Source organism: Capricornis sumatraensis, chromosome 10, assembly GCF_032405125.1.
Source record: "Capricornis sumatraensis isolate serow.1 chromosome 10, serow.2, whole genome shotgun sequence".
NCBI lineage: Eukaryota > Metazoa > Chordata > Mammalia > Artiodactyla > Bovidae > Capricornis > Capricornis sumatraensis.
The window spans coordinates 16,221,303-16,365,481 of NC_091078.1; the positions used below are offsets into that span (position 1 = coordinate 16,221,303).

Below are 144,179 nucleotides of genomic sequence, written 5' to 3' on the forward strand. Positions count from 1 at the left end.
AAATGATAATTGATAGGGATAGGTAAGAAGTTTCAGCTTCATAGTTCTGATAATGTCATGTAAATTTTTAGGATTGTTGTCACATTTGGGAAAAACCCAATAAGGTTATTTGTATGACTTTAAAGTGTTCAGGGCACATCAGTTTTCTTTAAACTGATGACATTCTAACCAGTTCGTTATGGATATCCTAATTAAATTCTGCCCCCCCCCCCCAAACCCACTTACTTACTTTTATTGGTTAAGCATTGATAAGCACTAAATCTTTAATTAAAAATTTATACTTCCAATAATTGGAAGAATTTCTTACTGTTTAGCGTCTGACCCTGTACCTTTGTTTTATAGTGCTGGGCGGGTCAGAACAATGGGTGGTAGGCGTATTCTTGGATGCCACTCCTACAATGGGACAGCTGAAAATAGCTTAACTATACATGGGAGTGACTGTAAATTACAGAAATAAATCCCACTAAACTCAAACCAAATGTATTCTAACTGAAGTTCCCTTCAGTTAAATTATAAAAATGCCTGCTAGCCACTGCAGCACTAGACAAGGTTAAGTGTGACGGAGGGAGATCAGTGAGAAGAGAAGTAGCAGTCTAAAGACTGCAGTTTAAATTTTTACTTTCACAAATTTTACAAAAGCATAAGACTGTGTGAGCATCTTGCTTAAGTCCCTTCCAGGGTCTTGGAAAGGGCTACTGCAAATGAAGTCCCCCTAAAGCTGAGACTTCTTAGCTTCACTAAATCTGCCTCAAGGTCTGGAGCCACTTTATTTACAGGGTAAATTGCAGTTTTCAGGATTTTCTGCTCTATATAGGGCCAGTGGATACCACTGATTATAGCTTTACTTGAGACCAAGATTTAAGGAAAAGATCTTTGCCTTGCCCTTTAGGTCAAAGGGCTCCCTGCTTTTTGTTTAGACTAGTGGTTCTCAAACTCTTTGATCTCATAACCACTTCATGCTCCTAAAAAGTATTGAGAACTCCAAAATGCTTTTATGTGGATATCTATCAAAAATGACTATATCAGCAGTTAAAACAAACATGCAAAATATTTGTTTATTTAAATCATTTAAAAACAACAATAATAATGTGGTTACATGTTAATGGGAGACTTGGGCTTCCCTGGTAGCTCAGAGGTTAAAGCGTCTGACTCCAATGCAGGAGACCCGGGTTCGATCCCTGGGTCGGGAAGATCCCCTGGAGAAGGAAATGATAACCCACTCCAGTATTCTTGCCTGGAGAATCTCATGGACAGAGGAGTCTGGTAGGCTACAGTCCATGGGGTCGCAGACTCGGACATGACTGAGTGACTTCACTTTCACTTGGTTTGGATCCTTAGGTTGGGAAGATCCCCTGGAGAAGGGAAAGGCTACCCACTCCAGTATTCTGGTCTGGAGAATTCCATGGACTGTATAGTCCATGGGGTCACAAAGAGTTGGACACGACTGAGTGACTTTCACTTTCACTACATGTTAACAAGGTTTCCAGGTGGCGCTATTGGTAAAGAACCCACCTGCCAATGCAGGAGACAGGGATTCGATCCCTGGGTCAGTAAGATCCCCTGGAGAAGGGCATGGCATCCCACTCCAGTATTCTTGCCTGAAAAATTTTATGGACAGAGAAGCCTGGCAGGCTACAGTCCATACAGGTTCAGAGTCAGACATGACTCAAGCAACTTAGCATGTACATGTTAAAGTACTTTTAAACAAAAAATAACTGTTTCCCAGAGCAAAAAGAATAAGTGAGAAGAGTGGCGTTACTTTACATTTCTGCAGATCTCTTTAAATATCTGACCTAATAGAAGATTCTCATTCTTCTGTGTGCACTCTGTTGCAATATCCCAGGACATGTAGTCTCTGGAAAACCCCATTGTACTTTCATTAGCGTGAAAAAGGCAAATAAACTTTTAGTATGAAGTGATTTTTTTCCTGTGAATTCCCTGACCACACTCTGAGAACTGCTGATTAGTGGTTCACTATATTTTTCACTGTGTTTCCTTTGGGTTGCCTAATGTTCCCTAAGTACCCTGTCTAGAATTATTTCTGTATCTGTATAGTCAACCCCACCTCCTAGATAAGAGTTAAACTTTAATTATTGCTGTGCTGTTTCTCATTCATGGAAAACTTTAGAAACAATTTTTAATGACTAACAAGTCTTAGAGAAGTCTTTTTTCCTTTCACTGACAAGGGAAAAAATATTTCTTTCATTGTCTGCTTCCAGATAGTTAAGACTATTTTTAGGAATATAATAGTGAAGGGAAATGTTAAACGAAGACCAGTCACAAGACTGGGTTTCTTATATACTACAACACCGTCTAATAATTACCAAGTCCTTTCTGTGTGCTGCTGCTGCGTCGCTTCAGTCGTTTCCAACTCTGTGCGACCCCATAGACGGCAGCCCAACAGGCTCCCCTGTCCCTAGGATTCTCCAGGCAAGAACACTGGAGTGGGTTACCATTTCCTTCTCCAATGCGTGAAAGTGAAAAGTGAAGTGAAGTCGCTCAGTCATGTCCAACCCTCAGCGACCCCATGGACTGCAGCCTTCCAGGCTCCTCCGTCCATGGGATTTGCCAGGCAAGAGTACTGGAGTGGGGTGCCATGTCCTTCTCCGTTCTGTGTGCTAAGCATGTTCTAAGTGCTTTACATACATCATCTCATTTAATCCTCACAACTACGAGGTAGGTACTATGAGGTACCTATTTGTCATTCTCATTTTGCAGGAAACTGAGATACAGAGACGGAGAAGGCAATGGCACCCCACTCCAGTACTCTTGCCTGGAGAATCCCAGGGATGGCAGAGCCTGGTGGGCTGCAGTCCATGGGGTCGCTAAGAGTCGGACACGACTGAGCGACTTCACTTTCACTTTTCACTTTCATGCATTGGAGAAGGAAATGGCAACCCACTCCAGTATTCTTGCCTGGAGAATCCTAGGGACGGGGGAGCCTGGCGGGCTGCCGTCTATGGGGTCGCACAGAGTCGGACACGACTGAAGCGACTTAGCAGCAGCAGCAGCAGCAGCAGCAGCAGCAGAGATACAGAGAGATCAATGACTGAGCCAGAAATTGAACCCAGAAAATCTCCAGAGCGTGCAGTCCGTTATCTATTGATTAAGTATGAAGATGTGCGATGGAACAAGATACACATAAAATGAGTGTAGGTAACGGTAGGTAGGTAAAGCAAACAGCCTCAGGGCCAAGACACCAAGACAGAATATACTGTTATTTTCCACCCGATGCTTATTCTTTTCTGCTTTATTTTCTATGCTTCCATGTTCCTCTTGTTCCTCTTCTCACATTTAAGACATTTCCTCGCTGGTGGTTTCGTCGCTCAGGCCTGATTGAGGGGCCGATCCCAAAATTCAGGCTCTAAACAACCTGTTGAAAGAAGCAGCGCAAATCCCAGGTAACCATGGAGACGGTGGCGTGGTGAGAGCCCCGCGCAGGCGCGTTACATCTTAGGCCCGCCCGCCGGTCCCTCCTCTCGGCCTCAGACTCCACAGGCTGGTGAGGAGTCCGGGGCGTGGGCCGTGGGCCACGGGTAGGGGCGGAGAGGGCCGGGGCTGGGCGCCTGCGCAGACGCCGGGCCGCTGGTGTGATCGAGCTCACGTAGCGAGGGTTGCAGTCGCCTCCTCCTCAGCGCAGCCGTCGCAGTCTGGAGGTTATAAAAGGGCTAACTGGCTCCCTCTGCTGCCCAGTCGCGCCGCCAGCGGGCTGAGGGAAAGGAGTAGGGAGCCGGCCGGGTGCAGGCGACCGGGTACTGAAGAACGCGCAGCTCTCGCGTGCCACTTCCCAGGTGAGACGTTCCCCCGACCTTGGGGACTGAGGCTGCAGTCCTTGGGCAGCCGTGGCCTTTCTCGATGGCTCTGCTGGTCTGGTCCCTGCCCCCTCTCGTGGTATGGCTCGGGGGCGGGGGGGACGGTGCTCCCCAGTTTACTACTGTTGCCTCAGTATCTTCTTCTTTGGAGACTCGCCCTGAGCCCCGTTTCCCCTGGGAGCCCCAGAGGCCCTTTAGCAGTCCTCCGTGCTCCCCTTTCCACCGCCTCGCAGGTTGGCGCCCCCGACCGCTGGGGCTGCGGCAGCCTCAGTCTCCGCCCCGGGGACCAGCACTTTCTTGAATATTCCTTCCTGGGGAGGAATCACCCTGTTGAGTTTTCCAAGCGCCTCGCCTACGTGGGTCCCTCCCGTCACAGCTGAGAGGTATGCAAGGGTTTTCGGCCTCCACAGCCGCAGATGGTTAGCATGTGGCAATAGAGAGCGGTTTTTAAAGCTTAGACCCGAGGCTGAAGCGCTCGGGCATTTTTATTCTGCCGGAGTCGTGGGTCTGGGAAGCGGACCTACCGGGAAAGTTCAGGTTTAACTCATCTGTTGCGCGCCGCGGGCTGATTGAGCAGCTGGAGGTAGGTAGCCCCGGGCGGCGAGTTTCGGGCAGCTAGGTTGAGGAAGTCGGCTGTCAGATCCTCCAGTGAACAGGGAAGCTAGTCTTCTTCCTTCCTTCTTCTGCCACAAAATTTTTTTAGACACATGAGCTTTTCCCATCCCCCTCTCTTTCTCTCAGCCGAGTTTGCAGCTTTTAAAAGTCCACATCAGTAAATCAAATTCTGTTTCTGTGTGAGAAGTTTGAGTTGAGTTACATGGATGGCCCGCAGCTGCATGTTTTTAAGGGGGCGGGAGGAATGGTTTCATAAGACCATTTCTCCTAAATAATCGAATGTATTAAATGCAGTCAGGTCGTAGACACTAACAACATAGGCGTTCGGGATAGAATGGACAGGAGTTGGAATTTTGCACTGTTTGCTTTAAGAAAGGGATGAAGCAGAAGCTGGATCTCCTTTTAGGAAATTGATCTAAAAGGCCAAAGAGGCTTGCCAGTTTCAACTTAACTGTTTCTGGTTTCTCTTGAGAGCTGTGGCTCTTGGACTTTCCCTTGGAATGCACTCTGAAGGAATGGAATAGCCACTACTGAGTGGGGGAAGGGAAAAGACGTGGCAGCAGTGTTCTTTCATCAACTTTTGCCTCTTCTTTTTTTTAATAGGTTCTGGCAAGAAACTTATTTCCCCTTTTAGATTTATATGTAGCTTATGAATGAGGCTAGTCTTTTCCTTAAAATAATCTGATGAAATATTCAAGCGTTCATAGCGGGAATACTGGAATTTATGAAACACTTAAAAGGGATTTTTCTGATCAAATATCTATGGAAAAAATGGATATGATAAGCAAGAAATATTTAAGAAGCTGAAAGTGAACAACCTTGAATAAGGGTTTTTCCCTTGATTTAAAATTTAGACACTCAGTGATTTTTTTTAAAACTTTGACGCTTTTAGCCTGTGAATGTAATTCCTAATCTTAACGATGAACTTCATATTTTACCTTCCCCCCACCCCCCGTGGGAAGCGTAAGTTTTATTACTTACCTTAAAACTTTTTTATTTATTTTTGGCTGTGCTGGCTCTCCCTTTCTGCCCATGGACTTTCTTTAATTGTGGTGAGCAGGGACTACTCTCTAGTTGCCTGCACAGTCTTTTTATAGCGGTGGCTTCTCTTGGAGAGCACAGTGCTCTGCAGGGGTTTGAGTAGTTTGGCACATGGGCTTAGTTACTCCTCCACATGTGAGATATTTCCAGACCAGGGATCAAACCCAGGTCCCTTGCATTGGTAATTGGATTCTTAACTACTGGACCACCAGGGAAGTCCTGTTATTTAGCTTTGAAAGTCCTGTCAGTTTTGGTTTTAGTACATTATGCCTTAAGTCCTGTCAGTATTTTAGATGTCTGATGGCAAATGATTCTTATAGATTTAACTAGTTACTAAGAAAAGGGCTACTTTGTGTCTTTAGGTGAAGAATGCTATTTGCTTTGATATCTTACATGTCATATCTTATGAGTTTATTTTGAAGTACTGAAAATCAAGGATTTTGGTAAGCGGATAATTGTATTTGCCATTTTGGTAATTAAAATAGTGAAAAAAGTGGAAATGTACTTTTAATTATTGCAGAAAAAATTAGTGTAATAGACTAATGAAAAAAAAGCTGTGTATTACTAGAGTAGTGCAGGTTGTTGCAGGTGAATCTTGGCTTTTTGGTAAGGAGATGTTAACCTTTTCTATTACCTCAGAGTGGGTTGTATACTGACAAGCAGTATCTTTCATAGGGCAGATAGGTTTGAGCTCCTGCTTTTATTCCATGCATGCAGCCTAAAACTTGTGAGCCTTCACTTCGGTGAACAGAATGCCTTATTTTGCTTAGCAGTTATCAACTGGGAGGAATATAATTACATCACTTACATTTGAACTAACCCTGTGCGATTCATAGTAGTAGTTCTCAACCTCTTTTGTGGTCGTGAAGTCCATTGGAAATCTGATAGAAGGTGTGGACTCTGGGTCTGAAAATGCAAGTACACATATCAGTGTGGAATTTTAATCACCATTTACAGAAATTTTCTCCCTCCGTAAGTGCATCTGTAAATTCTAAAAACCCTAACCCTGTTAAGAACTAAAAAGTAAAGAGAGATACGGAATAAAGGCATCTAGGTATCTTGAGGCAGGATTTCTTGAATATTTTTGAAAATAGATCTAGGCTTTATGTCTGACTGGCCTTGACTGTATAGATTACCCTAGTAAACTTTGGCTAAAAGAGTTTTTAGGGCTTCCTGGATGGCTCAATGGTAAAGAATCCGACTGCAGTGCAGGAGACAGGGGTCATTTCCCGGGTTGGGAATGATCCTCTGGAGGAGGAAATGGCAACCCGCTCCAGTATTCTTGCCTGAGAAATTCCCTGGACAGAGGAGCCTGGTGGGCTACAGTCCGAAGGGTCACAAAAAGTCTGACATGACTGAACAACTGTGCAGAGAAGAGTTTTTAACAAAGTGAATAAGTTGGTTGGAAAATTGTTGAATTGCTTAATTGCCTGGGTAATTATACATCATATTGGCCTCCCCTCACCCCCTTACATATTGTAACATATCTTTGGTTCTGCTCTAAAAGTGGAAAATGCTTGAAGGTAAAGAAAGATAAATTGCATAGACCCTTGGCATTACACTTTATTGCTCTTCTTACAGTGAGATCTTGAATCTTTTTAAAAAATATTTGTGTATTTGGCTGCACCAGGCCATTGTGCCATGCAAACTCTTAGTTGTGGTATGTGGGATCTAGTTCCCTGACCATGGATGGAACCCAGTGGGCCTCCTGCATTGGGAGCTTGGAGTCTTAGCCACTGGACCACCAGGGAAGTCCTAAGATCTTGAATCTTTAAATTATAAGGTATGAATGTGTGTGTGTGTGTATAGTAAATGAATATATGAGACAAGCCAAATAAAGTGGGTATGTGGTTTTGTGAAAGCTTCATTAGTTAAAGCTTCGTTTATGTTTCTACCCAATGAAATTTATTTGTATAAATTAAAGCTATTCTCGCATTAGTTTTTTCTAGCCAAATAATTGTGCTTCAGTAAAAACTAATGAAACTCAAAGGATTTCATTACGTTTACTCCAACAGTTTTGAACTTGATATAATGAAACACATTCCTTTTTCTGATGTTGTTTGGATGATCAGTGTGACTATTAGTGCATTTGGTTGTACATTGACAAAAGCAATATAGTGTAGAGATTTATGTTTCTTACATAGTTGTGATCAGTGAATGAGTAGTCTCTTGGACTTCTTAAACTTCCTGCTTAGTGTTTTATATAAATGTCTATGTTTTGGTTTGCATATTTTTCATTTAAATAGTGATGTTATATCAAGTTAATATACTGCCTTTTTTTCTTGTTGGGCACTTGAGCTATTTCTTCATTGTAAATATTGTGAAGAGAAGCCTGAAATTTAGTGGTTTATTTTATCTACCTGTTGAGCAAAACCTTAACTAGTTTTCTTTCTACCTGTACTTTTTTTTATTTTGGAAAAGAAACACAGTAAAAATTCTTATGCCAGTCATTTTTTCTTCCCACTAAGAATTTTCTAGGGGATTGAATTGGGCTTTTTTAATCAGATTAAAGATTTTTAATCAATCTGATAACAATTAAAGGACTTTCAGTTCAGTCATTCAGTCGTGTCCGACTGTTTGAGACCCCTCATGTAGTATGTATTTCTTGTGGTGGGGGGAGGATGTCTGGCTTCTTAAACTCAGTATTAGTGCTTTGAAATTCATCGATATCGTTATGCGTTTGTGTCTTTTTATTGTTGGGTAATATTATATTGTATAGATATACTGTAATCTTTGTTTTTGTCCATGTTCTAATTGAGGGTCATTTGGGTGGTTTTTAGCTTTTAACTATTACAAATAAAGCTACTATGAGCATTCACATATAAGTCTTTGGAGGAATTTATACTTTCTTTTCTCTGACATAAATGTCTAAGAGTGGAATAGCTGCATATGTGATAGGGAAATATTTTTTCCCAGACTGTGGCTTGTTTTAATTCTTTTAACAGTGTGTTTCAAAGGGCAGCAACCGGCTCTAGTCATGGACAGAATGTCTGTGCAGAAAATCTTTTAATAAGTGAATTCTGCAAGGTTAAAGGATAGAAGGTCAATATATAACAAATCAGTTGTATTTCTATATAATAACAAAGGACAATTGGAAATAAAAATTTTAAAGTACCATCTCAGTAGCACCAAAACTTATAAAATATTTAGTATTAGCTTTACAAGACATGTGCAAGATTTGTATAATGAAAATTACAAGACAGCAATGGAAGGAACCAAAGAAGACTTACATAAGTGGAGAGAGATACCATATTCATGTATTGGAAGAGTTAATATTGTTAAGATGACCATTTGTCCTGAGCTCATCTAATAGAGTCAGTGCAATTCCATCCAGATCTCAGGAGAAGAGGATTTCTTATAGAAAGTAACAAGCTGATTCTAAAATTGATATGGGAAAACAACAGAACTAGAAAAAGGTAAAACAATTTTGAAAAAGAAAACAAAGTTGAAAAACTCATGATTTCAACTTATTTTATTACTGCAATACTCAAGAGTAAAGATAGAGAAAAGACAAACTTACAGATCAATGGAACAAAATAGAGAATTCAGACATGCAAAATGGTCAGTTTGTTTTGACGGGGGTATTAAGGCAATTCAGTAGAGAAAGGATAATCTGGAATAGTTGGATGTTCATATATAAAAAGACTCTGTCTTATTTGAGCATCTAATATCCTCTGTTGGACACTGGGCAGCCCCTTGCTCAGGAACTCGTATAAATGTTGGAACAGATGACAGAAAGGTGCCAATGGATATGAAATAGGAAATAAGATTTACTCACTGAGTCAACTGCAAAAGGATTCCTTAAGGAGAGGTCTTAGGTTTAGTCCAGAATGAAGCAAAAGTGAAATAGGGTGGTTGATTTAATTTTCATTGTGACTTGGAGTGTGATAGTTCCCATGTGTGGGATTTTCATGGTTTTGGCTTCCCTTTAATAGTGAAGAGAATGGCCAGGCTTTCATACTAACTTATCCAGATGTGGGGCAAAGGGAAAGGGAAGTGGGCTTTAAGGCAGTTAGCCTTCAAACATCAAAATAGACAATTTTTCTTAATTGTAGCCTCAGCGCAAAAATTCCCCATAGTCTATGCAAAAACTGGTTCAAGATGGTTCATAGATCTCAAAATAAGACCTAAAGCTAGAAAATAACTTGAAGAAAATAGAAGACAATCTTTTGGACCTTAGATTGAGCAGAGTTTGTTTTTTTTTTTTTTTAAGCAAAAAGACACCAAAAGCATGATCCATAAATGAATAAATCAGTACTACGTTCAACTTCATCAAAATTAAGAACTTACGCTGTTTGAAAGAGTGTTATGAGAGTGAGAAGACAAGTCACAGACTGGGAGTTAATATTCTCCTATCACATATCTAACAAAAAACTTGTATCCAGAATATCTACAGAAAAAATTCAATAGTAAATGAACAAACTAATTAAAAATTTAACAAAGGATTTGAGTAGAAACTTTACCAAAAAAGGAATATGGATAGCAAGTAGATATACCAAAAGATATTAAACATCATTGATAATTGAAGAATTGTAAGTTAAAACCGCAATAAGAAACCAGTAGTGAGAAAATTAAGACATTAAGAAAAATGAAGGAAGAAAGGAAAAATAAAAAAAACAATACCACGTGCTGATGAGACCATGGAGCAGTTGGAGCTTTCATTTGTTGACTTGGGCAATGAAAACAGTGTAGCGACTTTAACATTTGGCAGTTCTGGAAATAAAAGCAAAAATAAACAAATGGGATCTAATTAAAATTAAAAGCTTCTGCACAACAAAGGAAAATATAAGCAAGGTGAAAAGACAGCCTTCTGAATGGGAGAAAATAATAGCAAATGAAACAACTGACAAACAACTAATCTCAAAAATATACAAGCAACTTACGCAACTCAATTCCAGAAAAATAAACGACCCAATCAAAAAATGGGCCAAAGAACTAAATAGACATTTCTCCAAAGAAGACATACGGATGGCTAACAAACACGTGAAAAGATGCTCAACATCACTCATTATTAGGGAAATGCAAATCAAAACCACAATGAGGTACCACTTCACACCAGTCAGAATGTCTGCGATCGAAAAAATCTGCAAGCAATAAATGCTGGAGAGGGTGTGGAGAAAAGGGAACCCTCCTACACTGTTGGTGGGAATGCAAACTAGTACAGCCACCATGGAGAACAGTGGGGAGATTCCTTAAAAAATTGCAAATAGAACTGCCATATGACCCAGCAATCCCACTGCTGGGCATACACACCAAGGAAACCAGAATTGAAAGAGACACATGTACCCCAATGTTCATCACAGCACTGTTTATAATAGCCAGGACATGGAAACAACCTAGATGTCCATCAGCAGATGAATGGATAAGAAAGCTGTGGTACATATACACAATGGAGTATTACTCAGCCGTTAAAAAGAATACATTTGAATCAGTTCTGATGAGATGGATGAAACTGGAGCCAATTATACAGAGTGAAGTAAGCCAGAAAGAAAAACACCAATACAGTATACTAACACATATATATGGAATTTAGACAGATGGCAATGATGACCCTGTATGCAAGACAGCAAAAAAGACACAGATGTGTATAGCGGACTTTTGGACTCAGAGGGAGAGGGAGAGGGTGGGATGATTTGGGAGAATGGCATTGAAACATGTATACTATCATGTAAGAATCGAATCACCAGTCTATGTCCGATGCAGGATACAGCATGCTTGGGGCTGGTGCACGGGGATGACCCAGAGGGATGTTGTGGGGAGGGAGATGGGAGGGGGGTTCATGTTTGGGACTGCATGTACACCCGTGGTGGATTCATGTCAATGTATGGCAAAACCAATACAGTATTGTAAAGTAACGTAAAAAAAAAAAAAAAAGCATAGAATTAAATACACATACGTACATGCACACATATGAGTACGTGTAAAACATGAATGCATGGTGAAATTTGAATAAAGTTAATGAATTTTATTCAAAAAAAAAAACCCATATATATAGTTGGGCTTCTCTGGTGGCTTAACTGGTAAAGAATCTGCCTGCAATATGGGAGATTGGGTTCGATCTCTGGGTTAGGAAGATCCCCTGGAGAAGGGAATGGCACTCCAGTATTCTTGCCTGCAAAATCTCATGCACAGAGGAGCCTGTCAGGCTACAGTCCATGGGATCGCAAAAGAGTTGGCCATGACTTAGCAACTAAACCACTAAACCACCACCACTATGTATGTTTACCGTAGGACCTAGCATTCCTACTCCCAGATTTACCTAGTGAAATTAGAGTTTATGTCGATTTTTAAAAATAATTTTATTCATTGATTTTATTTTTGGCTGTGCTGGGTCTTTGCTTTGGGCAGGCTTACTCTGGTTGCTGTGAGCAGGGGCTACCCTCTAGTTGCCATGTGTGGTTTTCTTATTGCCGTGGCTTCTCTCGTTGCTTAGTTGCTCTGCAGCAGGTTTGATCTCAAACTAAGGATCAGACCTCCACCCCCTACATTGGCAGGCAGATTCTTATCCACTGTACCACCAAGGAAGTTCTTGATTTCTTTCCTTTTTTTTTTAAACAGCTTTATTGAGATATAATTCACATACTATATAATTTACCTCTTAAAGTATACAATTCAGTGGATTTTAATACATCTACAGAGTTGTGTAACCATTATGACAATCAATTTTAATCCTTTTTAAAATAAATATCTCCAAAAAGAAACCCCAGATCTATTAGTAGTCACTCTCCTCTCCCTCCCCCAGCTCTAGGCAATCACTAATATGCTTTTTATGTCTGTAGATTTTTTTCATGTAACATAATGTTTTCGAGGTTTATTTGTGTTGTAGCAGTATCAGTACTTCATTTCCTTTTATGGGCAAATAAGGTTCCATTGTATGGTTATATCAAATTTTTTTTATTCAGTCATCATTTGGGTTGTTTCCACCTATTTGCAATTATTAACAATGCTGCTATGGACATTTCTGTACAGATGTTTCTGTGGATATGTGCTTTCATTTGGTTTGGGTATAGACCTAGTAGTGGAATTGTTGCATCATATGGTAACTCCATGTTTAACTTTTTTAGGAACTGAAAAGTTCCTAAAACTTTTTTAGGAACACTGTTTTCCAAAGTAGCTACACTATTTTACATTCTTATCAGCAATGTATGAGTATTCCAGTTTCTTCCCATCCTTGTCAATACTTACTCTTTTTATTACTATAGCTATTCTAGGGGCTGTGAAGTGGTATCTCATAGTGGTATTTCATTTATATTTCCATAATGACGTAACAGAACCTTGTGTGCATCAGGACCCAGGAGAAAGGAGCAGTGACCCCACAGGAGACTGACCCAGACTTGCCCGGGAGTGTCCAGGAGGTTCCAGCTGAGGCGTGGGTCAGTGGTGGCCTGCTGCAGGGTTGGGGGCACTGAGTGTAGCAGTACACACATGGCATCTTTTGAGGGAGGTCACCATTATCTTCATTACCTCCACCATAGTTTGGCCCCAGGTAGATAGCAGGGAGGGAACACAGCTCCACCCATCAATAGGAAATTGTTAGATTTACTGAGCATAACCCCGCCCATCAGAACAAGACCCAGTTTCCCCCTCAGTCAGTCTCTCCCATCAGGAAACTTCCATAAGCCTCTTATCCTTCTCCATCAGTGGGCAGACAGATTGAAAACCACAATCATAGAAAACTAACCAATCTGATCACCTGGACCACAGCTTTGTCTAACTCAATGAAACTATGAGCCATGCTGTGTAGGGCCACCCAAGACGGACGGGTCATGGTGGAGAGTTCTGATAAAATGTAGTCCGCTGGAGAAGGGAATGGCAAACCACTTCAGTATTCTTGCCTTGAGAACCCCATGAACAGTATGAAAAGGCGGAAAGATAGGACACTGAAAGGTGAACTTCCCAGGTCAGTAGGTGTCCAATATACTACTGGAGATCAGTGGAGAAATAATTCCAGAAAGAATGAAGAGACGGAGCCAAAGCAAAAACAACACCCAGTTGTGGGTGTGACTGGTGATAGAAGCAAAGTCCAGTTCTATAAAGAGCAATATTGCATAGGAACCTGGAATGTTATGTCCATGAATCAAGGCAAATTGGAAGTGGTCAAACAGGAGATGGCAAGAGTGAATGTCGGCGTTTTAGGAATTGGTGAGCTAAAATGGACTGGAATGGGTGAATTTAACTCAGATGACCATTATATTGACTACTGTGGGCAAGAATCCCTTAGCAGAAATGGAGTAGCCATCATAGTCAACAAAAGAGTCTGAATACAGTACTTGGGTGCAATCTCAAAAATGACAGAATAATCCCTGTTTGTTTCCAAGGCAAACCATTCAGTATCACAGTAATCCCAAGTCTGTTCCCCAACCAGTAATGCTGAAGAAGCAGAAATTGAATGGTTCTATGAAGACCTACAAGACCTTCTGGAACTAACACCCAAAAAAGATGTCCTTTTCATTATTGGGGACTGGAATGCAAAAGTAGGAAGTCAAGAGATACCTGGAGTCACAGGCAAATTAGGTTTTAGAGTACAGAATGAAGCAGGGCAAAGGCGAATAGAGCTTTTCTAAAAGAATGCATTGGTTGTAGCAAACACCCTCTTCCAGCAACACAAGAGAAGACTCTACACATGGACATCACCAGATGGCCAACACCAAAATCAGATTGATGATATTATTTGCAGCCAAAGATGGAGAGGCTCTATACAGTCAGCAAAAACAAGACCAGGAGCTGACTGTGTCTCAAATCATGAACTCCTTATTGCCAACCTTATTGCCAAATTCAGACTTAAATTGAAGAAAGTAGGAAAAACCACTAGATCATTCAGGTATGGCCAAAATCAAAACCTTTACGATTACACAGTGGAAGTGACAAATAGATTCAAGGGATTAGATCTGATAGACAAGAGTGCCTGAAGAACTATGGACGGAGCTTCGTGAGGTTGTACAGGAGACAGGGATCAAGACCATCCCCAAGAAAAATAAATGCAAAAAAGCAAAATGGCTGTCTGAGGAGGCCTCACAAAGAGCTTTGAAAAGAAGAGGAGTGAAAAGTAAAGGAGAAAAGGAAAGATATACCTATTTGAATGCAGAGTTCCAATCAACAGCAAGGAGAGATAAGAAAGCCTTCCTCAGTGATCAGTGCAAAGAAATAGAGGAAAACAATAGAATGGGAAAGACTAGAGATATCTTCAAGAAACTTAGAGATACTAAGGGAATATTTCATGCAAAGATGGGCTCAATAATGGACAGAAATGGTATGGACCTGACAGAAGCAGAAGATACTAAGAAGAGGGGGCAACAATACACAGAAGAACTGTACAAAAAAGATCTTCATGACCCAGATAATCACGATGATGTGATCACTCACCTAGAGACAGAAATCCTGGAATGCAAAGTAAAGTGGGCCTTAGGAAGCATCACTACAAACAAAGCTAGTGGAGGTGATGGAATTCCAGTTGGGCTATTTCCAGTCCTAAAAGATGATGCTGAAAGTGCTGCCCTCAATATGCCAGCAAATTTGGAAAAGTCAGCAGTGGCCACATTCCAATCCCAAAGAAAGGCAGTGCCAAAGAATGCTCAAACTACGGCACAATTGCACTCATCTCACATGCTAGCAAAGTAATGCTCAAAATTCTCCAAACCAGGCTTCAGGAATATGTGAACCGTGAGCTTCCAGATGTTCAAGCTGGTTTTAGAAAAGACAGAGGAACCAGAGATCAAATTGCCAACATCTGTTGGATCATCAAAAAGGCAAGAAAGATCCAGAAAATACCTACTTCTGCTTTATTGACTATGCCTTTGACTGTGTGGATCACAACAAACTGTGGAAAATTCTGAAAGAGATGGGAATACCAGACCACCTGACCTGCCTCCTGAGAAATCTGTATGCAGATCAGGAAGCAACAATTAGAACTGGACATTGAACGACAGACTGGTTCCAAATCGGGAAAGGACTACGTAGTGGCTGTATATTGTCACCCTGCTTATTTAACTTATATGCAGAGTACATCATAGGCAACACTGGGCTAGATGAAGCACAAGCTGGAATCAAGATTGCTGGGAGAAATATCAATAACCTCAGATATGCAGATGACACCACCCTTATGGCAGAAAGTGAAGAACTAAAGAGCCTCTTGATGAAAGTGAAAGAGGGGAGTGAAAAAGTTGGCTTAAACCTCAGCATTCAGAAAACTAAGATCATGGCATCTGGTTCCATTTTTTCATGACAGATAGATGGGGAAACAGTGACAGACTTGATTTTGGGGGGCTCCAAAATCACTGCAGATGGTGACTGCAGCCATGAAATTAAAAGACACTTACTCCTTGGAAGGAAAGTTATGACCAACCTAGACAGCACGTTAAAAAGCAGAGACATTACTTTGTCAACAAAGGTCCGTCTAGTCAAGGCTATGGTTTTTCCAGTAGTTATGTATGGATGTGAAAGTTGGACTATAAAGAAAGCTGAGCGCCGAAGAATTGATGCTTTTGAACTGTGGTGTTGGAGAAGACTCTTTTCTTGGGAGTCCCTTGGACTGCAAGGAGATCCAACCAGTCCATCCTAAAGGAGATCAGTCCTGACTATTCATTGGAAGGACTGATAGTGAAGCTGAAACTCCCAGTACTTTGGCCACCTGATGCGAAGAACTGAGTCATCTGAAAAGACCCTGATGCTGGGAAAGATCGAAGGCAGGAGGAGAAGGGGGCAACAGAGGATGAGATGTTTGGATGGCATCACCAACTCGATGGATGTGAGTTTTAGTAAACTCCGGGAGTTGGTGATGAACAGGGAAGCCTGGCGTACTGCAGTCCATAGGTTCGCAAAGAGTCGGACAAGACTAAGCAACTGAATGACTAGTGATGTTGCGTTTTTTCATGTACTTATTGGCCATTTGTAGCTTCCTTGGAGAAATGTCTCTTCAAATCCTTTTCTCATTTAAAAAGTGGATTATTTTCTATTGTTCAGTTCTAAGAATACTGTATACTAGGTACTAAACTTTTGTTAGAGATATGATATTTAATTTTTTTTTTTTTTTACCATTCTTTTGGTTGTCTTTTCACTTTCCTGAAAGGTGAAAGTTTTAAATTTTGATGAGGTCCAATTTAATTTTTTCCTTGGCTTCTTGTGCATTTTATGTGTCACATCTAAGAAATTATTTTCTAGATATTAATGTTTAAGGGCTTAATCAAGCACTTACCTCTGTTTTTTTCCCCAAGAGGTTTGTAGTTTTAGATTTCAAGATAATCTTGGATACATTTTGAGTTAATTTTAGGGTCAATATAAAGTTTTCTTAAGTTTATTCCCAGGTAATTAACATATTGGTTGCTGTTGCTTCCGGTGATTGGTTCTTGTTTCTAGGTCTTTTTCTAAAGGAAATGCTGCTTTTTTGTAAATGATAATTTTTCAAGTAGTAGTAGCTTGCTTTAAAAAAAAAAATCACGACAACCCAGAGGGATAGGGTGGGAGGGATTTGGGAGGGGGGTTCAGGATGGGGGGACACATGTGCACCCATGACTGATTCATGTCGATGTATGGCAAAAATCACAATATTGTAAAGTAATTATCCTCCAATTAAAATAATTTAAAAAATCAATCTTTAAGGAAGTTTCATTGAAAACACTTCTTTTGGAGTAGTTTGCTTTACCACATGTTCCTTGTTGTTTTACTGGCTACGTCACGTCTGACTCTTTTGCAACCCCATGAAGTATAACCCGCCTTCCGACCCTGGGATCAAACCCAGTCTCCAGCATTGGCAGGTGGATTCTTTACCAGTGAGCTACCTGGGAAGCCCACATATTCCTTGTTTAAGTTGAATAAATCTGAAATGTGTATTGTGCAAGATTTTATTTTCCACTTGTATCCTAAGGGTAGCAAAGACACTGCAGTTGCCTTATCAGGATTTTTTCTGTAAATCAAATATACATACAATTTGTTTTTTGAGCAGAAGGGATTGATGGTGGTATTATACCCTAGTAGAAGTATGGAGTTGCTCATTTGAATTTTATTAACCCAATGGTTTGACTTGATCTTTTCACTTCAGTGCTACTTTGACTTCATTTGTTAGCTTGGATATTTGTTTATTTATAGAAATACAAATTTTCTGTTAAAAATGTTTCTTAAAATGCAGAAATTGAGTAAAGAGAATTAATTGTGATTCCCTCTCAGACAATTGTTAACATTTTTCGAATTCTTTTAATTACTGTATAAAGTTTTAAGCTTTTTACATGTATATCCAAGTATATTCTTTAAACTTAGAAATTAGGCTTTAAACTTTCTCATGTTTATATTTAACACTCTTTAAACTAGAAAACAAACTTAAAGTTTAAAGTTTAAAGAAAGTTTAAAGAATTGCTGTGTTTTATATTATTGCTGTTTTTAATATCCTAATCAATATTTATTGATACTCATGTTATGAAACACATAGTTTCATTAATAAAGAGAAGGTACTGCAAATTCGTCAGATGAGAAATATATAGACTATGTTAATTTTTGGAAATACCAGCATTTTTACAAGCCACAAGGAGAGCATGTTTAACTTAATGTTTATTTCTTTTACTTCTTCCCTTCCACTGCCTCTGTCCACTTTTTTCTCCCACTCAAATCCCTAAATTATAAACCCTGTGCATCCGTTTGCTAGTAGATTGGACTTCTTGGGCTTCTTGGTTCTTTTCACTGCCTTAGCCCAGGGTTGATGTTGCCTGGGTTTCCCACAATTCTCCAAGTCACCTCTTTTTCCATGTCCTTGAGACACTCTTGGCAACAAATCCATTTATTCTTGTGCTCTTGCCCCACATCCAAAAGTAACATTTCTTAAGAGTCTTCTAGGTATCAGGCATTGTTCAAGGCACTTTCATCTGAAATACTGCTGATTTTTCTTATTAGCTAGTGGTCAAGTTTGGCCTCATAGTAGATACCTTATCTTTTTGCTTATTCTGCTTCCCTTTAAAGGGACCACCAAATAAAAGTCAACATTACTGATGAAATTTTACTAAATTGCAGGACTCCTAGTCTCACAAATGGTAATTTTTGTTTTTTTCCTGTTCTGAGAAAAAGAATCCTGATACTTTATCCTATATTGGGAAATGTATGCATTCCTAACTAAAGTGTTTGAAATAATTGAGAGGTATATTATACAATTTAAAAAACACAGTTTAAAAATCACTGAAGAATGGTAACATTTTAATTATAAATAAGATTTGTTTCTTTCTCAAACTTTCCCCTCAGCCTACAATTATTATTAAAATGTTTCTAGTTTAGGGGAACTTGACTTTCTTAGAAATAGAAACTTTAAATATTGAGCTTAACTTCAGTTTTGAATTCAGTTTAAATATTTTTTTAATGGATTAAATTCATATTTATTCTTAAACTTTGTATCTCACATATAAATTCATTGAATTTCTAAAATTAAGAAAAACATTAAAAGAGCATTGAAAAATATTGCTTTTTGGTGCTGGGGAATAGAGGGCAGTAAATACATGAGAATTATCTACCTTTTTTAGTTTGCCTTAACGAAACAGGGTTGATGAGTGAAAGTGTGTGTGTGTGTGTGTATGTATATATATATATACATTTTTTTTTAATTTAGTTTTTAGATCTGATGTTAGATCTTATTTGTCACTCTTGGAACACCTCATTTTTGACTGGACTCAGAAGTTCTCAGGACAGCCTCCGTCTCTTGGTAATCTGTTATTGCCATTTTTCTTTGGCTTCCTTCATTCTCTTGGCCAAAAGTTTAGCATATTCTGCAGCCTCTTCCTTATTTTTCTTAGTACACTGTTTCTTCAGAGCAATAGGCCAGCATTTGTGTTGCAGAATACGTGGAGTAACATGACACTGAATCTTGGGTGCTTTGGTAGTGGGTTTCTTACCTTCTTTGTTTAAGGGCTTTCTCACAATATATTGGTGGACATCTTCTTTAGAGAAGAGAGAAAGTATATTAATTAGGACTCTGGGTTAAACAGAAATCTTAACTCATACTAGTCCATAATGGTATTTAAGAATTGTGGCGATAGGAAGTTGTCTTAGCAACAGAGGTCAGGAGTATGATTAAATTTCCAGAATAATTGGAACATCAGCATGTTTTCTTCTGTCTCTTGTCTGTCTTCCTCTCTGTGTACGTGCCTCATTTTTAAATCTTTCTAGATAAGCTTCATTCACTTGGTTCCTAACTTTTCCCAAGCTTTATTTATAAAATAGTTCAGACATTCAAAGAGTGCCTGCCACCTCTTTTCTCAGTTTCATTTTCAAATTTTCTGACAAAAAACTTTGAATGGCCACTTGGTCAGGGAGAAGTATCATGCTATATAACATGACTGGTAAAACTATGGGAATGAATTAAAGGTGAACTGGGGCAGTTCAAAAGGTAGAAGGGGACAATTTCCAGAAGAAAGAGTAGGGATGATGGAGGTGCCCTATAGGGAAAAACAAGCGTGTGTTTTTGAAATGATCTTATCTTCAGATTACTTCTGATAGGGACGACTGAGCTTTGAAAGAACCTTTGAAAGACAGCCTACATAGCACTTTGAGTTAAGGGCAGTATCTTGGTTTAGAGGTTCTCTCCAGTCATATCCTAAACTGCTGTTCCATTGGAATGATGCCAAAGACTGGGTTCACTGCTCAAGTATAGAAAATTGTGGCAATTAGGCTAGCATGACTTCTGGGTTTTTAATTGAAACATTGGTCATACCATTGAAGCACTCATCCCAGATTTTATGTATGTACCAGAGATGCAGCTCACTCACTTTGGGAGCAGAAGTATGACTGGGATTCTTAGAGTTAAGTTAAAGCAAATGGCAATTGGCAGAGCGACTACAGGGCAGAACAGAAATATAACTGGTTCTATTAGCAATCACTCTTAGTTGTCTTGGAAAATCCATCTTGCTTATATGAAAGAGACATTCTGTCTAGATGTATATACCACGTTGCAGTGCCCTGAATTAGCAGCTTGAATGTGTGTTGATATTTTGTGCTGACCATAAAACCTGTCAGAAAGATTAACACAAATGTCAGGAAAACCAACAGTTGAGTATGGAATTTGTATGAGGAAAAATAATCTTAAAATTGGAACCCTCTAAAAGAGGGTTTGGAATAAGTTGTGGAAGATGTGGAGAGACTGTTAGGAGCCCTGTAAAAAGTTTTTCGTGTCAGAGAAAGAATATTAAGCATTCTTTAGTCTGCCTAATTTTTGAGTGATTTGTTTGGGAAAGACAGACTTGTTAATGTTGCATTTTTTTTTCTTGGAAGAAAAATGTTAGACCAAAAGGCTAATAGAATTATTTGCCAGATGCCCTGTTCTAGTAATCCACTGAATAACAAAAATATACAATTCAGTGAATCCTGATAACTCAGAGTCATATTTACAATGTAGTAGAACTGTTTTAAAATCTGTTCCCAGGTTTGGTTTATCTGTGAGTATGTGGGACTGGACTTTCCTAGAAGAAGGACAGTAGGAAAGTTTTAGATAAACAGTACACTTTGCATTTTATTTTTGTCCAGGTCTACCAGAGAATATGTTTCCCAGGTTTTTGTTTTTTTATAGTTTTTAAAATATTTAAAATTAAAAAAAATTTTAATTTAAAAATATTAATGCATTTCAAACATTATATGTAATATATATAGATTATTTATAGATTAATAGACACTTATGAAACTGCCATCCAACCAAGAACCAAAATATTATGAGTAACTTATCCATACTGTTTTAGTAATAAATTTTATTCCTGTATAAATTTGTCTTTGTATCTGTCTCTTGTCTTTCTTTCCTTTCCTCCTTTCTCCCTTCTTTTCTGTCTTTCTTTCATTATGTCTTCTCTCGGATCTGAGATTTACCTTCTTTTGAAGAAGACTGCATCCTCTTTAACCCATTTAAATTCTATTTCAAGCTTGTTTGAGGATTTAGAACAGAAGGCATTTATCTTACTGTTTTTGATAAAACCCTAATGTCTTTTGGGATGCTTTACTCTTAGTTGTACATAATGATTGCTTTGCACGCTGCTAACTGAACAAAGGTGGTAATAAATGGAAGTGAGACATCGTAAGTAAAGAAACCGTTATGTTTTAAAAACCTGTGATTGATAAGGATATGCTTGTCTATAAACATGCCACTTAAGGTTTCTAAAGAATGTGCATGAGGCATAGTATTCATACAGATTAGAGAAACCATTCCCTAGGGTAATTAGAAATTCTGTGATATGTTCTAAAAAAATAAATTGAAGTAAAATATATTTTAAAGGCAGAGAGCACCTTTTGTATGATTTCAAGAGGTAGTCATATCCTGTGGTTCTCAAAGTGTGATCACCAGAGCAGCAGCAGCAGCAGCATCACCTGAGAACTTGTATATGTGATCTAGGTACTTTGACCTTTGGGTGATCTGATTCAGCTAAAGGTTAGAACCACTGCTATATACTCCATCTTCATTTATATTAACTAGTTTAGGTTGGCATGGTAATTTGGAGTAATGCTGTGAGAGGGTCTGAATTTTCTATTGCAAGTGACAGAAATCCAACTTAAACTAGTTTAAGAAAAAGGGAATTTACAGGCTCCCTCGGCTGAGTTGGAAGATTATTGGGGAAGTTCACAGGTTCAGAGCAGAGACTACAAGAATCAGGGCCATAGAGCTTGTAAAACTGCTTGTTTCTGCATAACTTTGTCATTTTTATAGATTAGGTTCCTGTGTATGCTTGTCAGGTGGCACAGATGGTCACAGGCAGCTCCAAATTCACGTCCTCTGAGCGTAGCAACGCCAGAAAGAGCTGCTTTTTATCATTTCTTAAGCCCACTCTTCAACAGTTAAATTCATAGGAATGAGGGTCAGTGACTGGCTTAGCCTGGGTCATATGTCTATTTCTGGGAAAAAGGAGAATAGGAAAGTGTGCCACTACATTGTCAGGAGTGGCACACTTTGGGTTGCTTTCAAATAAGCTTAACAATCTTTCAAGCACAGCAAGAAATCTAGAGGATTATAGAGTTAGAAAATGGGACATACACAAACATGTTAGCCACTTTATTGTGTTAGAGTGTGGTTAACTATTTCATCAAAGGCTTACGGTGCCAGAATATGGAATTTGATGTTTTAGGTTTTTTATTTTGTATAGAGTTAATTTTCGTCATTATAAAAGCAAATACAGTTAGAGAAATGCAAATCAAAACATTCCATTCCAGTGGAATGGCATTCCATTCTTTTTCATGATTGAGTGGTATGCTATTTTATATAGGTACCACATCATGTTTACCACAGTGAGCTACCATCTCACACTGGTCAGAATGGCCATCATTAAAAAGTCTACAAATAGAAAGTGCTGCAGAGAGTGTATGGAAAAGCGAACCCTTCTACACTGGTGGCAGGAATGTTGGTTGGTATAGCCACTGTGAAATACAGTGTGGCAGTTCCTCAGAAAACTAAAAATAGAACTGCCATATGATCCAGCAATCCCACTCCTGGGCATATACCCAGACAAAACTATAGTTCCAAAAGATACATGCACCCCTGTGTTCATAGCAGCATCACTCACAATAGCCAAAACAGAGAAACATCCTAAATGTTCATTGAAAAATGAATGGATAAAGGTGATGTGGTACCTATATAAAATAGCGTACCACTCAGTCATGAAAAACAATGGAATGCCATTTGCAGCAACATGGATGCACCTGGAGATTAGCATACTGTGAAGTAACTCAGACAGAGAAAGACAAATATCCTGATATCACTTATATGTGGAGTCTTAAAATATGGCACTAGTAAACCTGTCTACAAAACAGAAAAAGACTCACAGACAGAACAAACTTGTGGCTGCCGAGGGGGAAGGGTGGGGGTGGGGAGAGAAAAATGGGGAGTTTGGGATCCGCAGATGTAAACTGCTATATATGGGATGCATAAACAACATGGTCCCACTCTGGAGCAGGCTACTATATATACAGGGAACTATATTCAATATCCTGTGATAAACCATGGTGGAAAAGAATATTTTAAAAAAGAATGTATGTATATACCTGAGTCACTTTGCTGTGCGGCAGAGACTTGCACATTGCAAAACAACTATACTTCAATAAAACAATTAAATCATAAAAACCTATTACATGAGAAAAAATAAGCATTGAGTATGAAAGTAAATATACCCTGTGTTGTTGTTTAGTTGCTAAGTCGTGTCCGACTCTTATGCGAGCTCATGGACAGTGGACCACCAGGCTCCTCTGTCTGTGGGATTTCCCAGGCAGAAATACTGGAGTGGGTTGCCGTTTCCTTCTCCAGGAATCTTCCTGATCAAACTTGTGTCTCCTGTATTGGCAGGTGGGTTCTTTACCAATGAACCACCAGGGATGCCCAAACCCTTGACATCTGGAAAATACTGAAAAATAGGAAGAAAAAAAAATCACGTAATGTTCTGCTCTCCAGAGACAACTACAATTTGGTGAATTTCCTCTGCATATTTTCTTGAAAAATTATGATCATATTATAATGTTGTTTTTTCTTTGTTTTGATTAGTATTTATTTATAACTTTCTATCAGAGTGTAGTAGAAACTTAATCATCTTCTTCAGTATAGATTTCACCAGAGTTGTATAGAGTTTATTTTTTTTAAGACTTAATTTTTTAGAGCAGTTTTGGCTTCATAACAAAATTAAGAGGATGGTATGGAAATGTCCCATGTACTCCCTGCTCCCAATATGTGTAGCCCCCCACCAGAATGGCAGATTTTTTTTAAATTAATGAATCTACATTGACACATCATAATTGCCCAAAGTCCATAGTTTAACATTACCCCTTCACTCTTAGTGTTGTAAATTCTGTGAAATTGAACAAATGTATAATGATATGTATTCATCATTATGATATTACACAGTATTTTCACTGCCCTAAAAATCCTCTGTGCTCCGTTTGTTCATCCCCCTTCTTATTCTACCAACTACTAATCTTTTTATTCTCTTCATAGTTTTACCTCTTCCAGAATATTATATAGTTGGAATTATACAGTATATACCCTTTTTAGATTGACTTCTCTCACTTAGTAACATTTTTAATTCCTCCATGTTTTTTAATGGCTTGATAGCTCATTTCTTTTTTAGCATTGAATAATATTCCATTGCCTAGATGTATCACAGTTTATCTGTTCAGCTACTAAAGGACATCTTGGTTGCTTCCAAGTTTTGCCCATTATAAATAAAGTTGCTATAAATATCCATGTGCAGGCTTTTGTGGACATAAATTTTCAACTCCTTTGAGTAAATACTAAACATGATTGCTGGATCATATGGTAAGAGTGTATTTAATTTTTTAAGAAATTGTCAAACTGTCTTCCAAAGTGACTGTGCCATTTTGCAATCCCACCAGCAATGAATGTTGTAGGATTGATGTTAATTTTTAAATCTTGTTTTTCATTTGAATTTGCAAGTAAGGAATATGTTCATTTTAAGTTTCTTGACATATAGCACTATCATTAGGTATTTTAAATTTAGTTGTTGAATTTGTTTAATTGTTCGTTTGATAGGTATAAACTGGCTATCTTATTTCAACTTCTTGTGTCCTTGATTACTGATGAGTGAGTTTTTGTTTTGATGGGTTTCGTTAACTATAGTTTCTCTTTTGTGGCTTTCTGTGTTCTTAACCCACTTATTGGGCTTCCCTGGTGGCTCAGATGGTAAAGAATCTGCCCGCAATGCAGGAGACCTGAGTTCAGTCTCTGGGTTGGGAAGATCCTCTCGGTAAGGGAACAGCTACCCACTCCAGTATTGTGGCCTGGAGAATTCCATGGACAGAGGAGCCTGGTGGGCTACAGTCTATGGGGCCGCAAAGAGTTAGATGCGACTGAGTGACTTTCACTTTCAGCCCACCTATCTGCTGATGTCTTGGGTTTTTTTTCTTGATTTGTAGGAGTTCCTTAAATGAGCTCTATTTTCTTTAGTTTCCTAGTTTATAGTTTAGTTTTTATGAAACAATATATAAACCTAAATTATTTTGTGTATTTTAATTCCATCTGGCTTTTGATAGATTGTCTTATTTTTAAGTTTAAAAATTCTTTTTCCAGAGGTCCATTAACTTTTGTTGTTTTGTTTTTTGTTATTATGACTCTTTATCTCATCTAGAATAAAGAAATTTTCAAGCTTTTTTGGTAATTTCTGTAGGCCAGTGTTTTGTGATTCATTGTAAGATTTAAGGACAATGAAAGATGACAGAGAAACTTTAGTGACAAAATACATTTTAGCAATGAAAAAAATGATAACTTCTTATCTGACAGATCTAAACTTTCTCATCAGAGTTAATGTTTAGACAACATTTCTGGTTAGCCTTCTCTTGGTACAGCAAAAGCATTTGTATTTGCTGGAAATAACATTCATTTATGAAGAAATTATGGCAGAAATCTGTTTAAACAGTGAGAAAATTCTAGACTGTTCAGACAGCCCAGGGTTTTGAAAAAACCTTGGGCTTTGGCAAGAGCCCAGGAGAGGAAGTGTCTGCATCTGCTACATTCTAGAAGCCTTCCCAAAGAGTTACTGTAAGGCAGCCAAGAGAACAGTGTATTTCACTACTGTGTGGTTCTGGAGGAGGAGGCTTAGGAGGACTTCCAGCATGTCAGTTTCTGCGGTGATCTATTTTTATTGATTCAAGTTAGGTGGAAAATGGTGTGTGTATATGTGTGTTGGTGTGTGTGTGTGTGAGAGAGAGATTGGGAGTTTCCTAATGTGGAAAATGTGTGTGTGTGTGTGTGAGTGAGTGAGTGAGAGATAGGGAGTTTTCTAATGTGGACTTGAACCTGTTGCTTTCGGTGAAGTCTCTTGGGGAGAATCGGAGGTGCCTGCACAAAGGAATAGGGTGACAAGTGAGAATAAGCAATGGGTGTCTGTTACTGGGGTAAACAGTATTACAGGGGTAACTTGTTTTCCTGTAAGGTAATAAAGAAGAACTTAAAAGTCCATGTTTATGTGGTAAAGAAGGAGCAAGAGAAGAGTGCTAACAGGGCCTTTGGGAAAGCAGGGTGAAATCTGCTGGTTAGTTGAAAATCTGCATCTGCCATGAAGAATCCATTCCAGAAAAGAAAGACAGACAGAACGGCTTTGCTGCCAGGTTTTTTTTTTTTTTTGCCCCCTGAATGCTACAGCTATGTACTGGGCTAAGGATTTTTTACATAGAACACAGTAAATAAGAGAAAAACCTCAACATTGGGTCCTTTGAGAGAGATTACTAGCCTAAATAGACAGCTTGCTAGCTTAAATACCACACTGTTCACCTATTTAATGTTCATGGTTGGTTGATTTTGAGTAGTTTCACAGTGTTCTTCAGGCATCAATCCCCACAGTATATTTTGGAACATATTCATCACCTCCAAATCTACAACTTTTAATTGAACTTATTTTAAAGCCATTGTAGGGAAAAGATGGACCAAGTTAGGAATTAAGGGGATTTTAATCAGAAAGCTCTGAAACATTTTGTCCCTTTAAATATATTCTAACATTTTAGAATGTATTTTGGTAGTATTTAAATTGAGTTACTATTATAAAGTGGTATATTTTAATGGGAAATTCATGACTTAGATCTAGATCGCAAAGTAAACTTAATGAAAAAGTGTACTACTATCCGGTTGATCTAACTGTAGTAGTAACTAAAGAGAAAACAAACAGCATTTTAAAGCATATATTATCATGGTGATAGCAAACATGTATATTTTTCTTTTAACATGAAATATCAAGTGAGTACTCTTCTATGAAAAATAAGATAGTAGCTCTTACTAGGTTATTAAATCAGTTTACTCGAATTAACAGTGTTCTATATGCAATCTTAAAGTCTGACTTACATTTTATTCATAGGAAAAATAGGTTAGGAACTTGTCCTATCCTTCTTTTTTTTAAATAATGGCCATATTTCTCTTGTAGGTGTGTGAGCCTATAAAATTAAACCTTTGAAGATGATCTGGTATGTTTTAGTTGTAGGGATTCTACTTCCCCAGTCTTTGGCCCATCCAGGCTTTTTTACTTCTATTGGTAAGTCTTAATTATTTTGTTGTGTTTGTTTTTGTATTTAAAATTTTCCTTTTTTTCATATTTTTAAATCGGTAAAAACAAATACATTGTATTCTCCAGGACTGAAACATTACTTCAGTCCCTACCCCTCTAAAAACCTTTCTTTTAAAGTCATTTTTTCCCTTCATATTTAAATATTTGATTTTTTCTGATTGCTAAAACTTTGTAAAGCATACAAAAGAAAATTCTCTGGTAGAGTCTACCTGGCAAATCACTTAATATATATACTTAGTCTTTTATATTTTCTTATATGCATACTTGATATGTTTTAAAAGAGGTGTTTTCCTTCGTCCTGTTGACCAGTTTTACCCTTATGTGATTGTGGAGCTAAATAAAACACAAGCAAATATATTTATGACACTTAATTTTGGAATGTAAAATGATGAGTTTTCTCATCCTATTGGGGCTTGCCTAGTGGCTCAGACCAGGGAAGGCAATGGCAACCCACACCCTTGCCTAGAAAATCCCATGGATGGAGGAGCCTGGTAGGCTGTGGTCCATGGGGTCGCTAAGAGTCAGACACGACTGAAGCGACTTAGCAGCAGCAGCAGTGGCTCAGACAGTAAAGAATCTGCCTGAAATGCAGACTTGGGTTTGATCCCTGAGTCAGGAAGATCTCCTGGAGAAGGGAATGGCTACCCACTCCAGTGTTCTTACCTGGAGAATCCCATGGACAGAGAAGCCTGGTGGGCTACAGTCCATGTGGTTGCAAAGACACAATTGTGCCACTTTTTTCTCTCATCCCATTAGGAATAACTAAATATGGATATTTGAATTTCAGTTGTGAAGTTTTTAACTTTAAAAGTTAAACTTTTAAAGTTTAAACTTTTTGTTAGTGTGGTCTTTGTCAAATTGAATAAAAATTTAATTATCAGTAGTCTCAAAACCCAAAAAAGATGAGGGGGGAGGTAGGGAAGAAGAAAATGTTGATCCTTGGAAAGTAATGTTTTGAAATTAAAAAATAAATTCTTAGATGAACAGACAATTTGTTGATATGGTCCAAGCTTGCAGAATTAAGTAGCTTGAAAATTAGAATTGGACCACATGCTTAGAAAGTTTGGGGCTTAATTTTTATTTATTTGGTCTTAAAAAGAGAAAAAAAATGATGCTCTCTTCAACATATTTGGTTCATGCCAGTTATGTCCTTTCATTAAATGAAGCATTCTCAATCATTCTTAAACTTGTTTTGATAGTATGGGTATTTGATAACTTTCTTCTCTTACTTCTAGGTCAGATGACTGATTTGATTCATACTGAAAAAGATCTCGTGACTTCCCTGAAAGACTATATAAAGGCAGAAGAGGACAAATTAGAACAAATAAAAAAGTAAGCCAAGTGTTTTACTTACTATGAGTGACTCCACCTGGATGTTTTCTTCCTGGCTAAAACATTCTTTAAGTGAAAATGAAAGCCCTCTGTCAGTCTTAGAAGGCCAGATAAGGGCTAAAATAGGACTACAGAAAACAAAAGTTAGGCCCAATTAAAGACTTCATGTGGAAGAATATGGATTGAGATAAGAATGTAAATGGATACAGGTAACTGACTGACAGTGTTTTTTTTTAAAATAGTTGGTAATATCTTCTGTCCTCCCTAATCAAGCAATTTCCCAGTGCTATTTAGCCTTTAGTTTTATGGTTGCATTCTAGAGATTACAGTGGTAAGTACAGTATTATTTAATTGATATGGTTTTTCTTGAAATGCTAATTTATCTTTAATTGACTCAGGTTCATAGTTAATCCTGACCTGAGAGTTCCTAGCCTTTGTTTAATGAGTAGCTAAGTAGTCAGGTTATTTTTTTTTTTTAAGATTTATTTATTTATTTTTGGCTGTGCAGGGTCTTCATTGCTTTGCTCAGGCTGTCTCTAGCTGCAGTGCACGGGCTTCTTGTTGTGGTGGCTTCTCTTGTTGTGTCCCTGGGCTCTAGGTGCATGGGCTTCAGTAGCTGTGCATGGGCCTAGTTACCACTCGGCATGTAAGATCTTCCTGGTGTAGGGATCGAACCTGTGTCCCCTGCGTTGGCGGGCAGATTCTCAACCACTGGACTATCAGGGAAGCCCCATTTTTTCTGTTTTAAAATATAGTTTCTAAGTACTGAGTACAAAATTTTTCTGTAAGTGTGATTTAAATGAATATGTAACTGAATTTGGATTGGGCTCGTTTGTACTTTGTAATAATCAATTATTTGGACTTATAGAGAAATAAATTTTTAGATTCGTACTGCTGCTGCTACTGCTGCTAAGTCGCTTCAGTCGTGTCTGACTCTGTGCGACCCCATAGACGGCAACCCACCAGGCTCCCCCGTCCCTGGGATTCTCCCGGCAAGAACACTGGAGTGGGTTGCCATTTCCTTCTCCAATGCATGAAAGTGAAAAGTGAACGTGAAGTCGCTCAGTCGTGTCCGACTCTTAGTGACCCCATGGACTGCAGCCTACCAGTCTCCTCTGTCCATGGGATTTTCCAGGCAAGAGTACTGGAGTGGGTTGCCATTGCCTTCTCTGAGATTCTTACTAGAGGGGTCCAATCAACTTTTACTAAGATATGTTACAGTTTACTGTAACCATTTGGGAGAAACATAAAACTAAAAAAGTCTTATATTTTAATTTTTCCAAATTAGATTTTATCTGTAAGAGAATCTTGCTTTTTAAAAAATCTTTATAACTTTGCTTAAAAATTTTTTTATAGTTTTAATTCAAAAACCTCTAATCTTTTTTGAGTGCTTTACTAAATTATGTTCTTCCTCATTAAGTGTGTATATACTTTATGTATATTCCATTTATGTCTTAATGGAATATACATATGTCTACATATACATACATATACATATACATACTTATGTCTTATGTTCCATTTTAGATGGGCAGAGAAATTAGATCGGTTAACCAGCACAGCAACAAAAGATCCAGAAGGATTTGTTGGACACCCTGTAAATGCATTCAAATTAATGAAACGTCTGAACACTGAGTGGAGTGAGTTGGAGAATCTGGTCCTTAAGGATATGTCAGATGGTAAGTCAGATGGTAAAACTAACGAGCCAAAAAAAAACGGCATTTTTGGTACAACCTGTAGAAATGCCAAAAGAAGTGATAAATTCAGTTCCCAGAACATCAGGTGTTCAGTCTTATAACTGAATTATTGCTGAAATGTGTTTGATTTGACTAGAGTTAATTTAGTCTAGATCCTGAATTCTTGATTAAAAAAAAAAAAGTAAAAACTGAAAACAAAGAAAAATAAAATTTTATTCTTAAAGAAGTAATTTCTAGTCATTTACTTAACACTGGTCGTTTTTACGCTGAAATATACTAAAGTGAATCAATTATTGGCATATAGCTTCATTTCTGAGGGTAATCATTTGCATTTTAGGATTACCTTCAGATTTAAAAAATTTATGGCTAGTTGTTTATCTTCTAATCAATTATTAATGTACTGGGAGTGGTACTGATAAGGGAAAACATTAGCTGTGTTTTAGTACTTTGAAGCTTAGGGTTGTTTTGTTTAACATAAACTATAAATTTAAAAACTGAGACTGCAAACAGTAATAATGAGTGTCCTTCTCAATGAAACAATGAAATTGTAGTTGGAGTAATGAGATGTTTTAGATATTTAAGTAACATATACAGAAAACTAAGTCTGAAGTTTAAGAAAGTAAAGGTATTATTATGCTTAGTACATAGTATTTATTTGTTGAATGATTGAAGATGGCAAAAAAAGAAAAAGAAAAAAGAACTGAGCCAGCTGTGTAGGTGAAGTACTCCAAGGGTGCTTTCAAGTGTTTGTGAGCAGTAAACTAAGCTATTATGCATAGGACAGGAAAACCTTGCTAAGAAAAATTCAGGCAAGCACTTATAAATATTTTGACATGAGAAGGAAATACCTATGATCATTTGCTGTCTTATATAACACCATGAGAATATTTTTAAGGTCATAGATATTCATATATATAAGATAAGCCTTAAGACTTTGGTATTTTAATCCATGGTAGTACCCCATAATGCCATAGTAGATATACATTTTCTCTTATTGGAGAGGATTTTAAGCAACTTCTAAGAGATTTTTTTTTTGAGGCATAAAAAACATTACAGTTCTCTGTAAAACTTGCTTGTAAAAATTATGTGGATTTTGTGACTTAAAACTAAAGAATATGCTTAATATGAACTTAGACCTCTTTAGCTAGTTGTTCATTTATACATTTCAATTAACATAAAAATACCTGGCCTTTTGATGATCAGAGTATATGCATAATTGATTATAAGTAAATGAGAATGGAGGGAAGTCTCATACCTAACTTTGATCTGCAAATGATGACACATATATTATTCAAATTTTAAATCACTTTTTGTTTCTGTTGGATTGATTTATTAAGGGAGTATTTAGCATCCATTTTCCTTTGGAGTTATATGTATGTACTTGGGCTTAGTTGCCCAGTTGTGTCCAACTCTTTACAACCCTTTGGACTGTAGCCTGACAGGCTCCTCTGTTCATGGGATTTTTTTCCTTAATATATATATTTTATTGAAGTATAGCTGACTTACAGTGTTTCAGGTACACAGCAAGGTGATTCATTTATATATATGCATATGTTATTTTTGAAATTATTTTCCATTATAGATTTTTACAAGATTTTGACTATATAGTTCCTTGTTTTATACAGTAAACCTGTATTGCTTGTTGTATATCTGTATTTTTTTAGTTAGAAATTTAGCATTTTATTCATAGTAAGTAAAAAATGTGTAATCAAAATGTCATACATTTTTTAATTAGGCAAAATTTCATAAGTTTTCTAAAATATATATTTTATACATATATATGTATACAAAAACTTTACTACTATGCTTGATAAAGCCTTGAGAACATCAAAAAAAAAAAAAAGATGGGGAAATTGGAAAACATAAACTAGGTGAAATGGGAGCTTTGAATATAAAATAGAAAAAGTGAAACAAACTAAATAAAAGATCATCATGTAGGTCCATGGAATGTTTTTTAGGCAAAAATACTGGAGGAGTTGCCATTTTCCTCCTCCAGGGGATCTTGCTGATCAGGAATCAAATCTCCTGTGTCTCCTCCTTTGAAGGCAAATTCTTAACCAGCTGAGCCATCAGGGAACCCCTAGGAGTTACATAGTTATCAGTAATTAGTTTCTGAATTTGATTTTTGCTATATTTTATGTAAAACATTTTAAAATTAATATTAGGATTTATGTAGAGCAAACCTGGATTGATGACACTATATTTGATAATTAAATAGATCTAAATATATTTTAATAAATGAGCTTATGCAACACTCTGAAATATGTAATTATTTCTTCCTTCTCCTTAAAGAATTCCACCAAACTTTATATATTTACACATTTATGTGATATGTGGCACATGGAAGAAGAAAATAGAACTTTAAGAACATACATTTTATCTGAAAATATAATTTGTTGCCAGTGAATATGATTTTCAAGTCTTTAAATCTGTTTGCTTTTCAAGCTTCAAGCTTAGCAGAGGCTGTACTGTGTAACTAAAACCTGTTCATATAGGTATAATTTGTGCAGTGACCTCAGATTACATAAGCAACATTAAAAATGGTTTGGGAAGATTTAACAAGTTAGAGGTATATCAAGTCTCATTCAGTATATTTAATTTTTTCTTACTACACATGATATAGTGGAAAATTATAATAATGTAGATTAAAAAAATCTTTATAAGACTTATGTTAGAAATTAAAAGTCTGTGAGGGTCTAGAGTCTTTTTTCTTCCAATTTTATTGAGATATAATTGACATGGTACTATAGAAGTTTAAAGTGTACAGTACAATGATTTTACTTACACACATTATGGAATGATTATCACAGTTAGTGAACATTCATCATCCCATGTAGTTACAAAATTTTAAAGATAGAAAAAAATGTTTTTCCTTGTAATGAGAACTTTTAGGGTGTACTCTTTTTTATGTAGCAGTGTTAATTCTATTTATCATGTTGTACATTGCATCCTCTGTACTTATTTATCTTATACCTGAAACTTTGTGCCTTTTGCCTGCCTTCCTCCAAATCCCTTATACCCCTACCACCTGCCTCTGATAACCACAAACCTGATCTCTTTTTGTATGAGTTTGTTTTTGAAATATAATTGACCTACAACACTATGTTAGTTCCTGTTATATAACATATTGATCCTATATTTCTGTGTATTTCAAAATGACCACCATGAGAAGACCAGGTATGAAATGTCATCACCATACAAATATATTACATAGTTATCAACTATATTCCCTACATTGTACATTTCAAACTTGTGTCTAAATCTTTTTTTGCTCCTCTATTTTAAGGTTTTATCTCTAACCTAACCATTCAGAGACAGTATTTCCCTAATGATGAAGATCAGGTTGGGGCAGCCAAAGCTCTGTTGCGTCTCCAGGACACCTACAATTTGGATACAGATACCATCTCAAAGGGTGATCTTCCAGGTAAGAATTCTTGTAGCCTATGAAAAAACCCATCTCCTGGCTTCTCTGTTCAGTCCATTAGGACAATATTAATATAAGAAGACTTCAGTTATTTAAAATTTTTTAACTTTAGTTTGTTTCATAGCCTTTAAGGTCAAAACAACCTTTTCTCCAGTTCTTAATAGTTGTGGATAACCTGCTAGCTTGTTACTGTGAAAGCCTGTGATTATAGGGACTAACTTAAGCAATTTTAGCATGAAAGAAAAAGAAACTTTTCCCAAATGTCTTTCTTTATAATACCAAAGTTTGTATGTTCAGTAATTTAAAACCAAGACATGTTGAGTGTGTGCTGATTTTTAGTATTCTGTAGTATGAAACATCCTGCTTTCTGACTTCTTTTTCACAAAACGCTTTTTAAAATACTTTTATTTATTTTTGGCTGTGCTGGGTGTTTGTTGCTTCATGTGGGATTTCTGTAGTTGCAGAGAGTGGGAGCTACTGGAGTTGCGGTATGCTAGCTTCTCATCGCAGTGGCTTCTCTTGTTGTGGAACACAGGCTCTAGAGCACTCAGGCTCGAGTAGTTAAGGAGAATGGAATCAGTAGTTGCGGCTTTCAGGCTTAGAGTGTGGGCTCAGTATTTGGCACACACGCTTACAATAGCATCCCTCATGGCATGTGGGATTCTGGACCAGGGATTAAAGTGATGTCCGTGCATTGCAAGGTGGACTGTCAACCGCTGGACCACCAGGGAAGCCCCCAAACCCTCTTTTTTCAAGTTACAGCTGATTTCATGACAATCCGTTTTTTATTGTGAAAAGAAAATAAAAACAAAATTTACCATGTTAACCAATTTTAAATGTGCAGTTTATGGCATCAGGTGCAGTTTATGGCATCAGGTGCATTTGCATTTTTATGCAACCATGATTACCATCCATCTGCATAGCTCTTTTTATCTTGTGAAACCGAAGCTCTGTACTCATTAAACAACAACTCCCCAACCCCCACTTTCCCAGCCCCAAGTAACTGTCATTCTGCTTTTTGTCTCTGATTTTGACTACTCTGAGTCCGTCATGTAAGTAGAATCATATAGTGTTTGCCTTTTTGTGACTGGCTTATTTCACTTAGGATGATGTCCTTCAAGGGTAATCCATGTTGTTGTACATGTTGAAACTTCCTTCATTTCTAAGGCTGAATAATATTCCATTGTATGTATCCATATTTTGTTATGCATTCATCCATCCATGGACACTTGGGCTGCTTCCACATGTCAGCTATTGTGAGTAATGCTGCTGTGAACAAGGGTATGCAAATAGCTCTTCAAGACACTGCGTTTCATTTTTGAGTATATACCCAGAAGTGGAATTTCTGGATCAGATGGTAATTCTATTTTTAATTTTTGAGAAGACACCGTACTCTTTTCCATAGTAGATAAACCATTTTACATTCCCACCAGCAGTGCACAAGGGTTCCAGTTTCTCTAGACTGTTGCCTACACTGGTTATTTTCTTTTTTAAAATTATTTATTTGTTTACACAAATTTCATATATACAGAAAGTATAGAGAATAGCATTCATGAACCTGCCACCTAGGATTCATGTTAATATTGTAGCTTATTTGCCACATAATTATGTATTTATTTATTTATGTTTAATTGGAGGATAATTACTTTACAATTGGAGAAGGAAATGGCAACCCACTCCAATATTCTTGCCTGGAGAATCCCCATGAACAGAGGGGTCTGATGGGCTACAGTCCATGGGGTCTCGAAGAGTTGAACCTGGCTTAGCGACTAAGCACAATTACTTTACAATACTGTGATGGTTTTTGCCATACATCAGCATGAATTGGCCATGGGTACACATATCCCCTCCCTTTTGATACCCCCTTCCTCCTCCCTTCTACCCCGTGCATCTAGGTTTTCACAGAGCACTGGCTTTGGGTTCCCTGCATCAAATATCAAACTCCCACTGGCTATCTGTTTTCCATATGGAAATATATATGTTTCAAGGCTATTCTCTCAAATCATCCCACCCTCTCCTTCCCCTACTGTGTCCAAAAGTCTGTTCTTTATGTCTGTGTCTCCTCAGATGCCCTGCACATAGGATCATTGGTACTAACTTTCTAGATTCCATATGTATGCATTAATATACAATATTTGTCTTTCTCTTTCTTATTTACTTCACTCTGTATAATAGGCTCTATGTTTATTCATCTCATTAGAACTGACTCAAATGCATTCCTTTTTATAGCTGAGGAATATTCCATTGTGTATATGTACCAGTTTCCTTATCCATTCATCTGTCTATGGACATATGGGTTGCTTCCACGTCCAGTTCAGTTTAGTTGCTTGGTCATGTCTGACTCTTTGTGACGCTATGGATTGCAGCACACCAAGCTTCCCTTGTCCATCACCAACTCCCGGAGCTTGCTCAAACTTATGTCCACTGAGTCGGTGATGTCATCCAACCATCTTTTTTTTTGTCCCCTTCTCCTCCCACCTTCAGTCTTACCCAGCATCAGGGTCTTTTCCAGTGAGTCAGCTCTTTGCATCAGGTGGCCAGTTGGAGTTTCAGCTGCAGCATCAGTCCTTCCAGTGAATATTCAGGATTGATTTCCTTTAGGATTGACTGGTTTGATCTCCTTGCAGTCCAAGGGAGTCACCAGAGTCTTCTCTAATACCACAGTTAAAAGCATCAATTCTTCAGCATTCAGCTTTCTTCATAGTCCAACTCATATCCACACATGACTACTGGAAAAATAGCTTTGACTAGATGGACCTTTGTTGGCAAAGTAATGTTTCTGCTTTTCAATATGCTAAGTTGGTCATAGTTTTCTTCCAGGGAGCAAGTGTCTTTTAATTTCATGGCTGCAGTCACCATCTTCAGTGATTTTGGAACCCCCCAAAATGGTCTCTCACTGTTTCCATTGTTTCCCCATCTATTTGCCATGAAGTGATGAAACCAGATGCCATCATCTTAGTTTTTTGAGTGTTGAGTTTTAAGCCAACATTTTCACTCTCCTTTTTCACTTTCAAGAGGCTCTTTAGTTCTTCACTTTCTGCCATAAGGGTGGTATCATCTGCATATCTGAGGTTGTTTATATTTCTCCCGGGAATCTTGATTCCAGCTGGTGCTTCATCCAGGCCAGCATTTCGCATGATATACTCTGCATATAAGTTAAATAAGTAGGGTGGACAATAAACAGCTTTGACATACTCCTTGCCTGACTTGGAACCAGTCCGTTGTTCAATGTCTGGTTTTAACTGTTGTTTCTTGACCTGCATAAGATTTCTCAGGAGGCAGGTCAGGTGGTCTGGTAGTCTCATATTTCCACAGTATGTTGTGATCCACACAGTCAAAGGCTTTGGCATAGTCAATAAAGCAGATGTTTTTCTGGATCTTTCTTGCCTTTTTGATGATCCAACAGAGGTTGACAATTTGATCTCTGGTTCCTCTGCCTTTTCTAAAACCAGCTTGAACATCTGGAGGTTCACGGTCCACATACTGTTGAAGCCTGGCTTGGAGAATTTTGAGCATTACTTTGCTAATGTGTGAGATGAGTGCAATTGTCTGGTAGCTTGAGCATTCTTTGGTATTGCCTTTCTTTGGGATTGGAATGAAAACTGACCTTTTCCAGTCCTGTGGGCACTGCTGAGTTTTCCAAATTTGCTGGCATATTGAGTGCAGCACTTTCACAGCATCATCTTTTAGGATTTGAAATAGCTCAACTGGAATTCCATCACCTCCACTAGCTTTGATCATAACGATGCTTCCGAAGGCCGACTTGACTTCGCATTCCAGGATGTCTGGCTCTAGGTGGGTGATCACACCATCGTGGTTATCTGGGTCATTAAGATCTTTTTTGTATACTTCTTCTGTGTATTCTTGTCACCTTTTCTTAATATCTTCTGTTTCTGTTAGGTCCATACCGTTTCTGTCCTTTATCGAGCCCATCTTTGCATGAAATGTTCCCTTGGTATCTCTAATTTTCTTGTAGAGATCTCTGGTCTCTTCCATTCTGTTGTTTTTCTCTATTTCTTTGCATTGATCACTGAAGAAGGCTTTCTTATCTCTCCTTGCTGTTCCTTGGAACTTTGCATTCAGATGGGTATATCTTTCCTTTTCTCCTTTGCCTTTCACGTCTCTTCTTTTCTTAGCTATTTGTAAGACCTCCTCAGACAACCATTTTGCCTTTTTGTATTTCTTTTTCTTGGGGATGGTCTTGATCACTGCCTCCTGTACAATGTCACAAACCTCCATCCATAGTTCTTAAGGCACTCTGTCTAGTAGAGCTAATCCCTTGAATCTATTTGTCACTTCCACTGTATAATTGTAAGAGACTTGATTTAGGTCATACCTGAATGGCCTAGTGGTTTTCCCTACTTTCTTCAAGTCTGAATTTGGCAATACGGAGTTCATGGTCTGAGCCACAGTCAGCTCCTGGTCTTGTTTTTCTGACTGTATAGAGTTTCTCCATCTTGTGCTGCAAAGAGTATAATGAATCTGATTTCAGTATTGACCATCTGGTGATGTCCATGTGTAGAGTCATCTTTTGTGTTGTTGGAAGAGGGTGTTTGCGATGACTAGTGTGTTCTCTTGACAAAACTCTGTTAGCCTTTGCCCTGCTTCTTTTTGGACTCCCAAGGCCAAATTTGCCTTGTTACTCCAGGTATCTCTTGACTTCCTACTTTTGCATTCCAGTCCCCTATGATGCAAAGGACATCTTTTTTGGTGTTAGTTCTAGAAGTTCTTGTAGGTCTTCATAGAACCGTTCAGCTTCTTCAGCATTACTGGTTGGGGAATAAACTTGGATTATTGTGATATTGAATAGTTTGCCTTGGAAACAAACGGGATCATTCTGTCATTTTTGAGATTGCACCCAAGTACTGCATTTTGGACTCTTTTTTGACTATGATGGCTACTCCATTTCTTCTAAGGGATTTTGCCCACAGTAGTAGATATAATGGTCATCTGAGTTAAATGCACCCATTCCAGTCCATTTTAGTTCACTGATTCCTAAAATGCCAGCGTTCACTCTTGCCATCTCCTGTTTGACCACTTCCAATTTGCCTTGATTCATGCACCTGATATTCTAGGTTCCTATGCATATTGTTCTTTTCAGCATCAGACTTTACCTCCATTACCAGTCCCATCCACAACTGGGTGTTGTTTTGCTTTGGCTCCGTGTCTTTGTTCTCTCTGGGGTTATTTCTCACTCTTCTCCAGTAGCATATTGGGCACCTACCAACCTGGGGAGTTCATCTTTCGTGTCCTATCTTTCAGTGTATATCCATGTCATCTTTCAATATCATGCCCATGTCCTAGCTATTGTAAACGGTGCTGCAGTGAACATGGGGGTACATGTGTCCTTTTCAATTATGGTTTCCTTAGGGTAAATGCCCAGTAATGGGATTGCTGGGTCATATGTTAGTTTTTTCCTAGTTTTTAAAGGAATCTCCGTACTGTTCTTCCTAGTGGTTATATCAATTTGTATTCCCACCAGAAGTATAAGAGGGTTCCCTTTTCTCCACATCAAACAGCATTTATCGTTTGTAGATGTTTTGATGTCCATTCTGTCCAATGAGAGGTGATACCTCATTATAATTTTAATTTGCATTCCTCTAGTAATGAGCAGTGTTGAGCATGTTTCATGTATTTATTGGTCATCTGTATGTCTTCTTTGGAAAAATGTCTGTTTAGGTCTTCTGCCTATTTTTTGTTTGGGTTGTTTGTTTTGCTGGTATTGAGCTGCATGAGCTACTTGTATATTTTGGAGATTAAATCTTTGTCAGTCATTAAGTTTGCTGTTATATTCTCCCATTCTGAGGGTGGGTTGTCTTTTTACCTCGCTTATAATTTCCTTTGTTGTGCAAAATTTTTAACTTGAATTAGGTCACAGTTGTTTATTTTTGTTTTTATTTCCTTTTCTCTAGGAGGTGGGTTATAGAGGATCTTGCTGTGATTTATGTTAGAGAGTGCTCTGCCTATGTTTTCCTCTAAGATTTTTATAGTTTCTGGTCTTACATTTAGGTCTTTAATAAATTCTGAGTTTATTTTTGTGTATGGAGTTAGGAAGTGTTCTAATTTCATTCTATTAGTAACGCAGTTGACCAGTTTTCCCAGAACCACTTGTTGAAGAGACTGTTTTCTCCATTGTATATTTTTGCCTCCTTTGTCAAAGATAAGGTCCACTGGGGCATGGATTCATCTCCAGGCTTTATATCTGGTTCCATTGGTCTGTATTTCTGTTTTTGTGCCAGTACCATACTGTCTTGATGACTGTAGCTTTGTAGTATAGTGTGAAGTCAGGAAGGTTGATTCCTGCAGTTCCATTCTTCTTTCTCAAGTTTACTTTGGCTGTTCAGGGTCACTTGTGTTTCCATACAAATTGTGAAATTATTTGTTCTAGTTCTGTGAAAAATACCATTGGTAGTTTGATAGGGATTGCATTGAATCTATAGATTGCTTTGGGTAGTATAGTCATTTACACTATATTGATTCTTTAAATCTAAGAACATTGTATATCTCTCCATCTTTTGGTGTCATCTTTGATTTCTTTTATCAGTGTCTTATAGTTTTCTGCATACAGATCTTTTGTCTCTTTAGGTAAATTTATTCCTAAGTATTTTACTCTTTTTATTGCAATGGTGAGTGGGATTGTTTCCTTAATTTCTCTTTCTGATTTTTCATTACTAGTATATAGGAATTCCAGGGATTTCTGTGTATTAATTTTATATCCTGTGACTTTACTATATTCATTGATTAGCTCAAATAGTTTTCTGATGGCATCTTTAGGGTTTTCTGTGTAGAGAATCATGTCATCTGCAAACAGTGAGAGTTTTACTTCTTGTTTTCCAATCTGGATTCCTTTTATTTTTCTTCTCTGATTGCTGTGGCTAGGACTTCCAAAACTGTGTTGAATAATAGTAGTGAGAGTGGGTATCCTTGTCTTGTTCCTGATTTTAGAAGAAATGCTTTCAGTTTTTCACCACTGAGGATATTTGCTGTGGGTTTGTTGTATATGGCCTTTATTATGTTGAGTTATGTTCCTTCTTGTGTTGAATTTTGTCAGAGGCTTTCTCTGCATCTATTGAAATGATCATATGATTTTTGTCTTTCAATTTGTTAATATGGTATATCACATTTATTTGAATATTAAAGAATATTTGCATCCCTGGGATAAAGCTAACTTGTTCATGATGTATGATCTTCTAAGAGTATTATTGAATTCTGTTCACTAGAATTTTGTTGAGGACTTCTGCATCCATGTTCATCAGTGATTTTGGCCTGTAATTTTCTTTTCTTGTGACATCTTTGTCTCGTTTTGGTGTCAGGGTGATGGTGGCCTTATAGCATGAATTTGGGAGTTTTCCTTCCTCTGCATTTTTCTGGAAGAATTTGAGCAGGATAAGTGTTAGCTCTTCTCTAAACTTTTGGTGGAATTCACCTATGAAGCCATCTGGCCCTGGGCTTTTGTTTGTTGGAGATTTTTTATTTCAGTTTTGATTTCCATGCTTGTGATTGATCTGTCCATGTTTTGTTTCTTCCTGGTTCTGGTTTGGAAGGTTATACTCTTATAAGAATTTGTCCATTACTTCCAAGTTGTCCATTTATTGGCATGTAGTTGCTCATAGTAGTCTCTTAGGATCCTTTGTATTTCTGTGTTGTCTGTTGTAACTTCTCCTTTGTCATTTCTGATTTTTTTTTTAATCCCTTTTTTTCTTGATGAGTCTGGCTAACAGTTTGTCAATTTTATCTTCTTAAAGAACCAGCTTTGCTATAGTCTTTCATTTCTTTTTCACTTATTTCTGCTCTGATCTTTATGATTTATTTCTTTCTACTAACTGGGTTTTTTTGGTTGTTGTTTTTGTTCTTTTTCTAGTTGCATTAGGTGTAAGTTTAGGTTGTGTGTTTGATGTCTCTCTTTGTTTCTTGAGGTAGACTCACATTGCTGTAAACTTCCCTCTTTGCACTGCTTTTACTGCATCCCATAGACTTTGAGTTGTCACGGTTTCATTGTCATTTGTTTTTAGGCATATTTTGATTTCCTTTCTGATTTCTTTAGTTATCTCTTGGTTATTCAGAAGCGTATTGTTTAGCAATCATGTGTTTGTGTTTCTTAGTGTTTCCTGTAGTTGATATCTAATCTTACAGTGTTATGATCAGAAAAGATGCTTGAAATGATTCCAATTTTAAATAAATTTACCAAGGCTTGATTTGAGGCCCAGAATGTGATCTGTCCTGGAGAATGTTCCATGTGCACTTGGGAAAATAGTGAAATCTATTGTTTTTGGGTGAAATGCCCTGTAGATATCATTTAGGTCCAATGGGTACAATGTATCATTTAAAGCCTGTGTTTACTTATTAATTTTCTGTCTGGATGATCTTTTCATTGGTGTGAGTAGGATATTAAAATCCGCCACTATTATTGTGTTACTATTTGTTAGCATTTGCCTTATGTATTGAGGTGCTCCTGTGTTGACTGCATATGTATTTGTAATCATTATGTCTTCTTGAATTAATCTTCTGATCATTATGTAGTGTCCTTCTTTGTCCCTTCTAACGTTCTTTATATTTTAAAGTCTATTTTGTCTGGTATGAGCATTGCTATTACCTCTTTCTTTTGGTCTCTATTTGCGTGGAATATCTTTTTCCAGTCCCTCACTTTCAGTTTGTTCATGTTTTTTCAGTTTGTTTGAGGTGGATCTCTAGTAGACAGTATATATAGGGTTAGGGGTCTTGTTTTGGTATACATTCAGCCAATCTGTGTCTTTTGGTTGGAGCATTTAGCTCATTTACATTCAGGGTAACTATTGATGAGCATGATCCTGTTACCATTTACTTTATTGATTTGGGTTTGTTTTTATAGGCCCTTTCTGTGTTTCTTGTCTAGAGAAGTTCCTTTAGCACTTGTTGAAGGGCTGGTTTGGTGGTGCTGAATTCTCTTAGCTTTTGCTTGTCTGTAGAGCTTTTGATTTCTCCTTTGAATGAGATTCTTGCTGGATAGAGTAATCTCAGTTGTAGGTTTTTGCTTTTTATCACTTTAAATATATCCTGCTGTTCCATTCTGGCCTGTATGAAAGTGAAAGTCACTCAGTCATGTCCGGCTGTTTGTGACCTCATGGACTATACAGTCCATGGAATTCTTCAGGCCAGAATACTGGAGTAGGTAACCTTTCCTTTGTTCAGGGGATCTTCTCAATCCAGGGATTGAACCCAGGTCTCCCACATTGCAATCAGATTTTTTACCAGCTGAGCCACAAGAGAAGGCCAGGAATACTGGCCTCTCCCTTCTCCAGGGGATCTTCCTGACCCAGGAATTGAACCAGGATCTCCTGCAGCAGGTGGATTCTTTACCAATAGTTTGTTTAAAGATCAGCTGTTAGCCTTATGGGGATCCCCTGGTATGTTATTTGTTGCTTTTCCCTTTCTGCTTTTAATATTTGCTCTTTGTGTTTAATTTTTGTTAGTTTGATCAACATGTGTCTTGTGTTTCTCCTTGGGTTTATCTTGTATGGGACTCTCTGGGCTTCCTGGTCTTTGGTGGCTATTTTGTTCCCTATTTCTTTTCTTTTTTTTTGATAGTAGCCAACCTAGTGCATGTGAGGTGGTATCTCACTGAAGTTTTGCATCTCTCTAATCACTGATGTTGAGCATCTTTTCATGTACTTATTAGCAGCCGTCTGTATGTCTTCTTTGAAGAAATATCTGTTCAAGTCCTTTGCCTATTATTTAGTTGGGTTATTCATTTTTTTGTTGTTGAGTTTTAGGGATTCTCTATATAATATTAATGCCTTATGAGATACGTGATCTGCAAATATTTTCTCCTTTTCTTTGGGTGCCTTTTTACTCCAGTGATAACTGTATTTTGTATCCAAATTTTTAAATTTTTATGAAATCCAGTTGTTTTTTTTTTTCTTTTGTTGCCTGTGCCTTTAGGGTCATATTCAAGAAATCACTGCCCAACCCAGTGTTATGAAGCTTTTGTCCTGTGGTTCTTTTAAGAGTTTTACTGTTTTAGGTCTTATATTTAGGTCCTTGATTTATTTAGAGTTAATTTTTACATGTGGTATTTGGTAAGGGTTCAGCTTCATTCTTTTGCATGTGAATATTTGGTTTTCCTGGCACCATTTGTTGAAAAGATAGTCATTTTCCCATTGAATGGTCTTGCCATGCTTGTCAGAAATCATTTGACAGTATATACAAGGATTTATTTCTAGCTCTCTATTGCATTGGTCTCTAAGTCTGTTTTTATGCTGGTCTATCAGTTGGTTTTTTACACACTACTTTATTATTGTAGCTTTGTATTAAGTTTTGAAATCAGGAAATATGAGTTTTCCAGTTTTGTTCTTTTTAAAAATTGTTTTGACTATTAAGATTCTGTATGAATTCTACGATGGAGTTTTCTGTTTCTATTTCTGTCTTTTGCATTGAATCTGCAGATCACTTTGGGTAGTATTGACATTTTAATAATGCTGTCTTCCAATCCATGAACATGGCATGTGTTTTTCATTTATTTATGTTGTCTTTCAGTAGCTTTTTGTAGTTTTCACTGTATGTCTTTCACCTCCTTGGTTAAGTTAATTCCCAAGTACTGTATGCTTAGATTTGTTTTTGTAATTTTTTATATTGTTCATTATTGGTACATAGGACTTCCCTGGTGGCTCAGACGGTAAAAGTGTCTGCCTACAATGTTGGAGACCCGGGTTCGATCCCTGGGTCGGGAAGATCCCCTGGAGAAGGAAATGGCACCCCACTCCAGTACTCTTGCCTGGAAAATCCCATGGACGGAGGGGCCTGGTGGGCTGCAGTCCAGGGGGTCACAAAGAGTCAGACACGACTGAGGGACTTCACTTTCACTTTCACTGGTGCATAGAAATGCAACTTATTTTTGTGTGTTGTCTTTGCATCCTGCATCTTGGCTGAATTCATTTATTAGTTCTAACGAGAGTTTTTGCAGCAGGATTCTTAGAATTTTCTGGATTGGTATTCGTTTTTTTTTTTTTTAATATTTGATAGAATTCTCCAGTGAAGCTAATAGTCTTCCAATCCATGAACATGGCACGTGTTTTCCATTTATTTGTGTTAATAACAGAGCTTTTCTTTTGTCAGAAGACTGTTGATAACTGATTCAGTTTCCTTACTCAGTTCAGTTCAGTCACTCAGTCGTGTCTGACTCTTTGCGACCCCATGAACCACAGCACGCCAGGCCTCCTTGTCCATCACCAACTGCTGGAGTCTACCCAAACCCATGTTCATTGAGTCGGTGATGCCATCCAACCATCTCATCCTCTCTCGTCCCCTTCTCCTCCTGCCCTCAATCTTTCCCAGCAACAGGGTCTTTTCAAATGAGTCAGCTCTTCGCATCAGCAGTTTCCTTACGAGTTAAAGATCTATTGAGATTTTGTATTTTTTTCTTAGTCTTGGTGGGTTTTGTGTTTTTAAGAATTTGTCCATTTCATCTATTATTCAGTTTGTTGGTGTACAATTTTTCATAGAATTCTTATAATCCTTTGTTTTCTATAGAATCAGTAGAAGTATCCCCACTTTCACTTCTAATTTTAGTTATTTGGCTTTTTTTCTTGACCCATGTAGCTAAAAGATTGTCACTTTTATTGACAAAATTCTTTTCAGAGAACCAACTTTTGGTTTCATTAATTTTATCTGTTATTTTCTATTCTGTGCTTCAATATTTCCTTTCTTCTGCTAGCTTTGGGTTGTTTGTTCTTGTTTTTCTAGTTTCTTAAGTTGTAAAATTAGGTTGTTGATTTGAGATCTTGTTTTTTTAATGCAAGAGTTATAACTATCAATTTCACCCTTAGCACGGCTTTCATTGGGTCTTGTAAGTTTTGGTATGTTGTAATTTCAGTTTCTTTTGTCTTTGAAGTATTTTCTAATTTTCCCTGTGATTTTTTTTTTCTGTTAGCTGTTAAAGAGTGTGGAGTGTGTTGTTTAGTTTTTGCAAAATTTGAAATTTTCCAGTTTTACTTGTGTTACTGATATTTACCTTCATGTGATAGTTTACTATTGCCATCTGTCATTTATTCTATGAATATACCATTACTATCTTCTTGTCCTTATCAAATGGAAAAATAAAATATGTTACCTCTGTCTTCATACTGAAATTGACTTTCTCAGTAAGAAAATACAGTGAGATGAATGACTTAAGATGTTTTTCTTGCTTATCTTTCTAAATTTGGAATGAAGTAGCAAGTGGACAAACTAACCATGGTGTTCCGTTAAACTGTAATGTAATTCCGTTAAGTTGGACTTCCGAAGAAGTATACATTTGCAAATTTTATTTTCTGTTTCTACTGTTATAACACTTATGATAAGATCACAGCCTTGTTTTTAAATTTGCTTCTGGTTTAAAACATAATTTGTTTAATAGATATAAGCCACTTAGTATCTATTTAATATATATTTAACATAATAACCATTGTGTATAAGTATTAGAGATGCAGTAATGAATAACACTGCTTTTGCCCTTAGGGTACTTATATTCTTATGCTATCGTATGATGAATGCCTAGCTGGAGATAACTTAGGAGACCATGGAGCACATAGACAGAAATCTAATTCTGAGCTTGATAAATGAGAGGTGTAAAGTAAGACTTCCTGGAAGACAGAATATGTTTAAAAACTGTGAAATAATGGCCAAGGAATTAGCCAGGAGATAGAGGGTATGAAAAAAGTACTCCAAACAGAGCATGTATATAGGCCAGAGAGGAGAGAACATAGTTTGTTTAAGAGCTAAGTGCATGAACTAGGGGCACGGGATGCTGTGAGAATAGTGAGAGATGAGCCTATGTAGGTAAAGCTGAAGCCATCTCTTGAGGGACTTTGTAAGTTATGTAGAGAAGTTTGAACCATTCTGAGTATAATGTGTAGTTATTGAAAAGTTTTAAACAGGGAAATTATATGATTTTCATTTTAGAGATATCATCCTGGCTACAGAATGGTTTGAGACCCGAAGGTAGAGACAAAGAAATCAGGGAGGAGGCTGTTGTAAAAATTTAAGAGATGACAGTGGTAGCTTAAGTTATTTCCAATTTTTGCAGGGCCAAGGCTTCAACAAACATTTTCATTATGTTTTCTTGTGTCCATTGCACACATGCAAAAGTTTCTCTAGGATGTAAGGTTTTCAGATTTTACTAGATGTAGCCAGATTATTGTCCAGAGCAGATGTACCCAAGTACAGTACTATTCCCTCCAGCAATGTATGGGAGTTCTCGTTTCTTAATGTCCTTGCTAACACTTAGTTTTGTCAGATTTAAAATTGTAGCAGTTGAGATGTGAAGCCTTAAGGATGAGGACTGGAGGGAAGGATGATTTGCCTTTTTAAATTGCCTCACCCCCAAAAAATCAGAGAAATACTTTTTTCAGTGGATTTATCTTGATGTGATGTTATTCCTTGATTAATTTTGTCTGTTTCTCCTTTTTTGAGCCTACCTTTTGAAATGCTTTCTTGATATTTTAATATAAAATCTGATAAGTTATATGTATTTTGGCATCAGTGTTGCCTTTACTGTTCATATGGACTGTTCCTTTAGTTTCATGTTGTTCCTAACCCTAATTTGTTTGATAGATTCATAGCTTCCAGAGATATTACACTTTTCGAGGGGAGGTGGTAAAGTAGAAAAGAATGGTGGTATTGCTTTGATAGGCAAAGGGGACAACAGGGAGCTAATGCCCTCAAAACTGTGTCCTCTACACTTGTTGTGGTATAGAATATGTCGTATATAAAATCTGAGTTACTTCAGGTAGAAGTTGAACATTCTTATTGGTCATTTACATCATTATCTTGGTGAACTGATAAGCTTACTACACCACCAAGCAGTAGATTCTCTGTACATCTCTGGAGTGCACTCAGCTATGAGTGTACCATACTGCCTCTGATGCAAGACATCAGCTTCCCAGGTATGTGCATTTTAAATATATTTGTTCCTTACAAATCAAGTTTTTATCCAGTAAGTGTTCCTATAAAGTGTAAGAATTTTAAAATAAAATCTTGCAGTTTAAGGGTGAGCCAAAAATTTCTAAGTAAATTTTCCTATACTGTCTCCTGTCACATATTATTATAGTTTATACTGTGATAATAAATTTAAAAGACTTTTGTGTTTTAACTGTAAATTTGGGTTACTACATTGTTTTTTTTTAATTGGAAGATAATTGCTTTACAATGTTGTGATAGTTTCTGCTGCACAACATTGTGAATCATCTATAAGTATCCATATAGCGCCTCCCTCTTTAGTCTCTACCACCCCTCCCACTCCTCTAGGTCATTACAGCACCGAACCAAGCTCCCCTGTATTATACGGCAGCTTCCCACTAGTTATCTATTTTACACATGGTACTGTACATATGTATGTCAGTGCTACTCTCTCAGTTCATCCTATCCTCTCCTTCACTGCATTCAGTTTGACATGCTAATGTCAATCATCTGTGCCATTTGCTTTGAACCGAAAGAATTTGCCTTTTTTGCCATCAAATTCTAACTATTTATGCTTTGTATGAACGCTTTTTATGGTTTTTTCCTGCCAGCATCACTTCCCTTATGTCATTTTATTTGTCTTCTTGTCCATTACTTTTTATTCTCACGTTCTCTACTTTGGAAGCAGCCTTCCCTTTCAAATGCTATACCACTTCTCTTTCATTTTCTTTAATACAGTTCCCAGACATTTTGCCTTTGATAATTGTGAATAGATCAATAGGTAAGATAACCAGAGATACTTTACCAAGGCAGAATAGCTCAAGATCCTCTACTGTCTCCATTATGCTTTCAAATAATATTGCCAGGATATAAAGTCATGTGAAAAATTTTACTGGTGCTGTCTACATTTATTAATAAATTTATTAATAAATAATTTAAATTTATTAATAATTAAATTAATAAATACTGTCCTCTTGTGTCTTTTGTATATCCCTGAGAAAAGACATTCTTAATTTCTGCACTGTAAAGCTCGTCTTAGAACTGTATTCCAGTTCTCGTAACTGAAAAATAACAGTCAGAATTCAGTATGTTTCTTTTGTTTCTGAAATTGCATCTTGTTAAACTATTAATAAGTTAGTTTGTTGGTATCCTTTTCTAGACTAGAGAGAAGTAGAGAGTAACTGTCACAATATGGATCTTTATCTTCATTTTAGTAGTACACTGATAATCAGTTATGGACTTCCCGGGTGGCACAGTGGTAAAGAATCCACCTGCCAGTGCAGGAGATGGAAGAGACTGAGTTTGGTTCCTAGGCTGGGCAGATGTCCTGGAGGAGGAAATGGCAACACACTCTAGTATTCCTGCCTGGAAAACTCCGTGGACAGGGGAGCCTGGTGGGCTATGGTCCATCAGGTTGCAGAGTCAGACATGACTGAGGGACTGAGCATGCAAGCATGATAATCAGTTACTATCCATAAATGACTAATAGGCAAAAAAAATAAATATATATATATATAGTAAATGGAGGTAGTTGTATGATTTGAATATTTGATTGTATTGGTCCATGTGATCCTCCAGTACATATACCTCTGTATTAGGATTCTGCTTTGTACTGAAATTTAACATCCTCAGACCAGAGCATGTTATCGCCTAGACAAAGAATCACTAGCAAAATGTGTCCTAGATTTTATTTCTTCTTAATTTTTCATGAACCTTTTCTGTTAGCACTGAAAAAAAAATGTTGACACCATTGGGTAGGTTAGAGCTAAGTCTGATTCTAGCCAATATACTGATTCGTTAAAGTACATTCAATCAGAAGTTTTTAAGGAAAACACCATTGTGTTCCTTTTTCTAGCTATTTCCTTTGTGCTGTCATCAGACATATTAGGCATGTGTTTCTTTTGGTTAAATACCTAGAAGTCAATTGGCTGGGTTGCATAGTGGGTATATATCTGATTTTTAAAGTAAAATAATTGGTAGGTATATATTTGATTTTTAAGAAACTACCAGATGGTTGTACCATTTTATACTCTTATGATTAGCATATGGGGATTTCAGTACCTCCACGTACTTGCAAACACTTGTGAATAAGTCCTTTAAATATGTTCTTTGTTTAAAATTGCTTTGGCTATTCTAGATCCTTTGAATTTCCAAATAAATCTTAGAATTTCCTTGGTAGCTTCTACAGAAATGCCTGTAGGTGTTTTAATTAGGTTTATTTTGAATCTTGGGAAGAATTTGGGCAACATTTGTCATTTTAACAAGACAATTTTCTAACCCATGGACATGCTATACCTTTTTGTTTTGATATAGGAAGTAAGATATTTTTACATTAACAGTAAACCGCCCAGAGCTTCACATTTATTGTTTGAGCATTGGTATCAAAATTTGGAAAATATACCCCTCCTTTTCTTTCTCCCCTTCCTTTTTCTATATCTTTTTCACTAAAATCAGATTTATCACGGGATTTTTTTTTTTTAGATTTATTTACTTGGCTGTGGTGGGTCTTTGTTGCTGCACATGGGCTTTCTCTAGTTGTGGTGAGCAGGGTCTAGTCTGTGTTTGGTACACAGGCTTCTTGCTGCAGTGGAGTGGAGCACAGGCTCTAGGGCGTGGGCTCAGGAGTTGCAGCTCACAGGCTCTAGAGCATAGGCTGGTAGTTGTGCATGGGCTTGGTTGCTCTGCGTCTTGTGAGATCTTCCTGGACCAGGGATCGAACCAGTGTCCCTTACACTGAACCGGTGTCCCTTGCATTGCAAGGCAGATTCTTAACCACTGGACCACAAGGAAAGCCCCACAGGCTCAGTTTTTAATTTATATCCTATCTTTGTCCTCTTTTATTATTAAAAAATTTTAATGTTTTTATTTAAAAGAGGTGCCCAATTTTTAAAAAATTGACATGTGATTGACATATAACTTTGTGTTAGTTTATCCCTTTCTTGATGGTTAAAAATCATGCTTCTAGTTTTCTCATCTGATGACTGCCTCCAGAGGAGATGCAGCTTCATCCTCTACTTAACTCTCTAGGTTTCAAGTTCCTTTTTGGGTTTGACCTCAAAAATTTTGCTCAATTCCTGTGAATCTGGCCATGGTACAAATGGATAAATGGATAACTGTTATATTTTATCCAGCATTTCTAGGTAGAGTAGTTAATCCTTCAAAAATGCTGGTGTTATAGCTGCTGAGCTCCTGAGCAGTTGAAAATCTGCATGTAAATTTTGACTCTCCCTAGACTTAACTACTAATAGCCTACTGTTGATCAGAAGCCTTACTGATATTTTAAACAGTTGCTTATTAACACAATTCATATGTTGTATTATTGTATGCTACATTTTTACAATACAGTTAACTAGTGAAATGAAAATGTTATTTAGAGAAGCATAAGGAAGAGAAAATACATATATAATACATATATGTATTTATTGAAAAAAATGCACATATAAGTGGACCCGTGCAATGCAAACTTTGTTGTTCAAGGATCACCTGTGTTTTATATCAGAAGCAGTTCCCTTCCCCACCCCCAGAATATGTGGTCCAGATGTAATTTTCTCACTATTGCTTACTTAACATGCTATAAACAAAGAACAACATAAAATACTCAGGCTCTTAAAGTCTCTACTTAACTCATCTGATTTACTGTTTATAAAATGAAATGTTACATGGTTGCTGTCATTCAGAGAATATTTTTTACATTTATATCTTTCTGTAGTTATTTATCTTTTCCTTATTCTTATAAAAGTAATGGTGATTATACAACATTTGAAACATAATTAGTCGATAGTAAAAAGACAACCAAGTTTTTAAATGGACAAAGGATTTGAACAGACATTTTTCCAAAGATGATATATAGATGGACAATAGGCATGTAGAAACATGTTCAACATCATCATTAGAGAAATAAAATTTAAAAACCACAATGAAATGCTACTTCATACCCTCAGTGGCTATAATAAAAAAGATGAGCAGTAGCAAGTATTGGTGAGAATATAGAGAAACTGGAACCCTCATACATTGATTTATGTATGAGCATACACACAGGATTGTAAAATTGTAAAATGGTGCAGCCACTTTGGAAAACAGTTTGGCAGTTTCTGAACATGGTAAGCATAGTGTTGCCAAAAGACCCATCAATTTCACTGCTATGTATATACTCAAGAGTAATGAAAAAATATTTCTACACTAAAACTTGTACATGAATGTTTATAGTAACATTATTCATAGAAGTCAGAAAAGTAGAAACAATTCAAATGTCTATCAACTGATAAGCAAAATGTAGTCTGTCCTACAGTGGGCTAGTACTTGGCAATAAAAAGAACCTTGAAAACATTATGCTGATTAAAGCAGTCCAGTCACAAAAGACTACCTGTTGTCCAGTTCCATTTATGTACAATAGCCAGAATAGACAAGTAGATACAGAAAGTAGATTAGTGGTATTTAGGGATAGGGCAGGAAAGGGGAGATATAATGGGTAAGGACTGCTTATGGTTACAGCGTTGCTTTTAGGGGTAATGAAAATGTTCTAAAATCCTATTATGGTAATGGTTGTACAGCTCTGTGAATATAGTGAAAAACTGTTGAATTCTTTAACTAGGTGAACTTTATGGTATGTAAATTGCATATCATTAATATTTTTGAAAAGGGGAATAGTAGGGGAAGGAGTCAATAAACAGGTTTGTCTCTCTTCCATGTATCCCTTTATCCTAAGTTATTGGTTAAGAGTTAGATATATCTCATATGGTGATTCCCACTGTGTTGGAAAATTGCATACTTCAGCTTAATTGGTGCATCTTTTTGGTATGATGACTGATAATTGAAATCTTGGATTCTTTAGGTCCCACGTCACCTATTAGCTATGTGATCCTTGCCAGGTTTCATTACCTTGTACTTTGTTCCTTTGTTTATAAACCTAGGGTAATTCCTGCTTTTCCTACCTCAGAAGGTTGTTGGGAGGTTCAAATGAGAGTGAGATAGTACTTTGAAAGCCGTATAGTCCTAAATAAACATATAATAGTATAATAAACATAATAGATTCCTAAAGTTCTCTGTATTTTCTTTCCATAGGGGTAAAACACAAATCTTTTCTAACAGTTGAGGACTGTTTTGAGTTGGGCAAAGTGGCCTATACAGAAGCAGATTATTACCATACAGAACTGTGGATGGAACAAGCACTGAGGCAGCTGGATGAAGGCGAGGTTTCTTCCATTGATAAAGTCTCTGTTTTGGATTATTTGAGCTATGCAGTATACCAGCAGGGAGACCTGGATAAGGCGCTTTTGCTCACAAAGAAGCTTCTTGAACTAGGTATGCTAATTTGGCCTAATTCAAGGTTAAGGATATATTGGGGGATATATAGATATACTAATTATAATTATGTGTGAGTATGTATATTTGTCATATAGTTTTGGTGCTTTTTGTCACAAGTCAAGAGCTCATCTGTCAGACATACTTCATCTTTCTGTTTATCCTCTAAATAAATAAATGGCAACTGATCTTTCTTACCTAACAGTACTATAAGAGTAGCTGTGTTTCTCTGCTGCGTACTTCTTAGGAACGTCAAAACTGAATCGAACATAGCTAACTCAGTCAAAACTGTTTATTTGCCATGTTGCCGTATTAAATATTAACCAGTATCCTTTGAAGGAAATTTTTGGTTTACTGAATTTCCTATTTGGAAATAGTGATTTGAAATGTCAACCTAAATAAAAAGGTTTAGCAAACTCATAATTGTCAGAAAGATGAGTTTATTCAGGAATAGCAGAGGAACTGCATTTGGGACATGCAAGCTGTAGGAAGCTACAGGTAAGTCCGTTGAGGGTTTGGAGTAGGGCAGGGAATATAAAGAGGTAAGAGTTCAGTTAGAGTTTGTTGAAATCAGAAACAAATGGGGACCAGCATTGAACATTCCCTAGGCAGACAAAACCCTCCAGTCATACAAACAAAGCTCAATTTAGCTTACTTTGTAAGACCATCTCAAACTGGGTCATTTCTTGTTCATGCCCTTGGAAACTGTAAGCAAAATTTCCCAAGATTGATATGAGGCAACCCCTGGCCGATTCCCTGAAATTTAAGAACATTCCAATATTATCAGTTTTCTGAAAATCAGGCATTTATGGGAAATCAGTCTGTCAGTCTTTAATTTTTGTGTTCCTGAGGGCACATGCATGAGATTTTCCATTTAATATCTTCCAGTTCCATCGGAGATTGAAATTATTTCACAAATAAAAAGAATGAAAATATATTTGATTGTCGTATTTAAATATTAGGAAAATATGATAAAAAGATTTTACCACTAGTATTTTTAACAGGAATGTCGTGTTTCTCTTGGAGAAGGAAATGGCAACCCACTCCAGTGTTCTTGCCTGGAGAATCCCAGGGACGGCAGAGCCTGGTGGGCTGCCATCTATGGGGTTGCACAGAGTCGGACACGATGGAAGCGACTTAGCAGTAGCAGTAGTGTTTCTCTAAGTATGATCCAAAGGCCAGTGATCAGAATTACTTGGATGCTTATTAGAAATGAAAATTCCTTGATCTCACCCCAAACCTACTAACTTAGAATCTGTGGTGGTGGAATTGTATGCTAAAAAAAGTCATGTGGCCTTTGGTATATAATGAAGCTTTAAAACTTAAATTCTTTTTATGAATAGGTAAATATGTGTATGTTAGGAGAGTCAAATAATTCAAAAGGATTGGTCATCTGAAAATAAGCTTTTGAAATTAGGTTATTTCTTAGTTGAATGAATTGATAAATTGGGATATTCAATTAGCCCTTTCCCCCCAGTATTTTAAGTGATTTTTTTCCTCCTGACTTAAAAATACTTCATTTTAGAAAAAATTTTAAAAGTAGAAAAAGATACAGAAGAGTCACCATAAACCAATCACCCAGAGATACCTACGAATTTTTTTGTTTCCTTGTAGCATACCCTCTTCTCCTCCCATTTTTCCATTTCTTTTGTAAAATTAGCCTCATATTCTGTACATCACAACATAAGCAGTTTCTCAAAGACAAGCAGTATTTGACAAATCTAAGGCTGGGTTTTTAAAAACACTTCAATTAATGTCACAAATGAACTTTCTGTGTCCTAGTCTGTATTTTTTATTTGTGTGTGTGTGTGTGTGTGTGTGTCGTGTGTGGTGGTTTATATTTTTTTTTTCCCAGATGGGTGGAGTAGTCCTCCTTCCCCCTACTAAAAGATAGCTAAAAATCATGACTAGCAATTCTCAGGCAGTTAGTGGATTCTGGCTTATTTGAAAATTATATTTTTAGTTTCTCTTTTTTGTCTCACTTAGAATTTTGGGACTGAAATGCACTCAGCCCTCAGAAGTAGGCTGTGTTCGACATTTATAATATTATCTGTGGTAAAGGTTACCTTTGAACTCTATACCCTGTCTTCCCCATGGTCATTACATTTCAGTCTCAGAAAAATCTTTTCTGTTGCTTAAAATAAGTTTAATCAGTAATACTTTAAAATTCATTTGACATCAAATTGATCATAGTTTCTTTGGCTGCTTAGTAATTTGTCACATGGAACATTCTCAAAGTAAAAGCAATAATTACTACTTTGAAATAGATGGCTGATTCCATCTCCAGAACTCCCTTTATATGGGGCGACTGTACATCTTGATTTGCTTGGGGCAGTACTGATTTATACCTGTTGTTTTGTTATAATTTTCATTAATGCCTTCTTTCACTCTCATAAAGCAACCTGATTTGGAAGGTAAATTACATGTTCCTCCACTGGTATCTTACGCTCATGCTTGAACAACTGTAAACTTACTCATGGACATGCTTTCTTTCTTTTGTAATAGATCCTGAACATCAGAGAGCTAACGGTAACTTAAAATACTTTGAGTATATAATGGCTAAAGAAAAAGATGCCAATAAGTCTTCAGATGACCAATCTGATCAGAAAACCACACTGAAGAAAAAAGGTGCTGCTGTGGATTACCTGCCAGAGAGACAGAAGTACGAAATGCTGTGCCGTGGGGAGGGTATCAAAATGGTAAAGTGGAAAAGCCAATTGTGTGTGTGTGAATGTGCATGTGTGTTTGTACGTAGTTCTGGAGAGATGCAGAATTCTTTTAAACTTCTGTGGTAAAAATCAGAATTATTCCTAAAGTATTACGGTCTGTCACATCACTTTATTGTTGGTGTTGCACTTAATGTGTTCCAACTTCTAGTAAAATAGCTTTAAAATAAAACTTGTGACTCCTATACCATTACATGCATTTTTGGTAATTATTACCCTTTCCATAGATTAGAAGAGGCTTTTTAAGGTGAAGGATCAGATTATTTAAGAGAAGTGATACAGTTTTTTCTTATATCTTAATGCAAAAGAGATTTCAGCAGTCTTACATAGAAATAATATACCATTCTAACTTATCCTGTGAAACAATGGATTTATTTATACAGTGATATCTTGTGGTTTTGCTCCTAGTCAGCCTTGATAAGACTGCCTAATGTAATGTTTTAGTCTATTTAAGAAATATTAAAAATGCATAAAGACTTTAAATAGATTTTGGCTTTATAACATTTATTTTTTTAAATACTAAAATGTGTCTGTAAATATCCCTTTGTTTATTGTATATCTGTATTATATATTTATACTCAGTTTACCAGAATACTAAAAAGGTAATAGGCCAAAAATAATACAGTTCAAGCCTTGGAAACATAGGTTTCTTTGTTCAGCTTTAGGGCTTTTCAGATCCTTTTTATGATGATTATGATATACTTTGTTTCTCAACATTAATTGATCATAGAGCCCTTTTTAAAGGAGTATTGTGGTACTAGTGTTCAGTTGAATGCTGGTGTATATAGAAGGATTTAGTACATTTATGGAGTAATTTTAAGTGAAAGCATTTGAATAGTGTTTAACTTTTCTCTACTACTGATAAACTTAGGCTGGGTTTTATGTTTTGATATTGATGACTTCTTGATATTTGGTGATTTACTGTTGAGAGCCTAACCTCTACCAGGAAATAAGTAGATCTTAGCTATGTTGACACTTTTGATAAATTCATGGATTCCCAGAGAACATGTTTACTTTTGCTTTGATCTAATGAATACATACAAATTAGACTCATGAAACATTTCACATCTAAATATTTTAGTGTATATTATTTAAAGATAAGGACTTTTAAATGACCACAATACCATTATCATGATATTTCCAGTATCGTTAGTAGTTCCATAATATCATTAAGTACCTAGTCAGTGTTCAGATTTCCAGTAGTGAGCAGATATTTTTCACTGCCCTTAGAAACTCTTAAATAAGAGAGCAAAATAGAACTGTAGTTATGAAACAGAAGTCTGTTAATTTGCCCGTTTGTTGAGATGACACACGTGTAAACTCAGCCCAAAATCAAAGGAGCGTGCTTTTTCTCAGAACAGTTAAACTGGTCTTATCATCATATAAAAGATATATTTAAAACCTTGTATTTGATTCTTGGTAAATGAAGAACGAGAATAAACACAAATCATTATTAGTTCTACTTCATAATATGAAATACTTGTTTAATCAAGAGAAGAATCAGCAATGGCAGAACATTGGATTGGCCAAAACATCCATGTGGGTGGTTTTTTTTTTTTTGGTAAGATCTTTTTGGTCAACCCCATATTTAGTTAGTGTGATACATAGGTGATTGAAAAGTACATTTGTTGATTTTTGCTGACTTTAATACCTGCTACTAAAAGCACCTGGCTTCTTTGTTTAATAACTAATTTTCTCTTTTTCAGAGCTACTGCTTTTCATCTTAAAAAAAAAAAAAAACACTTACATTTTTAAAAATTGGGAGGTAATTGGGTACTGGTTAGATTTTTTTCTTTAAGAAACTTTTCTGGGTTCTTCCCAGTTACTTTGTGAAGTTTGGAGCAGGGTTGGTCATTCATTTCATATTTCTATAATCATTTTATTATTTTTTTCATATTTATAAGGCCTGAACCTCATTTTGATGAGAGAAGGGTTAAAGAGAAACCTCAGCGTCTCTTCCAGAAAAGAATCATTAATAAATCTTTTAAAGTTCTGAAGGTCCTGTTTGATGCAGAGTATTTGCAGAGTACTATTTCTTTTGCATGTTCTTCCTCAAGTACTCTGTCTATACACCAGCATGATTATTGCTTCTTGTCTTCATAGGAACAAGCATTAAAAATATTATTCTCTAATATATTTATAATTTTTTAAACTTCTTGTTCAGACTCCTCGGAGACAGAAAAAACTCTTCTGTCGCTACCATGATGGAAACCGGAACCCTAAGTTTATTCTGGCTCCAGCCAAACAGGAGGATGAGTGGGACAAGCCTCGTATTATCCGCTTCCATGATATTATTTCTGATGCAGAAATTGAAATTGTTAAAGATCTAGCAAAACCAAGGGTAAATAATTTTTTCCTTTTTTTCTCTCCTCAATTTACTTGTGTTTCAGCTTTTCCTTTATAAGATTATAAAAATGATAATTGACATGACAATAACCCCATAGATAGTTTTAGATATTACTGTTGCAAACTAATGGAATTAACTAAGCTCTACTTACACCAGTTTTTCTCTTTTTGTTATCAACACATATTACATACTTTGTATGTAACCTTGCAACTAGGTTTTAAGCACTGAATTATGAAAATCATAGATGATATTTTTATTCACACTTAACAGATTTGTGTTTCAGCATTTTCCTGAAAAAATTTCTGTGTACTTTGGAGCCCTTTAATCTCAGAGACTAATCAAAGGCCAACTTTTTATATATAACTTCTATAGTTTTATCTGAAATAATACTTGAAGTATTTTTATTCCTGTCTAGGTACATTATTACTTGGAGAATATCATTGGGCACGAACATCTTGCTAATCTGAAATAATGACATCATCGTTTTCTGGCTTCAGCCTACATCATTTATCTTAATAAGAAAGAATTTATTATAAACACAATCCTATAAGCTTTAGAGTTTAGCATAGAAATTCATCTTTAGTGAGCAAGAATGACCTTTATGCTCTTGCCTTTTTCCCCATCAGCTTGTTCTTAAAATCTGTTTGGTCTTATTGACAGCAAAATACAAACTATGATTATTTTCATAAAAAGGCTGTTAAGTAAACACTAGAAATATTTTTGCTCACTTACTATATAGGAACTGGAAAATTTTTCTGTAAAGGTCCAGATAGTAAATCTTTTTAGGTTTTGCAGGCTGTACAGTCTATTATAACTACTCACCTCTGCTGTTGTAATGCAAAAGCAGTCATAGAAAATACATAACGAGTATGGCTATATTCCAGTAAAACTTGTATTTCTAGAAGCAAGTGGGAGATGAATTCAGCCCATGGACCATAGTTTGCTGTTCCTTGTCTGGATATCTATACTGCAGAATAAACTTGAAATCAGAATGTTTGTTGCTGTTAAGTTTTACTACTTTTCCAAATGAGTACTTTTTGTTTTTTTATTAAAGATTATGAGCTTCTCTGGTGGCTCAGATGGTAAAGAATTTGCCTGCAATGCAGGAGACTCAGGTTCAATCCCTGGGCCAAGAGGATCTCCTGGAGAAGGGCATGGCATCCCACTCCAGTATTTTAAATGAAAAGACTTGTCTAATATGTATGGGTGTTGTCCAAGGGAGCTCTTATAAATTTTTTAAAGAGATAAAAGATAGTGATGTCCTATTCTGTCATTTTTTTTTTGGATTTTAGTCTATTATTTGTGTCAGTAAACCAAAATTATTGTGGTAGAATATTAATCAAGAATTCATTTCTGCTTGGAGACTGTCTTATATCTCTGAGTTTGGAGACCTCAGTCTTAAAAGGAATGCCTCAATTAGGTTATTTGATCAAAAAATACAATGACAAGGAAAATTTTATATTCTTGTTAACCTCCAAACCATCTTTCATTTTTAGAAAAAAGTTTAAAATCACTATCTTGGCTGACATCTCTTTCTGTGTTTTTTTTTTTTTAAATAACATGAGTTCTTTTCATCAATCTTTGTGCTCAGTCTAAGATTATTTCACTATTTATTTGAAATACATGAGCAAATATCTTGAAGGAAGAAAAGATTGACCTTGAAGCTGATTTTTTCTTTTTATTTTTTTATTGAAGGATAATTGCTTTACAGAATTTTGTTGTTTTCTGTCAAATCTCACGATGAATCAGCCATAGGTATATATATATGCCTTCCCTTTTGAACCTCCTTCCCATCTCCCACACCATCCCACCCCTCTAGACTGATACAGAGCCCCTGTTTTAGTTTCCTGAGCCATACAGCAAATTCCCATTGGCTATCTATTTTACATATGGTCGTGTAAGTTTCTTCCGTACGTCTCATCCTCTCCTCCCATCTCCCCATGTTCATAAGTCTATTCTCTATGTCTGTTTCTCCATTTCTGCCCTGTAAATAAAATCTTCAGAACGATTTTTCTAGATTGCATATATATGTGTTAGAATATGATATTTATCTTTCTCTTTCTGACTCACTTCACACTGTATGATAGGTTCTAGGTTCATCCACCTCATCAGAATTGACTCAGATGTGTTCCTTTTTAATGGCTGAATAATATTCCATTGTGTATATGTACACAATGTACACACACATATGTACCACAACTTCTTTATCCATTCATCTGTCGATGGACATCTAGGTTGCTTCCATGTTCTAGCTATTGTAAATAGTGCTGCAATTAACAATGGGATACATGTGTATTTTTCAGTTTTGGTTTCCTCAGGGTATATGCCTAGGATTAGGATTGCTGGGTCATATGGGTGGTTTTATTCCTAGTTTTTTAAGGAATCTCCATACCATCTTCCATAGTGGCTGTATCAATTTATATTCCCACCAACAGTACAAGAACATTCCCTTTTATCCACACCCTCTTCAGCATTTATTGTCTGTAGACTTTTTGATGATGGCCATTCTGACCGGTGTGAGGTGATATCTCATCATAGTTTTGATTTGCATTTCTCTAATAATGAGTGATGTTGAACATCTTTTCATATGTTTGTTAGCCATCTGTATGTCATCTTTGGAGAAATGTCTGTTTAGGTCTTTTTCCCACTTTTGGATTGGGTTGTTTGTTTTTCTGGCATTGAGTTGTATGAGCTGCTTGTATATTTTGGAAATTAATCCTTCATCAGGATTAATTTGGTATTATTTTCTCCTGTTCTGAGGGTTGTCTTTTCACCTTGCTTATAGTTTCCTTTGCTGTGCAAAAGCTTTTAAGTTTAATCAGGTCCCACTTGTTTACTTTTGTTTTTATTTCCATTACTCTAGGAGGTGGGTCATAGAGGATCTTGCTTTGATTTATGTCCTTGAGTGTTCTGCCTATGTTTTCCTCTAAGAGTTTTATAGTTTCTGGTCTTACATAAAATCTTTAATCCATTTTTAGTTTATCTTTGTGTATGGTATTAGGAAGTGTTCTAATTTCATTCTTTTACATGTAGCTGCCCCGTTTTCCCAGCACCATTTATTGAAGAGGGTGTCTTTGCCCCATTGTATATTCATGCCTCCTTTGTCAAAAATAAGGTACCCATAGGTGCATTGGTTTATTTCAGGGCTTTCTATCTTGTTTCATTGGTCTGTATTTCTGTTTTTGTGCCAGTACCTTACTGTCTTGATGACTGTAGCTTTGTAGTATAATCTGAAGTCAGGAAGGTTGATTCCTCCAGCTCCATTTTTTTTCTCAAGACTGCTTTGGCTATTCAGGGTCTTCTGTGTTTCCATAAGGATTGTGAAATTTTTTGTTCTAGTTTTGTGGAAAATGCCATTGGTAATTTGATAGGGATCACATTGAATCTGTAGATTGCATTTGGTAGTATAGTCATTTTTACAATATTGATTCTTCCTGCCCAGGAACATGGAATATCTCTCCATCTGTTTATGTTGTCTTTCTTTCATCAATGTCTTACAATTTTCTGTGTACAGTTCTTTTGTCTCCTTAGGTAGGTTTATTCCTAGATATTTAATTCTTTTTGTTGCAATGGTGAATGGGATTGATCCCTTAATTTCTCTTTCTGATTTTTCATTGTTAGTATATATAAATGCAAGTGATTTCTGTGTATTGATATTGTGTCCTGTAACTTTGCTAAATTCACTGATTAGGTCTAGTAATTTTCTGATACTATCTATAGTGTTTTCTATGTACAGAACCATGTCATCTGCAAACATTGAGAGCTTTACTTCTGTTCTGATCTGGATGCCTTATTTCTTTTTCTTCTCTGATTGCTGTAGCTAGGACTTCTAGAACTATGTTGAATAATAGTGGTGAAAGTGGACACCCTTGTCTTGTTCCTTGTCTTAGGGTGAGTGATTTCAGTTTTTCAACACTGCAAATAGTGTTTGCTATAGACTTATCATATATGGCCTTTACTATGTTGAGGTGGATTCCTTCTGTGCCCATTTTTTGAAGAGTTTTAATCATAAATGGGTGCTGATTTTTGTCAAAGGCTTTTTCTGCATTTATTGAGATTATCATATAGTTTTTATCTTTCAATTTGTTAATATGGTATATCACATTGATAGATTTGCATATATTGAAGAATCCTTGCATTACTGAAATAAACCCAACTTGATCATGAACTTTTGGATGTATTGGTGAATTCTGTTTGCTAAAATTTTGTTGAGGATTTTTGCATCTATGTTCATCAGTGATATTGGCCTGTAGTTTTCTTTTTCTTTTTTCTTTTTTTTTGTAGTTTTCTTTTTTGTGTGATGTCCTTGTCTGGTTTTGGTATCAGAGTGATGGTGGCCTAGTAGAATGAGTTTGGAGGTGTTCCTTCCTCTGCAATTTTTTGCAGGTTTTAGAAGGATAGGCATTAGCTCTTCTCTAAATGTGTGATAGAATTCTCCTGTGAAGCTGTCTGATCCTGGGCTTTTGTTTTTTGGGAGATTTTTGATCACAGCTTCCATTTCAGTGCTTGTAATTGGATTGTTGATAATTTTTATTTCTTCTTGGTTCAGTCGTGGAAGATTGAACTTTTCTAAGAATCCGTCCATTTCTTCCAGGTTATCCATTTTATTGCCATATAGTTGTTCATAATGGTCTCTTATAATCCTTTGTATTTCTATAGTGTCCATTGTAACCTCTCCTTTTTCGTTCTTAGTTTTGTTGGTTTGAGTCTTCTCTTTTTTTCTTGATGAGTCTGGCTAAAGTTTTGTCAGTTTTATCTTCTCAAAGAACCAGCTTTTAGTTTTATTAATCTTTACTATTGTTTCTTTCATTTCTTTTTCATTTATTTCTTCTCAGATCTTTATGATTTCTTTCCTTCTACTAATTTGGTGTTTTTTGGTTCTTTTTCTAGCCATTTTAGGTGTAAAGTTAGGTTGTCTATTCGATGTTTTTCTTGTTTCTTGAAGTAGGATTGTATTGCTATAAATTTCCCTCTTAGAACTACTCTTGCTGCATCTCATAGGTTTTGAGTTGTCATGTTTTCATTGTCATTTGTTTCTAGAAATTTTTTTGATTTCCCTTTAGATTTCTTCAGCAACCTATTGGTTATTTAGAAGTGTGTTGTTTAATCTCCATGTGTTTGTGTTTCTTACAGTTTCTTTTTCTTGTAATTGATACCTAAGTCTCATAGTGTTGTGGTCGGAGAAGATGCTTGATACTATTTCAGTTTTCTTAAATTTACTGAAGCTTGATTTGTGATCCAAGATGTGGTCTGTCCTGGAGAATGTTCCATGTGGACCTGAGAAGAAGGTGTATTCTTCTGCATTTGGATGGAATGTCCCGAAAGTATTGATGAGATTCATCACATCTAATATATCATTTAAAACTTGTCTTTCCTTATTAATTTTCTGTTTTGATGACCTGTTCATTGGTGTGAGTGGGGTGTTAAAGTCTCCTATTATTGTGTTACTGTAGGGTTCTCCTTTTGTGTCTGTTATTGTTTGTCTTATGTATTGAGGTGCTCCTATGTTGGGTGTGTAGATATTTACAGTTGTTATGTCTTCCTCTTGTTTGATCCCTTTATCATTATGTAGTGTCCTTCCTTATCTCTTGTAATATTCTCTAAGGTCTATTTTTTCTGATATGAGGATTGCTCCTTCAGCTTCCTTTGCTTCCTATTTTCATGGAATATATTTTCCCATCCCCTCACTTTCAGTATGTGTCTTTAGGTGTGAAGTGGGTTTCTTGTAGACAGCATATATATGGGTCTTGCTTTTGTATCCATTCAGCTAGTCTTTGTCTTTTGGTTGGAGCATTTAATCCATTTACATTTAAAGTAATTATTGATATATATGTTCCTATTGCCATTTTCTTAATTGTTTGGAGTTGATTTTGTAGATCTTTTTCCTTCTCTTGGTTTTTTGACTATTAAGTCTGTTTAACATTTGTTGTGAAGCTGGTTTGGTGGTACTGAATTCTCTTTAACTCTTGCTTGTCTGGAAAGCTTTTTATTTCTCCATCAGTTTTGAATGAGATCCTTGCTGGGTACAGTAATCTTGGTTGTAGATTTTTCCCTTTCAGTACTTAAAATATATCCTGCCATTCCCTTCTGGCCTGCAGAGTTCCTGCTGAAAGATCAGCTGTTAAGCATATGGGGTTTCCTTTGTATGATACTTGTTGCTTCTTCCTTGCTGCTTTTAATGTTCTTTCTTTGTGTTTAGTCTTTGTTAGCTTGATTAGTATGTGTCTTGGCATGTTTCACCTTGGGTTTATCCTGTATGGGACTCTTTGAGCCTCTTGGACTTGATTGACTATTTCCTTTTCCATGTTGGGGAAATTTTCAACTATAATCTCTTCAAAAATTTTCTGATACACTTTCATTTTCTCTTCTTCTTCTGGGACCCCTATCATTCAAATGTTGGTGCTTTTGATATTGTCCCAGAGGTCTCTGAGACTATCCTCAGTTTTTTTTTTTGTTGTTCTTACTTTATTCTGCTCTTCAAAAGTTATTTCCACCATTTTATCTTCCAGCTCACTGATTCATTCTTCTGCTTCAGATATTCTGCTATTGATTCCTTCCAGAGTATTTTTAATTTCAGTAATTGTCTCATTTGTCTCTGAATGTTTATTCTTTAATTCTTCTAGGTCTTTGTTAATTGATTCTTGCAGTTTCTCCATTTTGTTTTCAAGGTTTTTGATCATCTTTACTATCATTATTCTGAGTTTTCAGGGAGTTTGCCTGTTTCCTCTTCATTTATTTGGGCTTCTGTATTTCTAATTTGTTCCTTCATTTGTGTAGTATTTCTCTGCCTTTTCTTTTTTTTTTTTTTTTTAACTTATTGTGATTGAGATCTCCTTTTCCCAACTTCAAGGCTGAATTGTTTCTTCCTTTTGGTCTGCCCTCCTAAGGTTGGTCCAGTGGTTTGTGTAAGCTTCATATAGGGTGAGATTTGTGCTGAGTTTTTGTTTGTTTTTCCTGTGATGGGCTAGGCTGAGTGAGGTGGTGATCCTGTCTGCTGATGATTGGGTTTGTATTTTTGTTTTGTTTGTTGTTTAGATGAGGCATCCTGCACAGGGCACTGCAGGTGGTTAGGTGATGCCAGCTCTTGTATTCAAGTGGTTTCCACTGTGTGAGTTCTCACTATTTGACACTCTCTAGGGTTAGTTCTCGGGGAAGGCAATGGCACCCCACTCCAGTACTCTTGCCTGGAAAGTCCCATGGATGAAGGAGCCTGGTGGGCTACAGTCCATGGGGTCACTAGGAGTCAGACACGACTGAGCGACTTCACTTTCACTTTTCACTTTCATGAATTGGAGAAGGAAATGACAACCCACTCCAGTGTTCTTGCCTAGAGAATCCCAGGGACGGGGGAGCCTGGTGGGCTGCCGTCTGTGGGGTTGCACAGAGTCAGACACGACTGAAGCGACTTAGTAGTAGTAGGGTTAGTTCTCTGGTAGTCTAGGGTCTTGGAGTCAGTGCTCCCACCCCATAGGCTCAGGGCTTGCTCTTGGGATTTGTGTGGCTCTGTAGATTCTTTTCCTCTGGTCGGGTTCTCCTGTTCACCCTCAGCTGGTATTCTGCATGCACTTCTGTGTCTGAAGGTGTGCTCCTGATTTATCCATGGAGAAAGATGTACTCCCTGTCCACCTACTCCGCCATCTTCTCTTCCAACTGATTTTGAACATTAGCTTTGCAAGCATTTCCATCACTGAAAAAAATTAAAACAAAAGTTTGTAATGAGTTATTGAATGCATATAACGATTCTTATAACTATAAATTAACTTCAAATTTTATAAATTTCTTTTCCTATTTCACATCCTGTAACCTTTCAAAGAAATTTAATTCCCAGTCTGTTTTGTGTACACTCCATTCATGCAAAAAAAATTTTTTTTTAATATAAAAAATTTAAAAGTCAACTGGCTTTCAAGGCTCAACACAGGTGACTGGAAGTCTATGGAGTTATTTTCTCTTTTTAGCCTCCTTTGTGTAAAAATCCCAGATTTCTGACTGATTGGATAAATGTGATTCATTTTTTTTTGTTTTGTAATGCACCTATTTTGATGGTTGGCTTCACAGCTGAGGCGAGCCACCATTTCAAACCCAATAACAGGAGACTTGGAGACGGTACATTACAGAATTAGCAAAAGGTAAGAGATGTGTATGCTGCATATTTTGCCCTCTAATGAGTCTTTTGTACATCCTACAGGAATTATTCATTTAAGGGAAGTAGGTCATTTTCAGTCTCCAGTCAAGTCATCGCCTATTTTTAAGCATGGAAAAACTGCTTTGTGTTTCACAGGTCTTTCTCTTTAACTAGAAGTTCTGTTTTTAATATCTAATTGGTCTATTATTTTTAGGGAGTTAATATGCTTTTCATCTTTCTTCAGGTTAGGAATCAAATCAGGTTAGGCCAGTCCAGGAATTGGCCTAATACTTGTTTTCTTATTCCTTTTTCTTTTTTCTTGCCAAAGACGGAAAAAAAAAAAAAAAAAAAGGCAGCAGCCTGGATTAATCTGGGAGTAGTCTTTGTTTATGTAGTTCTCTCATATTCATAAATATGCTGCAGTGAATTCACATCATTCTTCATGATGATTGTGTTGGCATTTGTTCATGCATCTTATAAAATAACATTGTCATTATGGAGTGATTTGTATTTCTCCTGTTGGAGTTTTTATTTTTAAAAACTTGCTGACTTAAATGTTGGCAATGGAAAGAACAGAGTTATGCTTGAGATCTCAGTCTTCCAAATGCTATTACTTATGAGTTTAGTTGCCTTTTACTTCACTAGAGAGATTTAACAACAGTTATAGCTTGGTGAGAGTTTGTAAAAATGAATTTAAAGAGACTACTAATTATTCTTTTTTCAAATAATTCGAAGAACATTAAACTTCTAGATCTGAGAAAGAACCTGTGAAACCCAGTGCTATAAATCATTTACATACAGCTTCAAATGATTTTTAAAAAAAAGTGAAAGGACAATCTGCAACAAAAATCTGTCAACCCATTTTTTTCTTGATTTGGAAGTGGCTTTTCTTATCGCCACTTTTCTAAACGTTTCTGCTGATTTGAAACCATTGCCTACCATCCAGACCAATCTGAACCCTTCCAATCACCTGTGGCTTGGCAAAACAAAACAAAAGCCCCAAATTGCCTGCTACGTGAGTAAGCCCTTGTCCTTTCTCTTTTTTTGTAGCTGAGCCGAGCTACAGTACATGACCCTGAGACTGGAAAATTGACCACAGCCCAGTACAGAGTATCTAAGAGGTAAGGGAGTGATGGGAAGAATTTTAGTCATATTTGGACTATTTTCTTTCTTGTGAGTCTAGTTTTCATAAAACCCATCTTATGGTTTCTAAGACCTCGGCTATTAGGCATAGGTATTTGATAACTGTGCGTGACTTTTCATGATGGACATGGTTATGGGGAAGTTGATAGAGGTTTTTCAAAGTGACTTGCTAGGTTTTAAAAAGCCTGCTGAGATAGCCCACACCCTACCTGGTAAGTGAATTTGTGTTCTCACGTTAAAGTAACAGACATTCCCAGAGACTCTTCATAGAACAAGGCCTAATTTAATTTGTAGTAAAGCAGGGGCTTAAAAATCTCAGGGTGACTCAGTAGCTATAGGTAGTGAGAGTGACACCTTGAAAGATTACCTAAAAAGTCCTCTGTAAGTCAGTTGGTTTCAAATTCTTTGTTTTTAACAATATTTAAGAGAATCGCCTAAGTTATTGGCTGATAGGTCACTGAAATAATTTTTAATAAAAGGTCACTGTGTAACTTGTAAGTATATATAACTTAATAGAAGCTCACAAAATAAATGATGTTATTTCAACAGAACTCTTTCCATTTACTTATTTGTATAAATAAAGTTTCTCAGCTCTCATGAAAATAGAAGTGTCATTGAGCTGAATTCTGTCTCATTGTAGCAACAAGTAATATTTATTCACATATACTTAATTGAAAATAAGCTTCATCTCCTTAGGAATATTTTAATATATTTTCATTTTTTATATTTGATGATTGTTTAATTATGTTCTTTAGATTGCTATTGTTCAGTCGCTAAGTCATGTCCAGCTCTCTGGAACCCTATGGACTGCAGCATGTCAGGCTTCCCTGTTCTTCACTATCTCCTAAAATTTGCTCAAATTCATATCCATTGAGTCAGTGATGGTATCTCACCATCTCATCCTCTGCCGCCTCCTTTTCTTCTTGGCCTCAAATCTTTCCCAGCATCAGGGTCTTTTCCAGTGAGTTGTCTCTTCATATTAGGTGGCCAGAGTGTTGGAGCTTCAGCTTCCAATGAATATTCAGGGTTGATTTCCTTTAGGATTGAGTGATTTGACTTCCTTGTTGTCCAAGGGACTCTCAAGAGTCTTCTCCAGCACCACAGTTTGAAAGCATTATAATAACCCATTCTAGGAGACATGTTTTTTGTTTTTTTTTTTTGAACAGTTAGGCCTTTATGTTATAGGAAATTTATATTTTTATCAGTTTATGTAAATATTTTGTTGTGGAGAAGTATAATGTGATGAATAAAAGACTTTAAATCATAAAAATATATCCCTCTTGGAGAGGGCTTCTCAGGCTCAGCACTATTGACATTTTGGATCAGATGATTGTTGTTTGTTGACTGACCTGAGGCTTGTAGGATATTTAGCAGCATCTCTAGTGGCTGCTGAGTGCCAGCACCCTTCTGTCACCAGTTGTGACAATAAAAAATGTCTTCAGACATTGCCACATGTCCCCTGGTAGGCAAAATTTCCACCACCATCCCTGGGAATTCTACCTCCTACCCCTGTTAAGAACCAATGTTTTAAGATAGGAATGGAATGAAAATGCATGTTCAAGGGAAAAAAGGGAAGACTGATGTAAAATTTTCAAGCATTTAAAAAATGCTTCATTCATGTATTTTCTTAAGTGGATGATGATGGGCATAAAATCATCATGGTATTTAGAGTTCACTGGATAAATAAATAATCATTTTTCAGAAATTACCACTGTTTTCAGTATGACAGAATTAAATTTTTTTAAACTCTTGGGATGAAAAGTTTCATTTGTCAGCTAAAAATTGTGCAAAGGAGTACATAGATTTTAACAACTAATTTAGGAGGCAGTCAAACAAAAACTAGCACTGCTCTGTAAGTCATAGCAGAAGTGCTATAAAGACTATACAGAACGCATTGATTTGTTTTCTTAATTACTTTTTTAAGGCAAAGCTTTATGTTCTTTATGTATTAACCTTCAGTATCCACGCACACATATTCTGGTATACTAACTGTCTGTCCTATACCGCTAGCTATCCCCTTACCTCTAATCACATTCCTGCAATGTGATTTTGATGTTTGTTAACACTAATACAAGGTAAGGATTTGCAGTAAATAATTTGGATAGACATGTTAAACCATGATTGTAATGCTTCTGTACATTGTATAATAATTAACCTTCATTTGAAGTTAAGTAAGCTAATTTTCCATTTATAGAACCTTTTTGTGTCTAAAAAATGAACTCATCTATCTTTAAAAAAATAACTAAGTCCATTATATATTTTATCAGAGATTATTACATGGTTTTAGGCTTTTTCTTTAACTGTCATAAAGGTAGTAAGTATCTAAATTCTCCAGATTTGGATGTTTTTAGGAAGCATTTAAAAAAAAATTTTATGAACTTAGTGTTTTCAAAGTAATTTTTGGAAATTTTCTATATATACAGTGGACTTTTTGACAAAATATTCAGCCCACAGAGTCACTGGACTCTTACCAAAAGTCAAATTACTTTTGGAAAGGTGATCCAAACCTTTTTTTCCTCTCTTTGGAGCTAAATATTTCTAAACATTTTGAGCTTATTTTTGAAAATACTGTAATTTCATAGCTCTGGATTTTTGAGAAAGGCACAGCCATACTTTATATTATATTTAACAGTAGAAGATACTTAGCCAGTAACATTAGACACATTGAAAGACTGAGTAACACCACAGTAAATTCACACAGACTTGGCAAAGAATGCAGTATGAGTGTGTGTTTGTGTTCAAAACAACCTAGTAAAAAAAGAATTCCATAGCACAGTGGTTTTCATTTTTACTCTAAAGGAAAATATTTCATCAGCCCTTTAAAAAATAAAATCTTAATGTGAGAGGTCTTAACAGTTAAGGAAGGAATTTGCTCCTTGAAATGTCCAATACATTTTATATTTTAACAAATAAAAAGTTTTTACTATTTTGAAAATTTAATATCTATTGAGTCATTTTCTACCCATCACTGTAAATCTGAAATTTGGAGATTTCACAAGTGAAATAAATGAGTGTTTTATGTTTCCTTCATATTTTATTGCTGGAGAAGGAAATGGCAACCCACTCTGGTATTCATGCCTGGAAAATCCCATGGACTGAGGACCCTGGTAGGCTACAGTCCATGGGGTCACAAAGAGTCGGACACGACTGAGTGACTTCACTTTCATATTTTATACCTCTGAAGAAGGCATCTCCAATGCAAAAATAGCAGAAAAAGTTTGTGTACTGATGTCAGTTAAAGAGGTCCCCTTTTCTCTGGGAACATCTGTATTTTGAAAGAGTCAGAAGGGAATTTCAAATATCTGTATTCTGAGACATTTCTAAGTGATTGCATCACCATCTGTGGAAGAAAAAATATGTTCATCTTCTAGCAAATAGAATTTTCTTTGGGCAGAGTATGTGTAGAAATCCATTACTGTTTAAAAAACAAAATATTTACTTTATTGACTACCTGTGAACTTTTGGCAAATCATTTTTTGTCTTTCCAGTATTAAAAAAAAACAAAACACCCTAAAATTTTACTGTGTGTGTGTGTGCTCTGCTGTGTCTGACTCTTTGCAACCTCGTGGACTGTAGCCGCCAGGCTCCTCTCTCCATGAAATTTTCCAGGCAAGAATACTGGAATGGGTTGCCATTTCCTCTTCCAGGGGATCTTCCCAACTCAGGGATTGAACCTGTCTCCTGCATTGGCAGGCAGATTCTTTACCACCACTCCACCTCACCTTGTTACTGGAGAAGCTAATAGTTTGGCTAAATCAGAGTAATGGAATTTTAGTTTTTAAGAGATACATTCAGTTATAGGTGGTACAGTGATAAAGGAATCCATTTGTCAATGCAGGAGATACAAGAAACACAGGTTTAATCCCTGGGTTGGGAAGATCCCCTGGAGAAGGAAATGGTAACCCACTCCAGTATTCTTGCCTAGAAAATCTCATGGACAGAGGAGCCTGGCAAGCTATAGTCCGTGGGGTCACAAAGAGTTGGATACAGTTGAGTGAGCACACATACGCACGTACACACATTCAGATGTATACTCTGAGAAGACAGTTATGTGAGTTTGTAAGTCCAGTTAAAGTAATATATGCAAATAAACAGTTTATTGAGTGTGGTAGAAAAAGCTTCTTTAATTCTGATGTAATCAATATCACTTCTTGGAAGTGATTTCATTTTTTACTTTGAAGTACAGATGTCCTATAATGTATTTTATTATGCTTAGGATTTAATTTACCCCATGTTAAAAAGGAGCAAATGGAGTGTAAAAATGTATTAATATTTTTACAGTTTAGAGGCCAGTGTAGATAGCTTTGAGTGATACCAAATTTTTTTTAATTGGCATAGCTTGTAATAATAACATCCTCTTCTATTGGCTATAACAGTCGTTCTCAGATAGAGATAAATGGATAGATCCAGATGGATCTATAGTGTTATTGTATAATTGACCCACTGAGAACCAAAGGGACTGGATAAATTCCAGCTCTAGATGTTTAGCCTTTCTTTATTAATTGTGAAGCACTTATGGAAGAGTTATTGAAAGTTTTGCCCTCTGTAACTGGCACTTTGGGCCCTGAATTATATTTTGCCTTTGCAAAAAAATCACATAGTGGTATGCAGATTACATTAATCATGTTTTCTTTTGGCAGTTTTGTGACAGTCTTAATCTTCCCTTGTGGTTCAGCGGGTAAAGAATCTGCCTGCAATGCAGGAGACCTGGGTTTGATCCCTGGGTTGGGAAGATCCCCTGGAAAAGGGAAAGGCTACCCACTCCAGTATTCTGGACTGGAGAATTCCACGAACTGTACAATCCTTGGGGTTGCAAAGAGTTGGACATGACTGAGTGACTTTCACTTAAAAACCTCCAAAGTGGTGGTGTTTTTTTACTTTAAGCATGCATTCCTTAGTATTAGAAATATAGTCATGTAACTTGAGACTGTTTCTTCTTACTTAAATAAAGCATTCCAGTGATATGTTTTAAAGTATATAGTAAAAGGATAATGAACTTTTTTTAATAGCAGAAACTCATTAGAAATGACAAAAATGTTAATGTTACTCTGCATGTACAACTTAACTCTCAGGTTCCTGTCATTAAGACCAAAAGAAATATATTTTGGGTTATCTAACTGTTAATGGAAAAAGGACACATAAAAAGAGTTCTGTTTTTTTCCTAGTGCTAAACTATGTTTTGTGGAAAAAACACTTTATAACTTAGTTGACATTTTCAATTATAATTGTACAAAAGATAAAGAATGTTCTTCAAATGATTTTTTGCAGGTTACAGTAAATGCTATAATTTTACATTCTAACTCAGTTAAAGCACTGAGTACTAGAAGAATGTTGATATCTGATTATTTCATTTAATGTAGGAGTAAGACTTCTAGATCCTAAAGAACAGACAGTTAACATATTACAGTATCACTGTCTTGTTATTTTTAGTAGTGTTAAAACAACTCAGCTAATTTCAACTATCCAATAAGTCTACAATAATGTTCCTGAAGACAGATTAGCAGAAATGCTTTTAAGGATGGGGTGAATAAAATGTTTTAAATGTGTTCTCCAGCTTAGGAGAATCTTACTGTATTTTGGAGAGGTTTCATATAAAAGTCACATTAAGTGAAGTAACCTCCTATGTAGGTAGAACTCATTTTCCTCTCCAGTGACTATAGCAGTTTCTTTTAAAGCTGTGGTTATCAGTGACTGTCTGTCATCTAAGGCTTAATTTCTAAGCCTTCTATTAAGATAGTTTATGATATAGCGAGAAGTGCAAATTAAAACTTTTAAAAAATTTAAACAATTAAAGTATTTTTGCCTCTAAGATTGTCAAAGATTAAAAATATTGATACTGTCAAGGATTTTATGAAATGGGCACTCATAAACAGTTGATAGAAGTATAAGTCACAAATATTTTTGGAGGGCAATTTGATATCATTTATCAAAATGTAAAACTCATGTAGTATTTCCACATCTAGGAAATTATCCTACAGAGATATTTACAGAAGTATGCAAAATGCATACAGAAATTTGTTACAATATTGTTTGTAATAGAGAAAAATTAGGAACAACCTTTTTTAACCAGTGCTTTATTGACAGACCTTTGTGGTCATCTTGGAATTAAAGATAATTTTAATATTAAAAATAAAAAGCAGTAATTTTAAAAAGGTGACAAATTGAAATGTAAAGTGGTATAGTTGCTGTGGAAAACAGGCTGGCAGTTCCTCACAAAGTCAAACATGGGATTATGATATGATCTAGAAATGCCACTTCTAGGTATATATCCCCCAAATTGAAAAGAGGTCTCAAACCGATTACTTGTACATCCATGTTCATAACAGCCTTATTCATGATACTCAACAGGTAGAGGCAATTCAAGCATCTATTAGTGGATGAATGGATAAATAAAATGTGCTATAAACAAATTATGGACTGTATTCAGCCTTTAGAAGGATTGAAATTCTGATACATGCTGTAACATGGATGAACTTTGAGGATATTATATTAAGTGAAATAAGCCAGGCACAAAAGGACAAATATGGTATGATTCCACTTACAGGAGGTATCTAGAATAGGCAAATTCATAGACAAAAAGTGGACTAGAGGTTACCCAGGACTGGGAGGAGAAGGAAATGGCAAATTGTTGTTTCAGAGTATACAGAATTTCAGTGTGGGATGGAGAAAAAGGTTTGGAAATACAGAGTGGTGATGCTTGTGCAACTTTGTGAATGTATTTAACACCCCTGAATTGCACTCTTAAAAGTGGTTAAAATGGTTAATTTTATGTTGTATATTTTTTACCACAATAATTTTTTTAAAAATGAGGTAGCATTATGTGTATTAACTGGGAAATATGTCAGAAGTATTTTTAGGGGGAAAAAAGTATATGTGTATATTAAGGTGTAAGGTTGAAGGGTGGGTTTTTTGTTTTTTTTTAATTCTCTCAGTAAGTTTGTTTACACACAGGGAAAAGCTATTGAGAGGATATATATCTATTTGTTAGTAGTGTTTTGAGACTAGGAAAGGGACTTCATATACTTTTATACTCTTCAAAATTTTTATAATAAATATTTCTTTTAAAAATAGCTTTATTGAGGGACTTGCCTTGCAGTCCAGTGGTTAAGACTTCGAGCTCCCAATCCAGGAGGCATGGGTTCAGCCCCTGGTTGGAGAACTAAGATCCTGCAAGCTGCTTGGTGTCCCCCCAAAACAGCTTTATTGAACTATATACCATACATTTCACCCATTTGAAGTGTATAAGTCAGTGGTTTTTAGTATAGAGAATTGTGCCTCCATCACCACAATTAATTTTAGAACATTTTCATTACCCCAAAGGGAAGGTTTACACTCCTCAGCCATAACTACCCAATCCTTAATCCCCTACCTGCCCCAACCCTGGGCAACCACTAATCTACTTTCTCTTTTTAATGGATTTGCCTATCCTGAATATTTTGTGTAAATGGAATCATAAACGTGACCTTTTAGTGTCTGGCTTCTTTTGCTTAGCATGTTTTCAGGGTATGTTGAGCAATATTCTTTTGTATAGATATGCCACATTTTATCTATCTTTTGATAGATATTTGGGTTATTTCTACTTTTTGGCTATTATGAATAATGCTGTTCTGAAATTCAAGTCTTTTGAAATACAGCTTATTTTGATGATGTCCTGTTTGTTCTTGTTTCTACTTTTGGGGGCATAGCTAAAACAATGACTAAGGTCACAGAGGTACACATTGTGTTTTTTTCCAAAAAGTTTTGTAATTTTAGCTCTTATATTTAGATCTTTAATCCCTTCTGAGTTAATTTTTTTTTTATTATAATGTGAATGAGGTAGGGGGTTCATCTTCTTTCTTTTGCACATGGCTTTATCCTGTATCCCAGAACCATTTGTTGACTATAACAATTTGTTATAGTCTTGTTAAGTAAACAACCATATTATAATGTTGACTATAACAAGCTTTTACAATTCTAAAACCATAAAGTGAAAGATTAGACTGATAGTTTGCTAAAATGGTAAAAGTGAAGGTGTTCTTGATAACAGGAGTCTTCAGGCTAAAGAGTTAGTAAGCAAGGAATACCTGGAGAATGCATGAGCGAGGAGAAGAGTTTCAAGAGGGATGAACATTGTGAAACTTTACTAAAAGCCCAAATAACTGAGAAAAATCAGAAAATCTTGTTAGATTTAATAACAGTAGGATTATGGGTGATGTTAGCAAGAGCAGTTTCGATGGAGTGATAGAGATTAAATCTAGATTGGAATGGTTTGAGAAGTGAGGAGTCTGTGAAAAGGTTGACCTGAAGAGGGAGGAGAAAGAAGGTGGTAGCTGGAGAGAGAAAGAATTGAGGAAAAGAATTTGAAATTTTTGCTTATTTGTTTAATGGCAGAGTCTTAAGCGCTGTTAAAAGCTGTGGGAGGAATTACTGAGAATGGATGTTGATTATGTGAGAGAGAGAAGGGCTAATCAATGATTCATGATTCCTGAAATGGCAGGAGATAATAGAATCTAAGGCAAAGGATTGGCCTTAGATAATGGAGAGAAATCTCCTCTTGGAACTGGAATGAACTAGAATGAACTGTGTATCAGGAACAGATTGTATGGTTTCTGTTTTGTCTTCTAAGTAGGAGATATGTTGTCCACTGAGTGAAGGGGAAGTCATGGGTAGGCTGGCCTTCAGAATAAAGGAGAGGGTAAGGCCCACTTAGAGTTAGCGTTCGTGAATTTTTAGTGGAATGTATTTGCCTTATTTCATTATTTTCTCCAGTAGAATTTGGTAATACAGGTATAAGCTTGGAGAAAAGAAATTCATTCAGGATTGTCTTTTTGCCAGAGAGTTGAATTTAGGCTTTTATCAAGAATGCTGTTGAAGGACTTCCCTGGTGGTCCAATGGATGCCACGCTTCCATTGCAGGTGGCATGAGTTCAGTCCCTGTTTGGGAAACTAAGATCTTGCAGCCATGGCACTACTAAAAAAAACTGCTGATGCTGTAGAAATGATGGACCATAGCTTGATGAGAGAAGTGAAGAAAGAAAAAGTCTGTTAGACGGGAAAAAAGCCTACATAAAGGAGAGGGTTGAATTTTGTAGTACCATTTTATTTAACTATAGTTTCCATACCATAAAATTCATCCTTTTAAAGTGTACAGTTCAGTGGTTTTCAGTCTTTTTAGCTGTGCAGTCATCACCATTATCTAATTCCAGAACATTTTCACCACCCAAAAGGAAATCCTGTACCCATTAGCAACCATTCCTAATTCCCCCTTCCCCTGGCAACCACTAATCTATTGTCTATAGATTTACCTGGACATTTCATGTAAATAGAATCACAATGTGTGACCTTTTCTGTCTGATTTATCTTTAACATAATGGTTTCAAGGTTCATCCATGTTGTGGTATGTATCAGTACTTCCTTTTCATGACACAATAATCCATCTTATGGATATATCACATTTTATGTATCTGTCCATCAGTTGATGGACATTTGGATTATTTCCACTTTTTTGCCATTAACAATGCTACTGTGAACATTTGTGCACAAGTTTTGGTATGAACACACATTTTAATTTCTCTTGGATATACATACTGAGGCATGGAATTACTAGGTCACTCTATGTTTAACAATTTGAGGAACTGCCAAAGTGTTTTCCAGAGTACTGCACTAGTTTACATTCCTACCAGTAATATATGAGGGTTCTGATTACTTCACATCATCACCAACACTTGTTGTTGTCCATCTTTTTGATTATAGCCATCCTACTGTGTGTGCTGGGTATCTTTTAAAAACTTTTTCATTTATACAATCAGTACATGAATTATTTTCCTTATAAAGTATTAGCATTATATAAATCAAGCTAAAATCCCTAACCTCCACCCTGGCCAGTTCCTATACCTTACCTAGAAGGGACAGTTGTTTTCAGTTTTACGTATATATTTGTTTGGTATATATATACTTTTCAAAATTAACAAGAAATTCTCAGTGTAGATAGTCCTTTATAGCCTTCTTACATTAACCCACCTGTTTTCATGAAAACTCTGTAATAAATGATATTAATTTTTTCCCTTTCCAACCTCCAGCTGTTGAATGTAACATCCTTTAACATCAGTAAAAACCATATCAAAGAAGCAAATCAACTAAGTGGTTATAGATAACGCCATAATATTATGGCTGTATATTATGGCTTTTAAAATGGCCTTTATGTATTGAAATTTAATCAGTAAAACTAGTATGTTCTTCATGTTTTTAGTGCCTGGCTGTCTGGCTATGAAAACCCTGTGGTGTCGCGAATTAATATGAGAATCCAAGATCTAACAGGACTAGATGTCTCCACAGCAGAGGAGTTACAGGTAGGTAATCCCGTTATTCTTAAACTTCTTCAAAAGATGCTGCACATAGAGAACTCTGCTCAATGTTATGTGGCAGCCTGGATGGGAGGGGAGTTTGGGTGAGAATGGATACATGTATATGCATGGCTGAGTCCCTTTGCTATCCATCTCAACTTATCACAACAGTATTAATTGGCTATACTCCAATACAAAATAAAAAGTTAAAAAAATTTTTTTTAAAAAGATGCTTCAGATGAGATTTTTCTGTCACTGTACAGACAGTATTCAATTCGCAATATACTTTGTGACTGTAAAAGTGAATATATAGTGAAACCATGTACACCGATCTTAATAATCAGTGGGAAAACTTGAAATTGTCCTAAGACCTTTAAAATTTTTTCTCAAAACATTAAAAACTCTTACTGTTGAGTATAAATTTCTAGGGAAATGAAAAATATGTAATACTAATATTAGTACACTGTTTTGCATAAATAATTTTTTCTTTCTGTTTTCTATTCATCTACCATAAAATTTACCTGGTTTTAGTATTCACATGGTTGTACATCATCACCACTATTTTCATCACATCAAAAGAAACTCCATTTAAGTAATAACTCTCCATTCCCCTGCTCTAGTGCGCCTGGCAACTGCTTCTCTACTTTCTATGAATTTGCCTATTCTAGATATTTCATATAAATGGAGTAATACAATATGTGGTTTGGTATATTTGGGTTATTTCACTTAACAATGTTTTTAAGCTATATATTTGTTGTAGCATGAATCAGCACTTCATGCTTTTTCTTGTCTGAATAATACTCTCTTGTTGGATATACCGCATTTTATTTATCAGTTGAAGAACATTTGTTTCCACTCTTTGTATATTATGACTAAACATTTGTCTACAAATATTTGAACAGACAACATTTAAATTCCTCTTGGGTACATATCTACTTAAGGAAGTGTGCTGCGTCATGTGTTATCTTTAATATTTGAGGAGCTGACAAACTGTTTTCCCAAATGGCCAAGTGCTTTTATGATCCCACTGGCAATGTACAGGGTTCCATTTTTGTCACATCTTTGCCAACACCTGTTCTTGCCCATTTTTTAAAATTAAGGTTATTCTAATATGTTTGAAATGCTATTTCATTATGGTTTTTATTTGCATTTCTCTGGAAAACCACTAGACCATTCAGGTATGACCTAAATCAAATCCCTTATGATTATACAGTGGAAGTGAGAAATAGATATAAGGGACTAGATCTGATAGAGTGCCTGATGAACTGTGGATGGAGGTTCGTGACATTGTACAGGAGACAGGGATCAAGGCCATCCCCGAGAAAAAGAAATGCGAAAAAGCAAAATGGATATCTGAGGAGGCCTTACAAATAGCTGTGAAAAGAAGAGAAGCGAAAACCAAAGGAAAAAAGGAAAGATACACCCATTTGAATGCCGAGTTCCAAAGAATAGCAAGGAAAGATAAGAAAGCCTTCCTCAATGATCAATGCAAAGAAATAGAGGAAAACAATAGAATGGGAAAGACTAGAGATCTCTTCAAGAAAGTAAGAGATACCAAGGGAACATTTCATGCAAAGATGGGCTCGATAAAGGACGGAAATGGTAGGGACCTAACAGAAGCAGAAGATATTAAGAAGAGGTGGCAAGAATACACAAAGAACTGTACAAAAAAGGTCTTCACGACCTGGATAATCACGATGATGTGAACACTCACCTAGAGCCAGACATCCTGGAATGCGAAGTCAAGAAAGCATCACTACAAACAAAGCTAGTGGAGGTGATAGAATTCCAGTTGAGCTATTTCAAATCCTAAAAGGTGATGCTGTGAAAGTGCAGCACTCAATATGTCAGCAAATTTGGAAAACTCAGCAGTGGCCACAGGACTGGAAAAGGTCAGTTTTCATTCCAATCCCAAAGAAAGGCAGTGCCAAAGAATGTTGCCAAAGAATGTTCAAACTACCGCACAATTGCACTTATCTCACACGCTAGTAAAGTCATGCTCAAAATTCTCCAACTCAGACGTCAGTAATTCGTGAACCATGAACTTCTAGATGTTCAAGCCGGTTTTAGAAAAGGCATAGATCAAATTGCCAACATCTGCTGGATCATTGAAAAAGCAAGAGAGTTCCAGAAAAACATCTATTTCTGCTTGATTGACTATGTCAAAGCCTTTGACTGTGTGGATGACAATAAACTGGAAAATTCTGAAAGAGATTGGAATACCAGACCACCTGACCTGCCTCTTGAGAAACCTGTATGCAGGTCAGGAAGCAACAGTTAGAACTGGACACTGAACAACAGACTGGTTCCAAACAGGAAAAGGAGTACGTCAAGGCTGTATATTGTCACCCTGCTTATTTATCTTAAATGCAGAGTATTTAATGCGAAACGCTGGGCTGGAAGAATCACAAGCTGGAATCAAGATTGCTGGGAGAAATATCAATAACCTCAGATATGCAGATAACACCACCCTTACAGCAGAAAGTGAATAAGAACTAAAGAGTGAAAAAGTTGGCTTAAAGCTCAACATTCAGAAAACTAAGATCATGGCATCCAGTCCCATCACTTCTTGGCAAAGTGATGAGGAAACAGTGGCTTTATTTTGGGTGGCTCCAAAATCACTGCAGATGGTGATTGTAGCCATGAAATTAAAAGATGCTTATTCCTTGGAAGGAAAGTCATGACCAACCTAGACAGCATATTAAAAAGCAGAGACATTACTTTGCCAACAAAGGTCCATCTAGTCAAGGCTATGGTTTTTCCAGTAGTCATGTATGGATGTGAGAGTTGGACTATAAAGAAAGCTGAGCACCAAAGAATTGATGCTTTTGAACTGTGGTGCTGGAGAAGACTCTTGAGAGCCCCTTGGACTGCCAGGAGATCCAACCAGTCCATCCTAAAGGAGATCAGTCCTTGGTGTTCATTGGAAGGACTGATGTTGAAGCTGAAACTCCAATACTTTGGCTGCTGGATGCGAAGAGCTGACTCATTTGAAAAGACCCTGATGTTGGGAAAGATTGAGGGCAGGAGGAGAAGGGGATGACAGAGGATGAGATGGTTGGATGGCATCACCGACTCAATGGACATGAGTTTGGGTTAACACCAGGCGTTGGTGATAGACAGGGAGGCCTGGCGTGCTGGGGTTCATGGGTCGCAAAGAGTCGGACACAACTGAGTGACTGAACGGAACTGGTTGCTAATGATGTTGGGTATCTTTTCATGAGCTTATTAACTATTTTATATCTATGAAAAACATTTCTATTCAAATCCTTTGCCTATTTTTTTAATGGAGTTATTTGTCTTTTATTGAGTTATAAGTGTTGTTCATATGTTCTGAATACTGGACCCATATTAAGTGTATGGTTTGCAGATATTTTCTCCCATTCTCTGAGATGTCTTTCACTTTCTTGATGGTGTCCTTTGGCAAAAATTTTTAATTTCTAAGAAGTCTGATATGTCTTTTTTTGGTTGCTTTTGCTTAAGGTGTCAGAAGAAACCATTGCCTAATCCAAGGACATAAAGATTTACACCTGTGGTTTTTCCTATAACTTTCATGGTTTTCTTTCTTACACTCAGGTCTTTGATCCATCTTGAGTCGTTTTTATATATGATATAAGGTACAGGCCCAACTTCATTCTTTTCATGTGGTTATATAGGCAATTGTCCCAGCATCATTTGTTGAAAACTAGTCTTCACTATTGAATTGTCTCAGTAATTTAAAATATTAGAAGTATTGAGGATTATAGTGTTTTAAATCTTTGTAAGCACTTATGACTTTTGACTATGCCAAAGCCTTTGACTGTGTGGAAAATAAACTGTGGAAAATTCTGAAAGAGATGGGAATACCAGACCACCTGACCTGCCTCTTGAGAAACCTATATGCAGGTCAGGAAGCAACAGTTAGAACTGGACATGGAACAACAGACTGGTTCCAAATTGGAAACTCCAGGAGATGGTGATGGACAGGGAGGCCTGGAGTGCTGTAGCTCATGGGGTCGAAAAGAGTCAAACACGACTGAACTGAACTGAACTGAAGCACTATCAGGGGCTTCCCTGGTGGCTCAGAGGTTAAAGCATCTGCCTGCGATGCAGGAGACCTGGGTTCGATCCCTGGGTCAGCAAGATCCCCTGGAGAAGGAAATGGCAACCCACTCCAGTGTTCTTGCCTGGAGAATCCCATGGATGGGGGAGCCTGGTGGGCTACAGTCCACGGGGTTGCAAAGAGTCAGACACGACTGAGCGACTTGACTTTACTTCTTCAAGCACTTATCAACAGTAGTTTCCTTTCTTCTCATTGTGAAACTTATGATACAGAGCGAGAATCTTTTTCTTTGTAAATTGTCCTGCTTCAAAGTTTGGTTCAGCTTTTAGTGTTTTATCCTTTCTGCCTTTAATGTTGTTAAATATCTCTGAGAGATCTTTTATTGATGATTTTTTTCCAGAGTCACTTCCTCCAATATATCTTCATTCTTTTCATCATGATCACTTTCTTTATGTTAATAAGTTTACCTCCAACAAAATTCTTCTGACCTTCGCCATATTCCTCTGACTGCGTATCTCGAGTTTCTCAAACAGCAAAAGTTGGAAACATTTCCCTTGTCAGCCTTTTATTCATCTGCATTTTAGTTTGATTTGTGGGGGGATCAGCATGAGTTTTCTTTTTCATATTGAAATATAGTTGATTTACAATGTTGTGTTAGTTTCAGGCATACTGGAAAGTGATTTAGTTATACATATCTATATATATGTATTCTTTTTCAGATTCTTTCCCCTGTAGGTTATTATGGAGTATTGAGTAGAATTCCTTGTGCTGTATAGTAGGTCCTTACTATATCTATTTTATATATAGTAGTGTGTGTGTACACACTGGTCAGTCGTAAATCCCCTAGGCAGATTCTTTACCACTGCGCCACCTGGGAAGCCTCATATTAACTAGTATGTGTATGTTAATCCCAGGTTCCTAATTTATCCCTCCCTGCTACCTTTCTGCTTTGGTAACCATAAGTCTGTTTTTTTGTGTGTTTTTCTTTTTTAAATTTTGTAGTTTGTATTGGAGTATAGTTGATTAACAATGTTGTGATAGTTTTAGGTGAACATCGAAGGGACTCAGGCATACATATACATATATCCATTCCCCCCAGGATGGCACACTGATAAAGAATCTGCCTTCGTGTGCGGGAGATGTGGGTTCAGTTCCTAGGTTGGGAAGATCCCCTGGAGGAGGAAATGACAGCCCATTCCAGTATTCTTTCCTGGAAAATTCCATGGATAAAGAGCCTGGTGGGCAACAGTCCCTGGGGTCACAAAGAGTCAGACGCAACTAAGTGTGTGCACACACACAGTCTCCCCCAAACTCCCCTCCCATCTTGGTCCTTGTTGGTTATCCATTTTGAATATAGCAGTGTGTTTATGTCCATCCCAAGCTCCCTATCTGTCCCTTTCTTTTAGTCTTTCCCCCACCCCCAACCATAAGCTTGTTCTCTGAGTCTGGTTTCTGTTTTGTAAGTAAGTTCATTTGTATCATTTTTTTAGATTCCACATATAATTGATCAAACAATATTTGTCTTTCTCTGACTTACTTAGTATAACAATCTCTATGTTGTTGCAAATGGAATTATTTCATTCCTTTTTATGGCTAAGTAATAGTCTATTGATAAGTATATACCACATCCTTGTCTATTCCTCTGTCAGTGGACATTTAGGTTGCTTCCTAAACGTCTTAGCTGTTGCAGATAGTGCTACAGTGAACATCGGGGTGCATGTATCTTTTAGAATTATGGTTTTCTCTGGATATATGCCCAAGAGTGGGATTGCTGAATTAGATGAACGCTCTGTTTTTCGTTTTTTTAAGGAACCTCCATACTGTTCTCTGTAGTGGCTCTGTCAGTTTACATTCCCACCAGCAGTGTAGGAAGTTTCTCCTTTCTGCACACCCTCTCCAGCATTTTTTGTTTCTAGACTTTTTGATGATGGTCATTCTGACCCTTGTGAGGTAATACCTCATAGTTTTGATGTGCATGCTTTTGAACTGTGGTGTTGGAGAAGACTCTTGAGAGTCCCTTGGACTGCAAGGAGATCCAACCAGTCCATTCTGAAGGAGATCAGCCCTGGGATTTCTTTGGAAGGAATGATGCTAAAGCTGAAACTCCAGTATGTTGGCCACCTCATGTGAAGAGTTGACTCATTGGAAAAGACTCTGATGCTGGGAGGGATTAGGGGCAGGAGGAGAAGGGGACAACAGAGGATGAGATGGCTGAATGGCATCACTGACACGATGGACGTGAGTCTGAGTGAACTCCGGGAGATGGTGATGGACAGGGAGGCCTGGCGTGCTGCGATTCATGGGGTCGCAAAGACAAAACTGAGCGACTGAACTGAACTGAATAATTAGTGATGTTAAGCATTTTTTTCATGTGATTTTTGGTCATCTGTATGTCTTCTTTGGAGAAACATCTATTTAGATTGTCTGCCCATTTTTTGTTAAGGTTTATTTTTTGATACTGAGCTGTGTGAGCTGTTTGTGTATTTTGGAGATTAATCCCTATCAGTCGTATCGTGAGAGAGGTGAGCTCAGGTCCTACTCATCTTTTCCCATCTTGTCTCAGAACCAAGTCCATTTCAGTTTGATTTCAATTTCAGTTACAGCATTATTGCTTTCCATTTCTCTGCTGCAGTTACCTCTGTTGGCCAATTTCTTCTATTTGTCTCTTATTGTAAAATATCACATAGATTTTTACTGAAGAATGAGGAGGCATATGCTTTGCTGTCTGTACAAGAACTGAATAACAGATATGCAGTGGCCAATCATTGATACTTTAAAGAAGTGGTTGGTCATTGGTCATGTTGTGTAGCTGTTATTTATGTAGTAATTTGTGGATTGAAGAGCTAGTAGCAATATTTGCTACTATATATAGCAAGCAATGTAAAGAAATAGAGGAAAACAACAGAATGGGAAAGACTAGAGATCTCTTCAAGAAAATTAGAGATACCAAGGGAACATTTCATGCAAAGATGGGCTCGATAAAGGACAGAAATGGTATGGACCTAACAGAAGCAGAAGATATTAAGAAGAGGTGGCAAGAATACACAGAAGAACTGTACAAAAAAGATCTTCATGACCAAGATAATCACGATGGTGTGATCACTTACCTAGAGCCAGACATCCTGGAATGTGAAGTCAAGTGGGCCTTAGAAAGCATCAATACAAACAAAGCTAGTGGAGGTGATGGAATTCCAGTTGAGCTATTCCAGATCCTAAAAGATGATGCTGTGAAAGTGCTGCGCTTAATATGTCAGCAAATTTGGAAAACTCAGCAGTGGCCACAGGACTGGAAAAGGTCAGTTTTCATTCCAATCCCAAAGAAAGGCAATGCCAAAGAATGCTCAAACTTCCGCACAGTTGCACTCATCTCACATGCTAGTAAAGCAATGCTCAAAATTCTCCAAGCCAGGCTTCAGCAATACGTGAACTGTGAACTTCCAGATGTTCAAGCTGGTTTTAGAAAAGGCAGAGGAACCAGAGATCAAATTGCCAACATCTGCTGGATCATTGAAAAAGCAAGAGAGTTCCAGAAAAACATCTATTTCTGCTTGATTGACTATGCCAAAGCCATTGACTGTGTGGATCACAATAAACTGTGGAAAATTCTGAAAGAGATTGGAATACCAGACCACCTGACCTACCTCTTGAGAAATTTGTATGCAGGTGAGGAAGCAACAGTTAGAACTGGACATGGAACAACAGACTGGTTCCAAATAGGAAAAGGAGCACATCAAGGCTGTATATTGTCACCCTGCTTATTTAAATTATATGTAGAGTACATCATGAGAAACACTGGGCTGGAAGAAGCACAGCTGGAATCAAGATTGCTGGGAGAAATATCAATAACCTCAGATATGCAGATGACACCACCCTTATGGCAGAAAGTGAGAAAGAACTAAAGAGGCTCTTGATGAAAGTGAAAGAGGAGAGTGAAAAAGTTGGCTTAAAGCTCAACATTCAGAAAACTAAGATCATGGCATTTGGTCCCATCACTTCATGGGAAGTAGATGGGGAAACAGTGTCAGACTTTATTTTTGGGGGGTCCAAAATCACTGCAGATGGTGATTGCAGCCATGAAATTAAAAGACACTTACTCCTTGGAAGGAAATTTATGACCAACCTAGACAGCATATTAAAAAGCAGATACATTGTCAACAAAGGTCCGTCTAGTCAAGGCTATAGTTTTTCCTGTGGTCACGTATGGATGTGAGAGTTGGACTATAAAAAAAGCTGAGCACCGAAGAATTGATGCTTTTGAACTGTGGTGCTGGAGAAGACTCTTGAGAGTCCCATGGACTGCAAGGAGATCCAACCAGTCCGTTCTAAAGGAGATCAGTCCTGGGTGTTCTTTGGAAGGAATGATGCTAAAGCTGAAACTCCAGTACATTGGCCACCTCATTCGAAGAGTTGACTCATTAGAAAAGACTCTGATGCTGGGAGGGATTGTGGGCAGGAGGAAAAGAGGACGACAGAGGCTGAAATGGCTGGATGGCATCACCGACTCGAAGGACATGGGTTTTGGTGAACTCCGGGAGATGGTGATGGACAGGGAGGCCTGGAGTGCTGCAATTCATGGGGTCGCAAAGAGTCTGACACGACTGAGTGACTGAACTGAACTGAACTGACTGATAGTAATTACTGCGGTATTGTATATAATTACTCACAGTTAATATGGTAACTGAAATGTCCACTGTGCTGTTGGGGGTCTAGTGTTAATGGTTAGCTAAACCATGATATCTGAGATGTGTGCATTTTAGAACTATGCAAAACAGGAATGCCTATATTTTAAGTTTGCCTAAGTAAGTTATAATTTACTCCATGGTCATCTACAACTTCCTTGTTACTCATTTGATTATTTAAAAAATAAAAGCTATGATGTGTCTTTTCTTTCCTAATTTGTATTTATTCTTACCTGCCTAACCGTCACAGGCTCTTTCAGGCTACTTGATATTTCTGACTGAATAGTCTGATCCAAACCAAGGTGTCTACAACGTAAGAAGTAAATTATCCACAGTAATGATAATTTACATAAGACTTGGACTTTGCTGTGAGCAAAGTTTTAATTATGTACTCTTTTTATCAACAGCGCTCTTTAGCATTATGTAGCATTATGTACTCATTTTATCAACAATGCTCTTTAGCTCACATTTTCCTTTCATTTTGTTAGCATTTTGTTATATTGGGGTGAAAAGAGGTAGTTAACATTATCTTTATTTTACAAACAAGAAAACTGATTGTATCCAAAGTTACATATGCTGTATTTTAACTAAGAAATCTGGACCGTGAACCCAAACCAAATATTTTTCTTTTGCTGCTTCTCACTGGGACATTGTCACATCCAAATGAAGTTGTCAGGGCCTTGCAACAGGAATAATTAAACTAGTGTTTACTTCTTCCCTTTTTTACTTAAGTAGGGAAAAAGTACATATCCAAAGGGGATTTCATTAAAGTAGATTGGGAATTTGCCAGTATTTGGGGCTTTGGGAAACATGAATCTTAATTTAAATTCTCAAGGAAAGTGTTTACTGACAATAATAAAAATTGTGAAATTCTAATTTTAGAAAACTAATTCTAAAAATCAAAGTTTGTTATGTTTTAGGAAAATCATGTGTTCCAAACATTTGCTAAAGAAAAGCATATTAACTAAGATTCTAAAATAGCATATAACATCTCTTAGTTTTTCATCCTTGATTTCTTAGAAGCTCTCACTGATTAAAAAAAAAAAAATGCTTTGCTTCTCATTTATTTAGAAGTACCTAACTGTGATATATAATAGATCAAAATGGGACTCAGATTTTTTTGAATAGTAATCTTGATAGTTCTTTTATCATGCCTTGTTTCTCATGCAGGTAGCAAATTATGGAGTTGGAGGACAGTACGAACCCCATTTTGATTTTGCACGGGTAAGTAAACAAAAAAAAATGGAGAATGTAGGAGTTCCGCTGAAGCTTAGGCATGACATGTTAATTCTGTTATTTTAGTATTATAAATTCATAGCTTATTTATAAGAGATTTGTAGCTCATTTGTAGAAGCATGGTGGGATAGATACTCTACACATTTTAGCAGTAAGAAACAACTAGAGACATGGAAAAGAATTTAGGATACTTTTAAATGCATTGCTGAGCTTCAGGGAAAGTAAAGGAAGTTCTCAAAGGCAAACTGAACAAAGAAAATCTAGAGACTAAAATTAGAGAGTTAAAAGGAAGCAAAAAGGCTGAGGCTGAAGGCATATACCTCCAGGAATGGAGAGCTTTGAAGATTAACAGCTCTGTGAGAGGACCTGCATAAATGTAGGCTACTGACCTGAGATCCCTGCATAAAACCTAAATCTCTAAAGGCATACACCTTCAGAGAAAGAAAGGATGGCCTAGAAAATCATCTGCTTCGAGTCAGGACAGTTCAGGAGTTTCCTTTTGCATCCTGGCTTGAGTAAGATGTATTATGGGAAAGCTTCTTTGGGCAGTTTGAAAGCATAGGCCTGCAACAGCTATTAGGTGCCCCCAGGGTGTTGATACCTCAGTGATCAGATATAGAATATAAAATAACTATACAAGACTTTATTCATTTTTGTCTTTTATTTTTAAATTCTCAAAATGATTTAACTGAAATAGAATCTTCAGGTTGAAAAATTTTTTGAAATTTTAAATTTAGTGGATAAAGTTAAACAGATTAGAGACAGCTATGGTGAATTGGCCAGTAAATCTGCAGGAATTACAGGAATACATTTTGAAAGAAAAAAAAAATAGATGCAGAGATTGGAGGAAAAATAATATTAAAGCAGTTTGTTAAAAAGCCATCCTTTCCCAAGTACTCTTGCTTAAGTATTTAACCTTTTAAATTAATTTTGACATATTGAGCTATGAATTATATCATTACCAAATCTTAATTTAAGGTTTATTATAATTACATGAATTCTAAGAAATGTGCCAAGTATTCTAATAAACTTCTTGATCTATTACCATTTTAAAATAAGAGTATATTCTTTGGAAAGAAAACACAGTCTGTTAATATATTGTGTTATATTCCTTGACTGACTTAATCCTAAAATCCTAGATACTTTGTTTATAGGCTAGCAAAGAATATATTTTTAGTCTATTTTCCTTCTATTTTCAATTACTGAAAAATGTCTTAGGATCTTGGATGATGTGAAAGACTACAGTTTAAGTTCTGACATTAATGTAACTAAACTTTTTTTCTTAGGTTTGTATTTTGAAATAATTAGAGACTCCTAGGAAGTTTCCCCCAAAAAATGTACAGGAAGATCCCATGCACCCTTCACTCAGCCTTCTTCAGTGTTATAGTTCATTATTAAAACCAGAAAATTGGCATTGGCACAAGCAACAGAGCTTATTCATGTTTCACCAGTTATACTGGCTCTCGTGTGTATATGTATATAGTTTTATTACACGTGTAGCTTTGTGTAACTACCAGCACGGGTCAGGATACATAACTGCACCATCACTGTAAGACTCCCTTGTATACTACTCTGTAGCTCCACATACCCTTCTGCTATCCATAACTGCTGGTAATCATTAATCTGTTCTTTATGGTAATTGTTATTTCATAAATGTTGTATAAATGTTATATACAGCATGCATCCTTTTAAGATGGTTTCTTTTCACTCAGCATAATTCCCTTGAGATTCATCCATGTTTTTGCAGAACCTATTGATAGGGTGTTTCTTTTTATTGCTGAGTAGTTTCTCGTGGTATGGAAATACCAGTTTAGTCATTCATCCTTTGAAGGATATTAAGGGACATATTTTTTGGGGCTCCAAAATCACTGCAGATGGTGACTGCAGCCTTGAAATTAAAAGACGCTTACTCCTTGGAAGAAAAGTTATGACCAACCTAGATAGCATATTCAAAAGCAGAGATATTACTTTGCCAACTAAGGTCCATCTAGTCAAGGCTATGGTTTTTCTAGTAGTCATGTATGGATGTGAGAGTTGGACTGTGAAGAAGGCTGCGCTGAAGAATTGATGCTTTTGAACTGTGGTGTTGGAGAAGACTCTTGAGAATCCCTTGGACTGCAAGGAGATCTAACCAGTCCATTCTGAAGGAGATCAGCCCTGGGATTTCTATGGAAGGAATGATGCTAAAGCTGAAACTCCAGTATTTTGGCCACCTCATGCGAAGAGTTGACTCATTGGAAAAGACTCTGATGCTGGGAGGGATTGGGGGCAGGAGGAGAAGGGGACGACGGGGGATGAGATGGCTGGATGGCATCACTGACTCGATGGACGTGAGTCTGAGTGAACTCCGGGAGATGGTGATGGACAGGGAGGCCTGGCGTGCTTCGATTCATGGGGTCCCAAAGAGTTGGACACGACTGAGCGACTGAACTGAACTGAAGGAACATATTGAGGATATGACAAAGGAATGTGTATAAATTTCTGTATGAAAAATAAAATACTTTTTTTTTGAGAAAATGCCAAGAGACTATTCTGTATTTTATTAGCTTTAAATAGCCAGATGTAAATTCTCTAGCCAGATTAAAGTGCTGACGATCAAAAGACAGGAATAGTAGCAGTGTGAATATTTGAATGGATCATGAGTTCAAAGTAAATCTCAAAGTTAGTTTTTTTTACCCACAGAGAATTGATTTAATGAATGGGGCTGAAAGTCTCTCATGTCTTGCTTGTTTGGAAGCTAAAACTATAGTTGTTAATTTTTTAAACAATCTGTGGATAGTACATATTGGTTTTCATTGTATAGACTAACACATCTGTTTTTCCCCCCAAATGGTCTTATCAAAAGTATTCAGTGTACTAGTTGAATCAACAGTCAACAAATATTTGAGAGCCTTTTGTATATAGTGCACTGGATATTACAAAGGAACCTTTAGGGGCTATTTTTAGCATACTGTTCAGCATGTTACTGATGTTTAGTTGCCCGTGGAGAACTTGCATTACTGAATTTTACATCACTCAATTGTATTTTATTCACAGAAAGATGAGCCAGATGCTTTCAAAGAGCTGGGGACAGGAAATAGAATTGCTACATGGCTGTTTTATGTAAGTTATAGCTAAAATTTTCATTTTAAGTTGGGATTTGATCACATGACTTATTTTAATGTGTTCAGATGTTTGCTTTGGTTAGCTCTTAACATCTTAGTTGAATGTTTCTTACAACTGAGTAAAGAGGGTTAAGATTTTTTTTCATTTATCGCTTTTTCAGAGTGTACTTACTACAGCCTGAGGAAGAAAGTTAAAATGATCATATCAGAAAAGTGTACAAATCATAGGTATTAACTTGATAAATTTTCGCAAAGTGAACATATCTAGTGTATTCAGCACTCAGACCAAGAAATAGTACATTACAGCACCCTAGAAGCCCTTTCCTCAAGGGTAACCATTCTCACATTGTTCATTAGTTTCAAAACAGTATGATCTTTTAAAAAATTGTTTATCTATTGATACATATAGAAAAACCAAGCTTTGATCATATAATATTTGCCCCAGTTATCTATTGCTGCATAACAAATCATGCCAAAACTGAATGGTTTAAATTAATAATTTGATTTTTACTTATCATGGTGGTGAGATTGGGCTTTATTCATGGTTCTTGCTCTGAATCTCTCATGATGGTTGGCACTTGGGGTCACCTTGAAGACTGAGATTGAAGCTGACCAAAATACTGACTTTTGGCCTGGGCTTCCTCACAGCATGGTGACTGGATTCTAAGGGCAAGTATCCTCCCACAAAAGGCAGTATGTGACATTTTTATTAGCCATGCTCCGAAGTCAAATAGTGTCACTTCTGCTGTATTTTATTAATTGAGGCCATTATAGATGTCTGCCATGCTTCAAGAGGGAAGGAACATAGACATAGATTCTACCACTCAAGAAGCATGCCCCTGTCATGTAAAAAGAACACATGGGACAGGACATATTGGGGTATATTAGATTTAGCAAGTACAGTCTCCTACAGTGTTGTAACCTTCATTAACTTTAAAAGATGTATTTTATATTGACTTAGTTTTGCTTATTTCATTGTTATTTCCATCCCCTATCCTCCTTTGATTTATATGAAACTGAATCCTTTTGTTACCTATTTTATTTCACTCCCTACCAGATCTGTGTCTCCCTACTCCATCTAGTTTCTTTCTTCCTTGCTCCCTGCTCCCTTCTGTTTGTCTTTTGCCCAGTTTTTTTTGATCATTCTTCTTTCCCTCCTTTTTTTTTTTTTAACAGACCTCTTTCCCTGTATCCAACCTACCTTGTCACTCTCCTGATTGCTCTCCTCATCCCTCTCACAACTCCATCTGGTTTGCAGAAGGATCTAAGGCACCATAAAAAAAGGATTTAAGATGTATAAGATAAATTAAGAATGATAGAGGGAAAACCAGGGGAGAAGCTGATAACATTATGCAAAAATTCATGTTGTGAAGTCTTTGTATATTTTCTAGAGGTGAGATCTGTAGACTTGTACTAACTTATATACCATCTTTAAGTGTGATGCTTGTCAGACTTTTGATCTGTACATCTTTTACTTCATCAGACTAGCAGTTTTTGTGGTTTTAATTTGCATTTCTCTTATTAGAGAAGTTGAGCATCTTTTCAGATTTTTAAGAGCCATTAAGCATTTGCTTTTGGCTGTATTTGTTTCATAAAAGCAGGCATACACGATGCTGTATTATTTGGTCCAGTATTCATAAATGTTAGTTACAAATAATCTATTTAGACTATATATTAATTATGCCTCCCTTTAGTTAGATATGGCATTTTTATTAATTAGTTTTCATTTTTTCCCACTATTTGAATGCTCTTCCCAGATGGGCCCATAACACAAAGTTTAAATTTCTCCAAAGTTAACTTTTCATTGCTTAAGAGCGATCAGGTTTTTGATGCTGATTATACACGTATCACAGCAAAATGCACTTCTTTATATCACTCAGTGCCTTTAACTTTAAACTGTTTGATATTGAGGTCAGACTCTGTTTTCTTTGGTACAGCTTCCCTGGTGTCTTGGTACAGCATTTGCCTATATATCACGGACTATAGCATATAGATGGATTTTGCTTGATGACACACTACATTATACTTCCTTATTTTTTTGAAAAAATCTTCATTCTATGATCTGTGTTTCCTTTGCCTCATTTTGTGCATGTACTTCTTCAATTTATTTGGAAGATTTGTGTTTTTATTCTGGTTTACCTTTAAGACTATAACTTTGTAAATCTCTTAATTTTCTAATTTTTAGTTACTGTGTGTTGATACCCTACATGAGAAATGACAAAACTGGTTGTAGTTTGTTACTTTTCTCTTAGTGTTTATTTCTATTTTGTTTGAATTCAGTTATTTAAATATTTCTTGAATACCTACTATTTTGAGGTACCATTTTAGACACTGAAGCTCAATAATTAAAACAGGTGAAAATTCCTACCCCCATGGAGGTGATATTCTAGTGCTATATAATACATATTTATACCCTTATGTTACTCAATTTGTCAGTTTTAAATCCTCTCTTTTTACTCTGTCTATAAAAGAAATAGCTATCTCCCAAATCCTTTTCCAATCTCCCTTGCTGACTTTATCTTTCTTTTGCTTTTATATATGTATGTAAACCCAAATGGCATCTTGTTTTTTAAAAACTGACCAGCGTGCACCAAGCCATCTATGTAATTAGAAGTCCAGGTATTCTCATTCTAGTATTCAGTATCATATCTATCTCACAGTAGCATGTATGTTTATTTATTTTTAATATCTGGCAGTTTATTAACCAGTGGAACATACTGAACAACAAACTGTTACATATTTCAGGAAGAAAAAACACTAAATTTGAAAACACATCACCCACTGAATGCGAACACAACACCTCTACTCAATTAAGAGAAACATTTGTACAGTTTAGATCTTTATTTTTACACCCATCAGGCCATGAATTCATAGGGAATGGGCTCCAGCAGTTTGGGTTCCTTTCCATTGGTCCTCATGAAGTGTGCTTCTCTGGGTGGAACAGGCTGGTATTTCAGCTGAACTCAAGTCCCTTTCTCTTTGGTTTCCTTCTTTTTCTGATCATTTTCTTTCACACGTTTCAGGAATCTATCTTGGCAAATTAATTGTTTTGGCAAGCATCTTGTCCTTGTTTGTGTACAGCAATGCCAACAGCATGCTGGGTAACACTGTAGGCTCTCCCAGTTTTGCCATGGTAACATTTGTGGGGCATTCCTTTTTGAACAATACCCATTCCCTTGATATCTATAATATCACCCTTCTTGTAGATTCGCATGTATGTGGCCAAAGGAACAACTCCATGTTTTCTGAGAGGCCTAGAGAACACGTAGCGGGTGATCCTCCTTTTGCCCTTTGTAGTTTTGGTCGTTTTGGTGAATTAGCCTGATGGGCCAGGGGAGAGATTAGTTGGAAGATGGAGGTTCCGGCCGAAAGGGGCATGTTTAATTTTATTCCACCAGCACTTTTGATAATACTCTGTCATCTCTTATTAGATGAGTGATGTGTTAGCAGGAGGAGCCACCGTTTTTCCTGAAGTAGGAGCTAGTGTTTGGCCCAAAAAGGTAAGCTTGATTTGTCATTTTAGCTGGGGGTGTTTTTCTGGTTTTTTTTTTTATCCTCAGGAAGAGAGATACCTATAGTTATTTATCTATAAAAATAAATAACATTTTAAAAGGTAGTATACTTAAGGAATACATTATCTATAGGAAAATCTTTACTTTTTTTTTTTGTACAATTTACCATGGGTACCCAGAGGTATGAACAACCAGGGATTAGTATTTAGAAGTTTTCATTTTTAAAATGGGTTCCATATGATGCTTGCTATTTATAAGATGTGTTAGCTTTGGCAAACACACTTCTTTGTTAAGCAACTCTGATGTTAATGTTTTCATGTCATTGCCAAAATTTTCTAAGTTATGTCATCCTTTCAGAATTCTATTAGAAGAGATATAGTGCTGCCATGGGGAATTATTTCCATAAAACAGAGGAAATTTTAATTACTGTAAAAGTGATAACCTCATACTTTATTTGGGAATAATTTTGTATTGTTCTCCTCAGGGAACTGCTGTTTTCTGGTATAATCTGTTTGCCAGTGGAGAAGGAGATTATAGTACACGGCATGCAGCCTGTCCAGTGCTGGTTGGAAACAAATGGGGTAAATATTTCCTGTAGTCTCTGAATAGAATTTATGATTTTGGTCTCTTATTTTGGAATTATTTTTTATGGCATTTTAAATACTAGTTCTTCTTGTTACTCTGAGAAACACTAATGGACTCAAAATTAAGTTAGACAATATCTTCCTCTCATGGGATTCCCAGTTGCCTCAGACACATTAGTGGGTAGAATATAATGTAGTATATGATAATACACAGATGTAAACAGAAGGCAGTAACTACTTACATTTAGGGAGGCTTCTTTGAAGTTTTAATTTTTCTGTTTGCTCTTGAAGATAAGCAGTTGTTTCCCAAGCATGTTAGGGACCAGGGCCAGGACTCGTATGAGGCTGGAGAGGTACTCTCAAGGGTCATGCAAGTATAGAACTGGCCAAGTTAAAAAAAGGGAATAGAAATGGGTAAGATTATTTTAATAAAGATTCATTTAACCCCATAACTATTTTAGTATGTGTCACTTGGCCACACTTCAAAGATTTAAAAGAAGTGATGTTTATATTTGTGAACCACTGGACTAGAATAGAGAGAGGCTAGCACAGGAGAGATGAGTTTAGAAGGCTATTTCCTGTTGTCTTAAGTGGGTGATGATAAAAGGCTGGACTAAGGCAGCTGCAGATGATTTGGAGAGCAGTGAACAGATTGAGATCAAAGAAGGAGAAAATGACAGGGTTTAATGAATGGAAGATTGGCTACACAGGTTAAGAAAGGTAACAGACTAGTTAAGAATTAGTAAGGAATTAGTAAGAGTTAGTTTAGATATTTTATACATGTTGATGCCATGTTCTATAATATAGGAGAAGAAGGAAATTAATTCCTTTTGAGGTATATTAAACAGTATCTTGGAACACAGGAAACTTAATGAGCACATAATAGAAATTAATCATAGAGTTGCTCCTTTAGCGTGGAGACTTTATGTTCATCTTTTACATGTCTTTGTATTAGAAGTTGTATTTTGTGAGCAGGTAAAACAGTGTTTTGTTCTGTGTATATCTACATCGCTTCCCTAGTAGCTCAGATGGTAATAAATCTGCCTGCAATGCAGGAGATCCAGGGTTTGATCTTTGGGTCAGGAAGATCCCCTGGAGAAGGAAATGGCAATCCACTCCAGTATTCTTGCCTGAAGAATTCCATGGACAGAGGGGCCTGGTGGGCTACAGTTTATGGTGTCACAGAGTCAGACATGACTGGGTGACTAACACATACCCACATCACAAGCCTTAGATTGAACATTAGAAACGTCAAGAAACGTACATTTACAGATTCTCAAATGTACGTACATATAAAATCTTCTGTGTCTCCATCATTTAGTGAAGTTCTTGGAAGATAGCCTTAGTAGCATGCATCTTTGTCTGGTTTTGGTCTTGAATTTTTTAACCCATGTTGAAACTTCATTATAGAGCTATATCTCAGAAGTTAATTCAATACTAGTTAGATAGCAGGATACATTAATATATTTTGTTCTTTCACAGTATCCAATAAATGGCTTCATGAACGTGGACAGGAGTTTCGAAGACCATGCACCTTGTCAGAATTGGAATGACAAATGAACTTTCTTTCTCTCCTGTTGTACTCTAATGTGTCTGATACACACAATTCCCAGTCTTAACTTTCAAGAGTTTACAATTGACTAACACTCCGTGATTGATTCAGTCATGAACCTCATCCCGTGTTTCATCTGTGGACAATCACTAACTTTGTGGGTTTTTTTTTCTTTTAAAAGTAACACTAAATCACCACGTTGTACATATGAAAAACCTTAAAGTTCAGTTAGTATCACAGAGGACAAAAAGGCAGGGTTAAAAATGAGGAACTTTTACCTTTATATTTAAAAAAATTTTTTTTGGTTGGAAAAAAAAATTCAAGTCAAGCATCTGATTATAATATTTCAGTATATCTCTGTCGATGGGTGGTGAACTAAAATGGTCCATCTGATTAAGGAACAGATGGCTTACAGTGTATACCTAGGTACTATGTTTACCTAGTCTTAACTTTCTTCTGGATCTGCCTGACGACTAGGAATAAATTAGCCCTCTAAACTCGGTTCAGTTTAACGTTTGCCCCTATGTTTTCTAAGTAGATTTTTTCTTCTCCCAAGTCCTTTTTAAAGTATTATTTTTACCAATGTGCTCCTTTCATAGCTCCTCTGTGGTGAATTAAATTTGAGTTAAAATACTTTGATTTAAAAAAAATTTAACAGAAGGTCCTACATTAAAAGTTTTGGCCTTCTTAACAGAAATGATCACGACTTCACCTGTTTCTTCTTTTTCTTAAATGACTCATGATTTTGTCCAAAAATTTTTGTTGTTTTCCTTAGTGCTAATTCCTTGCCTCTTATTCCAGGTATAGACAGTAGGGGATGATGATGCTGGCATTCAGATTAAATAAATATTGTGCCTTAGGAGACTGGAAATTTTAAAACGTACAAGTTCTTTCAATGATGAGGGGATTGATAAAAAAAAGTTTTTCCTAAACAGTGAAAATGTTTGTTTCTTCAATTCTGAAATGTGTTGTGACAATAACCTATTTATGATCTTAAACCTTTTTTTAAAAATGTTTCTGTTTTCTGTGTGGTATTTTTCATATTTGAATGTGAATGTATGCTATTGCAATAACAGGTTATTTCTTTTTATTTAGGACCTAGACTTATTCTTGATGTTCATTCATTCTAAAGTCTCATTGTTATGGTAAAAAATGTAGGCTCTCTAAACCTTCAGATATTTAATCAAATACGTTACCTTCAAAGGGAGCTCTGATCTTTAATACTATGGTTATGGAATTTTTACAATAATGTTATATAAGACTTTATTTTATTCAGATATATGGTGTGGTAGCAGAAAGCTCTAAACATAAGGAAGTATGTTATTTGACCCTTTAAGCTAACCTTTACATTTCTTATGGTGAATCCTAGTTCATTAAAGGGCTCTTTATCCTTCACACAGTATTCAAATAGGAATTTGGTTAATTCTCTGGGAAACAGGGTATTCAGAAACAATTGGTAAAAAGTAAACTGAAGTTTCTTTCTTCTACCTATCCTTTATTCCACTACAAGTATTTTAGTAAGAAGTTGAGAATTAAATTCATTAACCTACTCAGATTTTTTCTGACCACGGATGATTTTTAAAAAATCTTTTTTAGATGGAAGCAATGTAAATTCAAAATTGTAGAAATAAATGGGGGTTCAAAGAACGGATATAACCTTTATTGCCACATGTGTTTTAGCTAGTAGAATAAAAAATACCTTTTTTGAAAGGAAGTGATATATTCCATAATCTTAACAGTTTCATTATATTTAACCCCAAAACCCCACAGAGGAATTGGTAAACTCCTTTCAGTGTTAATTAGGTCTTACAGAAACCTCCCAAGTTTTATAATTACCAGCTATTTTTCTTTATAAATGCAAAGAAGAAAAAAAAAAAATCCAGTGTAAAACTTTGCAGTTTTTTTTTTATGGTGAACTTTAAAATAAATGAGAGCTAGAGCTATCATGGAAAATCTAGTTTCCTCACCAACCCTAATTGTCCATCCTTTAAGATTGGTTAAAGTTAATGAACAATGAAACTCCCATAGAATTATCACCAGCATCAATCAAGTTGACAGGAGTGAACGGGAGAGTTCACCAGAACACTCAATCGGGGTAAGTAAATGTCGTAACTAGTAGGATTGTTTTAAAAGACAATGAAATGACTTTAGGATTCCTCAGAAAGCTAGATGGTAAATGCAGTAGTGAAAGAAGCAACCAACCATGTACTTCGGTGAATTTATAATAAAATGGTTACTACAGCATAAAAAGGGTTCAGTTGTAAGCAGTAAACACATACACATATATAAAAATAATACCTTATATGTGTATGTGTGTTTATGTCATTGTAGCTGAGGAGAATCTGAATATCCTTATGTAGTCATATGATTGGTTATATGTAAATTCTATGCCAGGTTTCCACTTAAGTCCATACAAGGTAAAAAATGAACAAATGTGTAGGGTCCCGTGAGCTAAACAACTGAATGACTAAATGCTTGCCATTAAGAATCTTAGTTTAATACCAAAATAGCACAACCACCACCACAGTCATTAAATACCTAAGTCACTTGAGCAGGAATAAACAGAATTATGAAATGGAGATTTGCAAAGAAAAGGGAGAAAAATGGTATCTAAGTCTGGATGGCCAGCAACACAAGAACCAGTCCCTTCTCTTGGTGCACTTATTTCACTCTGGTTCAGTTCAGCTCAGTCGCTCAGTCGTGTCTGACTCTTTGTGACCCCATGGACTGCAGCACTCCAGGCTTCCCTGTCCATCACCAACTCCCGGAGTTTACTCAAACTCATGTGCATTGAGTCGGTGATGCCATTCAACCATCTCATCCTCTGTCGTCCCCTTCTCCTCTCGCCTTCAATCTTTCCCAGCATCAGGGTCTTTTCCAATGAGTCAGTTCTTCACATCAGGTGGCCAGAGTATTGGAGTTTCAGCTTCAGCATCAGTCCTTCCAATGAACACTCAGGACTGATCTCCTTTAGAATGGACTGGTTGGATCTCCTTGTGGTCCAAGGACCTCTCAAGAGTCTTCTCCAACACCATAGTTCAAAAGCATCAATTCTTCGGTACTCAGCTTTCTTTATAGTCCAGCTCTCACATCCATACATGACTACTGGAAAAACCATAGCCTTGACTAGACAGACCTTTGTTGGCAAAGTAATGTCTTTTCTTTTTAATATGCTGTCTAGGTTGGTCATAAATTTCCTTCCAAGGAGCAAGCGTCTTTTAATTTCATGGCTGCAGTCACCATCTGCAGTGATTTTGGAGTCCAGAAAAATAAAGTCTGATACTGTTTGCCCATCTGTTTGCTGTGAAGTGATGGGATCAGATGCCATGATCTTAGTTTTCTGAATGTTGAGCTTTAAGCCAACTTTTTCACTCTCCTCTTTCACTTTCATCAAGCGGCTCTTCAGTTCCTCTTCACTTTCTGCCATAAGGGTGGTGTCATCTGCATATCTGAGGTTATTGATATTTCTCCTGGCAATCTTGATTCCAGCTTGTGCTTCTTCCAGCCCAGCATTTCTCATAATGTACTCTGCATATAAGTTAAATAAGCAGGGTGATAATATACAGCCTTGATGTACTCCTTTTCCTGTTTGGAACCAGTCTGTTATTCCATGTCCAGTTCTGACTGTTGCTTCCTGACCTGCATACAGGTTTCTCAAGAGGCAGGTCAGGTGGTCTGTTATTCTCATCTCTTTCAGAATTTTCCACAGTTTTTTGTGATTAACACAAAGACTTTGCCATAGTCAATAAAGCAGAAATGGATGTTTTTCTGGAGCTCTCTTGCTTTTGTGATGATCCAGCAGATGTTGGCATTGATATCTGGTTCCTCTGCCTTTTCTAAAACCAGCTTGAACATCTGGAAGTTCATGGTTCACGTATTGCTGAAGCCTGGCTTGGAGAATTTTGAGCATTGCTTTACTAGCATGTGAGATGAGTGCAATTGTGTGGTAGTTTGAGCATTCTTTGGCATTGCCTTTCTTTGGGATTGGAATGAAAACTGAACTTTTCCAGTTCTGTGGCTACTGCTGAGTTTTCCAAATTTGCAGGCCTATTGAGGGCAGCACTTTCACAGCATCATCTTTCAGGATTTGAAACAGCTCAACTGGAATTCCATTACCTCCACTAGCTTTGTTCGTAGTGATGCTTCCTTGATTTCGCATTCCAGGATGTGTGGCTCTCGGTGAGTGATCACACCATCGTGATCATCTGGGTCATGAAGATCTTTTTTGTACAGTTCTTTTTATTCTTGCCACCTCTTAATATCTTCTGCTTCTGTTAGGACAATAGCATTTTTGTCCTTTATTGAGCCCATCTCTGCATGAAATGTTCCCTTGGTATCTAATTTTCTTGAAGAGATCTCTAGTCTTTCCCATTCTATTGTTTTCCTCTATTTCTTTGCACTGATCATTGAGGAAGGCTTTCTTATCTCTCCTTGCAATTCTTTGGAACTCTGCATTCAAGTGGGTATATCTTTCCTTTTCTCCTTTGCTTTTTGCTTCTCTTCTTTTACAGCTATTTGTAAGGCCTCCTCAGACAGCCATTTTGCTTTTTCTCATTTTTCTTGGGGATAGCCTTGATCCCTGTCTCCTGTACAATGTCACAAACCTCCATCCATAGTTCATTAGGCCCTCTGTCTATCAGATCTAGTCCCTTAAATCTGTTTCCCACTTCCACTGTATAATCGTAAGGGATTTGATTTAGGTAATACCTGAATGGTCTAGTGGTTTTCCCTACTTTCTTCAATTTGAGTCTGAATTTGGTAATAAGGAGTTCATGATCTGAGCCACAGTCTGCTCCTGGTGTTGTTTTTGCTGACTATGTAGAGCTTCTCCATCTTTGGCTGCAAAGAATATAGTCAGTCTGATTTCGGTGTTGGCCATCTGGTGATGTCCATGTGTAGAGTCTTCTCTTGTGTTGTTGGAAGAGGGTGTTTGCTATGATCAGTGTGTTCTCTTGCCACAATTCCATTAGCCTTTACCCTGCTTTGTTCTGTACTCCAAGGCCAGATTTGCCTGTTACTCCAGGTGTCTCTTACTTCCTACTTTTGCATTCCTGTCCCCTATAATGAAAAGGACATCTTTTGGGGGTGTTAATTCTAAAAGGACTTGTGGGTCTTCATAGAACCATTCAATTTCAGCTTCTTCACCATTACTGGTCAGAACATAGACTTGAATTACCGTGATATTGAATGACTTGCCTTGGAAACAAACAGAGATCCTTCTGTTGTTTTTGAGATTGCATCCAAGTACTGCGTTTTGGACTGTTGTTGACTCTGATGGCTATTCCATTTCTTCTAAGGGATTCTTGCCCACAGTAGTAGATATAATGCTCATCTGAGTTAAATGCACCCATTTCAGTCCATTTTAGTTCTCTGATTTCTAAAATGCCGACGTTCACTCTTGCCATCTCCTGTTTGACCACTTCCAATTTGCCTTGATTCATGGACCTATTCCAGGTTCCTATGCAATATTGCTCTTTACAGCATCAGACCTTGCTTCTGTCACCAGTCACATCCACAAATGCAGGGTGTTGTTTTTGTTTTGGCTCCATCTCCTCTTCTTTCTTTCTGGAGTTATTTCTCCACTGATCTCCAGTAGCATATTGGGCACCTACCAACCTGGGGAGTTCATCTTTCAGTGTCCTATCTTTTTGCCTTTTCATACTGTTTTTGGGGTTCTCAAGGCAAGAATACTGAAGTGGTTTGCCATTCCCTTCTCCAGTGGACCACATTTCACTCTGGTAGAAGGGTATTATTTAGCAGGAATGGTACTGGATAACTTAAAGAAATAAGAATGAATTATCAGTACTAGAGAGTACCATTTGTTTAATTACAAGATTTATCAGAATGACATAGACTTCATAGTCCAATTTCCTAGTGTCCTTGGATTTTATTCTACCACACTAATGAGTTTTGCAAAAGTAACTGTAGTGGAACAGTAAAGTTCTTGGGTGCCTGTTTTATTAACTTGTTTTTGAGGTCTTTGAAGTTTCCTTTGTGTGTGAATGTAGCCTTCAGTTAAATATATATTTTGATACAGGAAGACTAAATTATAAAAAATTAATAGTCTTATCAAATGTAAAAGTTTATATTCTGCTTTTTGAAGCCTTGTTGAGTTCCTGTTGGTGCACTATTCAGCTGAGATTAGTTGTACAAAAAAAGATAATCACAGGTAAAATGAGCTCTAAAATCTGAAAAGAAAACCCTTAGATTTTTGTCATTTGGTTGTTCCAGTTCCTACCAGATTTGTAATACAGATCTGTTTTAGGCTAAGCCCTTTAAAAGATTCAGAACAGAACATCTTAAAGAGAATACGTAGAGTGATGTGCACATTTCATGACTTTTTAGAGATGAATTTTATCCTTAGTCAGTTGTAGAAAAGGCATTCACTTAAGTCTACAAAGAGCCAAAATTATTATTTTAATATCTTCCTTAAAACCATAAATGCAATTAAGCTCCATTGCAATTTAGGTTTTATATGAGTTTGGATATATCAGGGGTTAAATCATATTATGTATAATAACCCTGTAGTTGTTAACTCACAGATGAAGAAATACTTAAATTTACCTCTGTGTTCTATTTTTTACTTTACATTTAAAAAGCAGAAAAGTTTAAGGCTCTGTAAGATGAAACACTTTCAGATTTTTATCATGAAATGGAAAAAAGTCATTATGTGTTATTATGTGTTACCATGAAATGGAAAAAGTCCAATAATGTGTTATCTTTCCCACATTCCCTTACAACAACGTGAATCAGCCGTAAGTGTACATATATCTTTTCCCTTTCAAGCCTCCCTCCTGCCTGAAAACACCTGTTCCCAATATGTTCAAGGAGCTGAAGGAGAGCATGGACAAAGAACTAAGTCAGCAGGTGATATATGAACAAAATGAAAATCAGTTTAAAAGAACCAATTCTGGAACTGAAAAATACACTAGAGGGATTCAACAGCAGGTTCAAGTAGGCAGAGGAATAAATCAGGCAACTTGAGGACAAGTCATTACAAATTATCAAGTCTGAGGAGCAGAAAGAGTATAGAAAAGTGAACAGAGCCAGAGGGACTTTACATGACACCATCGAACAGCCTAGTGCATAACATTATATGATTTCTTGAGGAAGAAGATTTCTGGGAGATACTTTGAAAAAATAATGGTCAGTAACTTCACAGATTTTTGGTCATGTCAGTCAGTAGTCTGACAAATTCCAGAAGCTTTAAGAATCCCCAGTAGGATAAACTCAAGAGAACGACCCTGGGATATACTATAATGAAACTCTTGAAAGACGAGCAGCAAGAGAGGGCTGAATTACTGTCTGAGGAATCCTGAATAAGATTATCAGTGGGTTTATTAGCAGAAACCTAGGATGTCAGAAGGCAGTGCTTCACATTTAAAGCACTGACAGTCCAGAACTATGTACATAGTAAATCTGTTCTGCAAAAATAAGGGAGAAATTAAGACATTTGCAGATAGACAAAAGCTGAAGGAGTTCATTACCACTAGACCTGCCCTGTAAGAAATGCTTCTAGTTGAAAGGGCTCTAGACAGTGACTTGAAGCCACAAGAAGACATAAAAATCTATAATAAAGGTAAATGTATGAGCAGTAGGAAAATCAACATTGTGATTTTGGTTTATATCTCTTTTCCTAGAGAATTTAGAAGACAAAGGCATAAAAATGAATCTGTTAATGTGTACAATATATAAAGTTATAATTTGTGACTTCACTAGCAAATGGGAGTGGATCTGTACAGGGGTAGAGTTTTCATTTGCGGTTACAGAAACTGTTATTAATTCAGATTATTATAACTTTAGGATGTTATATGTAGTCCACATGGTAACCACCAAGAAAATATCTGAAGAACATATGAAAATAGAAATGAAAAGTAATCAAAATGTGTTATTACCAAGAAAAGGCAGTAAGAGAGGAAAGGAGAGGGGAAAGCTCTTAAGATACAAGGAAAAGACTAGCAAAAGTAGTTTTGCCATCCCTAGCAAAGAATGTTCACACATTGCTGGTGGGAATGTAAAATCGTTCAATCACTATACATTCCTCTTTTGAGTATGTTTCCAAAAGTAATGAAAGTAGATGCTCAAAGAGATATTTATTTGTACAGTCACTTTAATAGCAGCTATATTTAACAATAGCCAAAACAGAAGCAATCCAAGGGTCCATTAATAGACAGATGGATAAGTAAAAGATAAGAGGACAGTTTTTAAAATAAAAATAAGAAGAAAATGACACTGAAAATAAGCAAAGAAGATCTAAGAAAGATAATGAGAATCTCTAAATAACAAAACCAAGTAAAGAGAATCATGCTTTAAAATATTTCAAGAAAACTTTCTGTAGTGTGAGTGCCTGACAAGAAGCTGTCAATTGCTGACACATCCAATTCAAAGGCATCCATCTTAAACATACTGTCAGCTGTATGACACAGCTACAAGCAAAACAGATAAGCAGCAATCAGTCTGTCCCACCCATGGAATTCCCCTTTTATCAATAGAAAGTCCTGTGTCCTAGATCAGCTCTCCCCAACTTTTTTGGCACCAGAGACTGCTTTTGTGGAAGATTATTTTCCCATAGACCCGGGGCGGGGGGATGGTTTGGGGATAATTCAAGAACATTACATTTATTGTGTACTTTATTATTACACTGTGATATATAATGAAATAATTCTACAACTCACCATAATGCAGAATCAGTGGGAACCCTGAGCTTGTTTAACTGCAACTAGATGACCCTATCTAAGGGTGATGGAAGAGTGATGGGAGTGGCAGATGAAGCTTCACGCTCATTCACCTCTGACCTCCTATAGGGCAGCCTAGTTCCTAACAGGTGGCTGGGGACCTCTTTCCTAGATAAATGACAGTTCTACCATATCTGTTTTTCCCTTCCTATGCCCTGGTCCCACTCTTATACTTGGAATTTGCCAATACTGAGGCAGGCACAAAATCTCAGGCACCCTATCCTGGGAAGTTAATAAAGGCAGAATCCCCCAGATTTGTGCTCCCCCTACTCTGCCCATGACCACCTCTGTGGCCCTGGATAGTGCTGTAGGCTCTTGAAGTAATCTTGTTCTTTAAAGTTCCCTGATGGTTCTTGCAGTCATAGTTAAGAACCACAGGGCTGTTCTAGCCACAACATTGGCTCTGGTCCAGGAAATGTCTGTGGGTGCTCTCCACAAGTAACAGGGACCCAGGCAAGTGTCTCAGGCATTCCTATCCAACATTATCACTATGAGTAAGCTGAGATGGACACAACACTTTCCTAAAAATGTTTAAAACTATATATTGAAAGAGCAGAGACTTCTGTGCCAGAGAATAACAACTCAGAATAACCGACATCAATACATAATTACTAGATTTTAAAGAGGGAAAAAATTCCTTTGAGCATTTTGGCAAAAAGGCCACATTACTTATAAAGGAGAGAGAATTAGATCATTATGAGATGTTGACAGCAACACCGTATCCTAGAAGAAAACGGATATAAAATATATTTAAGATAGTCAAGGAAAGAAAATGTGAACAAAAGGTTTTATGTATAGCATAACTAACCTTTAAAGGCACAGACAAATCTATCAACATGCAGGAACTCAGAAAATATTGTTCCTATGACACCTTCCCAAGAAATCTAGAGAATGAACTTCTGATACCAGAATGGAAAGTATGAAATAGATATGAAAGATGATGAAAATACTAACTATCAAACCCATAGGATAGAGCAGCAGCAACAGAAAAAATTAACTTTTAGAGTATAAAATAAAGATTTAAAATTAGTGTACTTATGGTGTAGCTACTCTGGAAAACAGTGTAAAGTTTCTTCAAAATGTTAAAAACAGAACTATGATCCAGCAGTTCTACTTCTGGCTTTTTAATCAGCAGAACTGAAAGCACTAACTTGAAAATATACATGCACTCCCATGTTCTTTGCAGCACGGGACATGGAAGCAACCGAAGTGTCCATCGATGAATGAATGGATAAAGAAAATGTGATATATACACACAATAGAATATTAATCATCCATAAAAAAGTTTTGTCATTTGTGACACCATGAATGGACCTGGAAGATTATCATGCCAAGTGAAATAAGTTGGACGGAGAAAACTATTGAGTACTATATGATCTTACTTGTATGTGGAATCTAAAAAGACAAAACGGTAACAAAAACCTAAACATACAGATACAGAGAAAAGATTTAGTGGTTTCCAAAGGTAAAGGGTTAGGGTCAAGGGTAAAAAGGGTGAAGGTGATCAAGAAGTACAAACTTCCAGTTATAAAATAAGTCACGTCTAGCTGCCATCTTGCATCCCCACATGTGGTGCCTAATCTCAGCTGATCTGCCCAAGACCATCTGAGAACCAAACCTAGTCCCCAGCACAGCCCCATTTCCGCTCCAACAAGATGAAAGAGACTTATCATGAACCAGGAGAAAGCTGCCCGCACAAGTGTGCACTGGTGGGAAAGGAACTGCTTGCAGAAAGAAGAAGGTGGTTCATAGAACAACCACGGTAGATGACAGAAAATTCAGTTCTCTGTAAAGTTAGGGTTAGACAATATATCTGGTATTGAAGAAGTGAGTAGGTTCACAAATCAAGGAACATTGATCCACTTTAACAACGCTAAAGTTCAGGCATCTCTGGCAGCAAACACTTCCACCATTACAGGCAATGCTGAGACAACAGCAGCTGACAGAAATGTTACCCAGCATCTTAAACCAACTTGGTGCAGATAGTAGACTAGTTTGAGGAGACTCATCAAGCTCTGCCCAAACAATCTGTGTACGGAGGCACCACTTGCCAGAGAAGAAGATGATGATGAAGGTAAGATCTAGTGGGTAATTTTGATGAGGCTTCCAAGAATGCAGCAAACTGAATTGAGTCAACTTCTGAAGAAGATAAATCTTAAAGAAGTTACTGGGAGTTGCTATTTTATATTATGACTGCTTCTGAAATTTTGTTTATGGATCTGATAAAATCTAGATCTCTAGTGTCTTTAAGCCCAGCCAATGGACACTGCAGTTCTTTTCAGTTTTTGCTTATATACAGTTCATTCTTAGCAGCTAATTAAGATGAAAAGCCTAAGAATAAAGTTTGAAATAAAGATTAATAAAGTTCTTTGCTTAAAAAAAGTCACAAGGAAAAAATGTAACTGTGTAGTGATGGATGTTAATGATTATTGTGATGATCATTCTGTAATATAAATATTGAAGCATTATATTATATGCCTGAAACTAACACAATGTTATGTGAAGTATAACTCAAAAAAAAATTATCACTCCCAAATGTCAGTGGTGCAAAGGTTGAGAAACCCTGATTTCAGTCATTTGATTAAAAATAGCTGAAAGAAATGTACTCACTGTGGTGAAGTTTTCAGGCTGTATTATAGTTGAGCCTGATAGTTCCCACAGTAAAGCGTCTGCCCGCAATGCGGGAGACCCGGGTTCGTTTCCTGGGTCGGGAAAGTCCCCTGGAGAAGGAAAAGGGAATCCACCCCAGCACTCTTGCTTGGAAAATCCCATGGACGGAGGAGCCTGATAGGCTACAGTCCATGGGGTCCCAAAGAGTCAGACACGACTGAGCGACTTCACTTCACTTCACTGATAGATATATTGATCAGATATCATGTTCTTCATCCTATTCACTTTTTCTTGGAACATTAAAGGGCTTTATAAAAACCAAATAATCTGCTTTCCACCTTAAGAAGCTGGAAAACTATACAATAGAGAATATTAGTGATAAAAATAAATGAAGTAGTGATACATGCTACAAGGTAGATGAACCTTTAAATATACTAGGCAAAAGAAGTTAATCACCAGGGGCTGAATATTGGTAATACAATTCCATGTATTTGAAATGCCCAGAATCAGTCAGTCAGTTCAGTCGCTCAGTTGTGTCCAGCTCTTTGCAACCTCGTGGACTGAAGCGCTCCAGGCTTCCCTATCCATCACCAACTCCTGGAGTTTACTCAAACTCATGTTCATCGAGTTGGTGATGCCATCCAACCATCTCATCCTCTGTCATCCCCTTCTTCTCCTGCCTTCAGTCTTTCCCAGCATCAGGGTCTTTTCCAATGAGTCAGTTCTTTGCATCAGGCGGCCGAAGTATTGGAGTTTCAGCTTCAGCATCAGTCCTTTCAATGAATATTCAGGACTGATTTCATTTAGGATTTGACTGGTTGGATCTCCTTGCAGTCCAAGGGACTCTCAAGAGTTTTCTCTAACACCACAGTTCAAAAGCATCAGAATAGACAAATCTAAACAGAAAGAGGATTAGTGGTTTCCTGGGGATGGGAGTATTAGAGAATGATGGTATTAGATTTCTTTTTGGATTAATGAAAGTATTCCCAAGATGATTGTGATGAAGAATACATAATTCTTTGAATATATTAAAGTCATCAAGTAATACATTTTAAGCTATAGAATTGTATGATATGTGAATTCTGTTTTAGCAGAAGTGTTTTTTTTTTTTCTGTTTAAGGCAAGAAAGGAAGAACAAATTAAACCAAAAGGAAGCAGAAGAAAACTAAGAGCAGAAATAAATGATATAAAAACAGGCAAATCATAGAGAAATTCAGTAAAGCCAAAAAATATTTTCTTGAATGCATCGATAAAAATTGATAAATCCTTAGCTAGACTGATAGAGTCAAGAGAAAAGAAACAAATTACCAATATCAGACATCAAAAAAGGGATATTACAACAGTTTTTACAAGTATGATAAGGATAATGGAGTATTATGAACATTTTTATGTCAATAAATTAGACAATTCATATGAAATTGACAAATTTCTTAGCAACAAATTACCAAAAGTTACTCAAAAACAAATATCCTAGACAACCCCATATCAAGTTAAGAAACTGAATTAATAATTAAAACCATTACCACACAATCCCAAGAAATAAAAATGGTTCAATATTTTAAAAATCTGATGGCCAAAAAGCAGATGGAAAGATGTTCAACATCACTAATTATCAGAGAAATGTAAATCAAAACTACAATAACATATCACCTCACACTGGTCAGAATGGCCATCATCAAAAGATCTACAAACAATAAACGCTGGCGAGGGCATGGAGAAAAGAGAACTCTCCTGCACTGTAGAGGGAGTGTAAATTGGTATAACCATTATGGAGAACAGTATGGGTGTTCCTTAAAAAGTTAAAAACATAACTACAATATGGTCCAGCTATCCCGCTCTAGGACATAGATCCAGAGAAGCCACAGCTAAAAGATACACACACCCCAATAATCACTGTAGCACTGTTCACAGTCAAGACAGGGAAGCAACCTAAATGTCCATTGAAGAGGAATGAATGAAGAAGATGCGGAACATATATACAATGGAATATTACTGACCTATTAGAAAGAATGAAGTAATGCCATTTGCAACAATATGGATAAACAGAGATTATCATATTAAGTGAAGTCAAGCAGAAAAAGATGATTCCACTCTAATGTGGAATCTAGTTCTTTAAAAATGGTATAAATGAACTTATTTACAAAATAGAAGCAGGCTCACAGATTTTAAAAAAAAAAACAACTTAGGAACTCCTTATTGCAAAATTCAGACTTAAATTGAAGAAAGTAGGGAAACCACTCAGCCATTCAGTTCAGTTCAGTTCAGTTGCTCAGTCGTGTCCGACTCTTTGCGACCCCATGCATCGCAGCACACCAGGCCTCCCTGTCCATTACCAACTCCTGGACTTTACACAAACTCACATCCATTGAGTCAGTGATGCCATCCAGCCATCTCATCCTCTGTCGTCCCCTTCTCCTCCTGCCCCCAATCCCTCCCAGCATCAAAGTCTTTTCCAATGAGTCAACTCTTCTCATGAGGTGGCCAAAATACTGGAGTTTCAGCTTTAGCATCATTCCTTCCAGAGAAATCCCAGGGCTGATCTCCTTCAGAATGGACTGGTTGGATCTCCTTGCAGTCCAAGGGACTCTCAAGAGTCTTCTCCAACACCACAGTTCAAAAGCATCAATTCTTCGGTGCTCAGCTTTCTTCACAGTCCAACTCTCACATCCATACATGACCACTGGAAAAACCATAGAGTTGACTAGACGGACCTTTGTTGGCAAAGTAATGTCTCTGCTTTTCAATATGCTATCTAGGTTGGTCATAACTTTTCTTCCAAGGAGTAAGCGTCTTTTAATTTCATGGCTGCAGTCACCATCTACAGTGATTTTGGATCACAGAAAAATAAAGTCTGACACTGTTTCCCCATCTATTTCCCATGAAGTGATGGGACCGGATGCCATGATCTTCATTTTCTGAATGTTGAGCTTTAAGCCAACTTTTTCACTCTCCTCTTTCACTTTCATCAAGAGGCGTTTTAGTTCCTCTTCACTTTCTGCCATAAGGGTGGTGTCATCTGCATATCTGAGGTTATTGATACTTCTCCCGGCAATCTTGATTCCAGCTTGTGTTCCTTCCAGCCCAGCGTTTCTCATGATGTACTCTGCATATAAGTTAAATAAGCAGGGTGACAATATACAGCCTTGACGTACTCCTTTTCCTAGTTGGAACCAGCCTGTTGTTCCATGTCCAGTTCGAACTGTTGCTTCCTGACCTGCATACAGATTTCTCAAGAGGCAGGTCAGATGGTGTGGTATTCCCATCTCTCTCAGAATTTTCCACAGTTTATTGTGATCCACACAGTCAATGGCTTTGGCATAGTCAATAAAGCAGAAAGAGATGTTTGTGGAAATCTCTTGCTTTTTCCATGATCCAGCGGATGTTGGCAATTTGATCTCTGGTTCCTCTGCCTTTCCTAAAACCAGCTTAAACATCAGGAAGTGCACGGTTCACGTTTGCTGAAGCCTGGCTTGGAGAATTTTGAGCATTACTTTACTAGCATGTGAGATGAGTGCAATTGTGCGGTAGTTTGAGCATTCTTTGGCATTGCCTTTCTTTGGGATTGGAATGAAAACTGACCTTTTCCAGTCCTGTGGCCACTGCTGAGTTTTCCACATTTGCTGACATATTGAGTGCAGCACTTTCACAGCATCATCTTTTAGCTCAGCTGGAATTCCATCACCTCCACTAGCTTTGTTCATAGTGATGCTTTCTAAGGCCCACTTGACTTCACATTCCAGGATGTCTGGCTCTAGATGAATGATCACACCTTCGTGATTATCCGGGTTGTGAAGATCATTTTTGTACAGTTCTTCTGTGTATTCTTGCCACATCTTCTTAATCTCTTCTGCTTATGTTAGGTCCATATCATTTCTGTCCTTTATCGAGCCCATCTTTGCATGAAATGTTCCCTTGGTATCTCTAATTTTCTTGAAGAGATCTCTAGTCTTTCCCATTCTGTTCTTTCCCTCTATTTCTTTGCATTGATCACTGAAGAAGGCTTTCTTATCTCTCCTTGCTATTCTTTGGAACTCTGCATTCAAATAGGTATATCTTTCCTTTTCTCCTTTACTATTCGCTTCTCTTCTTTTCACAGCTATTTGTAAGGCCTCCTCAGACAGCCATTTTGCTTTTTTTGCATCAGGTATGACCTAAATCAAATCCCTTATGATTATACAGTGTAAGGGATGAATAGATGCAAGGGATTAGGTCTAATAGAATCCCTGAAAAACAATGGACAGAGTTTCATAACATTGTACAGGAGGCAGTGACCAAAACCATCCCCAAGAAAAAGAAATGCAAGAAGACAAAATGGTTGTCTGAGAAGGCCTTACAAATAGCTGAGAAAAGAAGAGAAGTGAAAGCCAAAGGGGAAAGGAAAGCTATACCCATCTGAATGCAGAGTTCCAAAGAACAGCAAGGAGATAAGAAAGCCTTCTTAAGTGAGCAATGAAAAGAAATAGAAGAAAACAACAGAATGGGAAAGACTAGAAATCTCTTCAAAAAAATTAGAGATACCAAGGGAACATTTATGCAAAGATGGGCACAATAAAGGACAGAAATGGTATGGACCTCACAGAAGCATAAGAGATTAAGAAGAGGCAGCAAGAATACACAGAAGAACAGAAAAAAAGGTCTTAATAACCCAAATAACCATGACGGTGTGGTCACTATAGATATCCTAGGGTGGGAAGTCAAGTGGGCCTGAGGAAGCATCACTACAAACAAAGCTAGTGGAGGTGATGGAATTCCAGCTGAGCTAAAAGATGATGCTGTGAAAGTGCTGCACTCAGTATGCCAGCAAATTTGGAAAACTCAGCAGTGGCCACAGGACTGGAAAAGGTCAGTTTTCATTCCAATCCCAAAGAAGGGCAATGCCAAAGAATCTTCAAACTATAGAATAATTGCGCTCATTTCACATGCTGCTGCTGCTGCTGCTGCTAAGTCACTTCAGTCGTGTCCAACTCTGTGTGACCACATAGACGGCAGCCAACCAGGCTCCCCCGTCCCTGGGATTCTCCAGGCAAGAAGACTGGAGTGGGTTGCCATTTCCTTCTCCAATGCATGAAAGTGAAAAGTGAAAGTGAAGTCGCTCAGTCATGTCTGACTCTTCATGACCCCATGGACTGCAGCCTACCAGGCTCCTCCATCCATGGGATTCTCCAGGCAAGAGTACTGGAGTACTATACATAAAATAGATAACCTACCAGGACTTGCTATACAGCACAGGAAACTCTACTGAATATTCCTTTCCCTGTATGGAAAAAGAATCGAAGTATGAATATATGTATATGCATAACTCAGTCACTTTGCTGCACACCTGAAACTAACACATTATAAATCAACTATACTCTAGTAAAATTAAAAAATATAAAATTGACTAATTAAAGCCACAGCTTTAATAAATATAATATTAACTGCTTGAGAAGGTGTTTGATATCCACATGATTAAAAAATAAAATAGGAAACTAAAAGTAGTAGGGAACCTCCTTAATCTGTAACAGGTAGCTACTATAAACTTCTAGTAAATATCACACTTGATTGTGAAATTTGTTTTTAAGAATTTCAGTTAACACCAGAAGAAAGGTCAAATGCTTGCTAGTACTTCTTCCATTCAAAATCATGTCAAGCATAAATCACAGCAAGATCTTTTTTTAATCCACCCCCTTCAGTAATGAAAATAAAAACAAATGGGACCTAATGAAACTTAAAAACATTTGCACAATAAAGGAAACCACAAACAATGAAAAGGCAACACTCACAATGGGAGAAAATGTTTGCAAGCAAAGTAACTGACGGATTCATCTCAAAACTCTATTAGCAGCTAATGCAGCTCAACGTCAAACAAATAATTCAGTCAAATAATGGACAGAATTCCTAAACAGAAATTTCCCCAAAGACGACCTGCAGATGGGCAACAAGCAATGAAAAGACGTTCAATGTCTTAATTATCAGAGAAATGCAAATGAAAACTACAATGAAGTGCCACCTCACACCAGTCAGAATGAATGACCATCCAAAAGTCTGCAAACAGCCTGTGTGCCACAACTACTGAGCCCAGGAATCACAGCTACTGAGCCCTCATGTTGCAACTACTGAAGCCACACGCCCTAGAGCCTGTGCTTAGCAACAAGAGAAGCCACAACAATGAGAAGCCTGCACACCATAACTAGAGAGTGGCCGCTGCTTGCCACAACTAGAGAAAAGTCCACTCCGAAATGAAGATTCAGCACAGTCAAACATAAATACATAATGTTTAAAACTCTACAAACAATAAATGCTAGGGAGGGCATGGAGAAAAGGGAACCCTCCTACACTGTTGATGGGAATGTGAATTGGTACAGCCACTATGGAGATTTCTTAAAAAACTAAAAACAGAACTATCTGACCCAGCAATCCCACTCCTGGGCATATACCTGGAGAAAACCACAAATCAAAAGATATATGCACCCCAAATGTTCATTGCAGCACTATTTATAATAGTCAAGACATAAAAACAACCTCAATGTCAATCAGCAGAGGAATGGATAAAGAAGATGTACATATATACAAGAGAACATTACCCATAAAAGGAACAAAATTGTGCCATTTGTAAAGACATGGATGAACTGTCATACAGAGTGAATAAGTCAGAAAGAGACAAATATCATATGTTAATGTATATATGTGGAATCCAAGAAAATGGTGTAGATGAACTTATCTGCAAGGCAGAAATAGACACATAGACAGAGAATAAATGTATGGATACCAAGTGGGGGAGAGGGCGGAACGGATTGGAAGATTGGGATTGGCATATATACACTGTTCTGTATAAAATACGTAACTAATGAGAACGGACTATATAGCACAGGGGACTCTACTCAGTGCTCTGTGGTGACCTAAATGGGAAGGAAATCCAAGGAAGAGGAGATACGTGTATCCGTGTGGCTGATTCACTTTGCTGTACAGCAGAAACACAGCATGGTAAAGCAACTATACTACAATTTTAAGAAAATGGTGTCAAGGTCCTGGTAAACATAACAAGAAAAATAAGAGGTGCATGGCAGACAGTTTAGAAAGATTCACTCTACCCATTCCAACTCTTATTTTGCTATACCAAGTAGACTGAAAGCTACAACAATTTTAAGACTTCCTGTCTGTAGGAATCCACTTAGGTTTTACCACACAAACACACTTGAGAGCAACACGTGGCATCATTTGTACGTTTGAAGACTGGATCTTTCTGCCAACTTCATGATGGTGGCAACTAGCTTTTCTGGGCCCTCTATGGCAGAATTTCTGGCATCTATTCACAAATATTGAGTGGCAGCCTTTTTCCTTGCTGTGTTACATCCAAGCTCAGCATCTCCTACCCCTGTAGTTTTAGTCATCTAATTCACATAATTTAAAACAATCTACTTTTTGCTTAAATTAGATTTAATTTAATATAAGCAGCTATAAGTCTTGGCCAAGGAAAGAAATTATGATTAAAAAGGGGAAATATATTGTTATTTACAGGTTATATGGTTAAATACACAAGAAAATCTGAGAAACATGCTATATACAAGTAACTGTAATACCAGGTTAAAATGATATTATGAAAGTAGAGATAAAGTGATACTTAGGTTCAAAAGGGAAATTGAATTTCTAACTTTGAGAGCCCAGTGGTGGTGGAATGAGCTAAGAGAAGGCATGCACAAGGTTATGGTGTATAATTTCTTAAAATGATGATCAATTTAGTTGGCTAATATTTTGATGAAGACATTTGCATCAATACTTATAAGGGATATTTGCTTGTAGTTTTCTGTTCTGGTAGTATCACTGCCTTGCATTGGTATCAGTGTGGATACCATCGCATTGGTACACTGGACTTATGAAATGAGTTAAAAATGTCCTTTCCTCTCCAGTTTTTTTGGGAAGAATTTGAGAAGCACTGGTGCTAGCTCTTTGTACATGATTTATAGAATCAACAGGGGAGCACCTGGGCCAGGACTCTCCTTTGTTGAGAGTTCTTTGATTATAGATTCAATCCCACACTAGTTGTAGGTTTATTCAGATTTTCCATTCTTTATTGTCCAGTCTCCTGGATTGTGTATTTTTAGGAATTTGTCCATTTCATCTAGGTCATCCAATTATTGGTGTACAATTGTTCCTAGTACTCTTACAACACTTTTCATTTCTATAAAATTGGTAGTGATGTCCCCACTTTCATTTCTGATTCAGTAGTTGAATCCTGTCTTTTTTCTTAGTCACTGACAAAAAGATTTATCTATTTTGTTGTTCTTTTCAAATGGGGTTTGTTCTTGAAATGCAAGGATGGTACAATGTATGAAATATAATACACCACGTTAATAATAGAATGGAAGAAAAACCCACGTGATAATTTCAATTGCCACTGAAAATCCATTTGCCAAATTTTAACACCCTTTAATGGTAAAAACTCTTAACAAATTAGGAATAAAAGGGGATTTTCTCAACATGATTTTTAAAAACCCCATTGTTAACATATTCAAAGGTGAAAGGCTTTCCTAAGACCAAGACAGTTTTACCACTTCTATTTGCCATGGTATTGGAAGTCCTGGCCCAAGCAATTGAGCAAGAATGAGCAAAAAGGCATCCAAATTGAAAGAGAAGTTAAATGATCTCTATTCACATGTGCTATGACTTTATATGTAGAAAAGTCTAAGAATTATAGGCAAAATCCCCACTAAAACCAGTATGGAGTAAGAAAAGTTGCAGAATATAAAATCAATTTTTAAAAATAGTTGCAATTATATACAATAATAACTGACAATTGAGAAAGGAAAGTAAGAGAAAAAAGTCCATTTCCCAAACTGAGACAGGCTGGGACCTGGGACCCTTTCCTGCAGTGCTGCACTGCTTGTGCCTGAATACACCTCTTCTCCAGCAACAAAATACAGACAGATTGCATGGGACGGAAAATAACTGCATGCATGCACACTTGGGGCAAATTCTGGACCCCAAAATACAGAGACCAAAACCCCACTTGCCACTTCATAGGAGCCTAGAGCAAAAACAGGGTACTCCACATGCCCCCTGGAGACACCCCTGCCCTCACCCCATTAAGGAACAAGCTCAACCCCTCACTTTCGGAATTGATTGTTCTCATTTTCCCATGCTACAGCAGACGCCCAAATAAAGCCTTGTCTGGATATTTTTTCCAGGCTCTGATTAATTTCTATCGACTGGGAAAGGACAAGAACCCTGGTCAGTAACCCCAACACAGGGCAGTTGTCTCTATCTGGGGAGAGGATATGGGTGCCTCCATGATCGCCATACACACCTTCCCGGTGGGTGACGAATGTCCACCTCGACCTCTCGGTACTTCAGCATCACCATGTTTGCTAAGACTGCCTGCCAGCCCCCCGGGGCCTCCGTCCCCTCACTACGGCAATGCTTTCCCCCCCTCCCCTTGTCTTTTTTCTTTCATCATTTTCCCTCTGTCCTTTTGGGGCTTCCCTGGTGGCTCAGATGGTAAAGAATCAGCCCGAAATCAAATCAGGGTTTGATCCCTGGGTGGGGAAGATGCCCTGGAGAGGGAAATGACAAGCCACTGCAGTATTCTTGCCTGGAGAATGCCATGGACAGAGGAGCCTGGTGGGCTACAGTCCACGGGGTCACGAAGAGTCAGACACAACTGAGCGACTAACATTTTAACTTTGTCCTTTTTCACTCGTTACTTTCCCTTTGTCCCTTTCCCTCTCCTGAAATCTACTTCTTCTCTCTCTGTCCTTTCCATCTGAGAGTGTGGACGTCGGTTAGCTACAAGCATCACTCCTCTCAGCTTGCGAGACCTGCTCCCTCTGGCCGGCAATGGCTCACCTTGATGGGTGACGAGCAGAGGCGAGAGATACTCACCTCATATCTGGCAGACCTTCATCCAGGGGGCTCCCCACTGACCAGAGATTGAGGAGAAACCTCATATCATGTAGTGGCTAGAAGTCTGATCGTCCCAATATTCCCACCTTTATTTTCATGCCTCTAGGAGAAGTCCCATGGGGGTGGGCTGAAGTGACAGATTTCTAAATACTGGTGTACATGCGGGTGAGAGTTCCACCTGTGGGCTGCAGTCCCAAACATGATGTACAACAGACTGTTTCCCAGGCTTGATCACCCTGGTGGACGGTGGACAGGGTGCCCTCTCCTTAACGGGCCCTTTCTGGAAGCGTACAGGTTGGGATCTGAATAGACACCCACAGTGGGTGGGTGGAAATGGCAATCTCTCTGTCTGTCTCATTTTCAGTCCTTTCTGTCCGTCCTCCTTTCACCTCTTCCTTGGTCCTCATCTCTCTACTCCAGTCCTCTTTATCCTGAAAACTCTTGTTCGTGTCTTTAGATTTTGTCATCAGTATCTTTGTATGTGCTGTAGTTTTGTCTGTCCTACTGCTCCTGTGAGTCTTTACAGATACTGGGGACACAGTGGAGCACTGAAGCCCTGAGCAACAAACAAGTCCCCATTGCCTGAGATTCCAGCTTTGGCTTACCAAGTGGGATTTTAAGAAGAGAAAGAAAAAACAAGAGCTTGCATTCTCCCCTCCTCTGTTCTTGCAATGTAACTAGCCTGCGGGGCTCTTAGGAACTACTTGATTCATCTGTAGTCTACCAGACTGAGGGGGAAAAGGGCCATTTTAAATACAAGTGGGGAAAATACAAGATTACTGGTTCTATCTTTGTGTAAAAATTAACTTCTAAATTTCTGGTTCTGCCTTTGCGTAAAATTTAACTTTTTCAGTAGTCATGTATGGATGTGAGAGCTGAACCATAAAAAAAGGTTGAGCACTGAATAACTGATGCTTTTGAACTGTGGTATTAGAGAAGATTCTTGAGAGTCCCTTGGACTGCAAAGAGATCAAACGAATCAATCCTAAAGGAAATCAGTCCTGAATATTCATTGGAAGGACTGATCCTGAAGCTGAAGCTCCAATACTTTAGCTACTTGATGCAAAGAGCTGACTCATTAGAAAAGACCCTGATGCTGGGAAAGACTGAAGGCAGGAGGAGAAGGGGCCGACAGAGGATGAGATGGTTGGAGAAGGGGCCGACAGATGAGATGGTTGGAGAAGGGGCCGACAGATGAGATGGTTGGATGGCATCACCGACTCAATGGACATGAGTTTGAGCAAGCTCCGGGAGATGGTGAAGCCTGGAGTGCTGCAGTCCACGGGGTCGCAAAGAGTTGGACACAACTGAGCAGCTGAATAACAACAACAAACTTGTAAATGAGCTGTATTTAATTGGCTTAAAGGAAATCGAGTGCTTATACTCATTCTCAGAAATTTAGAAGAGGTTCACCAAACCTGAGAAAAGAAGTAAAATGAAGTGAAAGCTGCTTTGTGACTGTATAGTCCATGGAATTCTCCAGGTCACATCACCGGAGTGGGTAGCCTTTCCCTTCTCCAGGGGATCTTCCCAATCCAGGGATCAAACCCAGGTCCTCCTGCAAGTGAAAGGCACAGGAGACGGGGAAAGATATACCCTACTAAATTCAGAGCTCCAGAGAACAGCAAGGGGAGATAAGAAGACCCTCTTAAATAAGCAGTGCAAAGAAGTGGAGGGAAAGACTAGAACGGGAAACGAGATCTTGTCAAGAAAATTGGAGATATCAAGAGAAAACTTCATGCAAGGATGGGCACAATAAAGGACAAAAACGGTAAGGACTTTACAGAAACAGACAAAATTAAAAAGAGGTGGCAATAATACACAAGAGAACTATACAAAAAAGGTCTTAATGATTGAGGTAAGCACAATGGTGTGATTGACATCACCTAGAGCCTAACATCCTGGAGTGTGAAGTCAAGTGGGCCTTAGGAAGGCATTACTACCAACAAGGCTAGTGGAGGTGATGGAATTCTAATTGAGCTATTTAAAATCATATAAGATGATGCTGTTAAAGTGCTACACTCTATATGTCAGCAAATTTGGGAACTCAGCAAAACTCAGCAGTGGCTAAAGGACTGGAAAAGGCCAGTTTTCATTCCAATCTCAAAGAAGGGTGGTGTCAAAGAATGTACAAACTACTACACAGTTGTGCTCATTTCAAATGCGAGTAAGATTATGTTCAAAATCCTTCAAGCTAGGCTTCAGCAGAATGTGAACTGAGAACTTCCAGATGCACAAGCTGGATTTAAAAAGGCAGAGGAACCAGAGATCACATTGCCGACATTCCCTGGATCACAGAGAAAGCAATGGAATTGCAGAAAACATCTACTCCTGCTTCACTGACTACACTAAATCCTTTGTGTGGATCCCAACAAATTGTGGAAAATTATTAAAGAGATGGGAATACCAGATCACCTTACCTATCTCTTGAGAAATCTATAATTGGGTCAAGAAGCAACAGTTAGAACCTTACATGGAACAACTGACTGGTTCAAAATTGGGAAAAAGTGTTTGAACAGGCTGTATGTTATCACTCTGTTTACTTAACGGATATGCAGATTACAGCATGTGAGATGCCGGGCTGGATGAATCACAAGCTGGAATCAAGATTGCTAGGAGAAATATCAACAACCTCAGATATGCAGATGATACCACTCTAATGGCAGAAAGCTAAGAGGAACTAAAGAGCCTCTTAATGACAGTGAAAGAGGAGAGAAAAAGCTGGCTTAAAGCTCAACATTTCGAAAACTAAGATCATGGCATCCAACCCCATCACTTCATGGCAAATAGAAGGGGAAAATTTGAAACAGTGACAGATTTTATATTCTTGGGCTCCAAAATCACTGCAGACAGTGACTACAGCCATGAAATTAACTTGCTCCTTGGAAGGAAAGCGATGACAAACCTAGACAGTGCATTATAAAGCAGATATCACTTTGCTGACAAAGGTCTATATAGTCAAAACTGTGGTTTTTCCAGTTGTGTATGGATGTGAGAGTTGGACCATAAAGAAGGCTGAGTGCCAAAGAATTCATGCTTTTGAACTGTGGTGCTGGAGAAGACTCTTGAGAGTCCCTACTACTGCAAGGGGCTCAAACGAGTCAATCCCTAAAGGAAATCAATCCTGAATAATCACTGGAAGGACTGATGCTAAAATTCCAGTACTTTGGCCACCCAATGTGATGAGCCGACTCAATGGAAAAGACCCTGATGATGGGAAACATTGAGGGCAAGAGGAGAAAGGGGTGGTACAGGATGAGACTGTCAGATGGCATCACCCATTCAGTGCACATGAGTCTGAGCAAAGTCTGGGAGATGGTGAAGGACAGGGAAGCCTTGTGTCTTACAGTCCCTGGGGTTGGTTGCAAAGAGTCAGACATGACTTGGTGACTAAACAACAATAGTTGCTTTACAGTGTGTTAGGGAAGTTAAATAGTCTTGTTTAGGCTTCAGAGACAAAGCAGAGCAGGCCTCTGTCTTTGCCTGGACACTGGCCTGTCTCTGAGTGCCCTGACTGCCTGCTGTGAGTGTAAGACTTGTGGCACCATAGATAAGACAGGGGACATATCTTGAGATTGTTGACACCTTGGAGGGGCCCTGACCAACCAAGCTCCAGGCTTAACAGCAGTCCAAGTTTTATCAGACAAAACAAACAGCATTAACATGAAACCAGAGCTGCAGTTTGCTCACAGATAGATGATGATATCAGTTTGCATCCTGGGATTATAAGCAGGAACCCAAAGTGCAATTTTTGAAGTCTCACCTACAGAGCAGATGTGCTGCCTGGGACCTTTTCCCAACTGGGATTCCAGATGTGCTGTGACACAGGACTTTCCAGCACCCTTTGAGTTTGGATATTGGTCAAAAACCCAATTTTGTGATGTATCCTCTGCTGTTTCTATTTCTCTTTCCTTTTAATGTTAGTATACTGAAAGTAAGCTAGATAATTCTCTAATAAATATAGGTATTATTTATTTGTATATAACAAGTGGCTTATTTTGTTAACAAATCCTTTAAACCTGAGATGAAAGTGAAAACTTTTGGCAAAACACAGGTTGTGTTGGTTTCTGCTGTACAACAATGTGAATCAGCCATGAGTATACATTCCCTGATGGCTGAGGTGCTCCCTGCAGTCATATTAAGAACCACAGGACTGGGTCAGCCACAACACTGACTCTGGTCCGGAAATGTCTGTGGGGGCTCTCCATAAGTAACAGGGATCCAGGCAACTGTCTCAGGCATTCCTATCCAACAGCGTCACTATGAGTAGGCTGAGACAGACACAACACTTTCCTAAAAATGCTTAAAACTATATATTGAAAGAGCAGAGACTTGTGTGCCAGAGAATAACAACTCAGAATGACCAACATCAATACATACCTATAAAATTACTAGATTTGAAGGGAGAAAAGAATTCCCTTGAGCATTTTGGCAAAAAGGCCACATTACTTATAAAGGAGAGAGAATTAGATCATTATTAGATGTTGACAGCAACACTTCATCCTGAAAGAAAATGGATATAAAATATATTTAAGATAGTTACGGAAGGAAATTGTGAACAAAAGGTTTTATATTCAGCATAATTTAGCCTTTAAGTACAAAGGGCACAGACAAATCTATCAATATGCAGGAACTCAGAAAATATTGTTCCTATGATACATTCCCAAGATATCTAGAGAATGTACTTCTGATACCAGAATGGAAAATATGTAATAGTTAGATATGAAAGATGATGAAAATACTGATTATCAAACCCATAGGACAGAGCAGCAGCAACAGAAAAAAATTTTAACATTTATAGTATAAAATCAAAAAAAGATTTAAAATTTGTGCACTCATGGCGTAGCTACTCTGGAAAACAGTATGAAGTTTCTTCAAAATGTTAAAAAGAGAACTATCATATGATCCAGCAGTTCCACTTCTGGCTTTTTATCTACAGAAATGAAAGCACTACCTTGAAAATATACATGCACCCCCATGTTCTTTGCCACACTGAACATGGAAGCAACCTAAGTGTCCATTGATGGATGAATGGGTAAAGAAAATGTGATATATACACACAATAGAATATTAATCATCCATAAAAAGAAGTAAGTCTTGCTATTTGTGACACCATGAGTGGATTTGAGGATGTCATGCCAAGTGAAATAAGTGGGATAGAGAGAGAGAACTATTGAATACTATATGATCTTACATGTATGTGGAATCTAAAAAGGCAAAATGACAACAAAAAACCTACTCATAGATACAGAGAGAAGAGTTAGTGTTTTCCAAAGGTGAAGGGTGGGTTGGGGGTGCAAAATGGGTGAAGGTGATCAAGATGTACAAACTTCCAGTTAATAAATAAGTCACTAGGAAAAAAATGTATGTGTAGTGATGGATGTTAATGATTATTGTGATGATCATTTTGCAATATATGTAACTATTGAATCATTATGTTGTACGCCTAAAGCTAATATGTCATAAGAATTATAACTCAAGAAAAACGATCACTCCTAAATGTCAGTAGTGCCAAGTTGAGAAACCCTGATCTCAGTCAGTTGATTAAGAACTGAAAAAAATGTATTGATTGTGGTGAAGTGCTGTTTTGAAAAAGTTGCCTTTAAAATCTTCAGGTTATATTACAGGTGAGCCTGAAAAATATGTTCATCAGATATCATGTTCTTCATCCTATTCATTTTTTCTTGGCATATTAAAGGGCATTATAAAAACCAAACAATATAATAATAAAATAAATAAATTCAATTAGGAAAATAGAGAAAAACTTTAATAAGTATAATGAAAACAATTAGTGCTTAGATGCAAGTTTACAGCACTAACATGTACATTAGAAAGAAGAAAGGTCCAGAATTAATCTGGTTTCCACCTTAAAAAGCTGGAAAAGCTATACAATGGGGAGTATTACTCAGCAATAAAAAGAAATGAAGTAGTGATACATGCTACAAGATGGACGAACCCTAAATATATGCTAAGTGAAAGAAATTAATCACCAGGGGTGGCATATTGTAATGTGATTCTATATGTATGAATGTCCAAACTAGACAAACCTAGAAAATAAAGATTAGTGGCTGCCTGGGGGTGGGGGAATTAGGGAGTGTTGGCATTAGGTTTCTTTTCAGGTTAGTGAATGTGCTTCCAAATTGACTGTGATAATGAATACACAATTCATTGGCTACACTAAAAGTCATCAAATAGCACATTCTAAGTTGTTCAGTTATATGGTATGTGAATTGTTTCAATAAAAGTATTGTCTTAAATCTAGAAAGGAAGAATAAATTAAACCAAAGGTAAGCAGGAGAAAGCTAGGAGCAGAAATAAGTGAAAATAGATAAGTCATGGAGAAATTCAATGAAATAAAAAATTATTTTCTTGATTACATTGATAAAAATGGATAAATCTTTACCTAGACTGACAAAGAACCATGAAAAAAGAAACAAATTACCAATGTCAGGCATCAAAAAAGGGACACTACTCCAGCTTTTACAGGCATTAAAAGGATAATGGGGACTTCCCTGGTGACTCAGTGGTAAAGAATCCACCTGCCAGTGCAGGACACCGGGTTCCCTGACCCAGGGTCTCACATGCTGCAGGGCGACTAAGCCCATGAGACCCGACTGTTGAGCCTCTGCTCTGAAGCCTGGGAGCCACGACTACCCAGGCCGTGTGCTGCAACTACTAAAGCCCCACACATCCTGGAGCCTGTGTTCTGCAGCAAGAGGGGGCACTGCAATAAGTCGCCGCGGCAACAAAGAGTAGCCCCCACTCATCATGCCTAGAGCCCACACAGCAACAAATACCCGGCAAAAACTAAATTTAAAAAATGGATAATGGAATGATATGCACATCTGTATATCAATTAAGTAGACAGTTTATACACAGTTAACAAATTCCTTGAGAAAGACAAATTACCAAAATTTACTCAAGAAGAAACAGTCTGGATAGCCCTGTATCAAGTAAAGAAATTGAATAATGAAAAACATCATCACTTTATCCCCAGAATGTAAAGATGGTTCAATATTTTTAAAATCTGATGGTCACATGAAAAGATGCTCAACATCTCTAATTATCAGAAAACTGCAAATCAAAACTACACTGAGGCATCATCTCACACTGGTCAGATGGCCATCATCTTCATCATCAGAAGAGCTACAGGGCTTCCCTGGTGGCTCAGTGGTAAAGAATCCACCTGCTAACGCAGCAGCGGCGTCTCACAGGCTATGGAACAACTAAGCCTGGTACTCCAGCTATTGAGCCTCTGCTCCGAAGCCTGAGAGCCACAACTGTGAGCCCATGGGTCAAAACTACAAAGCCCCTGTGCCATAAAGCCCATGCTCCCCAACAAGAGAAGCCACCACAAGGAGAAGCCTGAGCACCACAACGGGGAGCAGCCCCCACCACCACAACTAGAGAAAAGCCCGCGCCACCACAAAGCTCCAACACAACCAGAAATTAAACAAACAAATTAAACCCCTACAAACAGGGGGACTTCCCTGGTGGTCCAGCGGTTAAGAATCTGCCTGTCAATGCAGGGGATACCGGTTTGATCCCTGGTTGCAGAACTAAGATCCCTCATGTCAAGGGGTGACTAAGGCGGTGTGCTATAACTACTGAGCCACACTCTAGAGCCCATGAGCTGCAATTGCTGAAGCCTGTGCACTCCACAGCTTGTGCTCCGCAACAAAGAGAGGCCACCGTGATGAGAAGCCCACTCACCACAGCTAGAGAGTAGCCTCTGCTCACCACAACTAGAGAAAGCTAGCACACAGCAGTGAAGAGCCTGTGAGCCCCCGTGAAGACCCGGTGCAACCAAAAATAAATAAATTAATTCTTTAAAACCCTACAAACAATAAAGAGAAGAAGAAAAGGGAACCCTCCTACACTGTTGGTGGGAATGTAAATTGGTACGGCCACTATGGAAAACAGTATGGGGAGGTTACTTAAAAAACTAAAAATTGAACTACCATATGATCCAGCATTCCCACTTCTGGACATACATCTAGAGAAAAGCATAATTCAAAAAGACACCTGTATCCCAACGTTCATTGCAACACTATGTACAATAGCCAAAACATGGGAGCAACCTGAATGCCCACTGACAAAGGAATGGATCATGAAGAAGTGGTACCTGTATACAATGGAATATTACTCAGCCATAAAAAGAGCTGAATAATGGCATTTGCAGCAAGATTGACAGATGTAGAGATTATCAGCCTAAATGGAGTAAGCCAGGCAGAGAAACAGAAGTATCATATGATATTGCTTGTATGTGGAATCTAAATAAAGGATACAAATGAACTTATTTACAAAATAGAAATAGATTCACAGATTTTAAAAACAAACCTATGGTTACCAAAGGAAAAATGTGTAGGAGGGATAAATTGGGAACTTGAGACACACACACTACTATATATGAAATAGATAACCAACAAAGACCTACTGCATAGCACAGGGAACTCTGCTTAACATTCTGTAGTAACCTATATGAGAAAAGAATCTGAAAAAGGATATCATGTATATGTATGGGCTTCCCTGGTGGCTTAGATGGCAAAAAGAGTCTGCATGCAGTGTGAGAGACCCGGTTCCATCCCTGGGTGGGGAAAACCCCCCAGAGGAGGAAATGGCAGCCCACTCCAGTATTCTTGCCCAGAAAATTGCATGGACAGAGGAGCCTGGAGGGCTATAGTCATAGAGTTGCAAAGAGACAGACACGACTGAGCAGCTAACACACATGTATATGTATAACTAAGTCAATTTGCTGTGCAAACTGATACAACACTGTAAATCAACTATACTCCAATTAAAAGTAAAATAAAATCTGTTATTTACTTTTGATTTTTTCCCCCAACTTAGAGCAAGGCATAAGTATTATTTCACAGAAACCCATGATCCTATCTGGCAGGAAGTTTTTAAAACTTTTACAAATTTTTGACAGACTTTCCAAATATCAAATTCTAATTGAACTTCTCTTGACTTCCATTTAACTTTAGGGTGCTTCAAAGATCTTCTGTGCCTGTGTGCATGCGTGCATGCTCAGTAGAGTCCGACTATTTGCAACTACACAGACTCTAGCCCACCTATTATTGTTTTCTCACCAAGTTGTGTCCAATTCTGTGATACCATGGATTGCAGCATGCCAGGCTTCCTTGTCCTTCATTGTCTCTTGGAGTTTGCTCAAATGCCTGGCACATCCCAAAGAGAGAGTCTAAATTAATTGGGTTAATCTGCAAGGAGAAGTTAGGCAGGTTCTCAGAGAACCCTGACAAGTTTAGGGATGAATTTGTCAGGCTGCGGTTGGCAGTCTCTTTCATGTGGCAGGATATCATGGTTATTCTGGCCCACCTAGGAGGAAAAAAGCATATACCGAGAAAGGCTGGGGAACATGCAGATGGCCTACTGGCCACCAGTCCACATTAAATTTATCAGGTGGGTGGGGATTCAATCCCAGACCATGACCCACACAGGGACTCTGAAGATCATGTTGGCCAGGCTAGGATGAGACATTGTATTACTTGTCTAGCAGAAGGAATAAAAAGGTGTATGGTAAAGCCTTTAAATTCTAAGATCTAAGAGTTTACATTGGAAAAAGACAAAAACCAGGCAGTCTTCTTGAGCTGAGTGACAGAGGCATTCAGGAAGGACACCAATACAGACCCAGAGTCCACAGAAGGGAGGACATACTGGCCCTGCATTTTATCACTCAGGCTACTCCTGACATCCAGAGAAAATTACAAAAGATTCAGGCTGGGCCCCAAACCCATTGTCAACCTTGACAGCGGAGGCCTTTAAAGTCTATAACAACCGAGACTTAACAGAGAGGGCCAATAAGGATGAGGCTAATTAAGAAAACACAACTTTTGTCTGCTTTGGTTCCTCCACCACCTGAAGGGTGATGAGAAGGAGTGAGAAGGTCCAAAAGACAGTCAAGAGGCCACCTGGGCTGAAACAGGTGTGCCTTTGTCTGAAAGAGGGACCTTGGAAGGGGGAATGTCCTGAGCACCCTGGGGTGGGATGCCCAAGGGGTATCCCTGACCAGCCTCAGTTTTGTGATAATTTCTCAAATGAGATTCCTGTATGCTGTATGGTGGACCCAAGTGCCTGCCTGTCTCCAGATCCTACTTGATCACCCTCTGACTCCAGCAGAGCCTCAGGTCACTCTCGACGTGGCAGGTAGGAAAACGGAACTTCTTCAGACACCTGAGCCACCTGCTCTGTTCAGACTTGACCAGCCGGCCCCCTCTCCAGCCTTGACTGTAATGTGATGGGAGATGATGGACAGCCAAAGGGAAGGTGGTTTATGTCTCTCCTTGCCTATGGACTCGGGTCCATTATCACTACTCACTCCTTTCTGTATATGCCAGAATGCCCTGTCCCTCTCTTCGGGAGAGATTTGCTAAATAAATTAGGAGCTATAGAGTCTTAAGTGAAATCCAAGGGGTGGTAAAGAATTCAAACAGAAAATGCTTCTGGTGGTAGCAGTAGCCCCAGATGTTCCACCTCCTGGTCATCAAGATATAGCCTAGGACATCCTCTAAGAAATGAGAGAACAGGTGGATTGTGCAGTTTGGGATCACTTGGTGCCAGGAAGGACAAAATTCCTTCCTCTGATAAAAATAAGATTAAAGCCTGGGGCACAGCAATCACACTACAGGGCATATACCCCGAGTAGACCATAATTCAAAAAGACACATGGACCCCAATATTCATTGCAGCGCTATTTACAGCAGCCAGGATATGGAGGAAAACTAAATGTCCATTGACAGATGCATGGGTAAAGAAGCTGTGGTACATAAGATGGAATATACTCAGCCATTAAAAAAGCAAAATTGGGTCATTTGCAGTGATGTGGATGGACCTAGAGTCTGTGTGAAGTAGGTCATACAGAGTGAAATGGGTCAGAGAGAGAGAAACAAATATCATATGTGAATGCATATATATGGAATCTGGAAAAATGGTACTGATGAGCTATGTGCGGGTCAGGAATAGAGATGCAGTCGTAGAGAATGGACATACAGACACTGCAGGGGTGGGGGAAGGACAGACTGGAACGCACTGGAGAGTAGCGCCGACGTATGCACTACCACGTGTAAGACAGTTAGCTAGCGGGAAGCTGCTTATAGCACCGGGAGCCCAGCTAGCGCTCTGTGATGATGTAGATGGGTAGACAGGGGACCAGGGTGGAAGGGAGTCTCAAGAGGGAGGGGATCTATGTACACTTGAGTGCTAAATCAATTCTGTCATGTACAACTCTTTGCAACCCTATGGACTGTAGCCTGCCAGGCCCCTCTCTCCATGGGATGCTCCTGGCAAGAATACTGGAGTGGGTTACCATGCCCTCCTTCAGCGGATCTTCCCGACCGAGGGATTGAACCTGCATCTCCTGCATCTCCTGCGTTGACAGGCAGGTTCTCTACCACTAGCACCACCTGGGAAGTTGGATTATTGTTATTGTTCAGTCGCTAAGTTGTGATTCTTTGCGACCCCATGGACTGCAGCATGCCAGGCTTCCCTGTCCTTCACTATCTCTCAGAGTCTGCTCAAACTCATATCCATTGATGGTGATGCCATCCAACCACTTCATGCTCTGTTGCCCCCTCTCCTCCTGCCCTCAACCTTTCCCAGCATCAGGGTCTTTTCCAATGAGTCAGTTCTTCACATCAGGTGGCCAAAGTATTGGACCTTCAGCGTCAGTCCTTCCAGTGAATATTCAGGACTGGTTTCCTTTAGGATTGATTGGTTTGAAAGCCCAGACATGTACACATTTAGCTGATTCATGCTGTTGTACAGCAGAAACTAACAATAATGTAAAGCAATTATACGCCAATAAATAAACTGCAAGGATATACTGTTAGTTCAGGGAATATAGCCAATATTTTACAACTTTAAATGGAGTATAATCTATAAAAATTTTGAATTACTACAAGATACACATGAAACTAATATTATAAATCACCTATGCTTCAATTTTTAAAAAGGAACAAAATATTTTAGACTTATGAAAAGATATAAAGAAAAATGAGCACCCACATACCAAGAATATTGCTTAACCCCTCCCTGTTTCATTTCCTTCCTTCCGACTTCATTCCCTAGAGGTTTTATATTTGGTGTTTATGCATACTATGTAATGTATTAGTTGAAGTTACATATTCAGGGTGAGTTACCTTTTCTCACAGTCCAGTGGTTAGGACTCTACTCTGCCAATGCATGGGCTGCAAATTTGATCCCTGGTTGCAGAACTAAGATCTCACATGCCATGCCGCATGGCTAAAGCATAAATAAATTATTTTACAGAATAAAGATTAAGGCCTGGGGCATATACATGGACAAAATTATAATTCAAAAAGATACATGCAGACTTCCCTGATAGTCTAGTGGTTAAGAATCCACCTGCCAATGCAGGGGACATGGGTTGGATCCCTGGTCCAGGAAGAGTCCACATGACCTGGGAAACCCAGCCCGTGTGCCACAACTATTGAGCCTGCGCTCTAGCCTGAGCTCTGCCGCAAAAGAAGCCACTGCAATGAGAAGCCTGAGCACTGTGATGAAGAGTAGCCCCCAGGAGCCAAGACTAGAGAAAGCACGTGTGCAGCAAGGAAGACCAAGCACAGCCAAAGATAAAAAAATTAAAATGTGCACACACACCTATGTTCATAGCAGCACTACTCACAATAGCCAAAACATGGAAACAGCCTAAATGTCCACAATAGATGACTGGATCAAGAAGGTGTAGTGCATATATAAATGGCATTCTGCTCAGCCATAAAAAAGAACAAAAGAATGCCATTTGCAGAATGCAACTGGAGATGATCATACTAAGTGAAGTACAAAAAGAGAAAGAAAAATATCATGTGATATCCCTTATATGTGGAATTTAAACTATGACACAAATGAACATGTCTACGAAATAGACTCACAGACTAGAAAACAAACTCGCGGTTCACAGGTGGAGCAGGGGAGGGAGAGGGATAGGCTAGGCTTGGGGCGGGTAGATGCAAGCTATTACATTTAGAATGTATAAACAGCAAGGGTCTACTGTATACCACAAGGAACTGTGTCCAATCTCCTGAGATAAACTATAATGGAAAAGAATATTTTTAGAAAGGGAAGTGTGCATGTGTAAACCTGAGTCACTTGGCTGTACAGTAGAGGTTGACACATACTGTAAAGAACTACACTTCAATTTAAAAAAAGAAATAAAAATATCAATACACAAAAAAAGAACAAAAACATTAAACACTGCCAAATTTTTTTCTGATAGAGTTAAAAAAAAAAAAAAGAAAAGATTAAGACCTGGGGAAAGATACTACTGAAAGAGACAAATATCTTTTAAAGCCTGAGGCCCTGAGGGGGATCCAACCACTGGTCAAAAAGTTCCTACAACACAGACTGTTTAGGTCCTGCCAGTCCCCTTGCAACACCCGCATCTTCCCCATTCAGAAGTCTAGCGGGGAGTGCCTGTTTGTGCAAGACTTAGGAGCAGGGAGTGAGGCAGCCATCCCTGTTCACCCACTGGTGTCAAACCCATACAGCCTCCTCACCCAGTGCCAGGAGCACCCAGTGGTTCTCTGTTTTGAACTTCAAAGATGCATTTTTTCCCTGTAATCACCTCCATCCAGACTCTCAATGACATTTTGCCTTTGAATGGAAGAGCCCTGACACCCTGAAGGATACCCAGTACACATGACAGCATTTCTGCAGGGTTCTGGGGATGGCCCCCATCTGTTTGGAAATGCGTTAGCAAGGGAATAGAGCCTTGAGAAGGGAACTTGCTACAGTATGTTGATAATTTATTGATAAATAGTGAGACCAAGCAAGACTGAGATCAAAATACTGTTAGGTCCTAAATTTTCTGGCAAAAAGGGGATATAAAGACTCTCTAACCAAGGCACAGATCTTATAGCAGTGGACCCAATATTTAGGATTTGTTTTGACTCCAGGGGCATGAGCCTTAGCCATAGATTGAAGAACAACAATTAGTGCATTATCATCTCCAACCAGAACAAGGCAACTCCTAGGATTTCTCAGAATAGCTGGGTTCTGGGTTCTGTCTTATCTGGATTCCAAATTATGGACTTATAGCAAAACCCCTACACGAGGCACTAAAGGAAGGAGAAAGGGAACCCTTTCCACGGCACAAGGACGGCCAGCAGGGCTTTGAGACTCTAAAGACTGAGTCGAGTAGAGCACCAGCGCTGGGGCTTCCAAAGTTGTACAAGCCCTTCACTCTGCGTTCATGGGAGGTCAAGGATAGCACCAGGAGTCCTGACCCAAAAGCTGGGACCAGATCAGAGACAAGGGCCTTACTTTTCAAAACAACTGGGCTCAGTGGTCCTGAGACAGCCAAGCTGCTTGCAGGCAGTCGCAGCCACAGTCCTGTTATGAGGCTTCCAAGCTCAAGGCTCTATATTGTCACCCTGCTTATTTAACTTACATGCAGAGTAAGTGCATCATGAGAAATGCAGGGCTGGATGAAGCACAAGCTGGAATCAAGATTGCCGGGAGAAATATCAATAACCTCAGATACACAGATGACACCACCCTTATGGCAGAAAGTGAAGAAGAACTGAAGAGACTTTTAACAACAGTGAAATAGGAAAATGAAAAAGTTGGCATAAAGCTCAAGATTCAGAAAACGAAGATCATGGCATCCGATCCCATCACTTCATGGCAAATAGATGGGGAAACAGTGGCTGACTTTATTTTTTTGGAATCCAAAATCACTGCAGATGGTGACTGCAGCCATGAAATTAAAAGATACTCCTTGGGAGAAGAGTTATGACCAACCTAGACAGCATATTAAAAAGCAGAGACATTACTTTGTCAACAAAGGTCCATATAGTCAAGGCTATGGTTTTTCCAGTGGTCATTTATGGATGTGAGAGTTGGACTGTGAAGAAAACTGAGTGCTGAAGAATTGATGCTTTTGAACTGTGGTGTTGGAGAAGACTCTTGAGACTCCCTTGGACTGCAGGCAGATCCAATTAATCCATCCTAAAGGAGATCAGTCCTGAGTGTTCATTGGAAGGACTGATGTTGAAGCTGAAACTCAAGTACTTTGGCCACCTGTTGAGCTGAATAGCGAAGGGTGAAAAGAGCTGACTCATTTAAAAAGACCCTGATGCTGGGAAAGATTGAAGGCAGGAGGAAAAGGGGACGACAGAGGAGGAGATGGCTGGATGGCATCACTGACTCAATGGAGATGAGTTTGGGTAAACTCCGGGAGTTGGTGATGGACAGGGAGGCCTGGCGTGCTGTGGTCCTTGGGGTCTCAAAGAGTCGGACATGACTGAGCACCTGAACTGAGCTGAGCTGAACTGAAGGTCACCCTGGGACATTACTTAGATGTGCTGACCCCTCATCAGGTACAAACTGTGCTGGCAGTCAAAGGACATCATTGGTTGACTGAAGGAAGGTTAACAAGCTATTAAGCCCTTCTGATGGACACACTGGACATTACCTTGCAGGTGTGCCATACCCTGACCCCAACAACTCTGCTCAGTGTTTGGGAGTGGAGACTTATTGCATCAGTGTATAGAGACCCCAGAACCAATTTCCTCCAGTAGGTCTCATCTTCCAGATGAGCTTCTTTACAGCCCTGGATTTGAATGATTCACCGATGGGACAAATTGTGTAGAAATAAGAACCCGACAGGCAAGGTATGGCAGTCAGTCTGGAGGAAGTCACGGAAACCAAAGCCATGCCACACCCCAGACATTAGCCCAGAAGGCTGAACTAATTGCATTAATGGGAACCTTGCAATTCGGGAAGATAAAGAAATTTTTTTATTGACTCTTAATATGGGTTCCACATACTACACAATCATACTGCCATTTGGAAAGAAAGAGAAATATTAACTGCTAGAAATTCCCCCAGAAAACATAAAGATTTGGTTCTGGCTCTTTCAGAAGCAGTGAAGCTCCCAAATGACTAGCAGTTACTGTAGGGGCCATCAGAGGAATGAAATTTTGTGAGCCAAGGGAACAGCAAAACTAATCCAATTGCAAAACAGGCAACTGGAACCTGAACAAGTTATGGCTCTAGTGAATGGCCCCCGCGAACTCCCTAGCCTTCCCCAGTATTCCCCACAGGAACAAGACAATGCTGAGAAATGGGGCTATTAGAAGTGAAGCACAGACCGATATGAAAAGGAGGTTAACGTTCTAATCCCTGAGTCCAACAGTGGAAACTGTAAGAACCTAACCGATGCCACACACTTTGGGAGGGATGCACTATGGACTTGATACCAAAGGCTTTTTTAGGAGGGGTTTCCCTGGTGGCTCAGAGGTTAAAGCATCTGCCTGCAATGAGAGAGATGTGGGTTCGATTCCTGGGTCAGGAAGATCCCCTGGAGAAGGAAATGGTAACCCACTCCAGTATTCTTGCCTGGGAAATCCCATGGATGGAGGAGCCTGGCGGGCTACAGTCCACGGGGTCGCAAAGAGTCGGACACGACTGAGCAACTTCACTCACTTTCACTACGAGAAAAGTAAAATAAGTAACGCTTCCCTGTGATTTGTGTGCCCTTAATAACCCACAGACCCATCCAACACCCTCTTCCTTAGTCAGACCAATCCAGCACTGAGGGACATCCAGGGAAAGACTGGAAGTTAGATTTCACCCAAATTCCCCCATGATCAGGGTGTAAATATCTTCTGTATTTGTCGATACATTCCCAGGATGGGTTGAGGCCTTCCCCACCAGATCTAAAAAGGCTATGGATGTCTGTAAGTCCCTTTTAAAAGAAATAATTCCTCAGTTTGAACTTCCAAAGTCCCTCAAGAGTGATTGATAACAGGCCCTCTCTTATAGCCAGAATCACATAGGACCTCACAATGGCCCCAGGACGAGACCACAAGCTACACGCCCCCTGGCACTCCCAGTCTTCAGGGAAGGTAGAGAGAATGAACCATAGTTTAAAAAAAACCTTAGCAAAGCTCTGCCAAGAAACTCAGGAACCCTGGACCAACTTGCTTCCTAATGTAGCCCTCAGGGTCCATGTAGCGCCCAGGAGTGGTCAGAGGCTTAGCCCATTTGAAATGACTTACAGGAGGCCTTTTCTTACTACCGACATCCACTAATGAGAAAGTAAATCAGGCTCTGAGATATATTACTAATCTAGGACAAGTTCAGAAGGCGACTCAGGATTAGGCCCACAAGGCAAGGCACTGCCAGCTCCCACTGAAAACTATAGTAACGGAGCAGTTCCTTCACAAAGAAACTTTTAAAACCTGGAAAGAAAGGTACCCCCTAGATCAGCTATTGCCAAAATGGGAGGAGGATGCCTATAAAGTAATTTTAACCGCTCCCACTGCTGTCAAATGCGAGGGATATCTAGTTCGGTACATTTGTTGAGATTAAACATTTTATCCCCAGAAACCCCGCAGGTCATGAGGGGAACAGTACTCCTGTGAGCCATTGGAATATCTGAGATACCTATTCAAAAGTCAGGCACCAGGCTTCCTTGATGGTCAAGTGGTTAAGAATGTTCCATTCAATGCAGGGGACACTGGTTCAATCCCTGGTCTGGAAAGACCCCATGTGCTGCAGAGCAACTAAGGCCATGTGCCACAACTACTGATCCAAGAGCCTCGAGTCTGGTCCGCAACAAGAGAAGCCAGTGCAACAAGAAGCTGGCACGCCGAACCAACTAGAGAGTAGCTCCTGCTTCCCACAACTACAGAAAAGCCCAAGTACAGCAAAAAATAAAAATAAAAAAAATTTTAAGTGCTTAAAAAAAAAAAGACTGGCACCATCAACAGATAAGTAAACTGTTGTAGTGGGTCGGCTCCTGTTTGAAGCCTTCATGGGACTTGGGACCTCTCTTATTTCCTTGGCTGATGTGGTTCTTGACAATCGTCTGGCTCTTCAGTAAACCTTCTGGCAGCACTAGATAGAGTTTGTGCAATAACTAAGACTTAATGCTGCATTTGGATCAATAGGACAGGGCATGTAAAACTTAATATTAAGGAAATATAAGCCTAGGCAGAGTGGCTTCATAATTTTGGCAGGGGCAATATTGCCTCCCTTGTCTGGTCACCAGCTAAGCAAGCCCAAAGTTAACTTGGTTCCTTCCCTTTCTAGGCCCTTATTGCCCATTGATGCTTCTCTCCATTTTAGCCCTTGTTTGTTGAACATTTTGATTGTGTCTTTTATCCTCCAACAGTTTGAAGTAAGGCTCATGATGGCTCAAGGAATTCAGCCAATTCCAGTGGAGAGTGGCCCAGGTCCCTATAGGTCCTTGGAACAGTCACAAAAGACTTCTACACCTCCTGGGTGGGCTAGGGTCTGCAGGAAGAAGATGTTTCAGAAGAGAATTTTGGCTCCCTTTAGAAAAAGGGTGTAGACTCTTTCGGGGGGAATGACACGTGCTGGGACCTGGGAGCCTTTGCTGCAGAGTGCGATGCTTGCACCTGAACACACTTTTCCTAGAACAACAAAATACAAAGATACGTATGGGACTAAAACTAACTGCCTGCATGCACAGTTAGGGCAAATTATAAACAAAAGATACATACAGATGAAAAAACCCAAATGCCACTTTTGAAGAGCAAGGAGCAGAAGCAGAGTGTTGGGAGCAGAAGCAGGGAACTGCACTTGCCCCATGCACACACCACCATCTAAGGAACAGGCGAAATACCCAAGCCACCCTAGCCCTGACCACTGGACACTCCCTTACCTTCACACCATACGAGCAACAAGTTGGCCTCCCTTAGGGAGTCAGTAAGTTAGGGAACCTATTGTTTGTTCTTGATCTCCCTTGCTGCTGCAGGGGCTCCAGTAAAGCCTTGCCAAAAAGTGGGATTTTTTATACAAAAGTCCATGGCCATTTTCCTTTCAGTCTTTCTAGATACACACACACACACACACACACACACACACACACACACACACACACAGTAGAATAGTATTCAGCCATGAAGAAGAATGAAATGCCATTTGCAGCAATATGGATGGGTCCCATCACTTCATGGGAAATAGAATGGGAAACAGTGGAAACAGCGTCAGATTTTATTTTGGGGGGTTCCAAAATCACTGCAGAGGGTGACTGCCACCATGAAATTAAAAGACGCTTACTCCTTGGAAGGAAAGTTATAACCAACCTAGATAGCATATTCAAAAGCAGAGATATTACTTTGCCAACAAAGGTCTGTCTAGTCAAGGCTGTGGTTTTTCCAGTGGTCAGGTATGGATGTGAAAGTTGGACTGTGAAGAAGGCTGAGCGCTGAAGAATTGATGCTTTTGAACTGTGGTGTTGGAGAAGACTCTTGAGAGTCCCTTGGACGGCAAGGAGATCCAACCAGTCCATTCTAAAGGAAATCAGCCCTGGGTGTTCTTTGGAATCACTGATGCTAAAGCTGAAACTCTGATACTTTGGCCACCTCATGCGAAGAGTTGACTCACTGGAAAAGACCCTGATGCTGGGAGGGATTGTGGGCAGGAAAAGGGGACGACAGAGGATGAGATGGCTGGATAGCATCACCGACTCTATGAACATGAGTTTGGGTGAACTCCGGGAGTTGGTGATGGACAGGGAGGCCTGGCATGCTGCAATTCATGGGATCGCAAAGAGTTGGACAGGACTGAGCAACTGAACTGAACTGAACTGAAAGATTATCGTACTAAGTGAAGGCAGACAAAGAAAACTATGCTATCACTTATAGGTGGAATCTAAAAAGATACAAATGAACCTATTTGCAGAACAGAAACAGACTCACAGACTTCAAAAACAAATGCTATGGTTGACAGAGATGAAAGGTTACGGGGAGGGATAAATTAGGAGTTGGGGATTAACATATACACACTACTACATACAAAACAGATAACCAGGGAAGTTCCTAGTGGTCCATGCTTAGGACTTCAAGGTCTCCCTGCCAAGGGCCTAGGACAATCCTTGGTTGGGAACTAAGATCCTGCAAGCCATGTAGTATGGCCATAAATAAATATATAGGTTTAAAAATAAAATAAACTAGATAATCAACAAGGGCCTACTGCATAGCACAGGGAACTCTATGAATAACCTATATGGGTACACTGCCACTGTAAAGTAGAAAACCAGTGGGAATTTGCTGCATGAAGCAGGGAGTTTAAAGTCGGTGCGCTGCTCCAACCTAGAGGGGAGGGAGGGGGAAGGAGGTGTGAGGGAGGTTTAAGACGTGGGGGACAAACATATACCTATAGCTGATTCATGCTGATTGAAGAGCAGAAATCATCACAATATTGAAAAGTAATTATCCTCCAATTAAAAATATAATAAAATGAATAATCCAGATGGGAAAAGAACCTGAAAAATAATAGATTTATGTATCTACATAACTGAACCACTTTGCTATATATCTGAAACAAATGTAATACTGTAATTCAACTATACCCCAATATAAAAATTAAATTAAAAAAGAGAACAATTTAGGTAGAGATCAGGCAAAAGTCTGTGAAAATTAAAGTTATAATTTAAGTAACAGGTTAGGATAAGGAGTAAGAAATACCCCACTATACGGAATGACAAATGGCAACACGCATATAACTTCTGACTAATGGGAACTGAATAGGCATTAGAAAGCAGCGGAATTAATAACAGTGATGTTTGTGAAATATGAAAGTTGTTGAGAGTAAATCCAAGAGTTCTCCTCACAAGGAAAATGAATGTTTTGGTTTTATTTTGTATCTGTATGAGATGATAGATGTTTATTAAACTTACTGCGGTCATTTCATGACATATGTTAAGTCAAATCATTGTGCTGTACAATTTAAATTTATGTAATGCTGTATGTCAGTTATGTCTCAGTAAAACTGGAAGGAAAAAGATCTCAAAAAAATCTTGCTAGATTTTGGCAACTAAGAGGCTAAAGGCAACGTTCCTTTTTTTATTCACTTATTCATCAAGGGAACCTACTATCAGAAGACTGCATTTTACCTGTCAATTCTGAGGAGTTATCTGAGGAAAACTTTGAAATTTGACCATGAATTTTAGCATCTTTCAGATGGTGTACACTATCTTTGGGGGGAGAAAACAGGACGCCAGTCCAGGTTCGATGCACGAGACAGGGTGCTCAGGGATGGTGCACCGGGATGGCCCTGAGGGGTGGGATGGGGAGGGAGGGTCAGGATGCGGAACACGCGTACACCCATGGCTGAGTCATGTGAATGTATGGCAAAACCCACCACAGTATTGTAAAGTAATTAGCCTCCATTTAAAATTGTTTTAAAAAGTGAGAACACGCACCCTCAAATAAAGGCAGGTCTGTTCACATGCTATTCTCACCCTTTTGCTGTTATTCTCAGGGGCCTACGCTGGGTGTAGACTTTTCTTCTCCCCTCACAGCTCCTTGGGGAAAGTTTTTGCAGTTGCCTGCAGCTCAGTGCAGTCTTCTGGGCTATCTCCATCTTGTTCCTCTCTCTTCCTCAGATCCGTCTGAGCCAGTGCTATTAGTTTCTCCCCAAATCATGTGAGGGGAAGGGCTTGATAGATTGTGTATTTTCCTTTCTCATTTTTGACTAGAAAATAGTTACATCCACACTTCAAATCTTACTTTTGCTTTGACCAATTAAATTTCTTCTCCTTGTATTGGGGGTCAGCAAATTCTTTGTAAAGGCCCAGTGATAAAAATTTTAGACTTTCAGGCCATGCAGTCTATTGCAGGTATTCAATTCTGCTGTGAAAAGCAATACATAAATGAAGGGATGTGGCTGTGTTACAACAAAAATTTACTTGTGACAGTAGGTGGCAGGCTGGATTTGGCCTGGGTACATGGTTTACCAACTCTTGCTTTTACTGGTTGACTTTTGGAATTCCTTTATACATTAGGTATAAAATGTACTCATAAAACCTAATGTTATTGAGCACTACTTAGTCTATTCTAGTCTATACTCTGTTAGGCACTTTATATGCATCATTTCATGTAATTGTTTCAAACTTTGACATGGATCTTGACATCCTGTCTTTTACGGAATGTGCATCTGAGGCTTAGAGAGCTTCAGTGACTTGCTCAAGGTCACACAAGTGGGACATGAGTTGAACCAAGGTCAATGTGAATATATTTTTGCCGGGAGGAATATCAATAACCTCAGATATGCAGATGACACCACCCGTATGGCAGAAAGTGAAGAGAAACTAAAGAGCCTCTTGATGAAAGTGAAAGAGGAGAGTGAAAAAGTTGGCTTAAAGCTCAACATTCAGAAAATGAAGATCATGGCATCTGGTCCCATCACTTCATGGGAAATAGATGGGGAAATAGTGGAAACAGTGTCAGACTTTATTTTTTGGGCTCCAAAATCACTGCAGATGGTGACTGCAGCCATGAAATTAAAAGACGCTTACTCCTTGGAAGGAAAGTTATGACCAACATAGATAGCATATTAAAAAGCAGAGACATTACTTTGTCAACAAACGTCCATCTAGTCAAGGCTATGGTTTTTCCAGTGGTCATGTATGGATGTGAGAGTTGAACTATAAGGAAAGCTGAGTGCTGAAGAATTAATGCTTTTGAACTGTGCTGTTGGAGAAGACTCTAGAGAGTCCCTTGGACTGCAAGGAGATCCAACCAGTCCATCCTAAAGGAGATCAGTCCTGGGTGTTCATTGGAAGGACTGATGTTTAAGCTGAAACTCCAATACTTTGGCCACCTGATGGGAAGAGCTGACTCATTTGAAAAGACCCTGATGCTGGGAAAGACTGAGGGCAGGAGGAGAAGGGATCGACAGAGGATGAGATGGTTGGATGGCATCACCGACTCAATGGACATGGGTTTGGGTGGACTCCGGGAGTTGGTGATGGACAGGGAGGCCTGGTGTGCTTCGGTTCATGGGGTCACAAAGAGTCAGACACGACTGAGCGACTGAAGTGAACTGAACTGTGTGATCTATATTTGATTTTTTTCCCCCATTTATCTCAAGGGAAGTATTGTTTCACAGAAATCTTATGATTCCCATCTGACTAGGGGTTTAAAAACTTTTAAAATTTGGTAGACTCACCAACTCCTAAATCACAATTGAAATTCTCTTGACTTTCAGTTAACTTTGGGGTGCCTCAAGGTGCCCCTGGAGCATCCCAAAGAGAGATTCTAAACTAACTGAGTTAACCTGTAAGGAGAGATTTGGCAGATTCTCAGAGATCCCTGACAAGTTTAGGGATTAATTTGTCAGGCTGGGGTTGGCAGTCTCACCTGGCAAGACGTCATCTTTATTCTGGCCCCCTGTTGCACCCGGGATGAAAAAGGAGAGTATGCTGAGAAAGTTGAGGAATACACAGATGGCCTCCTGGCTACCCATCCACACAATATGTATCAGGAAGGTGGGCATGCAGTCCCAGAACATGACCCACAGAGGTACTGAAAACTGCGTAGGCTAGGCTAAGACATTATATAACTTATCCATCAAAAGGAATGAAAACATGTATAGTGAAACTTATAAATTATGATAAGGTCTAAGAGGTTACATAGGAAAAAAATGAAAACTTGGTGGTCTTCCTGAGCCTGGGGAGAGAGACGTTTAGGATGTACACAAATATAGACCCTGAGTCCACAGAAAGGAGGTTGATATCGGCCATGCATTTTACCATCCAGGCTACACCCAATATCAAGAGAAAACTACATTTTGAGCCTGGGTCCAAATCCTATCGTCAGCCTTGAGAGAGGAGGCCTTCAACGTCTGTAACAACTAAGACTTATCAGAGGAGGCCAATAAGGCTAAGAGGCTAATAAAAAAAAATGCACCTTTTATCTGCTGTGATTCATCTGCTATATAGAGGAGACCCTGGAGGGGTGAGAAGATCCAACAGATAGCCAGGAAGCCACCTGGGTTGAAACCAGTGCCTTTTGCCTGAAGGAGGGACACTGGAAAGGGGAGTGTCCTGAGCATACTACTGTGGGGTACCTGAACGGCAACCCTGATCCGCCCCAGTTTCTGGATAACCTCTCCAATGGGACTCCTGCTCGCTGGGTGATGGGGCCAAGGGCCTGCCTGGCTCCAGATCCCACTCGATCCATCCTCACAGCTCCAGCAGAGCCTCAGGTCACCCCAGACGTGGCAGGTAGGAAAACAGAATTACTTTGGACACATGAGCCACCTGCTCTGTTCTGACTTGACCAACCGGCCCCCTCTCCATCCATGACTGCACTGTGATGGGGGTTGACGGACAGCCAAAGGGAAGGTGGTTTATGTCTTCCTTTGCCTATGGACTCGGGTCCGTGATCACCACTCACTCCTTTCTGTATATTCCAGGATGCCCTGTCCCCCTCCTCTGAAGAGATTTGCTAAATAAATTAGGAGCGACCCCATAGGCTATAGCCTATCAGGCTCCTCCGTCCATGGGATTTTCCAGGCAAGAGTGCTGGAGTGGATTGCGATTTCCTTCTCCAGAGGATCTTCCCGATCCAGGAATCGAACCTGGGTCTCCCACATTGCAGGCAGACGCTTTACCGTCTACGCCACCAGGGAAGCCCTAAGTAATCTCAGGATAGGTGAAATCTAAAAGGCAAAGAATTCAAACAGAAAATGCATCTATTGGTAGTAATGACCATCCTGCTGGTCATCAAAATATATTCCAGGACATCCTCTAAAAAATTAGAGGAGAGGTGGATCCTGTAGTTTGGGATAACTTAGTGCCAGGAAGAACAAAATTCCTTCTCCTGATAAAAATAAGGTTAAGACCTGGGGCATAGCAATCCCACAACTGGCCACATACCCCGAGAAGACCATAATTCAAAAAGACACAGGGACCCCAATGTTCATTGCAGCACTATTAACAATAGCCAGGACATGGAAAGAACCTAAATGGCCACTGACAGATGAATGGATAAAGAAGACATGGTACATTTATACAATGGAATATTACTCAGGCATTAAAAAAATGGGTCATTTGCAGTGAAATGGATGGACCTAGAGTCTGTCATACGGAGTGAAGTGCCTCTGAAAAAGAGAAACAAATATTGTGTATTAACAAATATATAAAGAATAAAGGTGGCTTCCCTTGTGGCTCAGCTGGTAAAGAATCCACCTGCAATGCAGGAGACCTGGGTTCAATCCCTGGATTGGGAAGATCCCCTGGAGAAGGAAAAGGCTACCCACTCCAGTATTCTGGCCTGGAGAATTCCATGGACTGTATAGTCCATGGGGTCTCAAAAGAGTCAGACACCCACATATGAGCACCCACATACGAGAACACTGATTAACCCTTGTTTCATTTCCCTCCTTCCTACTTCATCCTGCAGAGGGCCTAACTTCAGTGTTTATGCATACTATATATGAGTTAGAAGTTACGTATTCAGGGGGCTTCCCTGGCAGTCCAACGGTTAGGACTTCACTCTACCAATGCATGGGCCGAGAATTTGATCCCTGGTTGGGGAACGAAGATCTTACATGCCATTCAGCATGGCCAAAAGCTAAACAAATTAAAGAATAAAACTAAGGCCTAGGGCATACCCTGGGACAAAACTATAATTCAAAAAGATACATGTAGATTTCCTTGGTGGTCTAGTGGTTAAGAATCCGCTTGCCAATGCAGGGGACACGGGTTCGATCCCTGGTCCAGGAAGAGTCCACATGCTGTGAGAAACTAAATTCTAGTGCCACAACTCTGGAGCCTCTACTCTAAAGCCCAGGCTCTGCAACAGGAGATGCCACTGCAATGAGAAGCCTGAGCACTGCGATGAAGAGTAGCCCCCAGGAGCCAAGACTAGAGAAAGCACGTGTGCAGCAAGGAAGACCAAGCACAGCCAAAAATAAACAAATAAAAATTAAAAAGATACATGCACACCAATGTTCAGAGCAGCACTATTCACAATAGCCGAAACATGGAAACAGCCTAAAGGTCCATCAATGGATGACTGGATCAAGAAGGTGTAGTGCATATGCAAATGGCATTCTGCTGAGCCATAAAAAAGAACAAAAGAATGCCATTTGCAGAACATGGATGCAACTGGAGATTATCATACTAAGTGAAGCACAAAAAGAGAAAGAAAAATACCATGTGCTATCCCTTATATGTGGAATTCAAAATATGACACAAATGAACATGTCTACAGACTCACAGACTACAGAACAGAAGTGGTTCACAAGGTTGGGGTGGACAGCAGAGGGATAGACTAGGAGTTTGGAGGGGATGGATGCAAACTATTATGTTTAGAATGCATAGGCAACATTATTCTGCTGTGCCGCAAGGAACTACCTCCAGTCTCCTGGGATAAACTATAATGGAAAAGGATATTTAAAAAAAAAAGAATGTATGTATGTGTAAAACTGAGTTGCTTTGCTGTACAGCAGAGATTGACACACTGTAAAAGAGCTACATTTCAATTTAAAAAATCAATACATGAAACAAGAAGAAAAATATCAAATAGTGCCAAATTTTTTCTGATAGAGTTAAAAAGAAGAAGATTAAGACCTGGGGAAAGATGCCAGTGAAAAGACAATATATTTTAAAGCCTGAGGCCCTGAGGAGGTCCAACCACTGGTCAGAAAATTC

General features: G+C 38.1%; 1 protein-coding gene and 2 pseudogenes across 3 annotated transcripts; 2 read left to right on the plus strand and 1 right to left on the minus strand.

Moving 5' to 3' along the window:
• Nucleotides 1-3,670: 3,670 nt before the first annotated feature.
• On the plus strand, nucleotides 3,671-97,867 carry P4HA1 (prolyl 4-hydroxylase subunit alpha 1). 3 transcript variants are annotated; one of them, XM_068982952.1, is made up of 15 exons: nucleotides 3,671-3,791; nucleotides 27,326-27,433; nucleotides 28,702-28,798; nucleotides 30,326-30,477; nucleotides 33,782-33,919; nucleotides 52,892-53,131; nucleotides 55,637-55,830; nucleotides 58,022-58,198; nucleotides 66,260-66,330; nucleotides 77,698-77,797; nucleotides 87,683-87,736; nucleotides 90,785-90,850; nucleotides 94,284-94,352; nucleotides 94,849-94,945; nucleotides 96,431-97,867. In XM_068982952.1, exons 2-15 carry the CDS (start codon nucleotides 27,358-27,360, stop codon nucleotides 96,499-96,501), a joined length of 1,602 nt encoding a protein of 533 aa, XP_068839053.1. In that variant the 5' UTR covers nucleotides 3,671-3,791; nucleotides 27,326-27,357; the 3' UTR covers nucleotides 96,502-97,867. The 3 variants fall into 3 exon arrangements, with proteins under 3 accessions (XP_068839053.1, XP_068839052.1, XP_068839054.1); XM_068982951.1 differs by lacking the exon at nucleotides 66,260-66,330 and adding an exon at nucleotides 67,377-67,447; XM_068982953.1 differs by lacking the exons at nucleotides 66,260-66,330; nucleotides 90,785-90,850; nucleotides 94,284-94,352; nucleotides 94,849-94,945; nucleotides 96,431-97,867 and adding exons at nucleotides 67,377-67,447; nucleotides 89,035-89,942.
• Nucleotides 93,708-94,230, minus strand: LOC138087241 (large ribosomal subunit protein eL21-like; annotated as a pseudogene).
• Nucleotides 97,868-104,322: 6,455 nt separating the features above from the next.
• LOC138087311 (transcription factor BTF3 homolog 4 pseudogene) lies at nucleotides 104,323-107,361 on the plus strand (annotated as a pseudogene).
• The last annotated feature ends 36,818 nt before the right edge of the window (nucleotides 107,362-144,179 follow it).

Bases quoted from the DNA above. Each gene is read 5' to 3' on its own strand.
- P4HA1 (XM_068982952.1), top strand. From the start codon at position 27,358: ATGATCTGGTATGTTTTAGTTGTAGGGATTCTACTTCCCCAGTCTTTG. The intron at 27,434-28,701 runs GTAAGTCTTAAT...TCTTACTTCTAG, and splicing joins AGGCTTTTTTACTTCTATTG to GTCAGATGACTGATTTGATT. The intron at 66,331-77,697 runs GTAAGAGATGTG...TCATGTTTTTAG, and splicing joins CATTACAGAATTAGCAAAAG to TGCCTGGCTGTCTGGCTATG.